Here is a 144,179-nt window from a genome sequence, read left to right on the forward strand (position 1 = left end):
TGTACCTCAATCTTCTCCATGTCTGAGAAGGCCAGTTTTCCTTTTTTTGTTTACCAGAGGGAGATGCACTCCCCTTCGCTTGTCTGTTCTACCCAATGTATCTAAAGAATCCCTCTTCATTTTTTTCACATCCCTCGCCAAGTTCAATTCTATCTGAGTCTTGGCTTTCCTGATTCCAACCCTGAACATCCTTCCTTCTCTTCTTTATATAAACAAAAAACATTAAAGGAATAAAGTAAAACTCTCTTTTGATTTTTTCCCTATTAAGAGACCAATTGCAACAATATGAGTCCTATTTGATTAAAGTATGTCATATATGTAAAATTTATATTTTATCAAATAAAAAAACCACTTTGAGACAATAAAACCTAAACCAATGCGTACTAGAATATATACAAGTTTTGCCAAAGACAGCAAAGATATCATAATTGGAAAATAATGCTTATTTTATTTAAATAGCTTTACTTTCATCGTTAGAAGTAATTGTAAAAGGAAAGCACACCAAATTTGTTAGAGATTTCTGATGCTGAGTAAGAGGCACAGAATCTGTTCTTGTGATGTTTGTTTAGATTTTAGCTTTGGATCAGTATCATTGATTGCGTTTGATTTTCGTCACTCCCTCTTCAGTTATCATTGCTTGCTCCGCAGTCAGTCCAATATATTTTGTAATTCAGCTTCATGGGCCATGGGATGTGATCCACTGTTCTCTATACTTGCTAAATGATCTTCATAGCTGTTGGACTGTCAGATATGCAGTGAGATCAAGGATGTAATGTTTCAGCTAGAGCTCCTCTAATGAGATTTTGTTTGACCATGAGATGTACAGATATTCCAGTCTTACAGACTCTGGGCCAGTTTCTGCCTCACGTGAGACACCCCTCCCAAATGGAAGTTTTTGGATGATTATACATAACTAATTTAAAAAGATAGTATCACAGTACACTACTTCTGCCATTTCCCATTAAAAATATCTCAGATAAATCATGTCCTCACCATTAGGCCTGAGTAGTACTTCTGACAACCTGTTGGTGATACCTGTAGATATTTATCACTGACTCAGTCTGGATGTGAGTGCCATGCTTAAAATTTTCGTGCAAGTCTTCATATTGTGTCATATAAACAACATGGCTGATTCTTTATTTTGTAATAACTTCTGGACATTTACTCCTGTGAATTCACTAATGCCTTGTAAATAATACAGTATGTGATGAGAAGAAAAAGATATTCTTATTTTCTTGCTTGTGTAAAGCTTTCAGAAAAGTGATTAGTATTTGTTAGGAGCATAGTCCTCTGCTGTAAAAGTGTATATATCTCAGGAATGCTCTGACATGTGAATTACCATTGTCAAAATGGTCAATCAAAATATTTAATTCCCCATCACTTTGCAATTTCATCTATTTGAATGTGAGCTACAGGTTATTTTTCAGTGCACAGACTCATAGAATCGTAGAATCATTAAGGTTGGAAAACACCTCCAAGATAGTCTAATCCAACCATTTACCTACCAACAATATTGCCCAGTTGCTTACTACTACAACTCCATGTTTCTTGAACATCTCCAGGATGGTAATTCAATCAATTCCCTGAGCAGCCCACTCCAGCACTTGACCACCCTTACGGAGAATAAATTTTTCCTAATATCCAATCTGAACAAGCCTGGATAAAATTGGCTTTCTTGGCCATCTTGGCCATCTTGTTGCTTTGTATTCAGCTGAGTGTTGACCAGCATCCTCAGGTTTTTCGTCTGCACAGTCATTCAGCCACTTTGCCCTAAGCCTGTAGAACTGCATGAGGTTGCTGTGACCAAAGTGCAAGACCAAGCACGTCTTGTTGAGCTTCATCCCACTTGCCTCATCCCATCAAACCACAGTGTTTTACCATAGTTTTCCCTATTTGTGAAGGGTGTCTCAGTGTGAGCCTCTGCTATTCCTTGTCTTTTAAATATATTTTACAATAATGATAAGATATATTCTATTGTGCAAGAGAAAATGAACTCAGAAAAATGTGGAATGGATTTTCAGGCGTCACAAAAGACAACCATATATGTTGTTACTGTTAGAAAAATGTACTGCTTTATTTAGTTGCTAATTGTAAATTTCATCATTACATAATAGACTTTTGATAAAGTACCCTCTACTTTGTTGGACAATAAATTGATTTACTTGTTGAGTTATAATTAATACGTTATCTACTCAGTACAAATTCCTGTGTTTTGAAAGCCTTATGTAAGAAAATTTAGCATTTGCTACCTACAACTTGTATTGTAAAAGAATAGCATTTTTCACAGGCCATTTGTAATTTCTGCATCTCTATAGTCTGGCCTCAGTTTTCTTTAAGGTTAACATTGCAGGATTTTTATATGCAGGCCTTTTTGTAAATTCTGATGATTTGTACTTGCAAGTAGAGAGGAAGTTAACAGAGTTCTTACCATTCTGTAAAGTACTCCATTAGATGCAGTTAATGATAATGCAACAGCAAAGCACTACGCCTGCCTTATTTCCTGCTATTGAAGTACTGTGTGTTATTGTTCCTATTGGCAAACAGAACAACTAGTTTTCTTAGTTTCAAGAAAGATTTGTTGTATTTAATGAGGCTCATAATGTTTAGTTCTTATATTCAAGAAGCTCTCAAGCTGTCTTCACATGTCCAATTTCATGATGACAGTGCCAGGGAGTTGTGTATAGAGCACACCATAATTTATATGATGACAGGAAAATCAAAAATTAAAAGTGTTAAAGTTATGGGTTTATGCCTATTTTTTTTAGCAGGGAGTCCCTGGAGCAATCCCACTGTTTCTGGTAGCTGCAGAACTCTGTAATATTTCCATTACTACTGCAACTATCCTTTATTCAACTGTTGTCTTAGCAGAACATTCTTCCCTTGGGTACCCTCTGTGGCTAGTCTTTTTGTACTATGAAATCTTCTTATTTACTACTGCTAAAGTCTTCATCTGATCTGTCATCTAGCTAGACTCATTTTTATTTGATATTTAAACCTTCATTTGAATTAAATTAATATTTTTTAATTGGATCTTTGCCTTATTTTTCCTCTGTTTCTGATCATGTGTAAGAGAATTGCTGAGTCAAGGCCTGAACGAATAATTGAGCACCTGGTGAAGGGACACAGGCAGCCCTGGGAGCAGGTGAAAGCAATTCACCTCTGTGACTGGATGGATGAAATGTGGTTCCACCCCTCCCTAAGCCTCATTTAAGGGCTGGCTGTCACAAAGGAAGGCTCTGTACCTGAAGATTCTTTCTCTTGGGTTGTTTTGTTAGCCCTGATTCTTTGCACAAGTAAGCAAATCTTTCTTTCTTTCACTGTGTTGTGAGTGTCACCTTTTGTGGGGTAATTTAGAACTGATTATTTGCATTGCCTTTCCCTAAGCACAGTAACAATGGTGTCCCCAGTTGGATATCTGTAGTAGCTCCACTGTTGCTTTTTTTGAAACAATTTTCCCATTGCTCTTATTCCAAAAACTAGATATTATAGATCTTGTAGCTGCTTTGGGAGCTCCACAGTCTAGGTAGTCCCTCATTTAAACAGGCTTGCCACTGTAAATATTTCACTTTTTCTTTAATCTGAAAGAGTAAACATTTTCATCGAGTAGTCTGTGCTGAATATCTGCTAGTGAGCAAATGGAGTACTTCAAGCATTTTAAGACCTGTTACATAATCTGGGGTTAAGATAAATGACAACTTTTTTTTATTAGTTATGACTAAATAGTAAGACTTTGTGGATATGTTTATTCTGGCTTTGACCTTCGTTTACTAGATGTCTGGGTACAGATTGGAGTCTCCCTCCTGCAAATAGGCTATTCTTCTGATCAAGCTTGTTAAGAGTGGCTGAATGATATATGCGCTCTGCTAGCATATTTACAGGCTTTCAAAGGCCTTCTGAATCATAAGATCAGATTTCTTGTGTATGTACTGGCTGCATTAATACTCAACACATCTATTAAATAGATTAGGTTTCAAGGCATTGTAGTTTTTTGTTCCGATAGTTGTAGTGTTGATACATGAGAGATAAAGAGCTGACAACTTAAACCTAAACTAGTGTTGAAGGGACTTAGCTTGGAATTGCTGTCTGTTACATGTGAAACATCAAAGTAGATAGGATGCAGCATCTGATTCTGTAGGTGAACTGTGGAAAAAGTTTACTTTAGGCCCACTATCAGTCTTGATTCACAAAATATGAGAAACAGATTTGCTGGACATAACGAAAATATTTTTCTGCTGAGCATTACTCTAAGTATAGGTTTAATCAAGTTTGACGTCATCCATGAGTTTTAAGTATTACCATATATATAATCCTAATTCTATGCTAGTAGAACTGTAAATATTCAATTTTATGATTTCTGTATGCTACTTTTAAGGCTGAGCCAAACTTATCACTTAAACACAGTAACATATACATAACCTTTTATATGATATAGTAATAACTCCACTTAAGAAATCTATAATAAAAGGCCACTGAATTTGTCAGGCATGACTTGCCCTTGGTGCAGCAACAGTGGTTACCACCAATCACCTTGTCTTTACTTGTATTTGCCTCAGAGCTTTCAGGAGAAGCTTCTCCATGAACTTGTCAGGCACAGAAGTGATACTGACTGACCTGTAGTTGCCTGGATGGTTACTTTTTTTTCCGCTTCTTGAAAATGAGGGTTTTGCTTCCCCTTTTCTAGTCAGTGTGAACTTCACCAGACTGATATATGTTTCAAGTATGATGGATAGTAGCTTGGCAACTTCATTCACGAGGTCTTTCAGGACCTGTAGATTAATCTAATCATGTCCTGTGGACTTGTGCACCTTCAGGTCTTGAACCTGATCTTCACTTAGAGTAGGCTGATCTGCCTTCTCCTATTTATTATCTTTGCTTTCTGCAGCTTGCATGGTCTGGCTAGTGAAGACTGAAAAAAAGTAATTGAGTCATTTTTCCATATCCCTTGTGACCAGGTCTTCTCTTTCCTTCTGGAGAGGGTCTGCGTCTTCCCAGGCTGTCTTTTTATCACTGAAATGCCTGTAGAATTCCAGGGCTTTATCTCGTGTTGCTCTGCCAAGCTGTTTCCTGAAGAGTTCAAGGTCTGTTCTCCTGAAGTGCAGAGGTATGCTTGCTGCATAACCTCTTTGATGCCCTAAGGTTCAAGAACCCCACCATTTTGTGGTCAGCGCAAAGCTGCCCTTTACTCCCCCATTACTCACCAGCTCCTCCTTGCTTGTCAGGACAAAGTTCAACATAGCATTTCTTGTGAGTTCTTGTACTACTTGGACAAAGAAGTTATCATCAAAGCTTTCCAGGAACCTCTTTGATTTCTGGTGCCCTGCTGTACTGTCCCTCCAGCAGATGACAGAGTGGTTGAAGTCCCTCATGAGGATCATGTTATGTGAGTGTGAAGCTGCTACTATGTGTTTATAAGTGTTCATCCACTTGACCTTCCTGGTTGGTTGCCTGTGGCAGACTCTCACTATGCTGTCTCTTTCCCCTGCCTTCCCTTAACCCTCATCCGTAAGTGCTATCATCAGTCTTAGCTTATCATCAATCCCCAGATTGAGCTCTATGGTCTCCAACTGGTGGCTGATGTAGAGGGCAACACTCCCTTCCCTTCTCCTCCACTTGTCTTTCATAAAGAGTACATGTCTATTCCTATATTCCAGATGTGAGAGCCATCTCACCACATCTCAGTCATACCAATCAGTAGGTACACCTGCAACTCTCCTTGCTTGTTCCCCATGCTCCATGCAATAATGTACTGACGTTTGAGTTGGGCTCTTATTGAAGCTGATTACCAATTGGAGTTCCGTTACCCTTCACCTTAGATAATGTCTTACAGGCCTGTGATCTAAATCCAGGCCCAGGGCATCTATTACCATCACTTGTCTCAAAGTGGGGTAGTTTGAGCATCACCTCCATGGCTGCTCTAGTTTAAATTATAAATTATGTAGAAGTGCATTAAATGTTGACCTGCACTGCAATTCAATTTCATTTAAAAAGAAAACCAGTGTATGCACTCCAAGAGATTCCTGCAATGCAAACCAGTGTGTAGTAACTGGATACTCATGCAGCATTTGTTTCACATGTTCAATTGTGAGCTGAAGTAGAAAGCTACTGTAGATTTAATCTCTGACTCTCAAATGCTGTGTTGGGATGCTTTGAACTAGTAAGAATTGTATGAATTGAATAAAATTTTTATTCTTTTGCCTGTGGCTTGTAAGGTATAGCTAATGAGTATTGTTGCTTTTTTTTCTATTCCAAACCAGCACTGCGATAGTATTTGTATAGGCCCCTACATAGTTTTTGATATTTCCAAAAGTATTACATACACAAGTTACACATCTTTTCCTATATGTAAAAACTGATAGTTTGTAATTACACTGAAGACTTCATACAAATCAAAGCAAATTTATGACCATCACATGTAATGTTAGGCTGTTATGAGCATTGAGAAACTGCTTCTATGGGCAGTAAAAAAGAACTTTTAAATCCTTTTCTACTGTACCATTTCCTGAAACATTAAATTGTTCCAATCACCTCACTTCTTTGTAAAACCAAGGAAAAATTAAGCTGGAAATGGCTTACAGTTCTCTTGCCACGTGTGTTGTTTTTGGTGGTAGTTGTTTGCTTTTTTTTTTTTTTTTTTTTTTACATTGTCTTTGTTTATTTGCATTAGGTCTTTTTTTGTGTGTCTGTAGATGCAGACAAAAATAACGTTCTCTTGTTTAAGCCAGATGATGTCACTTCTGACACTTTTTTTCCCAGCTGTTGACTTGACATAAATCATTAATCCAGAGTGAAATAAAAGGATGCTGAGAACATCTCTTGCCAAATACTAGCTACTCTACCTGCAGCCCCAAGGCTGAGTATCTGTTTTGAATGAAAGTTCATCCAACTTCTTACTCTAACAAAAGTATGCTAATGAGAAATGGCTCATAATAAAGCATCAGTACAGTGTAGTGCATTGTGTTATCAAATACATAGTTAAGAATGATCTGGCTGATAACTTACCTATGCTTATGCAAAGACTTATAAAGTAACTAAGAAGTCATGGATTAAGAGGGAAGGTCTTAAACCATTGATAAATATCTGTGTAAAAAATACATAAGTAAAAACAAGGTGGTTTCATTGTTTTCTCTCAGAAGAGAAAGAGGTTACAATTGTAGTTCCATTGAAGCTGTACTCATACATTTATAAATGATGTAGAAAAAGATAGTGTCAGTGGGTGAAACTGCTGTCAAATGGTATTTGCCATTATATTTGCAGAGTTCTTTAAGGACATTAGAAAACTTCGTGACTATATAATGAATGAGAAGTTAGTATTCGTTGTAGATATATACAACATGAGGACAAAATTCCTAACTTTACAAGTGAAGTGACAGTCTTTTACTTTGCCATTACAAGTGATCTACTGGTGCTATGATGATTAGTTCTGTCAACAAATTGACTCCACATTTAACAGTGGACAAATAGGAATGATAATTATTACAAATGGAAGAAATCATAAAAACTGAGTAAATATTCATACCCCTGTGTAAATAAGTGGTTCATGTTCAAAAAGACTGTGAATGCTCTAATAGCAGAATATAGGCCTATAGCAGCAGTTGTAAATCAACAGAAACAAACAACAAAATTATCGAAGATATGGAATAGCCACAACATTAGTAGTGATTAAACTAAATGATTTTAGACTGTGAAAGCTAGGCTTGTGGTAAAGAAGTCTGACTATCTTGGAAAATCTGGGTGGGTAACCTATAAACTGTCCTTTGCAGGATAAGAACTAGGAAATAATGAATAGGTCAGTATGAATCAAGTTCAAAAAACAGAAGGAGATGATCAATCATGCAGTGGGATTTTATTTCTACTGAACATTCTGCAAGGCATGTTTTATATGCAAAAATTAGTATGAAGTTAAGAAGACAGCTAAGAAGATATGTAGAAATGTGATGCAATTACTTGATGTAGTTTATTTAATAAATTTTCTCAAGCATGAGAAATTCCATAAACAGAAAATAGTTGAGGCCAGGAAAGTATTAAATTAAATCAAAGTACTTGTTTTTCCTGACACTCAGGATAAGGATTGCTCTGAACCCATATTATTCAAGTTTTCTGCACTTTGGTCCTTGTTTGTTACTTACATACATTGTTTGTTACTTAAATACATTAAATACAAAAACCAAATTTTGTTCTTAGGCACAAGCAAGCTACCAGCCTCTCTGATGAACTTTTGAAAGGCAAAAAGTGTCAAAGAACATTTATGTGACTACAGATGGAAAACAAAAAACAAAAACCTGTGTTTGCATGCTGGAGATTACTGCCATTACACTAGGCTAGTTAAATTTACTCACAAAAAAAGTCATGTATGAATTCCTACATGTCGTTTTTTTTCTTGTAGGTTTGCCTACTCAGCTCAAGAGCTATGGTTGAAGTGGGATTCTGTGGGATATAGTACAAAGTTGCTTTAAACTTTTAGGAAAAATGTATCTGAAGACATGATCTGAGAAAATTTTTTTGTTATCTGTAAGTAGCATAGAAGTTAACACGGTTTCATGTCAAATCTTCTTGCAAAGGAAAAGAGGACTTAGAATTTACTAAACAGTGTAATTTCAGACTACCACCAGAGCAGGCATCAGGATTTATCTTCTTAAAAATTTTGTGCAACCACCGCACCACAGAACGTAATTATAAAAACATTAGGCTGGCTTTCATTAAGTAAGCTTTTACCTCAGGATAATTACTACAAGCAAAATGCATGCAGTAACAACTAACTTCAGCTTTTCAGAGAGAAACTGAAGACCTAATTCATTTTACCTAGAGGCAAAACTGAATAACCTTGCCTCCACTGAACCTTTTTCATTTCAGACTAGGTCTGTAATGCTAGATGTAAAATAGAAGAAAAACAACAGAAAAACCTAAACCATCTGAAGTTTTTGTCTTATAAAGAAAAAAAAAAAAACCTAAACAAAAGCAAGCCCACAAGAAACAACCATCAACAACAAAAACCTACCCAAAACCACACAAAGCAAAAGAAACAAAAACTAAGAGCCACAACAAACTAGGACAGGATTCTAGGAACATTACATGTACGTATTTATTTTTGGGAAGTCAGGCATATCATTAGCATTCTGGCTTAACTTTTTAAAAGAATATAAACTTGCAGACAACATTATTTTCCTTTAAAAAATCCTACAGAATTTAACAAAGAATAATCATGGAGTCATAGAAGGATCTTGGTTGAAAAGGACCACAATAATCAGCTAGTTTCAACCCCCTTACTATGTGCAGGGTCGCAAGCCGTTAAACCAGACTGCACAGAGCCAAATCCAGCCTTGCTTTGAATCCCCCCAGGGATGGGGTATCCACAGACTCTGGGTGAAATCCAGGCAAGTAATTGAGACAGTACAGTTATCTACATACTTGCTTAACCAAACAACTCTCTAAGTGTCATCATAAATGATTTGTATCCTAACAGTTGGAAAAAATTCCTTATTTTGTGACACAGATGATAAAAATCACCTGGGTATTCTCAATATATTTATTAGTAGACTTTTTTCCTGATAAGTTTTTATTTAGACTTTGTTTAAATAGATGTGCTATCTCATATATCATGTTTTTTCTGAAAAGAAAGAAAACTTTTAATATTCATAGCCAGTATATGATAACTGAAATCACCAGTAAAGTCCTAATGAAGATAAATTGATCTTCAAGTTAATTTTTAAATTACAGACTAAGCTGAACCTTGCTCCAACGAAATCTATTATGTCCAATTACTAATGTGTGAAATTTGCAAATTGCCTGCCTTCATAAGGAAGTTACTAGGCACTTGTTACCACTGGTGAAAGCATACCTAGTTATCTGGAGAAGACATGTCTGCACTGAAAATGGCTTCTGTACTTAGGAAAGGTTTAGCTTGCTGCAGGAAGGATCAGGCACTCAGAGTTTACACAGTATTGCAAAGTACTGTACTGCAAAGAGTATTTGTACTCTTTGCTTCAAATTAAGCAGCTGCTAAATGCTTTTGACTCCCAGCCTGCACTTTTGAATTTGTGGGACTCTCCTTCCCCATTGGTTTGAAAGACCATGCCACCAAAACCTTTATGAATCTGCATGGTGTCACATCTGTTAAACTTTTGCTTAGAAATCTTAATAGGGTAAGGCTTTCTTGAACTTAGATAGGTAAAGCTTTTATTTTTTTTCTTCTTTGCTTTTTTGTTTGTTTCAGACTTGTATTTGTTCATTTACTTGAGAATATGTTCATGCTGTGCTGCCAAGTTTATGTGGAAACTTAAGCAAGTACTAATAATACTACAGGGCAGATAGCAGCCTTAGGTGTTTTTTAAGGAAAGTGAAAGAAACATCTAAACAACAAGCAGTGGATTTCTTCTTATTTTCCAGGAGTGTAACTTGAAACAAATTTCGTAAATGGCAAACTTCCAAATGCTGTAGCTAGAACATGTAATTAATTTTGTAGTTTTTGTCTGATGTTTGACAGATGATGTTACATTTTGCAATAACTATTTAATATAGTGAATGATTTCAATCTTTCTCTTTTGTTATGAAAAACAATAACTAAGGGAAACTTTGTCTTGCTATCCCTGTTATGAAACTGGGAAAGAATGGGATGCAGAAAATGGAAAAGGTTGTGGAATACTTCTACTTTGTTTAGGGCAGAGAGAAAAGGTGTAATTGAATTGACATCTTCTGTAATGACTGTGTCAATCATGTAGTGGTAACTTGCCCATAGCTCAACCACACCACATGTTTCCAGTCTCTAATAATACAAAGTTAAATTCTTGGCTTCTGACTAAATAAGTTTCCCACGGGCTTACTGGAATAACAAAGATTTCAATAGTTAACATATACATTACTGTTTATATGCATGTGTATATGCAATTAGCAATAAAGAGCTTTTTTTTTATAGATGTGAAGTTATAAAGCTTTTTCCTTTACATACTCAAAGAAAGTTTGTTCCTTGAGTAGAAAGTGTAACCAGACTATAAAGTGAACGTCATTTAGTTCTGGTGATAGTAAAACATGGTCAAGGCAAGCTGCTTAACCTACTTTGGGTTGTGTAGGCTGCAACAAGATGTTAGTAATATGTCTAGCTTATCTCACTTTCTCTGTTGGTAAAATCATGAAGCAACCACCATGCTTCATGTTAGCTCTTGGAGGATGCTTGTACAACAAGGCAAGATGTGCAGAATCCAACCCTTATCTCATGCCATATAATGTGTTCCATAGTGTTTTTGTCATTGCACGTATAGTTTGACAACTGATATATAAACATTTTTCTTACACAGAAATGCCTGCTAATGTATGTGAGGAATATATGTTTTCATGTTTAACTGATCAACCTACTGATCCTAGCCAAAAGGAAATGAGAAACTTGGGTGTGGAATCTCCAACAGTAATTTTCAGAGGTGCAGTTTTGCTGTGATAACTGTACTAGTATCTACCATAATATGGTGACACAAATGTTTTGCAGGAGGATGATGAGTATATCCAGAGTTAGAGTTAATTTGATGCTTTATCCAGCTTACACACTTCAATTGTGCAGCACACCTTACTATATGACTACAGAATTTAAAATTAACCTCACTGAAAAGTGAGGTTAGGTAACTTTCTCACTCTTTCCCCTTTTTTGTATCTCTCTCTCTCCCCCCCCTTTGAGGGTTTAGAAAGGTTTTTTTAAAAAAACAACAACAAACAAAGGAAATGAAACAGAAAACAGCACACAAGTTCCTTCTAGCATAGAAGTTTCCTTACGGGCAGTTCAGTACAATTATTTAAGAGAAAGTTAAGGTAAACATAAATGAAATATTTTAAAATTATTTACCTATCCTCATCAAGAATCAGAGCACTTTATTGTTGTTGTTACTTCAGTTGCTGAGTTATAGGAAAATGAGGATGCTCTCCCTATTTTGGGTTTAACTTCATGTTAAGGATTTAAAATTTATGCACAAATTTAAATTATTTTGAGTCTCAATTTCTCTTGAATTTCTTTTAAACTGCAAGACTGTTATTTTTATAGTTTGAGAATAGAAGTGTTTTTTTAAAATACCAAGCTTTTCTACAATTTTAGGTTAAATTTCTTTTTGAAAAATATCTGAACATACCTTTTTCCTGGGTCAAACTGTTCAGTAAACAGGGCTGTTCTGTGCAAGAGTCTGTGTTCATGTTGTCATTCCAGGTTGAAAAATGCAGAATAATTTTCTTGCTAAGTGTTATTACATATGATTTCTGTATTGGAGCCAATGTACTAAATGAAAGACAAACTTCAAAAATATAGGTCTCATGATTCTTAGTAATTTCATTTAGAGACATGATTCATGAAAAGCATGGAGTCTCTGGAAAGTGAAGGAGCTGAATGAAATAAAAACTTACATGCAGGCTGTAGCCTCATCCCTGCTAATCATCCAACAAGTTAAAAAGGTGGGTTTATAGGGTATGGGGTCTGATGTGGTTATGATTTGTCTTCTTTGTTTGGTGTTCTGTAGATGCCTCTGTTTTTTTTTTTGTTTGTTTGTTTTAATTAAAGGTTTGGAGAAAACTCTTGCTTTTAGTGATGCTTTTTTTTTTTTTTTTTTTTTTTTTAACTTTCAGGAAAGACTCATGAGGCTTTTCTTAGTTGCTTTGTGCTAATATAAGCCAATGTAAGAAAATATGTATGTGAAACTCAGATTTTTATTATGCTGTAGAGACAATATCTAAGGCCTCATGCAACTTCCACCACATTCTGTGTAACAGTGACATTACTTAAGAAAATCTGAGGATTAATGGTGACGGAGCTATATAAGTTTTTGGAAGTTTCACAGAAAATAATGTAGCATGACTAGTTAATTCAGTTAGTAGTGACTGTCACAATGAAAGGGAAGGGTTTTTTTTTTCTGTTCTTAAATGCTCTTTCTTGATACACAGAGATAAAGAGTAGGTGTTGGTTTGAGAGGTTAAATTGAATTGAAGAACTGATCATAAAAGAATGAAGTGGTAGAACAAACAAGTGGTTTTCCATAGCACTGTTTTACTTAACTCTGCCTTACAGAATAAGAGAGATGCCCTAATGGCAAGGCAATCTTTAGAAATGCGAAGTCACAGTAGGCAAATGAGCATTATGTAGTACCTTTTATGATGACAAACAGCATCTCCCCATATTGTCTTTTTTAAATGTAGAAAAGCACACACACAAAATCAAGCTGTAACTTCAGTATGTGGTACAAAACTGCCATTATTGTTTTTTGAAGATAATAAATCACTGGTGTGAGCTGAAGATATTAGTAAGAATGTGCAGTCATATAAGCTTTTTATATACTTATATGTGCTTTTCATTGCAACAGGTATTTTTAGATAGAGTCCTTTGATATTTTACACCATCTGAAGAGTGTGTTGTGTTTGCAGTTTGCTCACGCAGGACAGATTTGTTACAGGTATACAAAGAAATATGACAATTATGCTCAGAGTCAGATTTTAACGTAGTTTAGTACTCCTGACATTTAGGAGTGTTTATGAAATAAGTGACACTTAAAGAATGTATGCTAGATTTTTTGCATGTATGAACGCTGAGCAATAAAATCAAACAAGAATCCACATTAGCTATGGATTCTTTTCATGGTACAAGAAATTCCTTGTCTCATAATCATTCATAATTCCTGAATCTAAATCACACAATGCTTAATTAAAATAAATCATACAATGCTAAATTAAATTCTGTTGTACAGCTCTTGAAGATATTATTTTTTGTCCTGTTCAAGGGAAACTTGAAAAAGTTCACAGGTTAAAACCCTACTAGGGACTTCTGAACACACAAAAAAATTCTCTACGTCTTGTAGATACCTGCAGATAATTGGCAATCAAGAAAACTCAGAGAATGCATGTTGTATGTTTTCCTGTTCTTATATTTCAAGGAAGTATATACTATTAGCTCTTTTCACAAGCAGATTGTTGGAGCTTGTATACGTTTGGTCTAAGCTAGCATAACTCTGGCACATTTATATCCTTCTCAGTATATATAAAATTTTAGTTCTGCATTTGTCAGTAATTATCTGCAACAAAACAAACATAATTTCAGCTCAATTATAAATAATATTAAAAATAGAGTACTTTCAAGCTACTGTAACAATTCTTTCATTCTTATTGTTGGAAACATAGTTATTATAATTTAGGCAAAAAGTTTTAAAAACTCTTGCTATGTCTGAAAGTTTAAATGAAGCAGGATATCATCCATGACTAACATCAGCCTGTTGTTGTTTTTTTTTAAAGGCAATAGGCAATGATACCCATTTTGGATTTGTTATGATACGTTCAAATAAAACTGTTGAATATGAAAATAGCAAAAATTCCATTATTTTTCTACTTCAATTATTATTATCACTGAGGTTGTAAAGCCTGACTTAACCTTACCTGATGCAATGCCCAAGCAGACAAGCCTGTAGAATGTGAAAATAAAAATCATACTAAGATTTTATAAAGCATTTTCAATAGAACTGATTAATTTCTTTATCTAGTAATGCAAAACACTTATAGAAAACAAGAATGATGAACCCCAAAATGGCAAAAACAGGGCATAAAAAAATCTTGGAGCTGATGACATGTTAAAGCAAGGAGTTAAAGCAAAGTTTATTTGTGGACTATCAGGCAAGATCTGCCCTTGGTGAAGCTGTGCTGGCTGTCTCGGTTCACTTCTTCATCTCATATGGGTCTTAACATCTCCTACAGGAAGATTTATTTATTTATTTATTTTTATTTCACACTATACATTAATTTTTTTTTTTTTTAAAGTGAACTCCTAAATTTAACTGTAAGATCACTTCAGGCTTGAGATTTGCTTGATTTAACTGAGCAGAAGTCCACATGAAGCAAATCTGTTTTGTAAAGCATATTGTATACTATTTCTATTCTTCATCACAGGAATTCTCAGTGAGAAAGTGCCCCTGAGTCTTTTTTCTTAGACATTATGAAGTGAGTTATTTATCACAGAAGGAAGGCTCTTAGGTGGCATTGAAAACTGCCTCTTACAAGCTTTTGAGGCTACAAGAGTAAGTAAGAATCAGTAGTGCAACTGATACAAAGCTGATAAGTAGTTCCAATAAGCAGACCAAGCTAATAAGAAAATGATAAAATAAAAACACTCAGGTCAAGACAGACCTGTCTCTAATTTGTGTGAGTTATATTTCATTTATCTAGAAAAAATCTCTGAATAGATGAACTCAAATTCTTATATACAAATAGATCATTCATAGTTTTCCATGGTTAAATTTAGAAGACAACAAAGTCAAAAAGGGAAACTGCTGATAAATGAAAGCATTCTCATGCTCAAGTAAAAATTAGGCATTGTCCAAGGAGAATAGTTGGTCACTTCTCAAGATCTCCAAGTACCATGACTTACTCAGCTGTAAGTCTGGTCTCCAGTTTTTTTGCCTATCGCAGAAATCCCCTTTCTATCACTATATTCAGAAGACTAATTGCCAGAGGTGTGAGAAAGCAAGCTATAAAGAACTATACAATACTGAAAAATGCTTTTCAAAATCATACATATACTTGTATTCTGCCATTTAGAGTAATGAATTTTCTAGTTCCTTGCTGTTGTTATTTTTGCTGTAGAAACACTCCAAAATGTCATCTTTCATGCAGATTTGAAAATAGGATTTGTTTTGAAATAATAAAAGACAAGTTCATATTTGAGTGTTGGAAGTTCAGAGAGGCATCAGCAATCTCAGAACATTGCTAAAGATGCTAGGAAAGAGAACATAGGTCGCTGGCTTTGATTATACTGAGAGGGAAGCTGGTATCTATCGCTTACTTATTGTGCTTTGTTTACTGTGGTGTGAGGTAAGGCTTCTTGATGTCATATGTAGTCAGTAAGAGTAACTCTGACTATATATGAAAGAAGATCTAAATGAAGAAGCTGCTCTGATAGTAGACAGCATAATTTTACACAGAAATCTTTGTTGTTTTTTTTTTTTTTTTTTCTTGGATGCTGCCATAGGCTCCCTAGGGCAGTGGTCATAGCACCAAGTCTGCTGGAGCTCAAGAAGCGTTTAGACAGTGATCTGAGACATAAGGTGTTTTTTTGTTTTTTTTTTTTTTTTTGTGGAGCTGGGAGTTGGACTCAAAGATCCTTGTTGATTCCTTCCAACTTTGGATATTTCATGATTATATTACAAAATTAATAAATTTAAAGCTTAGACTACATCCAAAACAAAGAATGATAGTGTATAATCATTTGTAATTGTACGATAGAAGAATTTCGCTCTAGATGTTATTAACTCTATAAAAGCTGATGTATTCTTGGGATTACCTATGTTGTTTTAGCCAGAATTTCCTAAGTTGTGAATTTTGACTCCATCCAGTCTGACTCATGACAAACCACAAAAATATTTCCACAACACACCTTCAGAACTTGTACTTTTCATGTAATTATCTTCACAGTGAGAAGTCATAGCACAAAAATAACTATGAAATTAGAAACTAAGGGATTTAACGGAAATGAAAGTGTGAAGGCTGCTATGAAATTAACGCTTCCTATTTTACATTGGTGCACATATATGTGCACCAATGAGATGGATGTTGGTGGTATGGCAGTAGAGGCTGAACCTTTCCAACCACATTCCATCTTAGTCTTGTGTGACAGTCTGATGAAATATCATCTGAGATGGAATTGTGTACAAAACAAAGGTGTATCGTTGAATTCCACCATGAAGGAAAAAATAACACACACTGACATGCATCAATGCTTGCTGAACATTTCTGGAGATCAAGCAGTGTGTGTGAGCACAGTGAAAGCTGTATGGGCAATGTTTTCCTAGCAGTGATGTCTCATAGTAGCTGTAAAATGTGGGTCAACCTCGAGTGGGGCAAGTAGCCTCCTGTTCATTGCTGGTGAAAATGCATAGCTATTAGTGGTGATTATGTTGAAAAATAGTGTATTGTAGCCGTGTACTTGCTATGTATCTGTTGTAGTTTCCATGGTAATAAATTACTTTCAGCTCAATCTGTTTGCTGAGACACAAAAGGACAGGTTAACTGGGAGACTCCTGGGTCTGATGACAACTAGTCAGTTTAAAATTCCAGAAAAAGAGAGCATTTCATTCTTTGGCAAGGAACACCCATCAGTACAAGTAATGAAAGACTAATAAATGGTGAACTACATCAGAAAAACAGTGAATTTGCTTTTTAGTAAAGTCATGCAAGGTTACAACGTGGTCTGCTGTGCTAGGATGTACTCAGTCAACTGACTGAGGTAGGACAAAAATGTAAATAAATCAACATGAAGATGCCTTTTGTTATTAAAAGATGTTATATAAATGTGAGAATTGTCTTGACCAGTTATGAAAATAAGTTTTATCCAATTTCCTACTTCTTACTGGGTTTTGCACCAAATTAGCTATCGGAAGTGATTGAAAGTACACTGTTCTTGCTGATGCTAATGACAAAAGCATGAGGTAAAACATCAAATAAAAACAGTGCTTCTAGTGTTATAATGTTACTTAAGAACTTTGGAATGCTAAGATTTTCCTAATCTTTAATTTTATATTGGTCTCTTTATACATTTCTCTGTCTTCAAATATGTATGTTTCTGAAGAGCATTTGGTATGCATTTCAATTCTCATTGCAAGGTATGCTGCACTGTTGACTTGTACAACTGTCTTGTCTCCTTTCTGCCACTAAGATAGGGATCTCATGTTTTCATTCCTAATCTGCTGTTTTCTAATTCTTGTTAAGTCTGTCTTTTACCCATTATTTTTTTTTAGATATTTGTGGGAATTGTTTTACATATTTCTAAATTACTGTGTCTAAACAGCTGTGACGTTGTGAAACAGAATTTTAACCCACACTCTAATGGAAAAAGTTGCAGAAGTTGCTGTGATGGAACATGTATACTGGTAATGCTGATCTGGCACTGTGCTCTGAACTTTAAAGTAGTCAAAAGATTGGCTGGGTTCTGGTAGTTAAATGTAATTTAATCAACTACATGTACTTAGAACAAATTCTTCACTGAAAAACAAATACTTCACTGCAATCCCTCTCAATTTTAAAATCAGTATCCTTTTGCATACATATTTTGCACAACTAACAACTAAATTAGAGTTAAAGGCAATTAGAATCAGGTCTCTCTTTACTGATATAAGAGGAACCCTTTTTCAGATGTTTGAAATTATATCAAAATGTCAAAATTATTAAAAAATAAAAAAAAACAAATTATCTAAATTATATCAAAAAATATTATCTTTCTTTAAGACTAGGACCTGAATGTGTAAATGCTTTTTATTTACCTCCAAAATAGTGTCGCAATTATGGCGCTGAAATACTGGGGAATTCCACCTTAAAATATTTCTTCTGTTTCTATCACAAACACTTTCCATTCAGCAACAGAAAGTCCCATTCTCCAGGAAGCTGTGATATACTGAAGTATTCTAACAGCTCTTTTGCAAGGACAAAATCCACTATATATTTTGTGCCAGTGAACATACACGAATGGATAGGAAAGGATGAAAAAATCTGTTCTGTATTTTCAGAAAGAAACACAGCATCATATAAATAGTCAAAATGTTTTCATCTTTATACTTTCTTCCTTAAAAGCCTTGTTGTTATAGCATACAAATAATATGTAACTTGGCTGTGGCATGGATATTTCATTACTATTGCGTGATGGGAGGAACTCTACCAACACAGTCATAGAGCATTTTGAAAAGTCTTTTGAAGCTGAGGGAAGAATTTTACAAGGGCCTCTCATTCCTTGGAATATATTCAAACTGCATTGCTTTCGTGTCACTTCACAGTAGTAGAAGTAAACGTTTTGCTCAAGTAAGCAAAACAACTGTTTTAACTAGTGTTTGCAGAAAAGAGAATACGGATTAGTATGGCTTACAGGCTGAACAAGAATTAACAGAGGCATATTGCCATAAAAGGGGAAACATAAGAACTCCACATAAGCAGAAATCCAAAATATGTGAAGTAATCCCACTGCTCAGCTCAGAAATAATAAAGCTTCAGATAGTATGCTTTGCTCAGTTCTGTGTTTTGATCTTCAAGGTAGGCAGAGTACTGGCTGAAAAGCACGTAGAGGAGAATTGTGATAGTGGTTTGAAATCTGGAAACCTTTAACTGTGAGAAAAGAAGAAATACATTCCAAAATACTTCAACTTTTTGTTCTAAAGAGGAGAAACTAAAGGAAGATAGTGTGGAAAAGAAATGTGGTAAATAATATACTAGCAGAGAGGAAGAGGATAATGCAGATGGAATGAGAAATAATGTTCTTAAATTGCAAAAAGGAGTTCTGTTAAATATTTGGAAAAACTTGCAGGAGCAGAAGGAAAAATGAAATCCTGGAACAAGCTCCTAAGGAACTGTGGAGTTGCAATTATTTAAGTTGTCTAAAAACAGGTTTAACAAGTATGTATTTAGTCTTACATGGCTGATTCTATCTTAAAGTAGAGCCTCCTCTGATTCTGTATTCACTCACAATGAAAATTTTTGACAGTGAATGTGTCAATTTGCTTCAGATATATTGAATTATAATTGAATATTAAATTGATTATTTAAAATCAAACTTTTAATTTAGGAGCATTTTAATGCACAAAGTTAAATTTTAATGAAGAATTTTACTCAATTTAATCGAAAAAATATTTGAGAGAAAGCTATTCATTTGATATGAAAAATAAGTTTTAATTTGATTAAAAACAACCATCGGGATGATTTTTCCAATACGTTAGGCAGATCTGTTTCATATAGAGTAATAACCTTTCAAATATTCTGTAATTCAGCAGATGACTAACCCATCTGATCTCTATATGTGTGCATATAGAGACTGCATGTGTGCATGGTATGTTACATGCATGTACTTTACGCATTGCGACCTCAAGACAATGGTCAGAGGATTTGGGTGGGAGAAATGGAAGGATAATTTATTGCCTCCTATTGGCAAACTGAAGGAGTGGAAAGACAGACTGGTTGCTATTCACTGTACTGACTGGAGCATTTTGATGAAAATCCATATATGTTTTAGATCCTGAGCAAAATGAATCATTATCAAATTTTAGCCATTTCAATCACTGGTGTACTTATGTCACAGTAGCATTCCACCTTTATATGTACTCATTTTTCTTCTACCTGTTCTGAAATCAACAGTCTTATGAAAGAAGAACAGCAGAAGTCTGACTTCTTCCCATAATCTGGCTATGTAGTGGTAAATCTACCAGATTCATCTTTTTGCCTGTCTAGGTAACGTTTGGGATATTATAGTGATGCAGTTAAATGGCTTTCCTACATTTCCAAGTGGAATCCACACATTTCACAAATTTCATACATTCCAAGCAGAAACAGAGCGGAAGAGTTAACTGAAGATCTAGTGTGGCACTTTTTCCTGAAAAGCTCAACAACATTGGAGTGATTCTTCAGCAGATAGGATACAGGTAAAACCTGTATAATTACTTCTGCAAATTTTAGGAGAAACTCTTTTTCCATGTGCTTGAGAGATCTGATCAAAGACGTTTCTACCAACACAGAAATTCTAGGGAGGCAGCTTATCTACTGATCTGAGAGCTCTCTTCCTTGGTATGTCTGTTTGCAGACAATATCCATATTCTGAAAGAGTCAACTTCCTTCCCCATTTAGCGGAAATTACTCTCCAGGGATCTATTCCTGCAAGTATCCATGAAAAGAAATGAACTGCTATCCTCTTCCAGATAAAAAAATGCCAGTGGAAAAAAATTCAGACTTTCAAACAGGAATGGAATAATAATCCTAAACTGTTCAGTGTAGTTACAGGACTTCTCTAAAAACAGGATGAACAAAAAGAAATTAAGCAATCTTTTTCTAGACCACTTAGGTAATGTCATAAGTTATCTAAAGCTAGGACACTTAACAACTATTTCTGTGTTCCAACTCCTGTGATATTTATTTTCTGTCTGGATGAAAAAAATACAAACAAAAGTATGCAGGCTGTTTCCATGTTTATCCTCAGATTTTTATTTTTTTAAAAAGGAAATGGGGAGTAGAATAAGGATGTGAAGAGCTGTAGAATGGAAAGGGATTGTTTAATATTTCTGGATGTTGCATAACTATAATCTTACAATATCTAAGAGTATTTTATAGACTTGCTCTAATATATTAAGTATTATAGTATAATTGAAACTATTGAAATTACACATGTATGAATCTTTAGATCTCTCCAGTCATTGCTAAGATCAGTAGAAATACTCAAACTTCGAACAGAGCAAGACTGGATTGCAGCAGAATTAAAAGATTCAAGATGGCAAGAATATTTTACAGATGTTCAAGTTGGGTTCAAATGTTCAAATTAGATTTAGATTTTGTTGCACATTATTTTTATGAACAGAATATTCAGAATATTTTTTAAACATCTGACTAATTTGCAGGCACACAGCATTTAAACACCACAAAAGACTCATAACTTGCTTAACACATTGAGTTCAAAATATTTGTTAAAGGTTTGAAGCAAACTGAAAACTTCGAATGAGGATGACAAAGGTTGTGATTCAATTTCCTTTAGTAAAGTAATAATTAAACTTCCACCTACAATGAGATGTACAACCACTGTCTATGACAAGCAGGTATGTCAGTCTAATTCAATTTCCTTAGACATTTTTCCATTTACTTCAGACCCATAGAACAGGGCTATTTGGAACTACCCAAACAGGCTTGACAGCATATTCTTATTCAAACCAGACTCATAGAAACTTCAGCTACTAAAGCAGTAGCAAGCATAGTATGTCATTCACTGACCTTAAGCTATTGACTAGACAATTAGGAAAATGATTTATATCTTTCTTTTCAGGCTTGTGGAAGTTAAGATGGAATGCATATTCTGAAAAATTTTAGGGTTTTTATATTCTTTGTGACTTTTTTCCTTAGAGGTGATATTAGGAAGATAGCTCAGAGTACTCACATAGCCACGCTGTGCTGGGAAACGAGCAGGGTTCAGAAACATTACTGAGAATAAAAGAGTAAAATATGCCAAACTAAATGGTCTGAAATCTTGTTTTCTTCTCAGATACCTTGGAAGCGTTTCACGCAGTAATAACTTATCTGTCTTTTCTGCTCTGGTAGCTTAAATATCAGGAGAAAATCTACTTTTTTAATGATACATTTTTGTACATTTCAGTGGGAGCTAAAAGCAAGCCTACTAGCATTTTCCTCTAGCAGAACTTATTTTAAAAACATTTGCGATTATTTGCTGCTTTTTGGAAAGAAAAATGGTAGAACCATGATTTGTGGCACATTTTCATATATTTCTTTTAAAAATATTCAGTGGACAAATCAGTGGGAATCTTGTAGAAAATCTGTATTTTGGTGTGCTTATGAGCAGCCAAAGTACTAAATGAATGCTTTGCTGAGAATGTAAAAATAAGCAAACCATTTTCAGCACTTCAATAATGTTGACATCTTACAGTGCGTTTCTCAAAGTTTGTCCTCATTCCTGCTATAAGCTCATGGTACATCTGGGTGAGCATGTGCAAGGTACAAAGAGAGGTAAGAAAGATGCAAATAAATCTTCTGAGAATCATTTTCCTTTGGCTGAGTGAGAATATTACCACTTGCTTTCATAATTATTAGATCATACTGTGGTAAGAGATTCCTGCACGAAAATCAGTGATAGAATAGCATTGTACCCTGTTTTGTTCAAGACAAGTATGTAAACACAGCTTGTGAATTTATGCGCTCAATTCAATTTTGTGAACAAGTCATCTACTTTATCTGGAGTTGCAAAACAAATGCATATGATAATTGTTACTAAAGTATGTAGAATCTCACAGGGGCAAATAAACTTACAGCAGGTTGGACTCGCATGCTTAGTGGGCTTGAATTAGGCACTGAATCAAAAAACTACTATGAATGGAACAAATAATGGAAAACATTCTTTCTATTATAATGAAAAAAATATTTTTGTTTTGGATGGTTTTGTACATGCCAGAAGAAACAGACAGGAGAATGTTGCATTCATTGCTACAAGTGAAATATTCTGCTTTAATTTTAAAGAAGGTTTAGTATGGCATAGCCACTATTTGTTAATTGTATGGCAGAGCCACTATCTGTGTAATCTATACTTGTCTTTTAAGCATTAGAATGTGATAGGATTCTATGAGAACTAGTTCAAGTTCAGTAGAAATTATGAGCTGCATCAGAAAAAGATAGCATATATGATTCTTTCTGTGCTTATCGAGTGCGTGCAGCAATTGTTTTGGCAGCAATGCAACTGTGCCCCTCAGAAGAAAATAGGACTGAGTAAATTCTGTAAATTATGATAGGATTTAGACAGAGCCTTGATACTTATCAAACATGTTGTGAGGACAGTGCTTTTAAATAATTAGGTTTTCCAGTCATCTCAGATATGTTAAAATTAATAAGTTTGTATTTTTTCCAGAATTAGGTTGTAAAGGAAGGAAAGGAAATGAAGCACTGAAATTTTCTTGTAGCTCTTAGTGCAAGTGGTTGCTGGTCTCCTCACAGAAGAGATTTGAATTTCATGTCAAGCCATGTCCATAGTGTCCTCTACAGGGGGAGCCACAGTGTGAACTTGAACATGAGTACTTGTAGAAGCATCAGAGATTTTATAGTCTGAAAGATAATGTAACTGCACTACAAGTGGCACAGCTGTGTAAGATGGTGATCTGATGGGATAAACAATTAGAAGGGGAACACACCACTTTAATACACTTAAATCTATGTCAGAAAGTGGTGTTGGAATGTACTATCACTCAAATCATGACATCTCAGGATGTCATTAAGAAATAAAGGTATCAGTGTAAAGGTGAAATTAACTTAGGTCATTAAATAAGAAGCTCTCAGAGTCTGTTTTATATCAACAGGACTTTAACATGCGTTAACATTTAAGCTATTCAAAGAGCTTTCAACTATGATGGTTTTGGGTGAATCAGGTAAATTATGGCTATCTTCTTTAGTTTTTTAAAGACAGCTTTAAAAACAGATTAGCCATTCATTTCCTGTGTAACAAAATTATCTTTAGCAATAAACAGTTGAAAATCAACAGGCAGTTTAAAAAAGCAGACTATTTTCTGTTCTAAAGTACTATTTAAATATAATGTGCAGGTACACAAAGAATTACATTTTTGTATATGTCTTTAGACATGAATACTTTGTTTCTGGACCTAAGAAATTAACGTTAGCTATTTTTCATTCTAAGATAGCATCACCTCAAAAAATTTGTATCACTTTCAAACTGAAGTGTAATTTGCAACAGAAATGCTAATTACCTTGTATATTTTACTTTTTATAATGAATGTCAGTGTTTGGAGTCCTTGCATGAAGTATTAATTCTGCTGAAGTTCATCCCCTTGAAAAAAATGCACTCGTGTAATCCCTTAATTCATATCAGAGGGAGCCATCTTGTGGTTTCACTGATTTTCTGATGCTCTCCTTAAATAAGTTCAGCCTAGTTACAGACCTGTGTGGACTTACTCTGTTCTAATATACTTACATAAGTTATTTATTCTTACTTCTGTACCTACAGTACATGCCTAATGAGAGCTTTATATAGAGCTAAACATAAATGTAGTAACACTGATTTTCAAATAGGTGAGGTATTCTATTTGGCCTGTTAATAAAAGAATTACAGTGTGACATAAGCATGTTTTAGGATGCGCTCATTTAGTCAGTAGAGATTTTAAATGACTATTACCTAAGTAGTGGCTGAGATTACAAGACTTGTTTGTTTGTTTCCCAGTATTATGAAGGGAATTTCAAAACCCCCCACCTGGGGAAGAACTACCCCATACATCAGCATGTGCTTGAGCCACCCAGAAGCTTTGCAGAAAAGGACTTACAAATCCTGCTGGGCAACAAACTGAACATAAGCCAGCATTCCCCCAGCAGTTGTGGGAATGACAATTAATGCTACCATGTATTTAGGAAGAGTGCTGCCAGGAGGCTGAGAAAGGTGAATCTGCTTAGCAGTGATGAGGCTACACCTGTAGTTCTGGCTCCAGTTCTAAGCCCTTCAGTACGGGAGTTTCTAAAGTGAGTCCAGCAAAGGACCACTAAGATGACTAAGGGACTGGAACACCTCTTTTATAAGAAAAGATTGTGTCAGCCTGTTTACCCTAGAAAACAGAAGACTCAAGGTCAATCTCAGCAATATGTGCAAATATCTGATGGGAGGGTATAAAGTAGACAGACCATTTTCAGATGGTGCCCAGTGCCCAGATAAGAGGCAATATGCACAATCTCACATACAAGGGGTTTCATCTGAACACCAGGAAATGTGACTAAGTGCTGGCCCAAGCTGCCCAGAGACACAGACTGTGGAGTCTCCTCTTTGAAGGTCTTCCAAAGCAAACTGGGCATGGGCCTAACACACTGCTCTGGGTGGCCCTGCTGGAGGAGGATTTGGAGCAGAGGGACCCAGAGGTCTCTTCAATCTCCATCACTCTGTAATTCTGTGAGGTAAATATTGAAATGCTTGTTTTTTAAAAATGGCAATATATCTACGTATTGTGTATCTATACATGTATTTGTTTATACTTTGACCTTCCACTGCATTATCTGGCTAATATATTCTTGTTCAACTGCTTGTTTCTTACCCGATACTATGTTTTTATAGTCTTCATGCTCTGAGAACTATGCATCTCAACATGAAAGCAGCTGCTTCTGTAGTTTCAGAAGATTGTGTGTGAACACATCCTAACAACAGTGTCAAGCTGATGTTGTGCTTTGTCATATAAGGGTGACATGACTAAGCATCTGCACTGAGGCTGCTAACAACTTTTAGCCTAGGTGGCATAACAGTGACGTGTGGCTGTTACTGAGACATCGATTTCTATGCTATTTATATGTATATAAACACTGTTATAATCAGATTAGCAGAACTCAAGCTGTTCTCAAAAGACCAACGTGTTAATTTTCCGGAAACCATTTTCTATGAAGAAATAGCTAGCAGATCCCATAGATCTGTCTGTTAGCCCATCAGGCTATTTTGCTGCAAGCAAAATACTTTCCATTTCTAAAAATGTCAGCAGGACTATTTTGATATGGCTGGACTTATCTCAGTAGGCATTTACCAATATAACTTTCTTTAAGTTTTCACAATGGGCTTTTTTTTTCTCTTCATTCATTCCTGCCATGCCTTTTCTTTCATGTTTTCAATCCTGGAATACTTAAATGGTAATGCACCTTAACTACTGGCAAGGGCTTCAATTTATTTTTCAAATGGTATTGATAGTCTCTCCTGTGGTTTTAAACACATCGCCTAAAGTGTCATAAAAATAATTGCAGTTTCTGAAAAAACGTTCTTTATTTTTGAACAAAATATCTACATTGACATGGGTAACGCCATAAATTTCACATATTTTAAGACTTCTGTCTGCAGAGAATGTCAGTTTAAGTGCAATATGATACTATAATACAATAAAAAGAACTTTAATCAAATCCATGCATAACACATTAATAGTTTTACCAAAAAGGAAGTATTTGAGATGAAATTGCCATTGGATGTTACTAGACAGAATTCACAGGAGAACATGTTTAAAACTCACAGACAAGTTATTAATACACTATATATATTTTTTCCCTTTATTTTTTTCTGTATCCTTTAAAATTTTGGGATCACTAGCACACAAAATATGTATATAATGTTAAAACTTTATGTCAAAAGCTTATGGCACAATCTTTTTTTTTTTTTTTTTTTTTAATACAGCTCACAATTACACATTCCTGGAACATCAGTAACTTTTTCAGTCCATTTTATCCATTAACATCACTCTGTTATGCAACAAAATATAAACATAATAAATGTTTATTGCATATTTCACAAAGATAAAAGTGAAGAAGTGCAGTAATATTCAAGAATGTCAAGAATACAGTATGAGCCAACAATTTTCTGGCATTTAACCCACTGCTTCTAGCAATCTAACCTGCTTCCACAAGCCTTCCAAACTGATAATATTTCAGTAACTACTGTAGGTGATGCATGTTGCCTGAAGGCACGTTTTCCATAACCACTTACAAATAAAACACCCATTTTATTATTAACAAGTAGCTTAGTTTGTGATTTATATCTTTTTCTTATTAGTTTTCTCAAAAAGGAAAAAATTATGATGATTTGATAGTACTGATTGTATAGTAAGATGTGGAAAAAGTTATTTCATAACCTTCCAGGGGGTACTTTGAAAATTAATAGCTCACTCAGCAGTTTCACAGTATAAGGCCAAATTCTGCTCTGTTGGATTGCATTAATTCCTATGAAAGCTCAAAGGAGAGCAGAAATTACACTTAAAATATATCTACTTTTTGCAACCAAACATCTCAGCTTGGGCTGGGTACTGTATAGATAAGTCCATTTCCATCTAATATAAAATTATTGCTAAAAATAATAAATGTAATCTTTTTTAAGGATAAAGGAAGACTTTCCCTCCTATCAAAAATATAAGTTTTTGTACAATTTATCTTATCTACATTAGCAACCTACAGTTCTCTAACGGGTTATAGTACAAAGTGGAAGAAATACCTAATTTCTTTAATGTAAAGTGCACAGCTAAATCACCTAAATATAATACTTTCTAGTGGTTAAAGAGAATCACCTCTCACAGATCACAGCAGATTTGTTATAGAGAAGTCTATAAAAAGTTTATGGAACCAACTCTAATAAAGAGAATGGAAAGAAAAGTAATATACTATTAAACTGAAAATGATAATTAAATTTTGTATTCTTCCTGCATTCCTCTAACCTAATTAAGTAGTAGTACTTGCTGTCAAAATTATTTAAAAAGAATATGTACTTCATTTAAAAATTGCTAAATTCCAAATAGTATAACACTATTATTTCTTCTTTCCTTTCTCCCTCAATGCCCCTCTAATTTATCAACATTACTGAGAAAAAAGGACAACCCTCTAACTCTATTTCTCTGATATTTGCATATGGTCTTAAAAATAAGATGCATTTTCCTATGTGGAATTTAAGCAGGAATTTGGTAGTCGAATATATCCACTGCACCTCTGAGTGACATTTCTTATCCTTTTGAGGACCTGAAGCTTTTGGCTTTACTGAGGCAAGCATGGTTTTGGTCACATATCTCTAGTCAGTGGTGAGTAACAGACATTCTTGCCTTGAATTGTCTTATAATCTCAACTGGTATTTCTGTCTTTCTCTACTAAGTGACTTTATCCTAAGTCATTTAGGAATAATCTAAATGAAGTTTAAATCTATTTTGGTATACCCAGTATTCAGTATATTGCAGAGGCTTCCACTCTGTTGGCAAATGTTATGTTTTCTGTTAAAAAAATTAGGGGAGAGTTCTTGGTTACATTACATCGAAATTGAAAATCTGTATTTAACTGAGGGCAGCAGATTACACGCCAAATGTATTTACATTTGAAAACATCATTATGGAACCATTTTTCATTTCTCCCCTATTTGAAATACTTTTTTTACTAATATATTACTTAAAATAAAGTTCAGTAATGCTGTAGAGCTTTTATGCTATAAAAATATTTAAATCTCTTTACTTTCGCTATGCCTTCTTAGAAAACTGAACACTATGTGTAAGTTTTCTGCTTTGCTTCCCAATGTAATGCCTAGGAAGCAGAATAACTAGGAGTTAGAAAACAGAATTGCTAGCAGTTATTCTGATCTGGTCTTATGCATTTACCACTTCAATTAAGAATTCTTTATTGAAGAGAAGCCAGCTGTTTTGTAGGGAAAGAACTGAGATAAGCCAATTTTTAATATGATTGCTTATAGATTATGAGTCCAGTCCAGTACTTCAAACAGTCCTTAAAAAGATACTTTGACTTGACTGCTGACAAGGATAAATTAATATCCCTTTTTACGTGACACATTTTATGACAATTTTAAGGGAAAAAAAATATAATCCATCTAGTTATGTAAGCTCATGATACATGGATGAGCACCTGTGCTCATAAATGAATGGGATTTTTTATAAATAAATTTATAAATTTATAAATATGAAGAAGTAACATTAAAAAATATTACTTGAAGTGAATTGAGTTTATGTCAGACCATAAAAAAAGAAAAACTATTAAAAATACTGTTTTAGAATATTATTTTTAAAATAATAGCATTTAAAATGGAGGAGGATTATACATTTTCTGACACAGCTGAATAAAATCTGAGAGCAACTATTTTAACTCTCTAACTAATCCTTGGAGGAAAACAACAACAAATTCAACCAAACCCAAGGTTGCTATGTTATAATCCTCAGTGCAGAGTTACACTGCTTCCATTACTTCATATGCAACATGCCTTTGGCAGTGCACCAGATGTTTGCCTCCAGCTGTATTTTGCTTTTGTATACACATTCTGAGCAATAATGAAGCAAAAATTCAAAACATGTTCAAAACAAAAATATTTTGCAACGAGAAACAGCCTCGTTTACTGGACTTTTACATAATGAATAATTCTAAATATTAGATTTATATCTTAGCATACTGTTGTTTTTCAGTGGACAAAAATGGCAAGACTAAACACCTGTCTACAAGCTATGTCATAAATATGACCTATTGTCTTATAACTTAACGAAGAAACCATTGATTGATTTAGTCCCAAAGAAGGAAAATGTCTCTGAGTATTAATAGGTTTTCTATTTATTATACAAAACATAAATAATGCAAAAAACCATTCAGATCCCTTTTCATGTTTTAGAAGAGCTACATGCTTTTTTTTTCCAAAATTGTGAAGTGTTAACTAATCAATGCCTCAATCATATAAATATACTTAAAGAATACTACAGAAAGCTACTATATGATCTATTCCTACATTGATCTTCCTGTGATATATGTAACATGTAGGAAATGTATGTAAATAAACGCAGCTGTACTCATCCTCATAATATTTCAGTGAAGCAGTTGATTATTTGCCTTTAGTTTTGGTCCAATATCTCTATGCACTGAATTAAAATGAAGCATTGCAAAATTTTGACGTAGTTTGTCTACCTCGAATACTGCATGAGTTTGTCAATTAAGAAAAAATTCTGAACTTTTTAAAAGGATTTACAAATATTTTAAGTTGCCAAAGCATAGGTAATTAAAAGAAAAAAAAAGTATTTTGCAGGAATCAATACTTTATAAATGTTGATGTATCTTCCAGGTGATACATAGACTATTTAGCTGTAAATATTTTGGGCTAGCTAAGATTATTTCAACTCATACCACCCAGGAGATTGATAAAAAGCATACTGAATAAATTACATTAATTAAATGTGTCAACTGTGCTCACTGCAAAACCACAGGTCTTGTCCTTAGGACAAGAAAGAGTTTAAAAATCTAAACTCAAGTAATTTATCGTTATCTTGTAAAACTGAAATAAAGGTAGCAAATACTAGTATATTCTCTAGTAATATGGGATTTACATAGACTATTCTGGATTTGGGATCATTAAAATACATGAGAGTTTAAAAAAACATTAAGGAACATCAAATAATATTGTACAATTATACTACTATGTAACAGTATGTATAAACACTTGTCAGTAAAGCTTGAGTAGAGAGTGATTTACGATGAGTTGCTAACATTTGATCTAGAAAGTTTGCAGTTGCAGAGTGTCTTCTCTTGAGTCATTCTTCCATTGCACTGTAAATGGGCATTTCAAACTAGGCAAGATCTGTTTACCCTCCTTAGTGCTTTTTGCTTTCCCAGTCACTCCACTTGTTTCTCTCAGAAAGCTTCCTGTTGATCATGGCAGACAGATCTCTAGGGCTGCAAGCCTCAATCTTATTGGTGAATGTCTTCGTGCCTTATGATTTTGTAAATTACCCAGTAAAAAATGTTGAAAATTAGAAAGGCTAAAGGGAAACAAGCTCTGGAAATTGTGTCTATCTTCTTGGCTCGGTCAATGAATACTTTTCTCATCTCATCAGGGCTTTTAGGTGCAGCTTGAGCAGGATTATTTGGCCCCTTCTGTGCCACTCCATCTTTTGCTTGCAGACATGGCCCCACTCCATACGCTGTAAAACTGAACTGACTTTCCTGTGCATCGTCATCCTGTTGCATGAAAAAAAAAACAAAAAAAACCAACAAGATTTTACAGAAATTTTACCAGTTACTAAATATCATTTACTACATCTTTAGCTCAGTGACATTTTTGAATCCACTGATTAAGTGGTTGAAATTTCAGCCCAAAGTTCATGTCAAAATATTTTAGCAGCTCTAATGAGTTTTTCTACTTGTTTCACTTCGTAATCTATTTAGAGAAAAAAGAAAGATTAGTAAATGAATTTACTGGCTTAGGAAACTAGTGATAATCAGGCACACATCTGATTTGTTTTTATTTTCTACATTCATGGTAAAAGCCTGCAATCTTCAACTGGGAAGACTTCAGGGTTCTTTCAGACAGCAGCCCTTAACTCTATGTTGCTTAAAAGGGTGCGATGGCTTCTTGTGATACCTATCACACAAGCAGTAACAGTGTTCATTAGTAAGAATTCTGCCTATTTTATATTTGTGTTTTGTTATTTCTGCTGTTCCCTGTATGTCAGATAAAGTGAATAGTATGTAAAGTATCTTAGTTTGACATAGAAATAATATAAAATATTTAAAATAAAGTTAGTATCTTAAAAATATATATATAAATAAATTTTAAAATAAAATAAATGAAAGCTGAAGGCCAGAATTTTGATTTGACAATTAAGGTGAAAACTGTCAAAAACATTCTGAATTCAGGAGCTGTGAGTGAAAGAGGTTTAAAATCACAAGATACAAACCCAAATGTAAATGATCTTGAAGACATACATATTTTCACAGCATAAATATCTGGTATGTAGCTTCTGTCTGGAAACACATCTTGTACATCTCTTTACCCTGTTATAAATATTCTCTATAAAGCAGGCACAAATACGGAGTGGCAAATAATACCTGGACTGCGAAGCCAGCACCAAATTTTGTTTTGAAATACATTTCAACATAGATTTCTAGTGTGTATGCTACTCAAAGATAGTTCTATGATTTTGATGGCATTCGCAATTAAAAAAAATCATTTCCTTTTTTTTATGTCTAATTATCCTACTTGTTTTAACATTCTAGAATTCTGTAAATCATGACAAAATATAACACATTATTTCTTAAAAGAATTCTTTAAAATTTTTTTTAACGTTTTATTTCTTTTTTGGAAATCCACTTTTGTAACTATTCAAATAAGGGGCAGAAGCAGTCAGTTTTTTCTGATGAGAAAGAAATTTTGATATTTTGAAACTCTGCTTAACAGAAAATGATATAAACTTTACATTTACCACAGTAAATGAAGTAATTAGTGTTCTGGTTCAATAGTTCTGAAGCCTTTCTGTTTCATGTAAACCTCTTTGTTTTATTTTTTGAGCTAACTTCCCACTTATCATTGTTTAAATCTCAACTTCAAAATTCTCAATTTTGAAGATGTCAATGCATTTGAAAATGTTTTTGAATCAATGATTCTGAACATATTAAAGTTTTGATTATACAGTACTTGTTAAGGAAAAGATTTCTTCATTTAAGAAACTATCAATTAACTTTGTTAGCAATATTAGTTGAATCAGTTATTGGCAAATGAATGTATATAAATTAGTATTATAAATTAGTAAATAGAAGTGAACTAGCTGGGCAACAGCATGAACATTCAGCATGGCTGAATCACCCAACTGTTGTAGTTGTAATCTAATTACAATACTTTTTCTTATATGTAAACTGAATAAACTGGTAGACTACTACAATTCACTGAAACTGCTATGCTTTGAATCTCTATCATATTTGTTATATAAAAACACTAACAACAAAAATAAAGGAAAATTAACATGAAAGCAAAGGATGAAGAAAAAAAATCGTTGATTTACTTTCATATGGAGATGAATAACAGAAATACAAAATGTTAGGATGAATTTTGATGACGTGATAAACTAGATTAGTGTTCCTCTCCTGTCAGAAAACATGTCATGGTTTTGTTGTGTAGGGCTTCACACAGCAGACTTCTATCTGCAATGCTTGCCCACAGTATGACATGATCCATCTGTGAACAGGGCAAATTTCATTTTCTGGTAGTTCATTGTATGTTGGGGTCTCTTTAGCATGATACTACTGCTTCCAAACTTTTTACCTTCAGGCCAGTCCGTCATCATTTAAGGATTCCTGGGCAGCTGAGATTCCCCTTTCAATCGCCTGGCTTGTCTCTGTTGCAGGTGCCATCTCATCACAGCGTTAAAGTAAGGCCTTCGGCTTTCAGACGCTCGTTCTCATTTCATTTATTAGCTCCAATTCTAATTTTATTGTATTATATTGTATTATAGTGCGTTATCTTGCATTCCGATATCTTATTTAGTAGATAAGTTTGTTTCTACTCAGATCATTAACCACTGTTTTGATTTTAGACCCATTTCCCATTTTTTCCCTTTTCCCTTTCCTGGGTTTGGATCCAGGGGTTCCCCTGCCTCGCTAGTCGCAGAATCAGGCAAAACCAGTCCCTAAACCAATGACAATAGGAAATAATATTTTAAGAGTAGTTGTATTCCAGAAGTGTTGTACTTATGTATTCCAGTTAACAGGAGTTACAAATATGGTAGATGTGAGAATTTATACTGTACTTGCTATTTCAGCAACTTTGCACATATGAAAATCTGTAAATCGGGGTTTAAATCTTCTCATGGTTCTCCAGAAGATAACGTTTATGATTGCATCAGCTCAAAATGATTATAAAGTAATACTGCTGTGTAGCAGCTTTCAGTTGGTTGTGTTTTCTGGATGAGGCACTCTGCTATGACTCTACTGTCTCTGTTCTATGTCTACCTGAGTTGAGCAATCTTCCCAAAATAGTTTTAAAGGCCAAGCTCCTGCTTATTTTTCACTTGCAGACATTCTTTACTTAATCTACAAGCAGGATGATCAGTAGTGCTCTTTTCTGTTGAGCAGTTGATGTGAATATCCTTCTAGAGGTCTAGTCCAGTGATGCTGGATGGATAGTGTCTCCACAATGGCAGGTAGAGTGGTTGGAGCCTGCTAAGTCAGACTCAAGTGCTAGGGATATAATGCATACACAGGAAAGGGCACTTTGCAGAGCACTGGGTATCACCATAATTATTTTCTGGGGTACCAGATGCAATATTTGTAGTTCTGGAAGTTTTGTAGCAGGGTCATAGTGTATAAAAAGCATTAATTTGGCAACACATTCATATCTAAGGGTGCTCCTGTAAAGCAGGAAAGATGCAGTTGCTATTATTGTTGATAATAACATTTGAGTGCTTTTTTGAGGGCATTAATATAAAATGACAGCAGTACTCCATGTGCTTTTATAAATTGACTTGGCTACAGTCCTTCTTTTTGACTAGAAATATTTCTGATAATCCATGTGTTGGTCACAGCTGTTACAGCTGTTAAAGTCGTCTAATGGATACCCTGTACATTTTAGTGGAATCTCTGGACAGGGGATCTTCTTGGAGGAGTCCATTGCATACGGGGTGATTTTTTCTTTCAAAACGTATTAATGAAGCTCGTGTGTGTGTGTGCGTGTATTCATTTTAGGCCATCACTGTTAAAAAAAAAAAAAAAAAAAAAAAGAAAGGGTTTCCTTTCTTATTTTAGATAAAACTTCTAAATTTTTAATGCAAATGAACTTCATTAAAGCTTTGGTATGAATGTGCTTTTCACAAATACTCCTTTGGTACTATTAGTTCGAAAGTTATTCTGTGTATGGCTACATGTAAATATGTTATTAACTCTATTAAAATTGCTGTAATCAAAGAACGATAATTTTAGATAACGTTTTTTATTTAAAAAGTAGAATTTTTTCAAGGCTCAAGGAAATCCTAATTATTATGCTCAGCTATAAAGTATTAGAAAGCTTTCTGTTTCTGTGGCCATGTGTGGTTATGCTCTTTCTCTTCATGTATTTAATAATACACATCTCTTGAGGAATATTATGCATAAATCCTAAAAATATCTGTGTGGCCTTTTGACTGTAGGTTTTGGTAAGAGTTTGAGGATTTATTTGAAACTGTGGCTTTGGTTATTTGAACACTATTGTTTACTACTATACTGTTCTGAACTGCAAACAGCTTGATTTTATACACTAATCTGGTACCAGTTGATTTCCTCTTGAACTGATGTCACTGTTTCTTTGAAATTGCAGAAAACAAAATTTTAATATCATGTTTTAATCCTGATTTAAACAGATCAAAATAGATTACAAAATTGATGAGATAGATACCTTTCTTAACATTTCACGTCATCACATACAGGTAGCAATGAATGGAATCCACATGGAAAGACATTATTTCAGACAAAAGGACAGGGCCTCTGTTAATGATTGGATATCACATTTTGACAAATGGGACATCTTCTTCATAGTTTACCCTTAAATTTGTACTGTAGATTTGAGGCAAAGTCCCGTCTATAGGTCCTGCACATCTCAAGCCATTGCTATGCTGTAATGATTCATTGATTTCATTTCCATCAAGAACTCCCTCAAAATACTTTCATCAAAATGGATGGGTTGACCAAAAAGAAAACAAAAGAAAAGAGGTGTGATTACCATTAAAGACAACCTAGTTTGCATGTCTATTTTCCTCACTAAAGATACTTGTGATCTTTAGATTTTGGAAAATAGAATTCAAAGATTGATTGTTCTTGAAAACTAAATACCTTTTTTTAAAAGCTAATCTAAAATCAGTGGTATTCAGCATAGGAACATAGTTCATGCTATTTTTCCCCATACAGAAAAACACAACTAAGAAAAAGTGCTGATCATAGGTATGTTTTGGTTGTCCTATATCGTTCTTCTAATTCTGACATATTTCTTTTGTTTCTCAAGACCTAAAGGAGAGTATATTTAAATAAATAATTCATATTCATTCATTCTGAAGGTGTTTCCATCACATCAGCAATATAATATTTGTTAAACTTACATTCATTGACTAGATTTACTTCCCAAACAGAAATAAAGCACAGTAGATCAGATGCTAACAAATGAAGTTTTAAATTTGGAAGCAAAAATTTTCATATTCATAAGATTTTGCCATTTCAGTAATTATAAAGAAACAAGAAAATAATCTCTTATTGTGATGCTTACTGAGAAAAAAAGCAATGGATAGATTGCATATTATGCTCCAATAACCATTGTTTTTTCGTTTTTTTTTTTGTTTTTTTTTTTTTTTTTTTTTTTTTTTTTTGTGAGTGTATTTATAACAAAATCCCAGATTTCTTTCAACTACCTACAAATTTTTGTCACTTCTGTAGGAATTGTATTGGGCTTCTAAAAAGCAATATGCCTTTCAGTTATTTGGAATCATTAAGTGAGGTCCATAGCTACAACAATAAAAGTGGTAGCCAGAGGGTGCAGTTATACCTAAGAATCATCTTTGATGTTACAGCTACTGCTGCCCAGGAAGAGAGGCAGCAAATATTGTATTAAGATAGGTAAGAAGGAAGCAGTGACTTTCGGTAAGAAAAATAAAATATCATAATGGCAAAGACAGATGAACTTTAGATGCCAAAACCTCTTGATACAGCTCTGTACCTTGTACTTTGTACAATTTTATAATTTTTTTTTTAAATTCAATTATTTTTCTCTGAGCTTGATCATTTAGTTTTTAGCAGTATTTATACGTCCTATGTTTTTAATCAGTATTGACAAAGAATAACCAATTATTTTGATTAGATTTATGAAAGATATCAAGCTTGGAGAATAAAGCAAATCTATTTGAGGATATGTTTGGAACAAAGATTTAATCCAACAATTTGAACAAAGAGTCCAAAAAATATGGAGGGGGATAATCAGTAGGAGAATGCACAAGGTACTACATTTAGCACAGAATAATCAACTTCATGAAAGAAAATGGTTCTGCAGTAGTTCTGGAAAAAGTCCTGAAGTTTATGAAAGATCACAATCTTGATATGGATGAATCTTATGCAGTTGTTAAAAATGCAAATAGCAAACTTTTAGATAATCATGTGTATATAACTTGCAGGATTTGGTCCTTTGGCTGTTGGCAGCTCTTACTGGCTACTCCTAATGTTGAAAATATGATTTTTAGGAACTATGTGGCTTACAGAATTTCCAGGGAAGGAGAATGACAATAAGCAAAAGTGTGGGAAACGTGCCCTGAGGGAAAAGATTGTACAAACTAGTCCAGCAAAACACTTAATTCCATTAAAAACAGACTAAAAGTACAGTCACATTAAATATCACTCAACAAAGTTGTTTATATTTGACATGGGTCACATTTGTCATGGCCCACCTGCCCCCTCTTGGGGGGCCTCCAAAAAACTTGGAAAGGAACCTCTTGCAATGTAAGGAGTAAATTGAGGTTAGTCTGCAGAAATTAAAAATGCCTGAACTTGTCATGTTGCTATGTTGCTATGTCAGACTTTCATCCACACTACAGGTATTCACTGAACGCCAGTGAAAAACTCCGTGTGACACCAGTGGTGGGTTCTCACTGAATGAGAAGTCGATAGAGGTATTTTCTCTTTGAAAAATCAGTAGGCACTTTTGTATGCTGTTGTAAAACACTTTGATTATTACAAATTTAAACTTGTAACATTAGCTGCTTGGCTTTACACGTTACCAGTGACTTCCCTTAACAGCAGTTTAGATAGCTTCTGCCATCAAATAAATATAAGTAGCCACTACTCTATTAAAGCTCTTTGCTAACTGTATGAACAATTTACACTAAATTGACATATGTGAAAACACTCTTCTCAGACCCTTAAAAAATGTATATCCCACAAATAAAATCAATTCAAAAATTAATGTTCATGTTTAAAATACATGAAATACAGCTGTTAAATCTAGAGTGAAATAAGAAAAATCTTAATGCTGTACAAAGTGCTGCAAGTAACAGTCATGTTGATCCACTGAAGTATAATCTGACTCTTCTAACAGAGAGAAATTCGTGTCTGTGCAGATGGCTCCCACATGGCCCATGCCTCATTTAAAGCCCTCTTAATCCTCCTTTTGAGAATTCAAGTTGGATTTATGCAGCACGTAGTCCTTGTAGTGACCCTCAGCCTAGAGTGGATTTTGTTCTGTGCTGCCATTTTATTTATATTGCCACTTTAAACAGCAGTGTGTTTACCAAACTGAGCCCATCTTCCAGCATAATCAGTCCATTAGACTCCCTTCCAAGCTGTGAGTACTATTAGCTTTACCTTGTTCTTCTTCCTTTTCCGTCGGAATCGTAGGAGTTCTTTATGCTGCCTTGACACAAAATTTACAGCTGCATATTCCAAAAGTGCAGAAAATACAAAGAGCAGACACACAGCCATCCAGATGTCAATTGCTTTGACATATGACACCTAAGAAGAAAATAGAGCAGAAGACTGAATATTTTCAAAGCACAGATGTAATGTTTAGCATTTCATGTCAGGAAGAAGCTCGTTAATATCTCCAAACCTAGCACTCATTTGTGAAACAAATTTTCACATGGAAGTTCTATAATAAGAGAGAAAACAGTGGAATACTTATATTTTAATGATTATTTTTTAAGTGTCGTCTTTCACAGATGTTTACTATTTTTCACCCTAACAATTTCTCTTAATGTACTGTATATTTTATCATAAACAAAATAATCCACAAGGATCACATGTTCGTCCTCCATTTCTCCCAATGAGGTCTGTGAATGATGCTAAGAATTGCTCTGTTATACTTATTTAAAGTTCCCAGACTAGAAATTAGGTGAAGTGAGATGCAAAATTCTGATATGTTCATTTTATGTTCATTTTTTCTGCTAATACAGGCAGAGTAAATTAAAGATATAGATTTAAATTCAGTATAAGTACTGAAAATGAGTTACAGAACTGATGAACTCACTGCAGTCCTTCATTGCCAAGCTCAGCTGCAGGACATAATCTGAACTGGGAATATGGAACACTCTCTGTGTAGAGATTTACAAGAGTTTTATCATTTAAGACAGCAGAGCTAGCATCAGGCCTCAAGAATGTGACAAATACATCTGCATCTCCCTTTGGTAACCCCTTACGTTCTTGCTTTTCAGGGTTTTTAATGTGTTTCAGTTTCTCATCAGTTAATACTACATTCAGGCATATTGTGATCCATATACACAATGTACAAAGCACATTCACCTCTGTTAGGGTTTTTTACTTTACCTAGAAAAAATGTAATCAGCAAACTTAAAAAATCCATGTTAAAACTCATACAGAAGTGGAATTTGTTTTTATTGCATACATTTTTTCCCACTAACTGCAATGAAGATGGTCGAGGAATAACAACTGAAAGGAAAAACAGTCTTTAAAGCAATTCCCTTAAGAAATTCAGTTATATTTGATAGCACATTATTAGATATTGGGATCCAGAAAAGGACAAGCTTTTGATATCAATTGATATAAAGCAGCACACATTTGGTACAGAAAAACATTGTTTTCATCGCTTGTTGGGATATGTTGTTTAGCATGCTGTGGGATTAATATTTCAAAGCTATTTATTTCCTTCAAAATAATAAGTGATATTAATTAAAACGTGTAAGATTGACTTAAGGACTTTATTTGCCACATAATGTTTTTATTTTGTATTAATGCAGTACACACAGAAGAAATTCCACCTACCTTTGGAAGTGATGCTCGTGAGCCTGAGCTTTGTGTTGTCATGGTCAGTACAGTTGTTATGCCTAAAGCCACTCTGGCTGGAGCTGCATCCATATTGATCCAAAATGACACCCAAGAGAGAATCACGATCAAGAGACTTGGTATGTACATCTGGATGAGATAATAACCCATCTGTCTCTCGAGGTGAAATCGGACTTCTATACACGTAAATTTTCCTTTTTATAACAAAGAATAAATATTCAATAGAAATATATTGTTACCTAAAGAGTGTATACTGCATCAAATACATTTCTTCTCCAATGAATGGTGAGTGTTTTAATTTCCCTTCTGTGACTTTTAATATGTGCATTATGCCATTTCAAAAGGATTAACTGCTGGAAAGAAAGTGATCTGAATAACTGCAAATTTAAAATTCAATAAGCTCTGGAACACTTATTTCCTTATATATGCAAAGAATCACATTATGTTTTGGTCCAATTTTATGCTTAAACAATTTTTTCTTTATTCCAATGAATTGGAAGAAAATGTAGTGACAACAGTGAAGGTGCTAGGTCATCAACAAGAGATCCCGTAAAGTACTTCCCTTCACCTCCATTCAAATTGTTTTGACTTAAATCAGAAATAGAAGACTTGCAAATGGGCTACTCCAGGAAACTGAGTGGCCTCATTTTTCTGAATACCGAGCATCAAGCAACTTCTACTGATGTAACTGAGCTAGAACAAAAAAATCTACTGTCTGCTCATAGCAGTGCCAAAACATGCATAAGCAGAGTTTTCTCTGATCAAGATATTTTACTCTGTAAATTATATATTTTTTTCAGTGATCTTGACCTAATCTCATTATATTTTCTAATTCTACTCAATGTTTACATTAATCAGACATAAATACTGTTGAAGGTAATGCTCTTACAATAAATACTGTATATATGACAGAGTTTATCATAGCAAGAAATATACATTTGACAGATTTCTTATCTATTTCAATAAGAGCATTTCGTAATTCCAAGTTTAACATGGAAAGACATTTAGTTATTTATTTCTTAATTGATAGGAGGATTTTCTTTTTTGCTGTGCTTTCGAGTAGTTTTTGATAGCACTTTCCTAATCCAGCTTTATCTGTTTTATAAGAAATGGTTCCATTAACAGTGCTTTAATATTTATCATACTAATGACATTTATGCATCAGATTTATGAATGATTCAGAGAATAAGCTTATTCTTTACTCAGTATACTATATGTTATGCTCTAACATTAGGCATTCAGAAATGAATACTTGATAAAGTCAAACTGAAATGTTTTAATTCCAAGCATAATTAGTGCTTGGAATTATATTCTGAACTTTGTTGCTTTCACAGTACTTCTTCTAACATGCCCTTAGTTATTTCTACAGTGCTATACTAAATTCCATTGTATGAAACCTTTATTCTGCCAAAGAAAGAAAAAAGAAAATCAACAACCCACCATATTTACAAAAGCAGTAGCTATAAAATGTTAAATGCACAAGTTGTAAATCTAACTCCACTGAAAGCGTGACTTAATATTCCTGCCTTCCTCTGAGGCCCAGTGATTTTCTGCACCTGCCAGTCCATGTTAGGAGCTGATGGAATTACATTGACTTTGGGATTTCCCCCTCAGCTGTAGTGTGCTTCCCAGCCAAGACTTCTGTGTTCCTCCTCTCCTCTGTTCCCATGTAGTGCTGAAGAATTAACTTAATAGGAGGCAACTTCCCAGGAAGACGGGTGGCTACCCAAATAGAAACCCTTCTGTTTCTGCACAGATTACTGGGCTTTCTCATCCATGAGAGACATCAGAGGACAAATGCAGCAGACAGAAGTCAGCAGAGACTATCTCAGCAGAGACCATTTGCAGCAGTTCTTGGTCTAAGCTTGGAAAGGGTATTGTTAGTTTTTGCCCTTCCTGGCTGAGATCAGAACCACCTGCATAAACTTGGCTGATGAAGCAGAATGGAAATACAGCATTTGCACTAACAGATGTGAGCTTCAGCTAGGAGGCAGCCAGCAGAGGCTGTGCTGTTTTTTATAGCTGAAGCCATCATCTAGCTGTGAGATCCTGTTCTTTTCTTGTCCCTCGTCCCTTTGCCTCCTGCACCTTAAATATTTACAGACATTGATCAGATCCCCTCTCAATTCAGGTTCTCACTAAAGTAACCTGTTCGGCATGCTGTCATTCTGCCAGTAAAGTATTAGTAATACTAATACTTGTATTAGTATGAAACTTCTTATGTTCCAGTTTCAACCCCAAAAGGTTGCAGATCCATGGGTTATAAATCACTACTACAATGTCAGAAACAGTGTCTTAGGTGATTCTCAAACAACATGAGGGTTTGAGTTCTTGTTGACAGAGGAAAGCATCAAAGCTTGTTTCTCCTTCTTTAGGCACTGTCATGTTAGTAGCAAAACGGCCCAATGTAAGACATTGTCAGTAGTAGCTGGGACCTAGAAGAAGCACAGTTTGCAGGTTGTTAAGCAATTTATTTGGCTTTAAGAGGAAAGAAAGAAGACCATGGGAAAAATTGTGTATGGACTACATACATTAAGAAGTTGAATAGGTTGAATGGGGAAGATGAAGTTAAAGAATTGGGCAGGTCACCAAGATTGCAGATTTACCAAATTACAGATACAGAGACATCAGAAATGGTCCCTTACAGAATCTATCAGTTCTGCTGGTGAGCAATAGCCATGTCTGCGCAGTTTCCAGGATTGCTACAAACAACACTTAGAGTGAAAAAAAACCCAAACCATTCTATTGACAACACAGTTCTGAATATTTTTAATCAGCATTATGATTAGTATAGTACCCGTGGTAATGGAGTTATTCAAATTTCATTTGTGCTTGCTAGTCAATGTTCATTATGTATGAATCTGCCTATGTATGTTGGTCTGTGCAGCTACCAGCAGTTGCAGTTGAAAACTGGGTGTTCCATGAAAGCCCAGCATGCATGTGACACAGTCAGGGTAAAGCAGGACGATCCTTGTAATGTGAGAAGTCACATATGACTTTTCTGGTTACTAGGATTTCACTTCATTTTCTAAATTTGTCACTGTAGACATGCCAGAGGATGTAAAAACAGATAAAAATGATCGTAAATATCATTGCATCAATTTAAACACAAGACCTCATGAGCCATTATGCTGTGCTGTTGCTGAAACCCTTCCATCCCTATATTTGAAGAACTTTATATATGTTATTTTTAAGCTACAGTTACAGCAATCCATTCTCAATTGGACATGAAACTCTAATGAGTGCATGCACTGATTAGCTCTTACATACTGTCCTGAAGCTTCAAGTTAATTTGTTTCACAGGAAGATTTTTAAAAATTTATTTCTGTTCTACAGAATGTCTCGCAAAAGCTTTCCATCCTGTGGTGCACCTAAACTTAATCAAGAAACTGATATTTGGTCACTTGAAATGAATTATATGGGAGTTTATTCTGGAGTATTCTAAAAGGGTATCTGTCTACAGGATATGTGTTCAACCTTCTAAACTTTTGTTGTTGTTGCTATCTTTCACTTATGTGTTAGTAAACAACAGTAAAAAAAAAAAAATGTTTTGCTACATATACACATTAATTATATTATATATTTTATCCGTGGCTCAAGCCAAAGTTTAGAGACTCATGGTTTCAGAGAACACTTCGAATGTTGGTATTTCTATCCATTCTAAATAGAAACCATTAGAGAACCTTCAGTTCTCTACCCCTAGGGTATCAACGCAGCTGTGATACATTCAGTGTTGAAAAGCACTTTTATTTTATTTTCACTGCAACAGGACATTCTTTATGAATGCTGCCCGTTGAATTTTCCCTCCTCTGTCAATTCAGCAGAATCCAAATAAAGTAGTTTGAAACTTAAATTTCAAGTTATGTTTAACATATCGACAATCACACTGGAGAGCAAACTTTAAGAGAGAATGGATAAATGAAAGAATCTTAATTGTGTGCTTTGTTTGTTTTTAACTTGAGAAGATGGAAGCTGTGCACTCTTAGCATTTGCTGTACATATTTTTGGAGGATTATTATGCTCGTGATCATTCAATTTTCAAGGCAGTTTTGTTTACAATTAGAAACAAAATGACTGAATTAGTATTGATAAAACTTTGTTTTTCCCAGTACCCTAGAGACATAAGCTAAACATAACATCACAGTTCTACAAAGACCTCAACTCAGGAAGGCCGTATCTAGTTTGGACAGTCATCTATTGTACAATAAGGATACTTTCAGCTGGTCTGCATTTTTCCATTGCAATTAAGAAATAGGACAGGGATAGCTGGCTTGGAAGAAGTAACAGGCTTTTCCTGATGTAGCCAGGCAGGGCTTAGTGCACAGCATATGGACTTCTTGGTCTTGGCAGTGCTTCATATCCTGAAGTGTATATGTAGTCATGGCATTCACTAAAAAAAAGAAACTCCTGACTAAATTGCTTCTTTATTATTTCAAATATGTATTTTCTTAAGCTTACTGAAATAGAAGTTTTCTCAGCTGCGAGGTGCTTTTCACTGTGTCAATTATTTAAGACAATCTTGTCCTGAAAAATGCATCTGTATGTTTCAATCGTCTTGCGAGTTCACTGAGAATATTAAACAAATAAATAAATCTCTCCAAAATAACAATAAATGTAAAATGATGGCTTTTTGGTTTTAATCACTAATATGCTTTCCTACCTGTATTGTAATGCTTGGTGCAGTAACACAAATCCTTTTCTTCTTTCAACAGAAACTGTGGCAGAGTGAGTCCTTCTGCTACTTGAACTGCTCCTTTTTCTTGCCATTCAAAAATGAGATCATTCATTGTGTATCCAACTAAAAATATATATATATATAAACTTTAAGTCAGGGACATACCAAATAGTGATGACTTCAGCAAATGCCATTAAAGTAGAAAATTCACCAGATCTCTTTGGGCTAGTTAACAAAAACACATTATTTACCATTCTAAGCCACACTGAGGTAGGAAAAAAAGAAGGCTTTCTTTTTTGAAATCTTAATAGTTATGTAGCATCAAAATCAGCTATGTTTGGCTCATTTTTATGTATTTATCCTCTCTTGCACCATCATATCTCCCTCTCATTCTATATGGAGTGAAATGTTAGACGTCAAAGTTATATTTATGGGCTTATGTCAATTTATATCAATTTAGATACAAATTCTTGAAAGGAAGTAATGAAAATTTATCCAGCAGTGAGGTATTAGTTGAACTGAAAAAATACTTTTTTTCTCTGAATCTGGTGGAAAACATGGAAAAGCAATTGTTCATAATCTCATGTGAGCTGACTGTGAAGAACGAACTGGCACTCCATATTCAGATTCCGGTATTTACTCTTACCTCATGGATGTATGATTAAATAAAACCTTAACATTTCTAGCTGAAGTGCTAATCAAGGGGAAGACCTTGCAAAGAGCAAATAGTTTTTCATTGTATTTCTATCTCTCAGCTGAATATGTGCGTGAACTTTCAATGGGGAAAAGCTGTTCTACATCCTCTGTATATGTCAGAAAATATATCTTTGGAATTCTATTCCAAAGTTTTTCTGGATAAATTGTCTGTAACAACAGAAAGAAAAAAAAAATTGCTTCCTATTCACATTAAGGTTTCATTTAGACTTTCTCAGGACATAATTAATTCAGACAATGTGAGATTTTAAGACTGAAATCTAAAACTATTGTTGAAATAGTTTGACCCACAAGGGTACACTTGACTCATATATAATAGATTGAAGCATGAGGAAAAGAATGGAGTAATTTTTACATCTAAATTATAAAGTTTTCATCCATTTAGTTTCTTTGCAATGTTTCTTTTCTGCTTTACTCCAAAGCCAATTAGCTGTTAAGAATAACCTGCAGATAACTGGAAACATCTTTTAACATTTCAGTAACAATTTAGTGTTTAAATATCGTGTTCAGAAAATACGGAGATTTTGAGTTCTAGTGAGGGAAATAAACTCTGTTATGCAGACGTCAATCTTTCCCCCGTTATGTTCAGTGACTTCATTACTCTTTGAATACATCTACAAATGCTATTCAGACATACTGTTTTGATATACTGGCCTCAAACCTGAAACACACTTCATCCTTTCTAATCTGTCTTTGTTGAATGTATCTGCACATTAAGAATCAGTGACCTTCAGATTTGTTCTGTTTCTTTTGGAGAGTACCCTTAATATTAAGGTTTTTGCAAGCACTTAGGATGATACTGGTTTATCTTCTTTAGTATTTTGTTGGGACTAGATGAAAATAATAAAAACAAACCCATATCCTTTTAAATAAGTGCTTCAGTAAGATCAGATATTACACAAGACATTACATGCTTGTATTAAATGTACTTTTTTCATCTATACTTGCATGCACAACAGTATAAACACAGATTTAAAGTTTCATATCAAATGTCATAAAGTAGAAAAATTCAAAAATATAGCTCTTACCAAGCTTTGCATGTATTCAGACAAAAAGTAGTTGTGTGTAAAGATTAGCATTTGAACCATGTAGATTATGGCCAGAAGTGATATCCCCTGAGTAAAACTCATTGAACTGACAGGAAACAACTGCTGCGTCAAAATGTATTTCACTAAATCAAATTCATTCATCTCTAATGCATTTTTAACTTTGAATGTCTATTCTGTCCACTAATTCTTCAATAGTGTAATATATGAACAACAGTAACTATATACAAAGTACTGATATAAAAGTTTATTTTTACTGTCTACATTTTAAATACCCAAATAGAGCTTTAACATTCAATACAGTAATTCTAGTTTTCTAAGACCATACTGGTGCAGTGAATGCGTCCTAAAACACAGAAGAGCTTAATGGAGAAACAGTTTTATGTTATTCCAAATAAAATAAAATAAAGTGTATAATGTATACCTTACTTCTATTAGATATATCAAATTAGTCTCTATTAAATTTGTGTCCCTTTATGCAATGTGAAATACAAATAAACCAAACAAATGTGCCCAATGAATTAGTGAAATCTACAGTGAAATTAATTTTGAATATTGAACTACTTGATAACACTAATTTGTCTCCGGATTTTCTTTACTGAGCAGTGTTATCTATCCTTGATTTTCTAAATGAAAATATGTTATTGTTTGATGCAGTTCCAAACAATTTGATGAATACATTCTCTTTTCCACCTACCACATCATTCTTTCATCTCTGCATGAAAGAAAGCAAGAAAAACTACAGTGGAAAATATCTTGTTATTTGTAGATATGAAACAAAATCAGAGAATTTTTAAGAAAGAAGTGCAAGAACAAACTGCAACTCCCCGAATATTCCGTGCGAAAAAGAGCTAAATCCCATGTTATTCTGCATTAGAGTATTTTTTTTCAAGAGTAACCGGAATGCTCATAGAGCTAAATGAGCTTCTTTGGTATCTCAAAACAGAAAAATATTTTTGTTTCTTAACTGCTTTCATGAAGATCAGCTGCATAGCACAGTAGTTAACACTTAGTGCTGGTGGGTATAGCTGTGTGCATGGGGCATGATGGGGAATAGAAGAACATCTATGAAAGTGTTTTTTAAAATGCAGACTAGTAGTTTTTATACTGTGCTTTAAATACAATAACAATTTAAGTGCATGACATTATATAAATAAGAAGCCTAAAGATCAGATATGGAGCATGTTAGTTTTGGGAACTCTTTTGAATATGTAATTTATGTTTCCTATTGAAGTGGCGCAGCACCATGAAGACATCATGGCATATTTTGAAGTTACCACGAGGTTCAATCTCAGCAACAATGCCAAGTAGAGACTTACGGTCTTGATATGAATAAGGCACTAAAGTATTTAGTAACATCCAATGCAGTGGGTTGTGTGCACAGCAAGTCACAGAAACATAGGGAGCTTTGGTAAGGAAAATTTTGGAGTCTCAAGGTCAAAATGTTATTTTTTTTAGATACAGGATCCTAGAATTGCCAGTCATAAATGTTTACAATATTGAAATTATGTGGATAAATTTAAAATCCTGAAGCCACCACTTGAGTTCAGTGGGGCTATATATATCATTCATGCATATGTATGTGGCAAACTGAGGCCTACATTTGCAAAATGGAAATTTGATTAGATACTGTAACAAAGCAGGTCTGCATTTACTTTACTCAGCTGCAGAATAAAATGAACACTCAGCCATCTGCTCCTGAAATAACTCGTGCAGGAATAAAAATGAAGGTGAATAAAGTAGTTCACTGCCTGTATAAGATCAGCTACTCCTAGTTGAGCAAAAATGGATGGCTGAAGTGAGTAATGAGCTCTCCTTGTGCTAGGTTTATACAGCACCATCTACACTGATCAAGCTTGTAATTAGAGCTGAGTGTATCTGAAGCACAACTGCAATTAAAAATAATTGATCTGAATGCAGCTGTATTCAATAGTATAATTCAACAAGACAGATATCTTCTCTGTGTGGTTTTACATTCTGGCTGATACTCTTGCTAGGAGAGGAAAGGGTCCATTAGTTATGCTTTTTGTCTGTGTCTTTTACATGTTCTAAGAGTGAAAAAGTAGGGCACTGTTAGAGGAAGCTCTGTTAGTTTCTACACTTGACATCACTGATGTACAGCTTGTTTCACTTCCTCTCAGTGAGTCTTCTTTCTAGTCTGTAGGATTCTTTTACAAATGGAAGAAATAGCATGTTCAAAAAGTAGGAAACTGCTATAGTGACTGACCCACAATGTTGATTGAGGCTCTGAATAAGTAGAGTGCATTCACTTGGCAGAATGAAAGTTTGTGAAAGAGAATCAGGTGCTGTGAGAGTAGGTAAGATTTTATTTTCAGGTGTGCCACTTTGGATACAAGGGAAAGGAGGAGAAAATAGACAAGGAAGCCTCTAATGGCAAGTTAATCATAGAATGAACCAGAAATCAACAAACCTGTAGAAGTACCTTATTAATTTCCCTGTAAAAAAGGCTATGATGTAGCCTTCTATAATTAGAAGCAGTCTGATATAACTGGCACCAGTTTCTTCCTAGATTAACTGCATGTTATCTCCCTTCCCCCTGAAATTAGAATAAACTACTTTGTTTTAATTTAGTAATGCAATCTTCTGTGATGCTAGATGACATAGAAGGGCAATAAGGACTATCATAAGAGGTTAAGGAGGATCATTATGATTTTTAGTCTCCTACTGATATATGACTTCACTGGCATGTTAGTAGCATTGCAAATACTGTAACCTCCTCACCCAGCAAATGGAAAGAGGGGCTTTAGAGTTTTTGTTGTTTATGAACATAGTTTGGCGGAAAAAAATCAAAGGTAGTTGTTGATATCAGACACTAACCTTAAAGATATCACTTATAGGTTAGGAAGTCTCAAGTTGCTAAAAGTGTATCAGTGTAGGAAAAGGAAGAAAAAAAACTACATTTGTTTGTTGAATAGCAATTCAACAGGACTGGTTAGATTGTGTTAATACTGACTATGTTAACCCAAAGTCTGAAGTCTTGCACATCTGTAATGAAAAAGCAGATGGTAAATTATTGGTAATTATATGACGTATGCGAACTGCTGAATCACAGCCTGAACCTCTGATTGACCACCTGAGCTGAGCAATGAGTCAGCCCTGGGAGCACAGGTGAAGACAATTCTGTGCTATCGGAAGGGTTGGAGCCTGGCTCCACTTCTCCTAGACCCCATTTAAAAGCTGACTATTAGTAGAGAAGAATCTCTTTTGGAGATTGCGCCTCTTGAATTTTTTTCAGCAAGCCTAGGGTAAGGGTAAGTTTCTGTCTCTTCTTCTGTAGCGTGATAACCTGTTTAGCCTAACTTTCCTGTATATTTCTTAATTATAATATCTGTGTGTTCCTTGATTGCACTTATGACGAGATTATAATCCTAGAAGGAGGGGCTGCTAGATGGAGAACTTCTCAAGAGCAGTCAAGAACTTTGTGTATGTGTAGCACTGTGGCCTTTTAGAAAAGCAGCTTTTTAAAGAGGTAACTCATTTTATGAATCCTTACGTGGTTTTAATAGCTACTAAAGGGTGTACTGGCAGACTGAGACCTCTGTCTGAGATGAGTATTAAGAACTGTCAAACTGACTAAAATTAGTTTTTGGTGTAAAGGCTCTGAAACAATTAGTAAAGTTGGATTTGGTCTGCAGAAGTTTTTCTTTAAATTTTTAGATCTATTAGAGACCTTGTGGTAAATGTGCAGAAATGAAAGCAAAACTCTGTATGGTGGGAGGAAGGGGAAAATATAAGAAAATACAAGACAAGAGATGAGAAGTGGTTATCAGGACTTCTGCTTGCTACGTTTGGTGTAGCTATTTGAATAACCTAGGCATCAAATAAAATAAACTGTAGTGACAGTCTATTTAATTTATCTACATAATCTACACAGAACTCTTCAGCAGAAGACAGACAAGACCAATAAAATCTGATCTGTAGCCCACAATGAAAATTTTCTAGTTAAATTGAAAGCTTTCAGTGTGCGCAGTTATGTGCTTCAAGAAAGATTCATGGGAAGAAGATTGTAATCTTACTGAAATATTTCAAAGTAGCAAGGGCAATCGCAGTGCCTACAAGAGAGAAAACTAGACTGTTCTCTTGGGCTTGGTCATCTTTCCCAGAAAATATTATTTTTTGAAAAACGTATTGACAAATTATTACCAACACTTATAAAGACAAATGAAATCCTTGGAGGAAAGTATCATTTGAATCTGTTTTCTTCCTTTCTTCTTCACTATTATCATTTTTAGTAATACATGTAACTTCTGCGTTCATCCAATTCTGAAAGAGGATCCAAACCAGCCTTAAGTAAGATTCAATTCAATCTTCATGAATGGATCTATAGAGTTATACAGAATGCATTATAATAGAGTTAAGCAATTTATGACAGCTGCATACAGTTTGAGAGTTTGAAGATTTTAATTTTGTTAATTCAATATTACCTTTGGGTAATAAAAGCCTATTGTTTCATAAGCAAAACAGCAGACACCCAACAAGTTTGTCTTGAAGAATTATAAATAAAGTGTCTTCAAAGTATGGACTTCTCTTCTCCAAGCTGTTTAAGGACTACTCCAGAGAAAAGCGAAGCTTGGTATTCAAGAGAAGTAATTCCCACAAGTCTTCAGTAGTCCACACATACTTTGAATGAAATCTCTTGACAAATTTTAATACCAGAGAACTGTCTTACTTGTGAATTTGTTTCCTTCTAACCATTTTTAAAGTACCATTCTAAATAATGAAGACAATATTTTTGAGCTAACTTCTGATCTACATATATATCAGTATATCTTGTAAATTTTCTGCTAATTCTGTTCTATTCTTGAAAGTATTTGCTTCTCGTACATCTTTTTTAAAATACATATATACACATTAAAACCTCTTCTTCAATAAACAATCATGTGAATAACATTAAAAAAACAACCAACCCTAAATATCTAGCATTTCTGTGCTAGAGAGTTTGGTTTGACTAGAGGTTTTATTTTGTTTCTTTTAAACCCAGTGATTAACCTAAACTTCATTCTTTTTTTTTTTTTTCCTAAGTGTTTTGAAAGATAGAAGTGCAAGAGTAACATTAGACTCATTCAGCAAACTGAGCTGTTCTGTAGGCATCCAGCTGAGGAAAGCACAGCAGTCATGTTGACTAGAGTAATTTCACTGCTTTTCCGTTAGGTATCCCAGCAGAATAGGACAGGCTGCCTACAGATTACTGCTGCAAAGAATGTGGGAGAGTTTTGGACTGTGCCTTAAATTTCAAGCAACTAGGCAACAGAGAGGACTTCGCAGATCTAACTAATCTGTCTTCAGCTTGGGGTAAGTGTAAATTCTTATATTATAAGTTACCCACTTAGAATATTAGCTCTGAAAATCACCTGTATTGTGATTCTAGGCTAAACTTATTCTGGATTACCAAGAAAACATTATTCTATGTATTTCTAAGCCACATTTCAAGGGGACTGTCCTCTGATGGAATCTCACTGTTATAGGTTTATCCTTATTAGATTTTCAGAAAAGAGCAGCATTTCAGGCACAGACCTCTCCCACCTCTCTCAAATCTAACATGTGCTAAAGACTGTAAGTTTTCAGGTGTCACTTTTACATTAGTTCTTGTAGGTTCAGCAGCAATTGCAAAGTTGCTCCTGCCCTTTCATCCTGTGTTAGCTGGGAACTGAAGAGTGTGAATATCTATCTCTTGGTAGCTGTGTATGAGGTCATACTTTAGGTGCACAGGGTGGTTGAGTCACCCTGCTACAGAATAGAAGCCGTGTACTCATTCAAGTGCATATCCTAGGATCACTGGTGGGTAAGAAATCTAGCCCTGGTCTTTCCCATGTCATCTGTGTTTTTACGAGAGAGGAATAATATGCACATAATTTCCCATGATGCTGACTATCTATTTGCCTGCCTACAGATCTTTCTATTTCAACAATCTCTATCCCTCCAATTTTGAGGCTGGGAAGAAAGAAAATGTACTGCTCAGGTAATAGCATTTTGCAATATAGAGTATTTCAGTATTTCAGACACCTGAAAACTTACAGTCTTTAGCACATGTTAGATTTGAGAGAGGTGGGAGAGGTCTGTGCCTGAAATGCTGCTCTTTTCTGAAAATCTAATAAGGATAAACCCTCCAATTTTGAGGCTGGGAAGAAAGAAATTGTACTGCTCAGGTAATAGCATTTTGCAATATAGAGTCAATTTTCTCTGAAATCCCCCAAAATGGGAGATGATGGGAAGATGATTTTTGTAAGGGAGCCAAAACATCAAAATAAAATGATTTTTATCCCTTACATATAGTGCTTTTCATGGCATGTTTCTTCTTTTGTGACTGGTGTAGTGTTTTAATGGTACTACTGGTTGAAGATTTAAGAATATTGAATTTCAGACAAAGTTATAATACAACGTATATATAATTGTAATATATGAATAAAGGAATGCTGTGAGATAAATACAATCTAAGACAAAGACAAGTAGATCTAGTACATGAAAGAAAGAAAAAATCTTTCCTGTGAAATAAGCCTTGGAAATAAATATCTTGCTGACATTTCTTTGTGTCTTATTCAAGCAGAATAAAACTAAAATTATCTAACATGCCTGTAGGCTGCCCCAGCATGAACTGTAGAAATGTGGAAGGGATTATGTCCTAACTGCGTTTTCTTTTGCTTCTTTTCAAAGATACAAAAGCAGCTCATTCTAGTTTTTGATAAGTCTTTCGGTAAAATAAATACTTTTGAAGTAGAATACACTTTCTCTTAAATACTTTTTATGTGATTCAAGATATAAGTGAAGGGGCAAACGCAGCTGCAAATACTGACCTTGGAAAAACCATTAGATGAGCCACATAAAAATATATCTATCATTTGTGGGGAAAAAAGCTGTACATGAGTTTCCCTCTTAGGGCATTCTGTGCTGGAGTAATGGTATCAATATTGATGGAAAATATCTATTACTGAATAAAACTAGTTTTTTTTCATAGCAGAGGAAAAATCTACTATCTGTCCTTTATAAGTAAATGTCAGTCTTTCTTTGTGAATGGTGGCAAGATGAGAAAATGAGCAACTCATTACAAATTGTCCAGTTTGCTTAGTGTTATATGGAGGTTTGCAAGGTCAGGAAGTTTAAAGAAATTCTGGAATTACTGAACATCGCAAATTCATAGTTGTACCAAATCCTAACTAACTTGACACTGGAAATTGTGTTGCTATGCCTGCGTTTTGTGAAATGTCCCACAGACGTTTCTCTCAGTTTCAGGGAGTTGTTGATCATGAAAACCTAACATGTTGATCTTCTAGCAGATATCTAAGTATAGCCAAAGCTGACATACTGCAAGGTTTTCTGCTTCAGACCAGGTAATTTGGCCATAGTCCCTATTTTTCAATGTCTGAAGTTAGAGGTAACATAGAAGTAGATGAAGCAACTCTTCCTTGTAAAAACAGGCTTGACCTTTCTTTGTAATTAGAAGATCTTGAACATCTCAAAATGAAGCAGCCATCTGTATTCTGTTCAGCAGTTCTTTTATGAGCATTATACTATTCTTTGTACTACCTGGTATACAGCAGGGAATTTATACTTGCTGCTAAACAATTAAAAACGAGACATTAGTGAAAAATGTTCTGCTGGAAAACACAGCAAGACATCCAAAGTGGTATTCAACTAACAAGTGTTCCTTATAGTACAGTCTATGGAAACTCAGGGCTCCTGCAAGGTATCTGTAGAGTAAAACAAATGCCCGTTTTCTCAAGAATGCTCAGTTATTGTACAACCTCTCCTCACATGGGCTGGAAGAGACAAGTACAGATGAGTTTCATGAAGTTGTTAAAGCAACAGTTTTTAAAATAGTGTGTGTGTGTGTGTGTGTGTATCTATGTAAATATATATATGTATCTCTTTCTTCAGTACTTAAATACTATGATACCTTCTGTCTGAAGCATAGTGATATATACTGAATATATCCCCAAACAGTATGTATTCTGATACATCTGCCTCATCTTAATCTCTTACTCAGTGGTATTGATCATAAAGATGATATAAGTTATTAGTAGAATTATTCACTTGAGTGAATGTGGAATTTTGCTTGAATGCTGAATATGTAATATTGCCCTAAGTTCTTTGACATTTGCCGTGAATAACCATCTCTCGTTTTTTGTCACAGCAATTTCTGCTGTCAGATTTAGCCACTGTCCTCATATGAAAGCCTCATTTGACTGTTGTGGCTGTTAGTAATGCTGTGCTCAAATTTTGCTTCCTTGCTGGGATGATACTTTGTGTGGTCTTCCTCTTTGTACCCTAGAAGGTTCACAGCCCTTTCCAAGATTTTTCTAAGGGATATTTCAGTGATTTAAGGTCCTGCACCAGTAGAGAGGCTGAGGACTGTGTAGGTGGCATACCCTATATAGGATCATGAACATATACACACACACACACACACATATATGTAATGTAACCTTTTACATTTCCTCCTTACAGTAAGCCTTTTCTCTAGTCATTTCTGGGATAATTAAGTAAAAACTACAGATACATAGCTCTAACATGTAGGTAAGTTGAAGAGCTAATGCAGGAATCTGAAGAGCGTGGACTCAGCACAAATTATCTTGTTCCCATTGTTTTAGTATGCCAAATTATTTTTAATTTCAAGATCTGCACATAAATCACTTAATTTATTCTCATATTTTCCTTATGTTCTCCCATATAACTGTGTTTCTGTGTGTGTGAACACAGAAGACTTCACAGTGAATCACAATACACTTAAGCATCATGTAAAGGTAAACTCTGTACTGAATAGGTCAGTTTAGCAATAAATTTTGATTTACATGAAATTTTTTTTGTCTCCAAAGGAACGAAAAAAATCTTTTCCCTTGAAAATTAGCTATGTTTCACAGATTAAAATAGGTAATTCATTTCTGAAAGGTTGTTCTCCTTATGTCGTTAGAAAGGAGTATTTCTACTCCATGCCGAATTGCTGTAATCTCTTGTAAAGTATTTATAAGATGATACATTGCACAAACTTACAGCTTTCCAACTGCATTATACATGTTTGCACATCCATTGGAAAATTTTTGAGATCCATTGGGCAGGACAGTATTAAAGTCAATCTGAAAGAACACAAAAATATATTAAAAATATATCACAAAACACTATAATTGTACAGGTGGAGTGCATAAAAGCAGAGGGAATCATTAGAAAAAGAAAATGTAGTTTTTCATTAGAAAGCTCTGAGAAGGGAGAGTCCCAGTAGAGATGTCTAACTTACATCTAAAAGAATGCAACAACAGCCTGCTTTTTCATGCTACAGTAGAATTATTACTATTATGTTGTTACAGTGTTTCAAATCCTTGACATTTACCCATAAAATTTACTCAGAATTGCAGGAATTTCATTTCAGATGTCAGTTGCAAATTGTGCTGCCAAAATAATTTGTGTTATTGCTCTAAAATAAGGTGCTTAAATTGTCAACACAAAGATTTAAAATAACATTTCAAGATATTAGTGGTAGACTACATATTCCTATAAGTTTGAAAGGTGGTTGTGTTTTGCATTAGCCATTATATCTCCTGTGAAATGCTTTGCAACCTATAGGAAAAAAGTATTTTTACGTATCAACACAATAACTGAGGTGTTAACTGAATAATTTAAATTTTTTCAGAAGTTGTAATAGTTCTTAATTAAATCATGGGAGTTTAAGCATTCTAGTATCACAAGAATATGGTATCCACAAGCATCATGGTCAACATTTGCTCTTATACCTTTAGTGTGGTGTTTTTTTTTTCACCCCCATTTCACGAGACTGTGAACTTGGTCAGAAATCTATTAAAGTTGGTATCTGAGTTTGCTTCAGCAGAGTGCTTGTGTTTATAGTCTATGTGTTGTATGTATTTGGAGAGAGTTGGGCAAGGAGGAAGGGTTATTCATTCAATCTGCCTGTGTCTCTCAGATTGACTGAATCTGGAGATAATTGATTTAGCTTTATATTTTGCTTTGGTTGAGGGAAGGAAACCTTTTTGCTTTCTTTCAATATTTCTAGTGACAGAATACGTGTTGTGACACTGAAGAATGGTTATGTACTTGGACTGGCATACTAAGCTCCTTTTGGATATGAAATATGTGTAAGAGCTTTAACCAAACTCTTTGTTCCAATGTAAGCTTGACAGTGTGATGCTCATTTGCACTGGTATATTCATACAAGTCACAAACACTGTATATTTTTGTCCTGGTATACAAAGTATTCTTTAGAGTCCTGATGTCTCTTCAAGAAGTTTCAATTACCCTTTGATGCAGTATGATGTAAAACCAAATGCTAAGTGGAAAAGAGATGTTATATTTTTCAAAATGAATATTTTTTTTTCAAGTAGGCCAAATCTATACCATGACTATAACATTAGTATACCTATATGAAATTAATTTCCCATTTGATTACATTTTTGAAGGTAACTGTAAGAATGATTTTACTGCTGTTATAGTCTAATGATGTCTGTATTAATAAAAGTGGGGAGAAAAGAACTGGAACAATTGCATCTTGTCAATGCTTAGATGTGATTGCTGCTTACAGCTTCTTAGAACTTTTCAAAAATTTACTTTCCACTTTTCTCCCCACCTCCTGCAGTAAGTGAGCTATTCTTAAAACCTCACGCTTCAAGTGGCTCTTGTTTATGTGTTGGACTGTGACTGCAATATCCAAAAACAGTGAAAGAGAAATTACACTGGATTGTTATGACATTGGAGGCTACAGTATGTAAAGCTCATACATAGATCTGTTCAGACTGTAATATTCCAAGCATGTATATACCATGTGCAAGTCTGAGTTCTTCTAGGCTCAGTATCTGTGATTTAAATTGGGAATGATACTTTTCTTATTATTTTTACTAAAACTACTTCAAATTAGAGATCTCTTTCTATTTTTGCATTAGAAATGAACAGTAATTATGATGAAATTCAATATTCAGAGTTCATGTTTACTTTAGTAATTGAACTGCATGACTAGAAACTGAAAATAGCTGTTAACAATTCTTAGATATACTTATGAACTTCTCTATGAAAAAAAATCATGTAATTAGAGACTCACCTGATGGAATAAAGTACATTTCCATTTTTGAAAATTCTTAACAATTTATTATCCGTTGTAACTTCATGAAAGTTGGCACCTTTTTCATTAGCAAAGAACAAATCTGGTTTCCAAATTGAATCCAGCATGGATGGATCTAAGTCTAAAGAGTCATCTGGATATTCACTGTATGCAAGACGTGGATCATTCCAATTCTGACGGAGAAAGATGTTCACTCGGTAATCCTGAATGAAAGAGAAAACAAGCAAATTTTATCAAGCATAGGGATTTAGCTTTTATTTCATTTCTTAGCCATGTAATCCCCTGTCCATCTGTGGATGACAAAAGAATTACTTAGCTGATTGTCAGAATGATACCTATTTGTATTAGTGAGGGCACAGTGGATAAGCATAATTTCAAGATAATTGAAAAAATCCGAAGATAAGGAAATCTGACTTCTATGTAGTCTGTATCATTCCATGTAACTTTAAGCTTTCCACAGTGTTTTCTTGAAATGGAAATGACAGAAGCATGCAGAAAGTTTAATGGCATAATCTTTTCCTGCTCAACTTCCCTCTCCTAGACAGTGAGTCAGTCTATTCCACTGTAAGGGAACCTCAGTTCACATCTTCTCGCTCTAATCCTTACATATTTTAGACATACCACTTCCGTGTTTCTGTGCCTCAGCTCCCTTCTGAACAATTACACAGTATCACCTGGGTTGGAAGGGACCTCAAGGATCATGTAGTTCCAACCCCCCTGCCTAGCAGGGCCACCAAACATACACATTCAGATCAGGTTGCCCAGGACCCCGTCCAACCTGGCCTTGAACACGTCCAAGGACGGGGCATCCACAACCTCCCTGGGCAGCCCGTTCCAGGGCCTAACCACTCTCCTAGTAAAGAACTTCCCCCTAACATCCAACCTAAATCTTCCTTCCTTCAACTTAAAACCATTTCCCCTCGTCCTGCTGTTGTCAGCCCTTTTGAAGAGTTTACTCCCCTCCTGGGTGTAGGTTCCCTTCAGGTATTGATAGGCTGCAATGAGGTCACCCCGCAGCCTTCTCTTCTCCAGGCTGAACAAGCCCAACTCCCTCAGCCTGTCCTCATAGGGGAGGTGCTCCAGCCCCCTGATCATCTTAGTCGCCTTCCTCTGGACCCTTTCCAAAATCTCTATGTCTTTCTTGTACTGAGGGCTCCACACCTGGACACAGTACTCCAGATGGGGCCTCACAAGAGCTGAGTAGAGAGGGACAATCACCTCCCTGTCCCTGCTGGCCACCCCTCTCCTGATGGAGCCCAGGATCCCATTTGCCTTTCGAGCTGCCAGAGCGCACTGCTGGCTCATGTTCAGTCTCTTGTCCATCAGGACCCCCAGGTCCTTCTCTGCCGAGCTGCTCTCAAGGACCACTCCTCCCAGCCTGTACGGGTGCCTGGGGTTCTTCTGGCCCAAATGCAAAACCTTGCACTTTGCCGTGTTGAACCTCATTAGGTTCACCCGAGCCCAGCTTTCCAGCCTGTCGAGGTCCCTCTGAATGGCATCCCTTCCTTGCACCGTATCAACCGCACCACTCAGCTTGGTGTCGTCAGCAAACTTGCTGAGGGTGCACTCAATTCCCTCATCGATGTCATTGAAAAGATGTTAAAGAGCACCGGTCCCAAGACAGACCTTTGGGGGACACCACTTGTTACCGGCCTCCACCTGGACATAGAGCCATTGACCACCACCCTCTGTCTGCAGCCTTTCTGTGAGAGTATTCTATTACTATTCAGTAATTCTGTGAGAGTAGTATGTTTCTTTGTCTGAGGAGGATGTATTTGTTTCTCTTCTGTTCAGATGTGGTAGAGAGTTTACAAAGGCTACTCCAAAAGCTATACTTCCTATTTCTTCAAGTTGGCCCATCACATCAGAGGCAGATGTTGTTAGAGGGTGGCAGTAGGGATTGAACCTTCCCACCAGTATTCCATGACGTGTTGTTGCTGTGTGACAGATGGCAGCAGAGCAGCTCTCTGACAGAATGGCGACTGAATGGAAGTGCGCATGAAGCAAAGGTGTGTCACTGAATTCCTCCATGCAGGAAAAATGGCACCACAGACATTCACTGCTTGCTGAATGTTTATGGAGACCAAACAGTGAATGTGAGAACAGTGAGGTGCTGGGTGGTGCATTTCAGCAGTTGTGATAGCAACAGTGGAATGAATGGATTTCTTATACGACTAGGGGCTGCTTATTAGGTGTAAACAGAATAAATGAACATATAGCAAGAAAAGGAAAATAGAGAAAGATAAATGGAGGAATCTATTCCATGTTATGTAACATTGTCAATTTGCCTAAACTGAGTCAAAGTAAATTGTTTTAAATTGTTTCCAGGCATTAAGGTGAAAAAAATCCAATTTAAGTTGTACCGAAGCGATTTTTCTTTCCTTCTTTCCTGAAAAGTCTGTCTTAAATTGCCTCTCATTACAAAAAAAAAAAAAAAAAAAAAAAAAGGAAAACCAAGAAAAACCCTTAATCTATTAAAAAGATATACACTTGAATACTACCGCATGAAAAAAAAGCATTCATTGATTTAACTTGTAATTATACCTTGTGAACACAGTAGTAACTTGCTTTAAACAAGTAGGGTTGTTTGATACCAACACAGTGAACAGAATTAAACTGCCCAAATTGATTTGCTTTCCTGCAAGAGGATTACTACATCTGTGTGCTACTTGTACAGAGGGGTAACTCCTAACTCAAATTATTCTGTTCTGAGAAGGTTCTTTTGTGGGGGGAGAGAAGCCATCATTTAAGCTGTGTGATTTCCTTATGACCTCAAGGCTGCCATTATCAAACAGCTGCTGTGCCCTGGTTGTGCAGAATGAGGCTGATTTCTGGGTCTGCGCTTGCTCCACTGTCTGTCAAAACTCACATTCACAGAATGAACTTTCTTATATGGTAGGATATTGGTCATCTGCTTCACAGGCACAATAAAGTTTACACATGGACATCAAGTAGCTGCTCTTTGCTATTTATGCTGAGACCAAGACTGTTATTGGCTCCAGTAGAAGTGTTTGATTAGCAATTTCCAGCACACAGTGAAATCTAAAATATTTACAGAATATTTTGATTTCTTCTTCTTTATACTGATACACGTACAGTTACATTTCCCTAGTACATGGAATGTGGGATACTTCTAGATTCCAGAGACATATATTAAAACAAATTTCCAAAATATGCACTTTATCTGAGTAATTCAGATTACCTGCTCTTGTAATTTTTGAATGCTGCCATTTGGACCAAATCAGCACATTTTCACATTGTGTAAAATCTAAATTTGTCTTTTGCATAATGAAGTCAATTGATACTTGCTTTATTTGTTCTAGGTCACTATGGAATTTAACATGAAAATCTGTACTTTCCAAGAAAGTTGCTAAGAGTAAATACAATGCCTTTATGAGAAATGCCATTCTTTTGAAGAATATTTAAATTTTGACTCATTATGAATTTCAGTTCTTGTTGGTGAAAGTTCTGCCTTGAAAAATACATAAGCTTGTTGTGAAATCATAAAAATCACATACAAAACTAATGTATTTGCTAAAGGATGAAATACAAAATGTAAAGACTCATTGGAAAATGTTTTTATAAATTAATTAACTACATGTATTGCAAGTGCTTGAAAATCAGGCCCCATCTTTCTAAGTTATACGTGTGCATAGGGCAATAGGTTACAATGGTTATATTTCTGCCTTCCTAGGTTTCTACATCTGTTGCTAACAGCTCAGTTTTACATAATGCTGGAAGAGCTTTTTGCACGTGATGGAGTGGATTAGAATTTACTTTATTACAATAGATGCTGAATTTGATCCTTAGTACCGAAGAATTTATCACAGATCTAAATAGAGCTGTTCCCATTAAGTCAGGGACAAACTGTAGCAGTGTGAACTGCAGTGAGAGGGCAGATCAAGAGGGAACTGGCAAAGGCATGGTGAAGCAGGGAATGAGATAAATTATTAAAAAATATGTTACAAGAGATTGGAATCAATATCAGGGAAAATAAGACCCAAGCAAATATTTGTTTGAAAATATATAAGATGTTTTGAATGTTTTCAATGTTTTGAAGCATCTCATAGTAAGCTTAATTTTGTAAGCATAGTGAGGTAATGGTTTTACTGAACTTGTGGATCACCATATGGGGAATGAGACTTCAAACAGTTGTGTGCATTTGCAACAGGTTAATTACCAGCTTTCAGCATATTTTCCATTTGTTATTCTAATTTTGATGTAATATTATGTTGAAAAAAGAAATACCGGACTAAGTCCACCACTGGCATATAAAATGGAAAATGTTTATTTTTGGAACCAGAGGAATGCTGCACACTCCACTACAATACTGACCTTGTTACCATGAGAGGAGAGTAAAAACCTGTTTCCCTTTTTTTTTTTTTTTTTTTTTTTTTTCACTTTCTCATATGAGCTTTCCCCAAAATATGCTCTGGCCATAAACACTGTGGCTAAGCTTTAGGTAGCCAAATTACTTTGACTAAATTGATTGAGTTTCCTTCATTCTTCTTTGCATATCTGAAAATTTCAGACTGGCCCAAAAGCTTATTTAGCTAATGATTTCAATATGTCTTTGATGATATTTCTCAGGTACAGAAATTCAAGTATTTAAATTTAAGTAAGCCCCTCATATCAGTAGGTCATTTTTCTTGCAGGTAACCAATATCATTGCAAAATCAAAAGAGAAGACCCTTTGCATTGACATCTAAGAAATGTAAATATCAGTTGTATCAAAGAACCTGAAGAATTCCCTTGTCTTTTCTCCTTCTTAGTAGTTGAAATTCCATGATTGCTGAGATTATTTCTGGTAAGGCCTCATCTGTAACCATGCATGTTGAAAGAATAGAATAAGTAGAACATTCACAAAATAATGCTATAGGACCAGAATGGATAGCCAGTACTGTGAGGGGAAAAAAGTAAACTTGATTTCTCTAAAGTGGTAATGCAAAGCTGAACAGAAGACTCACTTGCCCTCCAAAATATGTTGAGAAGGAGATACTAGAGGGGGAAATCAGTTTAAATTAGGGACAAAAATATTTATGACAACAAATTTAGAATAGATGAAAATGGCTCATAATTCAACTTATTCTGCTAATAAACATCAGTGATCTTTTCACTGGTATGATTTATTATTGAAAAAAATGGGACTCCTCCCTACTTTTAATAGGTCTTTCCAGTATTACAGGTCTGAATTGCAGCAAAGCTAGTAGCAATCTATGGATGTAGGACAGTTCAACTAATGAGTGATAAAAAAAACTGCAGTAGACTCCATGCTCCAGCACTAACTGCAACCCATTAATCTGTCAGAGATTTACAATAGCAGCTAAAGAGAAATTAACCATGATCGCTGAGTACTTAACTTTAATTGACACGTCAAATCTGTGTCAGAGTAACAAGATCTGACTAATGTCAAACATCCCTAAGAACATGCTTTTCTGTACTGAATAGCTACAGGGCATTCATTACAAGAAGCAGTGTAGATACACTGTTGCATATGATAGTTTGTCTGACTCACTGAATCTTTTTGACTATCAGTCTTGTAATAATTCTATGATGGAAATGTTATTTCCAGAATGGATTTGGGGAATGAATAAAACTAGGGATAATTTTCCTGCTCCTGGCATACAGAAACCTGAGTCTGGGAGAAACTGGCATATTTTTTCCTCTCTCTCTTAGTAAGAACTCTGAATTTTCCAGCACTGGAGGATTCTTCCCTCGTTAAGAAGAGTCTTCATATTCCTTAGGAGAAAGACACTTTCCTACAGTTTTCCTTGCCAAGACTGTGACTCTTAGGCCTTTGCCTTTACGATTTACTGTATGAGGTCAAGTATGCAGTTCCTTATGCAGAGATGGAGAGCTTTCCTGTCTGGTCCTGCCTCGAGTTATGTGGCTAAGCACTTTGTTGGCAATTCACCTCTTTAGATCTGAGCCCTCACAGGCTGAGGATGAGCAGTAACACCAGTCTGTTCTTGGATAAAAGCTGTAATCCTACAGTAATTTGAAAATGGTGGGTGCCCTTACCCTCTCCATTAAATAGGACAGGCCAGATGGTTTGAGGATTTGGGTGAAGGCTTCTCAGGAAGCTTTAGCTATTCAGAGCTATTCAGAAAAGATTATTGATGGATTTTGGATCACGATCTCTCTCTTTCTCCATCCATAGGTGTATAAAACCAGATTTTAAGCTATTTAATGTTTCAATTTTTCTGAGTTCTTTTTTTTTTTCTTTTCTTTACTATCAGAACTGCCAAGTGTCCAGGTATCCCATTAATAATTTAGTAAATATTTTGTTTAAATTTTATCTAATTCTTTGCAGAATTTGACTCCAATACCTGGCCCGCAATATTTGTATTGAAGTCAATAGAACTAAAACTCACTTGTTGAAGAACTAGATGAAACTAGGACTTTGAAATTGCTGCTTATAGTATCAGAACTCTTAGATTCCTTTTCAAAATTGAAATTCAGAGTTCAGTGCACTATTCATGCACCAAATATTCTTTCTAAGTTTGTTGCCTGCTTTCACATCCGTGGATTCTGAAGCAATAAGGATACTATTAATGTTCTTCCTGGAACAAATAAATGTAGCTTGCTTGCTTACCTGTTGGATTGGAATCACTTTCACCATCACTACTAATGGTTTGGAGCATGTGAACAGTCCTGTCACTACTCTTGTTCAGTCTTAAAGCATGGGTAATTTAGAGGATGCTCATTAGTACAGAGCTTTGAGTCTTTGTAATTCAACCCATAGATAAAAAATAAAAGTATATACAGTAGTTTATCTGAGGAATCTTTGATTTTTAGATTCTGACTTTCTTGTCTTTATTGTAAAACAGTCAATATTCATTGAATTCAACAGTGTTCTGCAAAATCTACCTGTTTTCCATAGGTTTTGGGCAAATGCATCAGTTTAGTTAATTTTATTTTTATTATTATTAATTTTGTTACTGTTATTATTTCTGATTTATTATGAGTAGTAACGTCCAGATTTAAGTTTCTGTGTCACAAATAATTGTAATATCAAAAATCAAAACACTTGGGTTGTTTACTCTACAAATTAAATGCAGTATTGACATATTATATGTTAACCTTTGTCACAGCTCTTACTGTGTGTTGTAGAATATATATTAATTGCAGGCTGAATATAATTCTTAAATTCTTAATGGAAGTTGTGTGTTCCCAACTCCTAACATATTTCACTAAAATCACATTTGCGTCTTGTTCAATATAACTGAGTTGTTAAGCTTCAGCTGAGGGGCTTTTAAAATGTTTGCACTTTAAAAGAGCTGTACTAGGGATTAGATGGAAATGGATATGACAATTACACGAACAAACATCATACTCTAAAACTGCCATGTTTTCAGTTAACAAAATCATTTTCTTCCTTCTCCAGAGAAATTATGTGTCCCTGAAGTTGCTTTTGTTATAACACCAGAAGGTATATTTGCTAAATGAGATGATTCACTTGTCCAGATTACCTTTCAGTGCTACATCTTCCATGTTCTTATCAGTGTATTTTATACATTAGCACTTAGAATATCAGTGGTTTCAGTGACTGACTGAATAACAGTTGAAATCTTCACTGAAAATGCGTATTTGAAATCAACTTCTGTTTAATCTCCTCAAGGAAATACAAAGGATCAAAGAGGAATTCCATACTGACTTTCTTCTCAGTAATCCATCTGTTGGGAGCTAAACATGATATTGTCTAGAGTAGGGTATATAGGGTAAAATAAAAAGAACCAACACGGAAGTAGCTTATATCCCAAAGCAGTGTCTGCTAACTCCAGAATGTTAACTAGGATTAAAATTAGCTGCATGAAGGGATCTAACTCTAATTAAAAATGAACTTTTATTTGATATGTGCCATCTTTAAATTTGTTAGCAAGCATGAAGTGTGCCAAGAAGTCTGTACAGAAATTCAAGATGTTTTATAGATTCTACACTGACATTATAGTAACACTTAAAAGTTAATTTAAGGTTGAACTGTATTACGGTTGTGGAGAATGGATACAATTTTGTTTGTGCACAGAAAGACATGGAATTTGGAAAGCCCTAAGATATTTTCCCTTTCATCTGCTGGTTCAGAAAGAGGCACATCTGCAGTAATTCTATATGTCTATCAGCCTAGATATCCTAGGGTCTTTGGGAAATTAATTTGGCTGTCTCAAAAAAATCCACTATATACACTTCAGGGAAATAAGCAAAATCTGAAAAGGCACAAACTCCATTCAGAATCCAGTTTGCATTTTTATGGAAGGGCAAGGCAGTGGACTTCTCAAGTCCTACCTCAGGAATATGTGCATTTACCTGCCTTTTGTCATAATCTGGTGGCTCATGACTTGGCAAATTGAAAGAAACCATCTACCATATAAATGTACCACTACATCAACAATTTGATGTCTGACTCAATAGAGGCATTAGGGAAGGTAGTAACTTCGCTAACTGCTTATTTAAAGGAGAAATATTGAGCTATAAACCCACAGAAAATACGAGGGCCAGGGATGTTAGTTAAATTCCTCAGTGTTGTCTGGTTAAGTAAGACTAAGGTCTCACCAGATGTGATCATAGATATTGTCCGAGTGTTCTCAGTTACCATGACACTGAAGCAGTTGCAGGAGTTTTGGGGTATATTAAGATACTGGCGATCCTTTATACTCCACATAGTGCAACTGTTAAATGTGATTGGGGTAGAACAGAACAAGAAGCCTTTCAACAGGTAAAAATAAGCATTAAACAGGCCCATTTGATACAACCCTTCCAAACTAGATGTGCATGTAACTTAAGAAGGATTTGGCTGGGGGTTACCAAAGCAGCAGGAGCTTACCTGCTCAATCATTGGTTCATTCTGTGAAGGAGTAGAGTGCAATGGAATTGCCAGGTCACAGTCTGAACCTATGGTTGAGCACAAAGTGAGAAGGAGTGGCTAACCCAGAGATCTCAGGTGCAAGCAATACAGCGAAGTGAGCCCTCATTTAGAGGTTAGCCTCTCTTTGGATAGAGATTGCACTCTTCTCAAGTTATCGCTGGCTGTTGGAAGGGGTGAGCCAATTTTCCTTTTTTATTATTATTTATTTATTTTTTAAAAACCTCCTATTGTTCCGTAGGGCTTGTGTATATTTTTATTCTGTTTTTAATTCATTTTCTATGTTTTTATGGTTGGTTTGGTTTAAAAATTTAAACCAAAGAAGCCAAAGGGGTGAGTTTTACTGCTGCGTAAATTGGCAATGGTATCTAGGAGGATTAAAAAAAAAAAAAAAAAAAAAAATCTAGCTGCCAACATAGGCAGGGTCATGTCAATATAAAAAGTATATCTGCTCACTTCTTGATCTGATTACACTGACATTTAAAGAAAATTAAAGCCTGAATCATGTTGTTATAGTCTTTTGTTCTGCTAGCAGTTCATGATGGCATGTGACAGTGTTGTGTATTCTATTTAGAAAAAAAAGGCATAGACCTTTTTCTTACAAGTTCTTTTAATATGTTGTATCATTTTACTGTTTAATTATAAAGTATCATAAAATAATTAAATTTTTTTCATAAACTTTTAGGATATATCTTTGTAGTGTGTGTATGATGTATACAAATAATCAGGGTATGCAGCTTTTCCATGTTGGGCGATTACTTTAGCTATCGTAATCAAAAGCTCACACCTACAGTGCGTGATGTACCGAGTATTAAAAATAGGATGAAGATATGAGAGCAGAACTGACTTTTTTAGAGATACCAAGATAAGTCAAAATTATTCGTGTGAAGAATTAAAAAAAAAAATAATGTTTCATGTAAAAGCATATTGCAGATAAGATACTTCCTAGCACGCTGTACTAGACTCAAGAACAGAAATTAGGAAGAAAATAACAAATTGTAATTCCTTTATTTCCTTAATTCAGTTACTTTTTACAGTTGCTCTCAAGTCTCTTATCTCTTGGTTCTGTAAAAAAAAAAAAAAAATAATACAAATTTTATGTAAATTTATTGTGTTTTTATATCTTATAAATTATGTATGTAAGTATAGCAATAGAAGTTTATAGATTTATCTTCTGTTAGATTTAATGGAAGGTAATGGCAAAATCTACATGTATTACGGTGAGATTAATTGCGTTAATACACATCTTGAGGTAGTTCAGTGAAGATATTTGCAAAATGGTTTATTTTGGCTTCTCTTGCTATCTTTTTTTCCTTTTATGTTAGTACATGTACCCCTTATGTATTAAGAAGATGTGAGAGTTACACAATCATAACTGTAGCTGTAGCCCTGATCTTCATTTGCTATTGCAAAAAAAAAAGTAGTAACTTTATAAACAGCCTGCCTCATAGAGTGTGAGCAGGTCTTTGTAGTGATGCCTCAGTCTTATTTTTCACAGTGTTGACTGAGTAGATATCAGCTTGGAAAGTGGTTATCTTCATAGCTTTATCTGGTTAATGTTGGAGTTCTTATTTACAGGGTATGGTCTTCTAGCAGTAGCTAACCTAACAGCTGCTATTCAAACAATTTAGATATATAATGTAAAAATATAAAAATAATGAAGGAAATGTTGGAAGGGATAGAGTAATGTCATAGATTTTTCACAGTGCACAGCACAGTGCTGCTGAAGTCGGGCTTTACACTGCAGTGAAAAGAAAGCAAGAGAAAGAAGCATCAGATGAAACAAGAGATAAGAGATAATAGGAAGTTTGAGCTTTTCTGCAACATTTCTAGAGCAAGATCAGATAGGTGCAGGCAAACACAGAATACAGAGAAATAAGCTAAAGGTTAAGTAAAGTTTACATGAGCATAAGGAACCCTCTCTGAGGGCTGTCATATGAAGGAACCCTTAGGCAACACCTGAACAACTGATGAGTGGGATTATAAAGTTAAATCAGCTTGCACTGATGATACAAAAGGGCCTCTCCAGTCCTTTTCTTACTGATAATTGCAGTGTGTGGTTGTGGGAAAAAGAAATTGTGATCTATTTCATTTAAGCTGTTCAGTTTTCTGTATAATACAAGTGATTTGCCAAATCTGCAAGAATGTTTGTTATAATGGATCAGAGAGAATGAGCAACAGTATTCTCTGCAGTATTCATGGAGGATCTGATTGTAACACCTATCTTGGTAAATATATATATTTTTAGTAAAAAACCAAAGCGGTTTGCGTGAGTGATATATAGAGGCTGAATTTTCTTATGCTTAGGGTACTAGGGCTGCTGTAGACCCGGATTCAGTTTTCTCTGCAAATAAGGTAAAAAAAAAAAAAAAGTGTTTGAAGCTAGTTTCCCTCATAATTAAGAACTTAAGAAAAACATGACTTGGTATGCAAGTGCAAGGCTAGCACTGCTGCCTATTCCCGGAGTGAGTGAAACAAGCTCTGGCTGAATTGTTCTAACACACTTACAGATTTGGGGGCATGAAGTTGGTATGGATAGATATTTCTTCCAGGCCAAGGAAGTCAAAGCAGCAGATACTGTATGAATCCAGCAGTAGATGAAAAGAGAGATGGATTTTGTGAATGCTGAGTTCAGCCTTAAGCACTAGCTGGAGATAGTGGAGTATTAGTATTTTCCTGGTTATATATGACAGCTAGGACTGTAAACTGTAAACTACTGGTTGCTTTTAATGAAAAATCTCAATTTTTCATTGTGGAAACCACGTGGTACATTACACTCCTAAATTATCTTTTTAAGGCGTCTTTCGGCAAAAAGAAGTATGCTTTTATTCTCCTTGTGCCAATTATATTGCTGCTGTCAGTGCAAATACTTGTTTGAACTTAAGATCTCTTCACATCTATGAATTGTTCATGCAAAGAATATAATTGTTTTCACTTGTTCCATTGCATTCATTAGTATAAGATGCACACTGCAACTAAGTTGAATCATCTAAAGCTATCAAAAATATTCAGAGTATTTTCAAGCAGTATTTTATCATTGCAGTATCATTTACTCTAGACTGTAACTTCACAGTCAGTCTAGAGATGCTGACTTCATGCAATAATGAAAAAATCATAATCCACTTCCTCGTGAATTGGATAATTTAGGGCAAGTTTTGAGACCTCAAAACAGGCCTTGTAGTTTTCCCAGTATTTTCTAAAAGAGATGCTCTCCATTAGAAGGTATAATTGCAATTTATTGCCAGAGTATTCAGCAGAATTTGGCCTCAGGATGCTGTCTAAAATAAACCTGGCACCTGGTCTTCAGTTTGCTTGTTGCTGGTTTATGGTTACAAACAAGAAAAATTAACTGAATGCTGTTCTTTAAGGCAGAATTATCTACTCAGATTTTACCTCTATTCATAGTTTATATTTCTGCTTTTCTTTACATCCATATCAAATATACTGCCTTTCAAAAACACAAAATACATTGATATCATCCCTGTAACTAAAACTTTCTTTCAGATAGCTATTTCATACTCTACCATCCAATGGTTAAGCGCTACTACTGCCTAATAATTCCATGGATGCATTTGGAAACAGATTAAAAGCCGCTGTTTTGAGGGAGTAGGGAAAGAAGCCTGCCATAAGCTTCTGCAAAGGCATCCATTCTAGCAAAAGGAAAGCTTCTGACCCTTTTTAAAAATCAATTTAATCAGCTGTTTTTACTGTTACATTTAAACCAAATAAGTAACAGTCAAGGTTGTTTTCATTGATGCAAAGCCCATTTGCTGTTCAAATTTCTGGAATTTAATTCTGGAATGGTCCAACCCAGTTGTCTTGATATTTTCATACTGAATCATTCATCAGTCTTAAAAGGCAGCAAAGAGTGAAAATAGACGTTTTCTTTTTCAGAATCATAAGATGAGCTGAAGAAAGCTGGAGTCATCTTCTGAGGAAAAACCTCAGTTATAGTTGCTTACAAAGAATATGAGAGCATGGTTATTTCATAACACAGCAAGAAAAGGTTAGGGAAAGTGATCAAATAATAAAGTCATACTCATAACCTTTCCAGAGGACAGGAGATGAACATGGTGAAACTACTTCTCCTCATCTCCAAATGTTTGAGTAAGGATGATTTCTGATGATAGAAAGGAACTGAATTTTTCCAGATTTAGTAATTCAGCTGCTGATACCTGACAACCAGTGTGTGGGTGGTATCAGCTGTGCAGGTCCCTTATCCAACCCATTCTACTGCTGCATCATCTACTTTATGTTACAATTTCTCTCAGTAAATAAGATACTTCAGCCTCGTGTTTCTATGCAATGTTCCAACTGGTCTTGTTCTTGATATACTGGTCCATACAATTGCATACTGTTTTTCATGCAACTTTGATATCCTAATTAAATAGATAAGCCTAAACGTAATCTTTTGCCTTAAGCCAAGAGTTAGGAAAAACATCTAGTGTTGCAAAATATGCCATATTCTTATTTTTACTGGACTTTAAAATATGTAGTAGTCAAGAAACCTGGGGGATAAACAGTAAATTCCATTCTCTTTTCAGGCGCATTTTTGTTACATTTTATAAACTTCCCACACGTTATGGAAAACATGCTGCAGCCAGGAATGGTTATACAATACTGTCTATTTAGATAGTTGCAAATCCAGCAGAACTTAAAAGATGCCATGTTCTCCTGACCCCATGAACATAGGTTACAGAGGCACACTGACTATAAGACAAAGGATGTCAAATAACTTGCCTTCAACCCATATGTGAACAATCTCTTAATTTGGCAGAATCAAATCTACAACCAGTAGACTTGACAGAGGGGAGTTAACTATCAAATATGAGGGAAAATAGGTTTTTGGTATTGATGCTGTTGTAAATTATGAAACTATAAGGTAGCTGTTTTATTCACTTATTGGATCAGGCCCTGGACAAGATGACTGAGTTGTGCATGTCCCCTTGTCATTATGAGGGAGCTGGACTAGATGACCTTTAAAGTTCCCTTCCAAATCTAAGAATTCTGTGATTCTATGATAAAATAAGAATTGTGCAAAGTAGATCTTTCTGCCATTCACTTTAGTATTAACACACTGCTGTTTGCGTTATACAGAAATTTACAGCATATTTTCACTGAAGAAAAGCAAACATTTAATCATATTTTAGGTAATAAGCTAAATGATTTATTTAAGAAAAAAATTAGTTGGTGGAACTCATCTGCCTTGAACCTTGCAACACACCCAAGTGAACACTCCTTTCAAATACTCTATTTAAAGACAACCTAAAACAGGTAGAATAGAACATAAAGAGAAATGCTTACTTGAAGATGAAACCAATAAAATTAGAAGAATAATTGAAAGAGCTTAAAAATGGGTTAATGTAAGTTGAAGGTACATTTTATTTGTAAATGCAAGATAATCTTGTTATATCTGAGAACACAGGAATATATGCCACCTGCTTCTTAACAACATTCAGGATAACACGTCTTTTCAGGCTGAGTCAAGAAATATCCTTTGGCAGAATGTGGCATGTGGCAGGAAAAAATAACAAACATGCTTTTTAACTTGTTAATTATCTGCATTGATGTCATTTGCTATTACTTTTCTCAGCAAGTGTCCTTTTCAATCAATATGCATTAATCTAAGCATAATAATACATAGTAAATATAGCTGTACTACTGTATCAAGATTGAGTATTAATGACCTTTAACACTTATAAATTTTGAGGAATTTGGTCAATCTTACTGGAATGAAAGCAGTAGTTTTGTTTAGTTGGCCCCGCAACTTAAGCAAGTGTTCTATAACCACTGCTTTAGTGGTAGCTGCCAGCAATATGTATTAACACTGCTCTTAGAAACAACAGAATTTCTATGCACTGCAAAGTGAAACATAACTCAAGCTACGCAGAGAAACTGTAAGCCACTCTAAGTATGTTGTGATAAAAGTTGAAACTTAAATTACAGTGCAACAATAAATAAATTTCTGCAGGATTTAGTTTCCATGTTGCCAATCAATATTTAACCCTACATGGACAAGCAATCTGATAGGTTTCTCAGCTTTTTGAAGTTGTGTGTGCAGATACTTTCCTTTTATCTTAAATAAAAAACTTCTGCTGATAATACTGTGCAATTCTATTTAAAAAAAATTCTTGTCTTCCATGTTTTGTTAACATCCTGCTGTTGCTTAGATTTCTAAATCTATAAGTAGAAAGAAAAAAAAAAAAAAAAAAGAATAGTAACAACAAGTAAGAAGTGAAGGATTGGACCTAGTCACTTACATCAGTAAATGCAGATCAGTAAGAGTTTATTTGGCAAGAGAATGAATGTGAATGCCCAGAGAGGTTGTGGATGCCCCATTTCTGGAGGTGTTAAAGGCCGGATTGGATGGGGTCCTGGTCTAGTATCAAATGGGGAGGTTGATGGCCCTGCATGTGGCAGGGGGGGTTGGAGATTCATGATTCTTGAGGTCCCTTCCAACCCTGGCCATTCTGTCAATATCACTGAGACATATTCAGCTCTGGTACTACTATTCAGCTCAGTAACACAGATTGTTAAGGCTGGACCCTTGTAGCACTGGTGAGACTGCACATCAAATACTGTGTTCAGTTCACTATAAGATTACTGTGTTCAAGCATGTATGGAAAGATCAACAAAGCTGGTGAAGGGACTAGAACGCAAGTGTTATGAGGAGTGGCTGAGGGAACTGGGATTATTTTCCCTGGAAGAGGTTGAGAGGAGACCTCATCGTTCTCCTTAACTACCTGAAAGAAGATTACAGTGAGAAAGTTGTCAGTCTCTTATCTTAGGTGATGATAGGATGTGAAGGAATGGCCTCAAGTTTCATCAGGGGCAGTTTACATTTAGATATAAGGAAATCAGTTTTCATGGAGAGGACAGAAAACACTGGAATGGACTTCCCAGGGAAGTGGTGGAGGTATTTAAGAGACATTTGGATGTTGTACTAAAAGACATGACAGGACTTGGGTGATGAGTGGACTTAGTGATCTTGAAAGTCTTTTTTCAACTTAGATGATTCTATGATTCAAGATGTATCAATTATGAAAGTTTGTTTAAAGAGAATTTAAAATTATATTTATTTTTCATTGCCTCAGAGAATTCCTAACATAAATTAAGCTCCTCATATGATGAATTAAAATTAGATTTAATTTGAATCACAGCTTCCTAGTAAGAAGTGGCATACCATTTTTCGTGCTAAAAAGCACTTGATTTGTCTTCTGAGATAGAGAAAGGAAATAAATATAGCCTGTGCTTTAAAGAACTGTGGAAAAAAAGGAAAGGTAAAAAGTACCAATTTCAACCATTAACAAAGTGCAAGTCAAATTAAGCTGTTGTTTTTTTTGGTGTTTTTTTTTTTTTTTTTTTTGGACTAGTTGTCTCTCCTGAACTATTAGACCTCACTGCAGAAGAGTAGATGGAGGTGGATGAGTTCAAGACAACCTCTGACAGAAATTTGGGCCCTGCTGTGCACTGTAAGATCCCACTGCACCCTGACAAACTTCTTTGTTTCCTTCCAATTTCTTTTTTCTTTCTTTTTTTTTTTTTTTTTTCCTGTTTTTTAACCCATTCTCTTTCTGTAATTATTTATTGTGTTATTTGTAACCAAGGCAGCAGAGGGAGCTCAAAGATTTTGGTCATCAATAAGAGAAACAGAAAGTTAGTACCAAGATCAACTAGAATGGCAGTGAAGGATAGGAACTAATATACAGGCTTCTGTAAGATAATGCACTGTATGCATATCCCATTACTCAGCTGCTCCTTTTACATTCCAGAGAAACTTTCAGATACAACATGACAGGTCTTATTTTGTACCTTTTGCTTGTAAGCTCTTTTGTTTTGTTTTAGATTGGAAAAAGGAGTACTTATCGAGAATGTGTAAGATTTACAAAGATGTCTGAATTATAAGGATTATAGTAAATAACAATTGGTAAAGTAGTGAGAATAGATAAAATTGGTAAAACTGTGGTGAATTTATTTTCCTTCAGTAAGGCAGTACTTCAGGTTTAAAATGATTCAAGATATTTTTAACTGTAATTTTAAGATAAAGGTGCTAACATCTTTTCAGAAGATATTCCTTTTCAGTTCAGCGGAGAAGTAGCTAATAATACATACAATCAAAAGTCCTATCTGCATAAAGGCACTTGTTCTAAAATGTGAGATTTGAGTCTCTAAGAGTTCAGTAGCTGCTGACCATAAGCAAAAGTTCTGCACTGAGCAGTCAGTGAATATTATGTTATGATCAGAATATCAGCATTATGATGCAACACTTCCCCTAAGACCAACATTGTGCTTAATTGTCCACTTTTGGCACACACATTCCCAATAGAGTGAGAAGGTCTCTGGTTCTGAACAACTTTGGTATTTTCTACAATGTACTAACTGGAAATGTGTGTAATGGATCGGGTTGTGCAGCAGTATCTCTCAACTATTTTAATCAGTTTGCTTTCAAGGCAACTTGGAAAAAAAATACAATTCCTTTATAAATGTGTAACTATCTCCTAATGTAAATTATTAATATGATTTTATATAATGCACAGGTTCCAACTGACAGCTGAAATTAGGAAACGTTTTTAGCTTATAGTTTTGGTTTTTTTTTTTTAGGATTAAATGTTCTTGGTCTCCAATTTCAAAGAACTGTTGTGTGTAGTTAAATGAGATGAACAATATACTAAAGGATGTAAGTAGTCCACAAGCATGCTGCTGCACAATACTGAAGAGAGCCTGGCCTCACTCATTTGATTCTTGAACTTTAGATATTTTTGTAATATTACATGTAAATATATTAAAAAAAAAAAAAAAGAAAAAAAAAGTGCTGTAGCTTTTACAAAGAAAAGGCACAGGTATCTGGTGTTACTCTGCCTGGAGAAGAGGGGAGACCTCATTGCAACCTTTCAGTATTTAAAGGGATCTAAGAAACGAGATGTAGACTGACATTTTACACTGCATGCTAGTGATAGGGCAAGGAGGAAAGGTTTTCAAAATAAATAAATAAATGAAATTTAGATTAGAGATAAGGAAGAAACTATTTGGTGAGGCACTGGCACAGATTGTCCAGAGAAACTGTGGATGCCCATCCCTGGAGGCGTTCAAGGCCAGGCTGGATGGGGCCCCTGGCAGCCTGATCTAGTAGAAAGCAACCCTACTCGTGACAGGGCGGTTGGAACCAGACAGTCCTTTATTTCCTTTCAGCTCAATCCATTCTATGACTCTACTCTCTCTGCACCGTGTCTATTTAAAAAAAAAAATAAATAAATAAAAACTTTTTAAATAAAGTATATATCCTCATATGCACTATACGGAGTGAAATTTAAAATATAATTCATTTAACAATTCAAAAATTCAAAAAAAAATTCAATTGCTAAATTAAATGCTCTGTTTTCAGAAGAGGATTTATTTCACTTAGTTCTGTATTAATAGAAGTTCTATCTTGATTTTTAAATATCTTGAACTTTAAACATTTTTTGAGATAGGATATCTCACCATGGTTGTCTCTGCAATGGATCCAAAGCTGTTTATAAATATGTTGCATGTGACATTAACTGGAGGACCTGCAAAAGAGGGAAAACAAACAAAAAAACAGTGTCTATTTCAGAATCAATGCATATTGAGTGATTGTAAAACAATTTGATGTGATAAACTATTATAAAACAATATTTGTTGATTTAAGAGGAAATACTGTTACATTCAAAACTCATTTAATGCAAAATTTGAATGATTTCTGGTATGTAATAGATTATTCCTTTCAATTTTTCTCACAATTACCCTACCAGACTGGCCAGTTTGAGGATTATATACAAAAGAGGGAAAAAAAAAAAAAAGACAGCAAAAAATCAACTAAATTTGAAGTGTGTATTTTTTATGTGGGTTTTTTTTTTTTTTTTTTTTTTTTTTTTAAGTGAAAAATGCTTGCTACTTTTTACAACAGTTAGGGGGAAATGTGACCTTTTTCTGTCAAGGCAGCTTTTGACATTATCTGTCATCACTGGTAACTGAAATACATTATTGTTGCTCTTATCTCTGCTACTGACAGGAACAAAAGTGAATAAGGAAGAATGACTTAGATTCTATTCTCATTTCTCTTAAATTCAAAAAATAGTTAAGAATCCATTTAAGCTGAATTTTTCTGTTACCATGGGTCTTTAGCCAACTGCTGTTCTGCTTTATCTTGCATTTGTGAAGCATCAGTACTGGTAGAGCAGTCATTACAATAACTAAACAATAAGCCATCTCTTCATGGAAAAGATTTTAAATTACTTCTCTGCAAATCTCTGTAAAAATGGCATTGTGACATAGCATCCTAACTTCTCCATTATTTCTTATCAATCTCTGCTTATGTGCAGTGGAAACAAGGTTTTTCCATCTTAAGGCTCTTCTGTCACTCTCCTGCACCTCTGTATTCATATGTCAACTATCCATTTCAGAACTGGAAATGCTTGTTTTTTTCCAGTAGTAAGCAACCATTAATAATGAAAGATCTATACCTGGTCTTGCAAATAATTATGTAATATTTATTTGTTAAGAGTCACTGAAGTAATAGACTATTCTGCCACTGGTGCTTTAGAACTAGTAAAATTTAGTGTGACCAATGAAGTTGACATTACATATTTGAACAATCAGAATATTCATTGAAAATTCTGCCAACAGGACCACCTTGGAACATCTAGCTTTTATAACAAAACATCACTACATGTACTTCAATCATTCTAATACACAGAGGTACATGTGCAATGCAGAATTTTCAGGTAAACAGGTATTACTCTACAGTCACTTTGACACTCCAGTCGTTTTGCAACTTTGTTAACTGTTTAGAGCAGGTGAGCGTATTTAATAGATCTTACAATTCAGTAAAGGCTTCTCATTGATAGCATATGGAATGAACTCCAGAAGATGATAAAGGAAAATGGAAAAAAAACAGGGCAGGTGAACAAAGGCAGAGTCACTAGAAATTACTAACAACTGTCAGACAAAATTGTATTTCCTTGCTGTGTAAGATTATTGGATAATTTGATTCCAAGGCAGCTTTCCTTTCTCAAATATCTATGTTGTAATACTTGTCATAATTTCAAATTTGGCATGATATTATCTTGCTTAAAATAGCACTGTTTTAAGTGTAATTTTTCTTTATCAATATAGTTGCTTTTATAAAGGAAATAAACCCTGACGTGTAATTTTAAAAGCAGCATTACAAGACAGTTAATAGCTAGTTAAAAATAGCATAAATAGAAACTAAAAGCAATTCAGAAATGGTTTAGAAACTCAAACAATAAAGTGTTTGAAGACATTCAGTGTTAATCAAATGCAAAACCATCCTTGTTATGCACTTATACTAATGGGCTCTAAATGGGAAGCATGTTCTGTAGACATTGGGATAGATGGATCGCCATAGAAGTAGATTATGAACTTCCAACCTGAATACTTCAAAATTTCTGTCCACCTTAAAATGATATATTAGGGAGAAAAAAATGTCAAGAAGAAAGTCAAGGTTGACAAACTCTCTAAACTACTGCTGAAAAAAAAACAAAAACAAAAACAAAAACAACCAAAAACATAAGTAGATAGCTGGTTTTAACTTTGTGGGGAAAAAAGAAAAAGGAATACAGTAGGGAGCAATATTTAAACACAAAGTCTGTAAAGGTCAAAAGGAATTTTCTCCAATTTTTTAATAAGGCGTGTGGCAATAAAGTAGTGACCATATTCAACTGAACAAAAAAGTAATACTTTGCACAAGTGCAAAACATCACAATTTTATTGCCATAAAACACTGAGTCAAAAGTAAGTCAGGACCTATGTGAACTTAGGAAGTTCCTAAATTAATGAATTCTGAGTGCTGTTTGTCAATATCAAGGTAAAGAACAAATTACATTTTCCTATATGAAACTGAATGTTAATTTAAAATCTTGTCCATGCAGAAATGTTATTGAAAGGAAAAAGAAAAAAAAAAAAAGCAACATAAAATGATTATCTGAAATCTCTTATGTCTGTTTCTTTAAAACTACCAAATTAAAAACTCATAAAGACAAAACTACAGTATTTGTTCTAGGACAAACACAGCTAATGAGAAAGTGGCAAAGTCACTTGAGGAGACACTTATTCTTAGTGATAGATCTGAATCATTCTGGGCAGATTTGTTCAAACTGCATAGCTGTCTAGAAGATTTAGAATGTGCACTTTCTGAAAAAGAACAATGTCAAATTAGGTTTTGTCTCTTTAAATTCCAATAGTTACAAAACAGGGCTCTGAGTCTTCTGAATTATATATTTAAGAAGTACTACACTGAATTCACTAATCTCTAAACATCTGTCTGTTCTTCAGTGTAGTCCCATCAGAAGACTGCATTTTGTCTGTGACAAACTCCAAAATCCAATCCCCAAATCAATCCCTAAACTGTAATCTCCAAATTTTTAGCCCTTATTTGCTTCAGGAGACCCAAAAAATGAAGAAAAACTGCAGTGCTTAGATTTTTCTTGAGGTCTTTCATTGCCTCTCAAAGCATTAGCTTAGGTTGAACCTGTAGTTTACATGCTAAGGGGAACAGTATGGAAACAAGGCATGATAAGTTTAATAAGGTTGTGATATAACCTGGCAAGTGGCTGAGTATCACATATTGTTCACTCAGCCCCTTTCTCAGTGGGATATGGGAATTGGGGGAGAGGGGAAAAAGTAGAACTTGTGGATTGAGATAAAATTATTTACTAAGATAGCAAAAAAGATAATTATGACCATATAAATATATGCATATATAAGAATATATAGAAAAAGTGATGCATAAGCAATTGTTTACCATCCCCTGAGCAGCAGAAGAAGGTGATATGAACTCCTATGCCCTTCAAAAATCCTTCCACGTGATGTCATGTGGTATGGGATATCCCTTTGGACAGTGTAAGACAGGTATCCTAATTCTGCTCCCTCTCAGCTCCTTGAGCCCTACACTGTGAATGGCCTTAGCTATATACAATATTTCTTAGCAGCAGCTATAAACGTCAGCGTGTTATCAACATTGTTTTTATCCTAGAACAAAAAAATAGCGTCACACCAGACACTCAGGCAAAAATCCATTCCAGCTGAAACTAAGACAAGATCAAAAATAAATTAAAAGCTTCTGTTCATATAAGAAAGCAGTTTTAGATGTGGAGTATTTTGCACTGCTTTGCAAGTATTGTTTGATACACTGACCCTCTGGAAAGCACATCACTGGAATATTCCTCAGTTCCCCCGGGTGCTTCAGACAAGCATAGCCTGAGGGACTCATACTGTATAGACATGAGGGATATTGGTCATTGTTGTAAATCTTTCAGTGAAGTGTTTGAATTCCCAGTGCGTGTTTATCTTACTTGAAAAAGATCAGCGGTGGTAATTAACTAAAAATGAAGTATTTCCAGATGTGGTAAATCCTTGATAATGAGTTTATACATGCAGTACTGACTGTTTATGGCTTACTGGTGAGGAAGTAAGTTGACAAACTACTTACCTTGTACTTTTGAATTATTCTGGGCAAATTTGGCAAAAGTAGCAAATAACAGTGCTTAAGAGTCATTATTACTGAAGTTACTGATGTATGGTGATCTCAAACTATAAAAATCAGTGCCAGATAAAAATTAAGTTGTAAAGGTAGCAACAGATGATTCAGAGGGGGAAGGCTTGTCTGCTCAAAGGGGAAGTTTTGTAGTAAACATAATAAAAAGCTGGAGCTAAGAGAACTCATTGCAATCAAAGCAAAGGGAGAGGCAACTAAGGCAAAATAAGAGTAATATTTTAAATCACAACAGGTTTATCCTTTCTATAAAAGTGTTCATATTTTGGAGAATTTTAAAGACTAGTAGCTTGATATATAGATTCAGAATTAGAGCTAAGTATAGTTCCACTACATTACTGGAATTCTGCATTCTGAAAAAAGGTGTCAAATCTACCTGAAATTCCCAGACTGCAAAAGTCAGAAAGTGTAGCGTTTTTGTTTGTGTAACTGCATGATAACATATTGGGTATGTATGTATTATCTTTCTATTAAATATGCCTGCATTTGAGTAGCATGATTTGTGCTAAAGAACATGTAATATTTGCATTTGCAAACTTTGTACTTCTTACTTGAATCTTCTTTATGATGAATGTCAACAAGGCATATAACAACAATAATAATTCTAGTTATCAAGAATTTGCAGTTTCAGAGGAGAACTGAGAAAAGGGTAAAGAACAAGAAGAAATACAGTCCTTCTTGAGGCACAAGAGGAATCTAATGTTACAGGACAATTTCATTATAGACTTGATGACTAAGACAAACTCTTGAGTTTGATTCCGATGTTATGTGCATAATATACTCCTTATATCCAGCATCAGGCAAGTGTTTCATGCAACTTCCTTTCTAGGTTACTTCAGACTACTGTTGTGCTAGTTGGGAATTCAAATCCATTAACAAGTATTTCAGGAAAGAGAAAAAAGAAAACTATTAGACAGTCCAAAAATAGTTATAAGACTAAAAATCTGCATTAGTTCAGCTGTGAAAATGATAGGTATAGAGCGTAATACTACTGAAACCGTAATAGAAAAGGGAATTCACTTTAAGAAATAAGCATATTTCTAGGTTTTCATATTCTTTCTATCTTTTTTGTAAGAAGAAATACTGAATTATTTGGAAGTTTACGTTTGAAATTACCTTTGAAATTTGGTCTGATCCTTGCATCGTATCCCGACATCCTACCCATTAGTTTATCCAAGAAATCAGATGGTGACATTGGCATGCTACGGGATCTTGCACTGTCTGTTTCCTTTGTAGCTACCAAGCTAAGAACAGGTGGGGGGAAGAAAAAAAACAACAGAAACAAAACATTTTGTTAGATATTTTGTTAGGAAAACTGATTTTGCAGAATCAATCACTTTATTCATTTGTGTATGAACAGGAAAACAGCAAAGTTGATACTGCGTTTCATGATATTTAACCTTCAAAAAATAGTAATAGCGAAGAACTAGAAACCAGTGTTTTTTTTTATTTGTTATTTTATATGCAAATGTTATTTTTTAGGCTACCTACTCTGTTACTTCTTCCTCAGGACTACTTGAGATTAATTACACTTCTAGTCAGCTTTTTTTTGAAGTATTACCACAGAATTAAAAAAAATAGAGTTATGCATGTGGGATATCATAGTTTGGAATCTGCTCTAAGATTGGTCAGTCTGACTGGGTATGATGTTGATCAGAAGTAAAACCTGTGAGGATCATTCATGGAAAAATACTACCATCACTAGTTTTTCATCAGTGAATGTTTCATGTTGATATTTAAACATAAACCTACATATCAAACGGTCCCTTGGCAAATGGTATTCCTTTACATTGTCTTAAAGGTTCATTTTCTATTAAAGCAAAAGTGACTGCTGCAGTCAGAAAAAAACTTACTGAATGAACTATCTTAGGGCAAAATTTTCATCTCAGGGCCACATGGAAAATGTCATCTCCTGTAGCCTTTTCTCCATGTGTGTGCAGAATTCCCACTGACATTCTAAAGTGTGTTCTGCACATGTCAGGAGAGAAGAATATCAGCATTGTGATCAGCCATGTGGACCTGAAGAAAAGGTCTTTATTATCGTGGAAATCTTGCTTAACAGCTGGCAATCATTATAAAAACAACACAGCTAAATATATATGAATAAAATTGTGAGTAGCATTACATAACTAAAGCCACTCCTGGACTTTGGATCCTGCACTTTGGCTGCAACAGCTCTAGATAACGTTACAGGCGTGGGGCAGAGTGGCTGGATGACTGTAGAAGAAATGGAGCTGGAACTATTGGTCAGTTCTTGGCTAAACATGAGTCAGGAGTGTGCTCTGTTGGCTGAGAACATTAATGGCATCCTGGCTTGTATCAGAAATAGGGTTGCCAACAGGAGCTGGGAGGTGGTCTTCTCATGTGCTTATCACTAGAGAGGCCACACCTCAAGTGCTGTGTTCAGTTTTGAGCCCTTTGCTACAAGAAATGCACTGAGGCGATGGAGTGTGTCCAGAGAGGGCAAAGAAGCTGTGGAGGGACTGAAGTACAAGTTTTATGAGAAGTGGCTGAGGGATCTTTAGGCTGGAGAAGAGGAGGCTCAGGAGAGACATTATTATACACTACAACTACCTGAAAGGAGGTTGTAGTGAGGTGAGATTTGGCCCCTTCTCTTGCATAGCTCGCAATAGGATGAGAGGGAAATGACTTCAAGTTGTGCAAACAGAGGTTCAGGTAGGATATTAGGCAAATTTCTTCTCTGAAAAAACAGTCAGGTACTGGAATGATCTGCCCAGGGTGGTAGTGGAGTCACCATCCCTGGAGCTGTTCAAGGAATGTTTAGATGTTGTACTAAGTGACGTTGTTTAGTGAGGAAATATTGGTGATAGGTGCTAGGTGGATAATCTTGGAGGTCTTTTCCATCCTTTATGATTCTTTGATTTTGAATTCTGAAGAAAACAATAAATAGGTTCTGCTGTTTGTGCTGACTTCTGGTAAAAACTGTTGCAGGAAGATATGAATCTCTTCTCTACTTCTTTCATTGCATTCTGACAATACCAATTCACTCTTTTAGCAGAACTTAAATAAAGAATTCTTCAGTATTAAGTATTGCAAATTTGGATACTGACAGTATACGTACATAGAAATCTCTAGACTACTGTCATTTGCTCATATTTTAATTGAAAAATGGTTATTACATCTTTTATTTGTAATAGTAAAAGTGAAGAGAATTAAAAATGTCTAGTAAACTTGATCTGGTATTTATGTGAAAGCTGATTTTCATATTTCTACTTTATTTATAAATTTCTAATTTGTTTTCTCTTTCTAAATCTTTATGAAAAAATTGTTATCACCTTCAGTATTATGCTTTTGTAAATGCTTCTACAGTCTCCTTTAGTAGCTAACCTCGTTCATTTCTTCCTGTAGCTGGAGAACACATTCTCTTTCTAATCCAGTAAATATCCAACTCTTCTCATTTTAGTGCAGTTTGAAATTATTGCTTCTCATCCTGTTCTTATTGACCTCAGACATCATTTTCACTACCAAATATTAATTGACCTGCTTTATAATAGCATCACAACTTCATTGAAAAATTATCAAAAATTTATTTAAAATATTTCTGAGTTGCTGAATTTAGACCATCAAAAGTTAGAGTGGGAATATTTGTTTCAAATAAACTGCTCTACAAAAACAGGCATAAACAGAAAATTAGAACCATCAGGGCTACAATTTCATCTATTTTGTCCATTCAATCAGTGTTTACCTACTATTTCAAGAGAGAAGTAAGCTTTACATCATACCTTTCAGATTGTCAGGTTGGAAATTCATGGGCAGAAACAAGGAAACATCCAGAATTCACAGGTCTGTGACAATTGCATGATTCATATTTGAGCCAGAAACTGTTAGGTTAGATTAAATGGGGTGAAAATGTTACTCAGAGTAAGCTGCAATCTGTCACAGCCAAGACACAGCTTCTCTGTCCACACCTCCATCCTAAATACTAGACAAAAGCTACTCAGTGAATTGTGGTAAGAATGATGGTCAGTACTGCCATCTATGATCTGGAGTTAAAATCAAAAAGCATCACAACATCACGAAAAAAAAACCCACTGAGTTACATTCTGATGAGGACAGGGAGGTAACCTGACTTCTTAAATGCAATCCATTTAAGTAGAATAAGTACTGTGAAAGGTAGGATAATACTGTGAAGGATGGATATTAGCAGTGTATCGATCAGAACTGTGGATAGAGTTGGAGAAAGTAGTGATTCAGAAGACAATTAAGAATTCAAATTGAACAATTCAATTGCTGTGATAAAGTTTTAACTGTGCTGCTGTATTATCCCTTGGTGTGGAGAGGTTAAAAGAGTAGGAATAAGAAGGTCAGTTATTTCATATGATATTAATGAGGCCAGTCCTGGGATGTTCCATCAGATCCTGTGTTTTACAGGGACATTAGAGCATTAGGAAAGGTAGTGAACAAGGCTAGTAAATCATAATCTGAGAGGAAGGGAAAATTCCTTACAGTAAAATGCTAAACGTTTAATCTGCTTAGCTTATCAGAAAGAAGATTGAAAACTAATGTGACTGAAGTGTTTGAGTACCTCAGAGGGGCAGAAAGCAGTGGACATTTATTCTAAGGAGAAAATGCAGAATAATTAATGAGAGAGAGAGGTAGAAAAATTCAAATTGGAATTTAGATGCTCAGTTTGGATTACAAAGTTAACTTAAGAGTATGTGAAACTGTCACATTCAAGGTTTTCTGAAAGAAAAAATATTAACATGTAAGATACTGCTTTTCACGTGTGCATAGTTTCTTGAGAGAGAATGAAAAGAAGTATGTAGAAGAGAGGGCTTATTTCAGAGTATACGTTTCAAGTCTCACACAGAAAACTTCAGATTGCCAAAAGACACACTATAGACTTGAGGAGCTTAAGGAAGGGAAGCAGTGAGAGTAGTTCAAAGTAGAAAATTATGCCTTCTCATGGTTTTTCTATCCTGATGCTGGGTAATAGGCTTGCAGCTGTTGGTCCTATGGACTGTAATCTGGGGTGTAGGTTAAATGGGGTAATGATGGCCTGTTTTACTAATTTACTTTCTCAGCTGGATATTTGACTTAACCAGCAATTGTATGACACCACCTTCCTGCTTAGTACAAAGTTAAGCTCCAGAAAGGAAAATGCACTTGAGCTGCTCATAAACTACATCCAGCTTAAAAATCAGAGATTGACCACAGCTAGAAAAAAAGAAGAGCTATTAGTCTATCTGAGACATGCACCTGCACAGAGGAAAGAATTTTAAGCTAGATGATAACATTGTCATGAAAGCAAATATGAAGTGGCCAGGGACAAATTTAGATTGTAAATTAAAAGTCTTTCAAACACTGAAACACTTCAGAAATAGTCCAGCAGTTTAAGCAGGGATACAAAAACCCTTTTCTTTTTTGAGATGAAGCTTGATAAGAATATCAGAATGCTCTGACATGTATGACATGCAGGTGATGGGACTCAGCTTTTTTCTAACCCCTCTACTGAGGATATGTAATTATTGATTCTTTTAATTTACTAAAATGATAACTAACTTAGTTAACATAGTTATACAAGAGCACTGACATCTACAGAATTTAAATAGGAAAATCCATCTAGAAGCTGACAATTTAGCAAGCAAAAGAAATGTGGGTCATGAATTTGTGCTCCTGAAACTTCTATTTAAAGTAGGCATTTTTGTTAGAGAAAACCTTACCATCTCTTCCATTCCTCCAAAGCAAAATGGTTGAGAAAAACTCTGCAAAGAGAATTTCACAATCTCAAAAATGTCTCCTCCTCTAACGCTGTAAATATCAGGCTGCTTTTCCCTTTTTTTTTTTTTTTTTTTTTTTGAAGAATCACAGTATTTCTACTTATGATTTGTCACTTTCCTATCTGTCACAAACTTGTGCGTGTTTTTACATGAGCACAATGAAGGAAAGGAATTTTACAAATGGAATTGCTTTACAAACATGCTTTATTTTAAGAGGTAAATATTCTCTTTCCTGTTGGTGCTACAGGTGGATATTAGAGATGAATGGATCATGTAGTGTGCTGTAATTAGAATGTACATTAGAAACTTCTCAAAGAATAGTTACTAAGTCCAAGTTAGAGCAGTCCACAAATTTACCTAATTCTGAAAGCTGTCTTGAGTTTTACTATCCACATGTTGAATTCAACATATCTATTTCTTTCATCCCTAACTAAACATCCTATGTAGTTTATCTTGAAGATCACATCTTAATGCCAAGTTACAGTCAGTTTTGACTTGCTGATTTTCCAATCTGACAATAAATCCTTTCTTTCATCTCAAATACTGACCATCTTAGCCATCCAGTAAGGTAGAAATTTTGCACTTCATCTAGCAACATGTACTACAGAACTTTTAACAGAGCAGTATATGATGCTTTGGATGTATTATAGTGGTCTAGTAGCAATTTTGTTTCATTGTTTAGCTTGTTTAACTCTCTGAGACAGCAGATGTGGCCAAACCCCTGAAGCAATCCAATTTGTGTGTATGGTCCATTCTTTTCAGGCATTGTTTAAATGTTTTTATTGCACTTTTCATTAAATCTGCAGACAAGTTCAAGGAAATTAATTGAATACTCATAACTACAACCAGCCATTTTGTACTCAAATGAATATCACAAACAGCAACACACAAAAGTATTTCAGTAAATTAATCTGAGTCAGTACTTATGCAGAGGTTTGACAGTAATAAATTAAGTTAGATTAATTAATCTCAAGAGTATGTCCTTTAATTCTTTACCGGTAAGTAAGTACCGGTGACTGAATTGATTAATTTTCAAATGAAAAGTATTCACTTCAACCGTTTAATAAACAAGGTCTGCTAAAATAAAGTTATCCACAAATAGGTAGCACCATCTATCTTCATACTGCATATTGAAAAGTAGTAAGTGGTAGTAAGTTTTACTACTAAGAAAACAATTAAGTCCTCTTCTGTATATTACGGGTATTGAATAAGATTAATGAGAAAAGTGAACGTTCTTTGAAACAGTCAGAAGATTAAGGTTTTTATTTTTTCAAAAAGGGAGTCCCTCCAATTATCTGATCTGTTCATGAAATTTGTTAAAGAACCAAAGTGATCACAGTTTATAGTATGTAGCATTTGTTCGTTATTTCAAGAGTGAACACGAACCTGATTTAAAAAAAAAAAAAAAAGACATTTCTGAGAGGAAAAGTTTCAAAATGTGATAGCTTTACACAAAATAAATAAAAACCCAAAATTCTGGTGGCCTCAAATCCTTCAAAATTAAAGCTTATTTTGGTTCAAAAATAAATAAGTAAAGAAATAAATGAAAAATCCCACTCTTTCAGAAAGATTTAAAACTATTTTCAATTTTAGAGAAGTATATAGGTGTAAAGGAGAAAATTTGTTTGATTTCTGTGGATAAAACTGTTTCTAAAATTTTTCCTTTTTTTCTGCATAGCTTTTCATTAAAATATATTTGTTGCATAATAGACATGTTCTTCTGTAGTGTGATGTGTTTAAATTTGCTACTTGAAGTAACTGAATCAGAAGAGAAATGATTTTCAGTGTTTGGGATTTTGACAGCACATTTAAACTTTCAAAAGCTTTGGAGATGGGACAAATATTGCGGAATGGGTTCTGAGAAGGAGGTTAAATATGTTTAAAGCAAAAACTTCATTGTAGTTTTAAGAAGTATTTAAGCAATCTTTTCATTCTTCTGGCAATTATAATCCCTTAAAGAAAAAAGATGATAAACTTCTATTACTTGAGTCCATTCATCGACTATATTGGTTCACAAAAAGCCATGGCCATTTGAAAGCTATGAGAATCAAAGAATCACCAAGGTTGGAAAGACTTTCAAGATCATCCAGTCCAACCATCCACCTGTCGCCTCACTAAATCATGTCCCTTAGTACAGCATCTACATGTTTCTTGAACACCTCCAGGGATGGTGGCTCCAGGCCCCCCCGACCCGGGCAACCTATTCCAGTACCTGACCACTCTTTCAGAGGATAAATGCTTCCTAATGTCCTGAATTGCCATGATGCAAACTGAGCCTATTCCCACTATTCTACTGCTAGTTACACAAGAGAAGAGGCCAATTCTCACTTTGCCATATTCTCCTTTCAGGGATTTATGGAGAGCGATAAGATCTCCCCTGAGCTTCCTCTTCTCCAGACTGAACAATCCCAGTTCCCTCAGCCACTCTCCTTAAGACTTGTGCTCTTGAGAAGTGTCAGAGGATCATGGCTGCATAGATCTAGTTCTGAAAGAATCTGTAGTCACTGTTGTGCCCTTCCAGCCCACACAGCTTCTTCTGAGGAGAAAAGTAAGACTCAAAATTAGACTCCTGATGTAAATTATATTTTCAAAGTCTCAGTCTCTTTACATTACTTATACTTTGAGCCCAGGATAATTTGGATACATGAATTAGATAACATTATGTTCCTGCTGTTTAAGGCTTGTGCAAGGAATTCTTCCTCTTCCTACTCCTTACTATTTTAGCAATAAAAAAGAATTCTACTTGAGCTTTATTCATGAATGAATGAATTTAATCCCGAGGGACCAAGAAAAAAGAAAAGCAAGTTTCTACTAGTGAAAGAGTATGTGGAGGAAGAGCATGACATATACTAAACCCAAAGATAGGAAATGAAGGAGAAAATTAAATTTGACATGATTCAAAAAGAGTGAGATTCTAGCTGTCTTTCTGTTCTGTTAAAACTGAAAATAAAGGATCTATAATACTAGCAATAGCAGTAAAGTATTGCTAATTAAAAATGACAGTTCTTTCATTTGTTGTAGGTCATGAAGTCATCAACTTCTGATGCAATATAAACACAGATTTTCATGTCCTGCACTGTTTAAAGATGTTATTAGCTCAGATTGGAACACAGAACTCTTAAATTCTGTGTACAGAGAAAGGACTGTCAGTTCCAATAACAGGAGCAGAAGCAGTATCTCACCAAGATTTTAAAGAGGTGATTTCTAACAAAAGTTCTCAGGAGAAGTTCAAATATTTTCTGTGACAGGTTAGATTCTCCTACAGATTTTTCACTCTTCTAGATTTTTTTTTTTGGTTACCTTTTTGTCCTCTTACTTTGAGTAAGTTCAAAAGGTCAGATTAATTTTTTTTATATAACACTGCAGAGATAATTAGAGTCACAGCAGAAATCATTGGACATATTTTCAGAAAAAGTAATGCTTATGTGCTGCAAATAATGAATTTTCATTTTTTTAAGAATGCTAACGATTCATTATTTATTATGATAGTGCCTTGAAAAGAAAAATAAATGAAAAATAAATAGGATTGCATCTCTATTATTCAAAATGTCTTTTCTTTCAAATTTGGAACGCATTCATTTTTTTTGTTCAGTGACTGAAGCAATGTTGCATTTTAATGCTCTTTATTGTCTAGGCAATATTTACTTTTTGTTATGAACTTTCTGATACCTTTACAGTGTTGTATCTCTTCCTGTTTTGGAGCTGACCATTGCTCTGGTAATGCAGTCTTCCTCCAACACTATTTGTCATAGAAGTGAGCTGGCTGTATATATTATAGCTTTTTTACAATATGTTTTAAAAATATTTGGATTGCTGTAGAGTTTTTCAGCTTAAACACTAAGGAGTTTCTAAGTTTAGGTCACTCAGACTCAATCTTCATTCTCCAGGTTAAAGGGCTTTGCAGTCCAGATGAGGCTCAATTTGGATACGCTTGTTGGTACGCTTGTTTGGTTGTTTTTTTTTGTGACTCTATACATGTTTAAGCATAGTGATTGCTCCTGGCTCTGTCCTTCCCTACTCCACTCCCCACCTTTGGAAAAACGTGTATTTCTTTGAGTAAAGGAGGAAAACTGTTTTTTTTTTTCTTTTTTCAGCACTCTTTATAATCCGGTGGATATGGTTCTCCAACTTAATAAATGGATTTGATAAATGTTGTCTAATTTTGCTCTCTAAGACAAGTTCATTGTTGCCAACTGCAGTCATGCAGCATGTGGTTTTGCTTAACATATTTTATGAATTCTGGCTATATATTAAATATTTATTCCTAACTTTCCCAGAAGCATCCTTTTCCTTAGTAATCTCATATATGTTGTTCAACTTATTTTCATCAGTGATATAAATTTGGGTCCTAGTTTCTTAATTATTTTTAATCTCCTTTTTTGGTAATAAGAAGCTCATCAAATATTTGCACAGAAAGCTGAAAAATATCAGAATTTGGAATATTTATAACTCTTCCACAGACCTACTATATAGGCATTTCTGACAGCGCTAACTCCAAATTAAAGATAGATCCTTCCAAAATAAAATTACCTTTTGTTTTTCTTTGGTTAATTTTTGTTTGAATTGATGGAATATATCTGAATATAGACATTGTTAATCCTCAGTCTACAGTAGACTGAGCTTGCATTACTATCTCATTATAAAGACTAATTTGTCTATTAACTGAAAAATGGAAAAAAGTTATTGGTGTAATGGACAGCTTTCAAAAGTGCCAAGCAAAATAATTTCAGAATTTTATCTTTCGTAGCACTAGATATCCTTCTATAAATGCGTGTCAGAGCTGAACAATTGCATTAATTTTTGTGATTAATGAATGATTCCTCTAGCTAACTGAGCACGTGCAAGAAATGATTGGTGTCTTTCATCTAATGAATAGTAATTTAATTGATGTCAGTGAGGAAACAATAGATTAAAAGGTGAATTAAGTAAAAAGAAATTTTTCCCTGGCTACATACTCTACACTATTCTTTCCTGAAGCAAACTTTGCACAAATCTAGGACCAATCCAGGAATACTGAAAGCAGAATACAGGTGTTTCATGTATCTTCTCAAATAATTTTTTGTTTGTTTGTTTTTTTACTCTTCACAAAAAAAATTCAAGGTTTTTAAAATATAATGAAATGTGAAAAATATCAAAACTAGATACAAATTTTATTTTGAATGAAATCCCCAGGATTCTTGGAGACTGAATCACAATTAAACACTTTTCCATTTGCCTTAGTGAAACTCTGCTTACAACAGCACAATAGTATTGTCCTGTATCTACAGCATATATCATTTGGCCCTTTTGAAGATGAGATTTTTTTTGTCCAAAATAAGTTTGATAAGACATGAGTTGTTACAGGGATGCAGAGTATAGCTTAAAGAGTGACTCACATTAGCACAAAGTATTTCAACAGGCACGATATCTACAGACAAGAAAAAAATTAGCAATAAATACAACTTAGTTCTGTGTAAAATTCATTCCTGAAACAGTTCTTATGAAATTATTTATTTTGCTTAGCAAATTATGGTGTAGATACTGTTACTATTGATTAAGGATTTACAAGTAAGATAAATATTACAGATGGGAAAATATGGTTTTATTATCCAAGTGTTTTACAGAAACATGTCTGTTTTAATGCTGTTGTAATGAAAAGCTGGCAGGCTTGCGTGGAATCTGGTTAGGTCTCTTGCTTATTTTCTCAGCAACAGTCAATTTCCTAATGATGACAGCAACTGAAGTAGGGATCTCAAATTCTAATGTTCAAAAATCTCTCTCAACATGACCCCCTTGGAATTGACAGAAACTTTTTTCCTTATGCAGGAAACTAAAAACAGGCTTTTTCCCTGACTTCCTTTCTTGCATAGAAAAAGTAATAAAATTATTTCAGATATTTGGAAATTTCCATGAGACAGGAATGTCTCAACGAGCATAGTTAATTTACATGAGATAAACAAATTAAGTATATTTTTTCTTTTCATTAGTTCTATCTAGATCTACACTATAATTCAATATAAGACTTTCTTTAAGGCAGCAACAGAGTTGAGCTTCAGGGTGATGTGGAGAATGACAGGATTCATGCTGCGTAATGACAGCGCCCAGTGTTTGTAATACATGTACTGAAGCGTATTCCTTACTGAATGAATCAGGGAAAATAATGTGAAGGTTAAAAAACAGTGCTGCTAGCCTTTCATATTTTTACCATAATTATCCTGAGTCACTACACTTACACATATTCTCTTACCTACAGAATTCTCTTATGTATGTAGTATTACCCTTACATAAATGCTTTGTATTTGTATTTGCTACGCTAGTCTTGTTTATGCCCTATATGCAGTATCTGCTTGATTGTCATCTCAGTAGTCTTAAATCTCCTGCAAACAAATGGGAAAGTACCAGGTGAATGAAAAAAAATACCAAATGCAGTCTGATCTTATAGGAATAGCCACTTTTAAAAAGAATGAAAAAGACCATTCTGCTGACTGTTACTTAGAGGAGTTATATTTTAGGGAATCTAATCAAATACATACACTGTGATTGCAGAAAAAAAAAAATTGATTACCTTTACATCCATCTGTGTACAGGAATAATAAGAACAATTTAAAACTTAAGTATGTTCTTAGAGTTCACTTGCAGTGTTAAAATTTTGTGATGTTTTAGAGATAATATTTTAACATGTATATTGAGAAACTGGACGCAAGTATCTGTTTTAATTCCTGTTCTCTTCTGTATTGTACTTTCTATAATCATATATAACTGTCTCAGGTGGGTGTATCCCATATTCATGTTCATTTTATACAGTAGAAGTCTCAATATTGTGTTCAAAACAGTTGATAATCCTATCTTCAGTGTGCAAGAGAATGTTCTCCTATCTTCAAGAACAGAAAATAGTATATTTCACTTCTGCAATTTTTTCGCTATAAACTCTCTGATCTCATAGCATGAGATAGCGGAGAAATCATCATTCAGAAACATATCCCTTCATGGAGGCATTTTATAGGTACTTAGACACAGAATTAGTATCTACCATAGAATACAGTGTTTAGTTATGTTTCAGCTGTGTGAAGCCAGTGCTCAGAATGCATGACTAGAGTTGAGGTACACTGCTGTCCCGTCTAGGGACCACTGCCCCTAGTCAGTGTCCCACCCTAAGTTACTCTTTGGAGTTTAGAAGGTTGGCAGATAACTTTCAGATTGACTTCCCAGATTTAAAGGATGCGTTTTAACCCAGAGACTCATGTAATACTGGTGGATTAGGATGCAATTTTCTTATGGCCATTCTTTCTACGATCTGGTATTGTAAAGCTGTTATGTGTTGCATATGTTATGTATATTTTATACAACATATAGGTTTATGTAGTGTATAGAGTGATTTTCTCTATATCAATATCTCTTCATACACCTAGAAAACAATATCTCACAGAGCAAAAGACTTTTTTCCTAAAAAGCAATTAAAACAATTTTCTTTCAGCCAAGCACAGTAAATCACTATTGATTACATAATTTTTACTTTTGACCTCAAAAATGAAAAAGAATTACGTTACCGTTTTCAGAAAGTTACCACTCTGTGACATTTATTTTATTTATCTAGTAGGGCACCCTTAGCCAGCAGATATGTTGCTAACTAAACTGGAAGTTTAGATGGTCACTGCAGCTGAATACATTTTAGCCTATATATGCCCAGAGCATGGACCTCTTTGTGTGTTACTGAATTTAACAGATGATGGTGCATTTTTAAACTTTATGAAATTAAAAGCCTTTCAGGAACTAGATAGAAGTTTTTTTTGTTGTTGTTTTGTTTTGTTTTTTTTTTTTTAATCTAAGGCCACTGTATCACATTACAAAGAAACTTTTCACAAAAAAAAAAAAAAAAAAAGTCAACCCACTAAATCCATAGGCTCTGCAGTCACCCATTAAGATGTAATAATAATTATTTTTAAAAAACAACTTTTTAAAGAATCATGCTGACATAACTATATTTACTCAGTGGTTAGTCATGAAAATTAAAGTTATTTGAAGGTGATCATATTAAAAATTGTGTAGACTTCTAAAGAGCCAATCTAATAGAAAAATACTTGGAAACAATTAGTTCTGGTACCTCCAGAGCCTTGGATAGTTACAGATGATATTTTGGTTCTCATTAGGTTCATTTTTTACCTTTCAAGATTCTGTAAGAGAATGCATATTCTATATGAAACTAGAGATAGTTCTATGCAGGGTAGGGATTTATGCAAGCTGTACATAGTTGTAAAGCTTTGAACAACAGTGAAGTCTGTAGCACCTTCTAATATATTAATAAAATATGGAGTGCAACAAAGGATAAAATCCTAAAACAATAGGTTATATAGTTAAACTCCATCTTGAATTTTTAATCAGGCAGAGGGAAAAACCTACCCTGCTCTTTTAAATGACATATCTATACTCATTTTGCTTATGAAACTCTTCATAAATTAGTTTTATCTCCAAGAGTGACATAAAGATTAATAGCAACTCACAGCCCCACAGTTTAGAAAAATTTAGTACTCCTATGTTTGCTTTCTACTTACTTTATTGTTTCACAAAATTAATTTTACAGTGTAGTCAATTAGCTCTGGGGGGTCTTCAGCTTTTTTACATTCTCTCAAAACTACTTCCCTTGGAAAATGCATTTAGCTAGTTCTTGTCACCAAATACAAACTTCAGTAAAGACAATATTGAAAAGAACTGATCTTCTTAAGGGAAAAGGGAAGTTCCTACTTGGAAATTACCCCAATTCTCTCTGTCCCTTTTCATTTTGTACACCCACTATAGAGCTAGAGGGACAACAGGATAATCTCCAGTGCAGGAAAATTATATAGGAAGTGTATATTACGTTATAAAATCTATTGAAGACCAAGCATTACCCTGCTTGCTGCTGAATAATGTTGGAACAATTCACTAGACAGGTGGTCGGGAGAGTAATAGCCAAATATATTCTTTTGTTACTTCATGTCATGCCATGCCTACTTCATGTCATGCCTACTTTTGTACACTTTCCTTCCATTCTTTCTATTATTACTAGTTAGCATTTATATTAACACATCACCTAAAGACACCAGTTGGCAAGGATTTTACTGCTTCAGAAGTCAGAACAAATAATGAATTGTAATTCCTGCTAGAAAAAAAAAAATACAATTTCAAAGACTTCTCCCTTCTTTTCTCTCTACATTATTGTGCAGACTCTTCATCTTCCTGATGCTGCTCTTAGTCTCATGCCTTAGTCCTGCATTCTTGTTACATACAGTTTCTGGCTATGTTTTTCCTGCCCTCTGAGATATTCCCTTTCTTCTGATAACTAATATTTGTCCTCAAGAGGGTGCCTTTTATTTGGTCTGTTCACAATGCTCATGTATCAGTGACAGTAAAACTTCCTTATAGTTTCTGTCTGCCTCTACTGATTCTTCCAATGTACATCATAAAGATCCCTAGGAAAAGCAATAAAAAGAAGATGCAGCATCACATAGAAGAGTTCTTCATTGCTCACTATTAGAGAAAAGCTGATTTACTGGAATCATTTGCTATAGGTATTATTATATAATACTCAGTAAGGTCATTTGAAGCTTGTATTATAAATCTGTTAAAATAAGCTCTAATCTTATAAAAATTTTCATTTTCTGTAATTGTCACAGTAGGATAGCTGGACAAGATTAATCTGATGGAGGAGCTATTACATTTTTCATCACACTGAAGCACAGCACAGCACTCATCTCAAAATATTACTAGCTTTCAGTTGTTGTTAGCATCATTTGGCTTGTAATGAGTTAGGAGAGGCTGGAAAGTAAGAAAATGTCAGTAGCGCAGTAAGAATAAGAATTGAAAGTCTCCTGTTCATAATTGAAATTGTTTTGTTATTCAATTATATATTACAGCTAATTGTGTTATACCTCAAAACTCTGCATGCATTTCTTTCTTAATGTTATAAACATAGTAATCATTTAGGAAAATAATTGTTTTCTTATAGAAATTAAGAATAGGTAGTAAAAGTGCTGACTGAATTCATACTAGTGTCAAAACTCAAATTCAGTTCAAAGGGGCTTCAGTGTTTTCACCTATGTATTTGAAATACACAGAATTTGAATTCCGAGTGCTTGCTCACAGATAAAACCCTTCTTCATCCAAGTTTTGAAAAGTACAATACCTCCCTGTGGGTTTATTCTGCAAGGGAATACTAGAGCTCTCCTCCTGACATTTTAGAAGGGCCATGAACACATTGCCTTCCTACCAAGGATCTGGCTACATGGGCTTAGTGCCAGCTCTGATAATGCAGAAGCCCAGTTTTATCAGAACTATTTGATAAAAGCTGTGAGAAACCTCAGGAGCTGTTTCTCTCTTTTTTGTTCTTTCTGGTTTTCTGTTTGTTTGTTTTCTGTTTGTTTGTTTGTTTTTGGTTTCTTTTTTTTTTCCTATCAAGGTTGCTGGGGAATAGCTCTTGGTCTTTGCTCAGGCCAACTGGGTGCACCTGCACTGAGCCTTGTACCTTCCTAGCTCTCATTTGCTGACCTGACTTTTTGGCTTGACCTTGAACCTACATCACCATTGTGGACATGGCTTAGTAATCCAAAGTGTTGTGTAGACAGGATCTGCTCTGTTCTAGTGCTGGTTCTGTGGAACTGCAAACCTTACTGACAGGAACCGGCTCCTGTCTGACTTGCTGTGATTCTGAACTCACTGTTCACCTTCCCTTCTCTTGCTGCTTTCTGACATGCATCAGGTCTTTTTCATTAGGATATGGAGTCTGATCTATTCCGCAGAAACTTTTCAAATTGAGTCAGGACTGCTATGGAAAGGTCCTGTGACTCAGTGCTCTCATTATTTTTTTCCACACACTATTTTATTCACATCCTGATTTTATTTCTTGAATACTATGGTAGATACAACACTTAACATCTTAATAAACAATTGAAATCTAATTAAAGCATCAGGTAAACTATTTTCTAAGATGTTAATGATGCTAACTCAGATTTAATAATTCTTTGGTGTTGTGTCTCTTTCATTATTTATATAAGAGACAAACGATGGTAGCTTAAAAGACATTGACTTCTGCTTCTTAAAGCTACTCATCTGAAATCAATTTGCAATGCAATGCAAGAATAATTTCAAAATCATTTAACTATGAGCTCAGACATGCCCCAGAGTTAGGATCCATGGAGATTTTTAAAACAAGAATCTGGCTTCAAAGTACAATTAGCTGTCTCTATGATACTGTTTCTTACAACAAAAGGCCAATGGGGCAGTGAGAAGAACAAGAAAAGAGGCAATAACTTAACCAAGCATGACTCCTAGTCTCTGCTAATATGGTTATCTAAAAAAACATAGAGGCAATCTATTTTGCATTTCTGCACCTTCTTATTGATACCATTTTCCCCTTTCACAGGTCTATATACAAAATGCATATACTGTACTCTTAAAGTAGAAAGCTTAAAGAAAAAATTCCTGGTAAGTCCATGATGGTGTAGTTCTAAGCCCATGCAAGTTGGAGAACTGTTGTAAGCCTCCTTGGCTCACAAATATGATCTTTGTGTGACTCTACAACCACCTTGCTTTCAGCGTGACCCCTTGTAACCCAGGCAGGTAGAGGAATCTGTGTTTACCGTATTTCTTTAATGAAAACTCAGAGGAATATTCAGTCTTAGATATAACTATGATGTCAAACTCTGCCTTAGAAATGTTTACTTTCCTTGTGTGGTAGTGAATTACAGTTATTGCTTAGGCTCCATTATTCTTTTTTCCCTTAATTTCTCACCCTAATTTTTTACCTCTCTACCCACATTTTAATGTAGCACTGCACTTGGCCTGGCATTAATTAATAATTTTTCGTTTGTTTGGTTTTAGTTTGATGATAGCTTTTCTCCCAGTCCTCATAAGTACCAGTGAAAATATAATCAAGTGTTATCTGCTTAAATTCTTGTTTTCCTTATATATAATATATTGTTGTATTATTAATACGTATGTTATTAATCTAAAACTATTATGAATTACAATTAATGACTTTTTATCTTTCTGCAATGTCTTTCAGAAATCAAATTAATAATTGAAAAGGCCAATATACATTTTGTTTCAGTCACTCCAATCTGAAAAACTTATAAATATGAAATGAAAAATGAATTATTGCAAAAAAGAAAAATCTGTTTCCTCTTGTAAAGTGAGCAAATCCAGAGTCCTTATTCATTAAAGTAGAATGCCCATACTTAGAAAATCCTTTTTTGCTTTCACCTCTACTGAACATAAAACTGAACAACTAGCTTCGTAGGCATAGTATTTAAACAGTCACTTTACTCAGCTTCACATCTATTGGGCAAGAATTGAAAGTTTTTCCTCATAGGTTTCCATTAGAGTTCTCTCTCATACAGCTTTTAATGCTTATTAACAAAGGGCAGAAATGTTTCAGTGCTGTACAGTGTAAGAAAAGATATGTTATTTTTCCTATAGTGTTTGAAGAAGTCAAAAACTTAAGACTCGGTTGTTCATAGCAATTCCTGGCAGATCCATGTAGGCACTAAGGCTCGGCGTTCTGTGCCTTATAGTGGAATCGGTGTCCTAGCGCTCCCCGTTCTCTTTGCTCTTTGCTCTGGTGTACATCATCAGCTCACAAGGCTGAAATTGGAAGAGAACTGGAATTAAAAGCTTGGGAATGCTGTAGCCTTTAATGTTTTAAACTTTGTGTGTGTGCGTATGCATGTGCGTATACACTTTTTCAATTGTAAAGCAATCTGTCTTGGGCATGGAGGAGACTCCTGTGGATCCTAAAGAACTGACTTGGGGTTCTCAGGTCCTATTGCATGTCCAGCAATCCCTGTATTGAGAGACTGAGAAGTTTTCTGAAGTCTTTCTCAGACACTACATGAAAGAATCTGTATGCACTGGAACATTATTTGTCATTATGAGAAAACTTAAGAGCATGAGGTTATTTTAATACATCAGGATTTTTGGACACTGAAGAAGATAATCTGAATTTATGCATAATAAGTTGCATGTATGCATTTTGAAACAAGTCACTGTTAGTCCAAGATCATATGACGAAAAATACCTGTATGCTTTCCAAAACTTACTTATTCACATTCACAAAGAGAGTTTTTATTATTAATAATTAAAAAAATATATTAAGGATTGGTAAGATTAAGGACTAATCATTCTACAGTAGAATGGTATTTAAATAATACAATGAGAAAAAATATTCATTATGACCATGTTGAAACAAAATTATGATAACAGTATTGTTTGCTTTGCCTACACAGGGGCTTAGTTATCTACTTTGAACATTAAATTTTCAGTGCAGGTGGAAAAGTTAAACTATCATATACATGTATTTACTGTTTCCTCCCAATGTCAATTAATCCCATCCCATGTGACCCAATTTCTTAAAATCTCTTGCTCTATGCAAAATCTCTCTCTCTCTCTCTCTCTCTCTCTCTCTCTCTCTCTCACACACACACACACACACACACAAACGTATTAGAAACTGTTTATATTATGCATGTTCACACAAAACAGATAATTGAGATTCTGTGAGGCACTACACACTACATTTAAATTTTTAGTTATAAAGCCCTTAAATCTATAATTCACAAATCCTCTTTGGACAACCCCTTTTCAAATTTAAGTTTCTCTATTTATTTTCGTAAAATAACAACATGGTATGTAAAAACAATCTATCAGTGTTGTAAGATATGCCATGATTCTATTTATTTTTATCCAGCACTACAGCTGTTTGTTGATAACAAGCACAGTTAACTCACCATCAGCACTAAGTCTGTGATAACACAGATGTCTGCTTCTTTGTATGTAGGATTTTGCTAAGATTCCCTTCACTTTTTGAGTCAATGGAGGACTCAAATTTATTGTAGCCTGCTATCACCACACTTCCAGAACTATGTATCAAAAGAAAATGTCCACTGATATCCTAACATTAGTTTAGCGAGTGAAAGCGTGCTGGGCAGAAAGTGGAGAAAAGCCTTATGAACCTAAATCTTTGACATGGCTTGTAGCTAATGGATAGATCATTATTGTTTGTAATACACATCCAAGATTGTCAGTGTCGTAGAGCAAGTGCCTTCCGTCTTGAGTGAAATCCTATAGATCATGTTCTCTGCTTTCACTTCTATTTCTGGATAGGACTTTTTTTGACCTAGAGCAGACCCTGAATTTCTTAACAAAAAAGAACTGGTAGCAATAGATCGCATCTGTATGTTTACATCCCTGATCACCTGTAACTTCTATGCATGGACAATTTCCACGTGTAGAATTTTCAGAATCAACAGTGCTACAGTTCCTGCTGAACATAGTGATAAAATTCCTGGGTGAAACAGGGAGACACAACCTGTGAACAGGCAATGGAAATACGGAGCCCTTGTTTTCCCCAACGCTAATCAAATTCAATGCAGTGCAATACTATTCACGAGACACAGACCCCATGCACGTAGTTCCGTGCCCAGAGTGCAGCTGTTGCCGCTAGTAGTGGTGAAGAGAGACACCGACAAGCATTCCGCCGCGAGAGAAAAGCGACCCAAAGACGCTCACCTGAGCAGCACCGCAGCTTCCCACAAATAGAAGCCCGAGACGGCGGCGCGGAGGTACCTCAGCCGTGTCATGCTGCTCGGAGCCGCCGAGGAGCCCTGGAGCGCCCGTGTCCGCGGCATCGACGCGGCGAGCTCGGCCGCGGCGGGCGGCGCTCCGGGACCCTGGAGAGCTCCGGCGGCTCCGCGCCGGCCGCCCGTCTAGCGCCCGGCGGCGCCCCGCGCCCTCCCGCTGTGCCCCGCCGCTCCGTCTCCGCCGCTCCGCATGGCAGCCGAGCAGGAGCCTAATCCCAGGAGCGGCGGTGGCGCCGAACCGCGGCGGCGGCAGGAGCCCACCTCCCCGTCCGCCTGCCCCCAGCGCCTGCCAACAGCCGGCGCCCCGCCGCCGGCCGCATCCCGGGTGCGTGGGGCTCCGCGGACCCGGCGGCGGTGGGGCGGGCGGGAGCTGGGTGAGGGCCGGCCCTCGTCTTCCCCCCCCTCCGAGCGCGCCGCCTCCGTGGAAGCCAAATGGGAAGGAGCGGGCACGGCGGCGGGGAGGGAACCCCGCGGGGTCTGGCTGGAAGGGGAGATGGTCTCGCCGTAGGCTACGGACTGTGCTCGGAACAGCCCCTGCCCCATTGCGCTCCCTCCTGTGGGTTGTGGGGTGACTGAGGGTATTCACAGAGTCTTGGGTCCGTGAAAGGGCTGGGGAATGGCGTGTGTGTGGTGGGTACTCTGCTTTGCCTGCTGAGCTGTTGGTATGCTTGTTCTTATGAAATTAATGGGGGAAAGCCTTTCGTATTTCAGACTCATTTATTTTGCAACTGCAGTGCCAATGGAGTTTGGAAAAGTATTATTCTATTCCAATCGTTAGTGAAAAGAGATCAGGTAACATATAGCAGTCTAATAGTCAAATCCTAACAAATTCAGTTTTTAAAGCCAGGAGCTGCTTGCGTTAAAAAAGAATAAAGATTTATAAGCTCACACTGATAAATATTGAGAAAATCTGTATGGTTTGTCCATGAGGGAAGATAAAAAATGTATGAGGAAGGCTATACCTGTAGGGGGACAGATAAGGAAAGTATGCTTGAGAGTGTAGATTGGGAATACTCTGAGAGGTTTTTTAATAAGGAGCCTTTGAAGACCTACACATAACATTGAAGAACCAGTGGAAGAAGAAATGTGGGAGCAGAGGGACAGCTCTCTGCACATGTATAATGTACAAATGTATATGGCTGGATATAATCTGTCTGCTTAAATGTAATCCACTGGCTTGCTTTTTCCTGTAGTCACTGATTAGTAACTGGACAGCAGCCCAACTACTTGTGCAGCTCTACTACCTACACAGATTCATTGGCAACCACATGATGGTCTTAGGCCAGAGTTTTACTTACACCATGAGAAAGCTACAGGAAGCTCAAGTGCTGAAGAAGGGAGGTGATGTAGAAAAAAAAGCAAAGGTTCAGCAAGATTAGACACAAGAAGTAGGGTAGAAGAAACTGAAATTTGATGGAAATATAATAAACTCATTACAGAAGATGAAAATACAAAGTGAAATATAGAGGAACATTTTTACATAGAATAGGAAAAAAACCATAAAAAGATGGACTAAAGGTCATGAAGTGAAATAAGAAACGAATAGGTATTTTGTTTGCTTGGGTGGGGGATTTGCATTCCTTTTATCTAAGGTTAGAGTGTCTGCTAGATACAGATATTTCTCATCGGAAATCTTTAGAGATGAATACTGTCTATTGTCTATTCTGCTTCAGAAAAAAATCCTTGAAGTAGTTTTCAATTCATATCTCAATTTAGGTTTTCTATTTTCCCTATATCTTTAGTTTTCCTTCTTCAAAGCTATTCAAACAGACATCACTAAATTATGGCTCTTATTTCCTTTTTAGATTTAGTTTGGCTTTCTTTGTTGATACCAATCAAGTGCATCTAAGGAAGATAATAGAATTTCTCCTATCAATTTTCTTTGTTTTCAGAGCTTTTTTTTTTTTTTTTTTTTTTTTTTTTTAAAGTAGTGGTTACATACTCTTTGTATTCAGTACTCTAAGTTTCTAGATCTACTTTGCAAAAAGTTTTTCTTTTTGTTCCTGGTCTTACTCTGGCATTGATGACAATAGTCGTGAAAAGAAGCTGTTCAAACCCTTAACAGTGGCGATCAAAATAAAGAATGCCTCTACTTGCTCAAACACATTCTTGTCAAAGTATGCATTCTACAGAATCAGTGTACTTTGTGTGTTCACAACAGTTGACTCTTTTTCTTTCCTTTTTGATAGATATTTAGCGACGTTGTTCCTTAAAGCTGTTTGTGCATTGTGTACTTCAACAGTGAATTGATTTTACGTTTCAGTCATTTGCACTGAGGCAAGAGGCCTTTACTGGCGATGCAAGTAGTTCTATGTTACCCACATGAATTCTGTTCTCCAACAGGAGCAGTTCTATGAATTATAAATACAGGCCATCCTTCAGATATGTCAAGTTCAAACTTCTTGAAATCTCTGTGGGAAAAACACATGCTTGTGCTGTAAGTAGCAACTTTTCTGTTGCATCATTTTGTTCTACAAAACTCAAATATGGTCTTCAAACTTTAGAAAATTACCATGTAAGTAGTGCTGGATAATAAAATTCTCACTTCTTTGTGTATTGAAACACTCCTCCAATAACTTATTAAATGTTCCAGTTCAACAAACACTCAAGTGCATACCATTGACTTCAGTGAGATTAGTGAGTCTAGTAGCATATTCTGTATTTAATCATAAGCTTTGATAAAATATTACCTGATTATTTTAAGTGTTTTAACTTACTGTTGTTTTAAAGACCATCTTTTTATTTCTTCCATATTACTACTGGAAAATTTGACTACCATTATACAAAGCAGAATACATGGCTGTGTCCAATCTAGAAGATTGTAATGGTATTTCTAGATACTTCTGTTAGATATTGCATACTGAAAGATTTGAACACTCATTTTAAAAATAATGTGACCGTGATATTACCCTATCTCCAATGCTAATATTATTTATTTCTAGCTGCCTCACATATCTGGATAACAACATCATAAAATATTGTTCTTCATTCACAACAATTTATCTGGTGCATATGTGCCATATATTTATAAAACTGAGCTCTGTAATTCACTTTTAGTAGCACTGGAAGTTAATTAAGTACGTTCTTTATAAATGGAAAACACTAGTATGTCAAAATGAAAAATTATCACCAAAATATGTTAGTTCACATCAAGCTGTGATTCTCGTCACAATCAGCAACATGTATAGTGGTTACTCTTTCTCTAGTGCAAAGTATTCAGGTATGTTTAAAAGAGAAACATTTGTATTTATGAGCTTGAGATTTCTTCAGAAATGGTAGCCTAGAAGTCAATGATGGTTTAATGTTGCTGGATGTAAACAAACCTGATGTGTATTATTGCAGCAGATCATTTGGTGGTGGTGGGTTTGTTTTTTTGTTTTGGTTTGGTTTTTTTTGCCTAGAAAGTGGGGATACTTGAAAAAGTTTCTGTATTTGTATCTAACAAGACATAATTATTGGTCAATTTTGTAGAATAACTTGCTTTAATAACATGCAGTTTATACAACTGAATGCAAGATCATGCAGCTATTCAACAAAAATCATACCGAGAAGTTAATGTGCAGATATGGATTGAGGGATTACTGAATGTACTTTTTTTGGTGTGACAAAGTCATTGTAGAAAATATGATAAGACAAATTAGTTGTAGCAGTATTCATCAGAAATTGTCATTATCATTGGATTATGTCGATTCCTGGAATATATTATAGTTCATAATGTTTAAATAATCATTCTCTAAGAAGGATGCTAATGAACTCAAAAGGATTCTGAAAAGAGCTAAAAGAATACTACAATTTGGAATAGATTTCTTACATAAAATTAAAGCAGTTCAGCCTGTTTAAATCAGAAAGGTTGAGATGCACTTTATGCACCTGTATGAAAGATTGTGAGGTTAAGGTAATTCTTTAAGCAAGTAGAGATGACAGATTAGCCAGACTTGAAACTGACAATATGAATTCAGAATAATAATTTAAGAAATATTACTTTGGAGAAAATAAAAGCTTGAAACAGCTAAAGAGGGAGCAGAGCTGATCACTAAGGTCTTTAAATCCAGGTCAACTGTAAGTTCTGGATTTGATCCAGAAGCCACTGGGTAAAATTTGATGAGTCTTGTGATTCAGTAGCTCAAACCACATGATGTTTGCAGTGTTAAAACATGACTATAAAACCACAATGTTTTGTCATGATATATTCAGCTAAAAAGTTAAAGGTACTTATGTTCTTAGAAAAGTGATAAATCAACCTTTGAACATTGAATTGCTTCTGAAGTGGCAGTGCTGGAAGAGAAATACATCATAATGGTAAAGTATACAGTTCTTGTGTGCAGTCTTTACCACACTTGTATTGCCAGTTTGTACATTCCAACATTTTAAGAAGGTGTTATGATGGGATATGACATCACTGTTGTTTTAGATCCTGGTTTTACAGAGACATGTTTGATTATGTTAATTAATCTGGCTTCCTCAGTACACAGGATTCCCCAGGATGTAACTCATTCAACTGTGAAACCCCAGAGGCTTTAACCTATTATTAAACATAAAACTACAAATAGAGCAGTGTTTGTTGTTGTTGTGTTTCTGAGAATCACAACCTTAAAATAGAAAGGACAGCCTTAAACTACTGTAGTAATTGTCACTAAAAAGAAAAATATTTATTTGCTCTACCTCAGTAAGTATCTAAATACTTAGCAACACATTCTACTCTCTGAAAATAAAGTGAAGAGTCAATATCGGAGTAATTCCCAGTTTTCTCTGTTAGAAATATAGGTGCTCACCACAAAAATGAGACATAACATTCTTCAAGATGTCTTAGCTCAAGAGTCAGTCTTGGGCTAACAAAAATGAGCAAAATTTTTGTCTGTCTTGCTTAACTGTTGGCTGCTGCATTTATATTCTTCATACGTGCAAAGAAATTGTTACTTAATAGTTATTGAATCATTATATTAATTAATTTAAATAATCAAAGATAAGTTCAGATAAGTTTTCCTCTCAAACACTTATGCACATATTAAGCATTAATTCTCTTGTGCAAATGGAATTGCCCAGATCCATTGACAACTGATGTTCCTCTGTCCATGATGTTCTTTAGATCTGTGCTAAATGATACAAGAATCAAATATCTGATGGGATAACAATAGTAACAGCAATTAAAATGCTAATAAATGATCTATATTTTACTTTCACTATTAGAGCTCATCCTCTGTTAATGAGTGGTATATTTTAGGGTAATAATGTATAATATATAAATATCAAATGTATATACAGCAGAATGTGGAAAATCAGCACATGGAGAACAGATAGGAACCTGGAAGCAAAAAAAACACATTCTTGTAATTAGCATTTATATATGTAAAAATAGTACTCTGAAATTGTCTGATATCTAAATACAGCATTATTATTAAATATTAGTCAGAACACTGTCACTGTATATGCATACGACTAAGCAAGGTTTTATGTAGAATGCAAAATTTGTACTCCACAGGCAACACTGAAAAAAAATGTTGAGGAATAGGTGAAATGTTTATATTCAGCATAGTGTGTAAGAGCAGAATCTGATCTCTTCTTTGTTTGCTTGTAAACAAAGAATTTGTGTTAGATAACAATCAATAGAAAATGAGCATTTTCTTTCTGTATTCCAAAAAGAATAGAACAAATAGTGATCTCAAAGATGCAGAAATGTCTGAATCATTATACAGAGTCCTGTCAAAATTGAAAAGATTTTCAAATTAATTTCATACTTTGTTATTAGCTCAATTTATCAATCAAGGCTTCAATCCCTCAAATACTGTGTTTAGCTCAAAGCAAGTAAGCTGTTCTCCTGGAGTCAGCAGCCTTATTAGTATTTTGGTGGTAAGAGCCTCAGGGGAGACAGTGCCTACTAGGTAGTGAGTGCTTCTTTTTTTTTTTCCTAGGTAATTGCTCATTGTGATCATAGCACAGCAATGCTTAAATACCCAGAGTGGCCTACCATTTTCCCAACATGAAAATGTAAGTTTCTTCTATCTTTTGAGTGCTTTTTTTTTTTTTTTTTCTCACTTGTGGGATAGTGTTATGTACAAATAATTGCCTTTGTGAAGAAAATCACACATAAATTAAATCACATAGATTTTTATGCTAAATATATATTTGTTTGCATGTATTTTAACAATACAGTTGAAAACATCTGTGGGCTTTTCTATTATAATGATGATACCTCAGAGTTTTGTAGTTTAGGCTGCATCAATATTTGTGCTTGAAAGTATAGGTTAGGTATGACATTTTCAAAATCCGCTAGTATTGAACTACCTTTGTTCCTATTGGAATATTTTAAATTGAAGTTTAAAAAAATCTCTCCAAATAAGCACGTTCTGCCCAGAAACACAAACAGCAAAGTCATGGTGATAGCAGGCATAGGGGAAAAAACAAGAACCAAACCTGAGACCCCAGATTTTCTCAACCTGACACATTTTATCCAAGTTTTCTCATTCTCTTTTAGAGAGAATACAGATTTTGCAGCATGTTTTGGAAACCAACAGACATGGGTAGGAACTTAGGAAGAGCGTGATTTCTAAAGACATGCCCCAAATAGGGGTAGCTTAGTTTGGTAGCACACTGTTACTTTATAAACTCTTCTATTCAAAACTGATTTTCAGAGCTGCTATTGAAAACGAAACTATTTACATCTACTTTTTCCTGAATAGCTCTTCCCAAACTAATTTTAACATCTAACAGGTATTTCAGCTGATTAATTTGCTGGGAAATATATTTTCATTGTGATAAGTGATTACATAATATTATACTTATGAATAGTATTTTTTTTTTGTATGGAATTAGTGGTTGACAACATGTTTTGACTTGTCTATAATGTCTTGGCCCCCTGGATCATTTGCACTGAAATGTAATTGCCCATTTCTCTGACCTCACCTCTTCACCAAAGTACCCAAGAATCCTGCACTTGGAAGCTTTTTCAAGAATTGCAATAAACATTATTTCCAAATTTGAAAAACAGAACAAGGTGGAATCATACTTTATTTAATGTATAATAACTGATCTATTAGCCATTTCCATTTTGGACAAAATATGATTTACAATAATTTAAGAACAGGGACTTAGTATGAAAAATGGTACAGGCAGTGTATTGCCATAATACATCCTTACTAACGTTCCTTCTACCATTAAGACACTGTCTTAATACCTTAGGATTTTGGAAAATGTATTAGTGTGAGTAATCCTGTTTGGGTAAAATGTGAACTGAATCTTCATTAAACTTGCTGAAGTGTTTCCACAAACGAACTTTGGAGTACCAGTGAAAATTTCTCAAAGATGCATACCCCTCAGATTTGCTACAGAGTGAGTCTGGAAAAAAGAATCTAAAAGAAAACTGGACTTAAGAACCAGTTTCATTTTTGATGTTCTTCAATCCTTGTAAACCCAGCATTTAATCACATAATACATTAGATTGCCATAAACCATAAGATCCCTTATAGCTCACAAGATTTTGAATCTGTTCACGTTCTAAGTCAGAGATAATTTCTTCCAGTTCAGTGATCCCAGATAATTTATTCCATTTCTTTTTTTTTTTTTTCTAAAAGTAAAAAGTAAAGTACACGTCAGGGGAAAGTTTTTCACTGAGAGGGTGGTGAGGTGTTGGCACAGGCTTGGCAGAGAGTCTGTGGATGCCCTTCACACCCTGGAGGTGTTCAAGACCAGGTTGAATGGGGCCCTGGGCAGCCCGATCTATTGTTTGATATAATGGCTGGCAACCCTGCTCATGGCAGGAGGGCTGGAACTTGACGGTTCCCTTTTCACCCAAACCATTCTACAATTCTATGATTCTAAACTCTCAAATGGACCTTAAAATTTGTAACCTCAATTATTGTACAAATATTTGTATTTCCAGTGTTACTCATTGTCATAAAACCAGTAAGAAATTTAATTTATTTTATTAAAAAATATATTTCCTTGTGGTGGGACAAGTTCCAGCTGGCTGACTCAGAGATGAATGTGCGTCTCAGCAAGGTTCGGAGGAAAAGGTGCAGCTCAAAAGGAACAAAATCAATATAGATTCTACTTTTGTATCTACTTTTTATGGAAAGACAACAGTTGTTCTTAATGTGAATCTGTGGTTGTCAGGGAAAAGGATTTGAAGCATCAAAGTCAATTGTGCACGCTCTTTCAAAATTATACATGTAATAGCAAGCAACTTCTCATAAATCATTCTAATCTCTGGCATCAGGCCTTTAAGATGAAGGATTGCAACAGTATTAGCAAAAGATTCAAAATTTTCCATTGCAACCTGCATATTTTACAATTAACAATGTTTCTTGTAGCAGTGGTTTTAGTGTAGCCATACAGTGGCATAATTCACAGGTGGAATTAATTACCACATGTTATTATTATTTATTAATTTTACGATTAATTCCTAAATCAATAATGCATTAAAAGCTGGAAAAATAACACAGCATTGAAATGTGCATGACGAGCCATGTCCATAGTTCTTTTATCTTATCTTATTTTTATCCTATCTTCGACTCAATTATTTTCAGAGTGCTTTCAGTAATGTTGACTGTGAATGGAAAAACACTGTCTGGGACAGAGAGGAGGAATGCCCTTTGAAGTTCACAGTCAAAATGGTCCAAGGACCAATAAAATGAAAGGAATTCTTGACACTACTTATGATTATACATATTTCATTTTAGATACTTGAGCCAAGGTTAAATAAATTGGCAACCATAACATGCTATTGCAGTGCTTTGCCTTGGCCTAATTAGTCAGGTGGGAAGGTACTGGGAAGGGAATGGGATATACATCTGTTTGCACAATGCTAATTCCTCTACTTAATGAGGTCCTGTGAGTACTGTGAAGCTGAACACAGGTCTGAAAATTAACTTCTGAGACATTAGGCTCAGTCCACAGCTACTTCAGACAATCACAGTGTGGAAAGTGATCTACAGTTTGATGTCTGCAGTGAAATTATCTAACCTTTCTTCTGTCGTTGGTCTGAGAAGGCTACTATCTCCTCTTAGAGATTACTATCTTATAGCTTTGAAAACAATAAACTTTTTTTCGAGTTCCCAACCCTGATTTACTCTTGCTAAGTTTAAATTCACATAAAGTTTTCTGGTTGATTGGTTTGTTTTTGTTCTTTCCTAACAAATTTATTCTTTTACTTTGTGTTTACCTCAGGAAATGCATTTACAAGGCAAACTGAGCTCTCTCAGTCTCTTGAGTAGCTTTTCTCACCTTTTTTTTTTTTTCCAGTTTGAATTTATCTTTCTCAAAACTAAATGATGAGAATATAATAGTTTTCTGAATAAGGTCAGTTTAGGACTTTATACCACGGTACTAATATTTTTCCTTAAGAAAGGAAAAAAAGGAATATTTCCCAACATATGAGGGAAAAAAAAACAAAAAACAACACAAGATATGTTCTGGACAAATACAGATACATTTGGAATGAAATAAAAGAACATAAACAGAAATATCTCTGTTCTTAGGCTTTGGATCATATTTAGATTTTACTGTAGGTGCCATGCTTGTCTTGGTCCTTCATCTTTGTTCTTCAGAGCTCATGAAAGCTTCAACAAGGTTCAATGGCTTTTAAATGAAGGTCCTGGTCTACTTATATAGATTTCTAGCTATTCTGTTTAATGTCAGTTTTAGTGTCAGTATAACTCCTCTAACAAGTTTCTGAATGCAAGTGTAATGCAAGCTTTTCTAAAGCAAGACAGCCAAGACTCCTTTGCCTGTTCCTGATCTGCCTGCACTCGAATCAGGAAGATCATGCTTAACATAGAACTGGGAGATACTCTTACATTGCTTTAAATGTTGATGTTCTGGTCTACTAAAAACAGCTAAAATGTGAGAACATACATTGATGCTGCTACAGTTTAGTGAGATTGTCAGCAGAGGAAAATGGAGTAGGCATGCAAAAAAGGCTGCTACACTTTTTCAGGGCCTTTTCCAAATTAAAGTGAAGGCAGTTCAGCTACATAACAACTTTCTCTACCTTTAGCATTCAAATTACTTTAAGATTCATTAATTAATTTTAATTTATTTGTCATATTTCAAATGATTTTGAACTCTGAGTAGGCGAGGAGTAAAATGTCAGGCCTCTCAACAACTGCCACAAATGGCGTGTCTCTGAAGACACTTTTCAGGACTGTAACTCCATCAGTGGGTTTTAATGCTCCTGATGCAGCCTTATCTCAGGGCTCTATCCACACTCTGCATCAGAAGGGATGTAAGACTGCTATCATCTTTTCTCGTATTTCTGTCTTTTACAATTAAATTTGTAAGCCAACTCAGATTGTTGATGCCTTTCTTACTGACCCACCAAGTTTAGCAATGATGCTTTTACATTAGTGAAGCTCAATGTTTCTTTGTAGCATACATCTCTGGAAAAATCCAGAAGTGTCTTGAAATTTACAAAATCTCATTCAAGATTTGGATTCTAGGGAGCTGGTTCAGCTGCTTTGTAGATGCACTGGTGTTTTACTTGTGTAAAAAGGGTTTGGAGGAAGACTCTGCTTTCCTGGTATCAGAATACAGGCACTCTATCGATGACCAGACATAAAATGGTCTGAAATGTATTGACTAAAATAGTGGCTGTGTGTGTACCTCTTCCTTACAACAGCTTGACAGTGGGAGAAGTTTATTTCAGTATTTGACCCCAGGATATCTTTTCTAAGTTCTACTTCTGACTTTCTGTTTAGCTTCTGCTCATCTGTAGTAAATTATGTTATAAGGAGAGGGGACTAAGGAAAGCCTCAAGAGAGGCAGTTCTGCACAGTCTTTTTTTGGCTTAATTGACACATTTAATGTAACTATTTGGTAGTCTTTCTAATTAAGCTTTTCTTATGGTTTAAAAACAAATGCTTAATTCTGAGTTAATGATTGGTCATATCCATAACATATTTTCAGACAATTTTCTACCAATCCAGAATGTACTCTCAACAAATTTGTTGATCTGCTGGAGAGGAGCTCTGTGGAGAAAAACCTGGATGTCCTGATGGACAAGTTGTCTATGGGTCAGCTATGTCACCGTGGCCAAGAAAGCCAATGGGGTTCATTATAGAGAGTATCACTAGCAGGTTGAAGGAAGTGACCATCTCCCTCTACACTGTCCTGTGTGCACATCTGGAGTACTGTGACCAATTCTGGGTTCCTCAGCTTAAAAAGACTTTGAACTTCTAGTGAGAGTTCAGAGGAAGGCCACAAAGATGATGAGGGGCCTGGAGCATATAGCTTGTGAGACCTGGGACTGCTCAGCCCAGAGAAGAGAATGCTGGGGGGATGTTACCAGTGCTTATAAGTATCTAACAGGCAGGTGTCAAGTGGGTGGGATCAAGATCTTTTCCATGGTGTCCAGTGGCAGGGCGCTGGGCACTAAGTGGAACATAAGAAGTTCCATATGTACATGAGAAGGAAAATCATCTTTATTGTGAGAGTGACAAAACACTGGAACAGGCTGCCTATATACATTGTGTATTCTCCTCTGGAGATATTCAAAATCCACCTGCATGCTTTTCTGTGTAACCTACTCCAGGGAACCTGCTTTAGCAAGAGGTTGGACTAGATGGTCTCCAGTGGTCCCTTCCTACCCCTGCAGTTTTGTGATTCTGTGAAATAGACATGTAGTTCTCCTGGGCTTGGAACAGGAAGATCTTGGAACAGGTGGATCAAGTTCAGATCTGTCATTAATTGGTCTATATGCAAAACTGATGTTAAGAGTGATTAATACTGTCAGTCTGGAGATGTGACTATACAGAGCACAAGCTGCCTGGGAACTATTCTTTGGAATAAGCAAAATCGGATGAAAAATTGTAACAGCAATGTCAGTAACCCTGCAATACAAATGTAGCAAGTCAGTTCACCGATTAGAATAACTAAGAGTATGAGGCCTATTACCAAGGGAATAGAAAGGTAGTAATGGCAAAAAGTAAATTAAGCTGCTGTGCATTTCCTGGGCCTCAGTAGAGTTGGAATACAGTCTTCATGAATACAAATTGAAACCATTTCTGTCAGCAGATCTTTTCTTGTCTCAATCTCTATGGCACTGATTCCTGCCCCTTTTAAGGAAATGGCTGAAATACTAAAATCAGCAAAGGAGCTGGATTTTATTCCTTGAAAGAAAACATCTGCAAATCCTTTGGATATCACAATACTCTCTAATGTATATAAGATATAGATAGAGATTTTCAGAATCTATCCTATAGTAAAACTACTTTTTTTTTTTTAATTCTTTTCAAGCTCTAATGTGGGAGTAGAATGATTCCTTTCTCTTATCTGCTTCTTGACATAGTTGAATGGCTGGATATAAGTTAGATCAGTCCAGTTTGCTGACAACCCGAGTAATGGATGTAAAGATGAGATCACGTTTGTGAGATATTTGTAATGTACAGGTTTTTAAACTGAACTTCGTAAGCTGGAAATACTACTACTTTTTCTTGAATGTCAGGATCCTTCTTCTAAAGAAATATAAAATAATTTTGTTGTATTAAAATATTTTAGTAGCATTATACATTTTTACAAAAGCTATTAAGAACTCCTTGTTGGAAGATAAATTAATAAAATTCATTTAAGGAAAAAATTACTGCTACCTCAGCTTAATCTGAGCAGAATTCAGTAGCAATAGTAACAGATGAATTGTCAGGATCATGGCTTGAACAACTAGAGAAAATCAGAATTAAGTGCTGTGTTCATGAAGAAGTGGCAATATATCTATTATATATATCCCAAACTACTTCTGCTAACTTCTTAAAAACAGCTCAATCTTACATTTCCTCAGGTACAGTAAATTATTGACTTGTTTTACAATCTATTTCTGAATCTTACTAGAATCATCAGTGAATTAGAGCAATGTAACTCCAATGTTACTAAAATGTGTATATCTCAAACTTTGCTTAAAAATCAGATGTAAGCACTTCCCACATTCTGAATATCTGAATAAATCTATCAACAATACAGACTTCAACTACAATGATTATTTTTCCTTCAGTGCTAAAACACCAGGCAAAAATTTTTCCGTAGTTTTGTTTCTGGTGCAGAGAAAGGATAAAAGCTTCAGAAATACATTTGGGCTTATCCTGTCACTTGTGATTTCACTGTTATGTAGTACTTAATTATTGTATTTAAAATTGGTGAAAGGTGAGATCAAGCAATATGCTTTGAAGAGTGTTTCAGTTCAATATAATCAGCATTCACAGTGTTCTTTCTTAAAGATGGCACATGTTGGCTTATTCCTGCAGAAAAATATTTCCTAATTATTATGCATTTCTATACACCTGCAGGAGCTTGCCTTGAATAAGTGAAGTATATATTCAAGTATATATATGTCAACAAATATAAGATGGAAAAAGTTTTGAGTTATCAGAGTCGATAACAACGCTTCTTAATGGCTATAGGCAATGGCTAGCCACAAAATCCTTTATGGAAATGGTGCATATACAAATAACATCTGAAGTTAAATACAGTGCAGACATCTGGCAAAGTCCAGGGAGGGGAAATAAGCTCCCCTTGGAAACCTTGAGACATTTGGAGCCTGGCAAAACCTGTTAGTGCTGAGCAATAAACAAATTTCTTTAGATTCATGACAGTGAACTGAATTTTTCCAGCAGTAAGAAAGGCGAAAGTCATATATTTGAAACATTCCTCTGAAAGTAAGTTATTCTCATGGAGCATTGATGAGCAAGAGTGCAGTCAGTAAGATGCCTCAGTGTCTCCCAGGTTTTTTCAGCGCGTTGTTCACATTTTTATCAAGATTTGGCTATTACAAGCAAATGAATCAAGCTGTGTGAATGACATTTCAATTTCTTAAAATTAATTATAATAAAAACATTATATAATTGAAAATAACACTTGTAAAAGAACCATTGCTATATGTTGAAAAGAGGCAAATGGGAGGAATTTCAGCATGGTGTGAATACCCTGGAATAAAATATTTAGCTTTTGCAAGAATTTTGTCATACTGTGTCTCATGCTAAACATTTTCAGATACTGATGCTTATTGTCAGTGACAACTGAAGGATCTGTGTTTATTGATATGTAGGTAAGGCAGGAGTCTTAGAACTGTCTTAGAATTGTCTTAAAAGAATATTTTCACACCTTTATTTTATGGCAACTGGTCAAGACCAGTTCTAATTTATGGCCTATTTGTTTATTCAGATATTCAGTAGTGACTGAAATACTTTGCATGAGACTCATTTTCCAGGCAGTGAAACACACCACAAGTTATCAGTTCTGTGTCAGCTTTATTTGTTTATGGAAAAACTTGTACAATTTACTTAGTTGATTATCTCTAAGACAGGACCATTCTGACAGACCAATGTTTACTAGACCTCCTTGCCAATTTCAATATATATATATTAAAAACAAAACAAAACAAACTTCAGTTGCCTGGACAGGTTCAAAAGAACATGGGCATGGACAGCCTGCTCTAGATTTCCCTGCTGGAGCAGGACTTGGACCAGGTGACCTCCAGATGTCCCTGCCAACCTCATCCATTCTGTGATAGTTGAAGTGAATCTGGGTAAAGCCTGAAGTCACCTTTCGAGGCTGCTTATGAAGTAAAGAAATGCAAAATTATTTAGCAGTGAGGGAGTCCATAGGATTCATAATCAAGTCTTCAGATATTAAAGTATTCATAATATAATTCAGAATTTAGGATTGATAATTTAGTACCTTCAAAAATCTTGCTTCATGCCTTTAATTTGGAGACTATTTTTTTAAAATAGATGATGGTTCCTCTGGCCTCTTCATCCTGCCAAACTGTTTGGTCTCTCAGCTGTCTTGAATTCTAGTTAAAAGCAGAATATACTATAGAAGATATCAGCAAGATCTCTAAAATCATTTTATACAAATAAGGCTGTAAAGGATTTGCTATTAAAAATATATTAAGCGCTGATATTTAACACTAAGCTTAAAGCTACAGTTGTCTACTCTTGCTTATAAATAGCGCCAGCTGGTTTCCCATATATTTTTTTAAAATTTTTATGGAAATTTTTTAAAACTGTGTTCTTGCATGAAACTACTTAGGGCACCAAGTTAACATGAAATTTGTTCCTTCTTGTGAAAAAGTGAAAAGGCCAGGAAAATAACTTTTCTCAATTTTTTTTTTTCCTGGAAGTGTTCCTTCAGTGAGAAAAGGAAACCAAATACTGACTATACTTTTCAAGTTTTATATTGATGAGTATATCTTTTATTTCTGATAAAAATAAAGATAGCCTATTGATGAAATTTATAGGTATATGTATATATTCTAAATAAAATTTAGAAGCGAGAAACTTGAATCAAATAATTATAGGCTAATTTTCTTCTTAGTTCTGTTGTCTAGATGCTATGTATGAGAAATCTAATTGAAAAATTAAGCAGTGATAGAAATTTGTTTATGCTCAGAAAACTGATCTTTGTAATGTGTTCCTTTTTGGTATTGTCTTTAATCAAGTAAGACATGATTTCCAAAAATTCCACTGTCTTCACAAAATATCTCTACACAAAGAGAAAACAACACTGTAATTTTTAATGGCTTACTGCAGTGGAATTACAAGGTCACGTCCCGAATCAATGGTTGAGCATCACGTGAGAAGGCATGGCTAACCCAGGGAGCTCAGGTGCGAGCAATGTACCTGAGTGATCAGAAGGGCTGGATTCAGAATCCACCCCTCCTCATCCTCATTTAAGGGTTAGCAGCTGAGGGAGTAGCTTCTCTTTGAATTAAGATTACACTCTTCTCAACTATCACTGGTAAAAGTTTGATCAATGATGGAAGGGGTGAGCTAATTTTTTTTTGTTTTTTAATTCATTTTCTGTATTTTTCACGGGTGTAGTAAAATATATACACCAGAGAGGCTGAGTTTTACCTCCGCATAAGTTGGCAATGGTATCCAGGAGGATTAAAAATAAAGGAAATATCTAGTGTCTTTGTTTAAGGGTTAGCAGCTAAGGGAATGCCATCTCCCTGAAGAGAGATCCTGTTTCTTCTCTTAAGCTGTCACTTGTTGGAAGAGGTAAGCTAATTTTTCCTCTCTGTTATCAGCTTCATAATGCCTGTATCCCATTTGAAGGTGCTGTCATTGCCTTCTTTTATCATACACTTACAATATCTCTGGAGATAATTGGCATTACAATTGTATTAGCTTCTTAGCTGAGGAAAAATATGAGCAAAAAGTCAAATGCCTTAGCCATATATGCATTTTGTTTGTTTGTTTTTCAGGATGGTGTAATTTTTTTATTTTTTTTTAACTACAAACTTTCACCCAATACTTGGAGAGACTTCTTCAAAGCGTGTAAAAATTTATGTGTACTGACTTTCTGTGCACTCAGGAACTTATGCATGTTAGAGATTGCAAGCATTTATCTGTTGTTATTGCTAATTCTAACAGAGTCCTGACATATGGTGTTGCACTTGAGATTACTGACACCATGTTGCCTAACTGCCAATTTTGTAGTTGTACAGGGAAAACTGCTAATGTGCTAGTGTTAAAGAGATATAAAATTGCTTTAAATGGATGGGTTGTTATCTAATGTGATTTCTTCAGTGTGATGCCTGGCCACAGATGGTGGCTAAACAGCATCTATGCTAAGTAGAAAAAGAACCTTTTTAGCAATATGTGTGGATGAAGCCACCACTTCCTCCAGGAAGTGGGACCAGACCTGTTAAAAAAACGAAACTGGCAGATTACATATTGCAGGTGTTATTACAGTTTCTAGTTGTAAAGCTGTTACAGAAATAAACCAAATTCTCAGTTGGACACATAAAACTTTTTGCTTTCTTGTGCTCAGAATGGGAGAGCTGAACAGTAATTCCCAGGGCTGTGGAACATAATGAAACTCATTTAATTGGGTTAAAGATTATTGGAAGAGGATCTGCTTGTAATTTTTTTATTGACTACAGTGAAGTACTGGACTATTTTATAACAATATCTGGCAAACCACTGTTTAAAGAATTACTGGTCACACAGATATGAATACATTTGTATGGTGTTACAGCTTAAGATCTTACCTTTATAAGATGTCTTTCTTAGCAATGAAATAAAAGGAGAGAAACTGTTTTTTGACATGTAAAACAACTTTAACTAATCTTTTAATAAACAACTTAGTTCAACTTCTAAGATCTTCATTAAAAAAAAATCAAAAAAATCAATATTTCATATCATCTTGTAGTAAATCTTACTGCAATCCACCTATGATATTATCATCTGACTGCTGAAAATATCAAGTTGTTTTTAAGCCTTGCTACTTTTCTTCCTACAAAAGATACTGGGGGGGGGGGGGGGGGGCAGTTTAAAAAACAAATAAATGAATGCATAATATTAAAAAGCAACAACAAGATTAAACATAAGAAATAAATAAGAGAGAGAACAATCAAAGAAGCAACTGAACACTAGGCAGTATTAAGGACTGAAATAGTTCTTTACAAGGTTGTCTAAAGAACAGGACAGCCTCCAGGAGAGATATTCGCTTTTCTTTTTTTAAGTTAACAAGTACATTATTTAAATTCATCAAGATTTCTATTGCTCATTGCAACTTTCAAAACACTTTTTACAGCAGACATGCTGTTTAGTAGTTCATGAGCTTGATTCCAAGTGCTTAATTATTCGTGTTACATTATTTCTGTATTTTATATATTTCTTTTGGGTATTCCCACTGGAAAATTGCCTTGACTTCGAGTAAGTCTTTATCTAAGATGTGCACAAAAAATGTTTCCTTGTAGATTTAAAGAAAAGTTACATTTAAAAATTTTAATGCATTTTCCTTTTCAAATCAGGAAACATGGCTTATATAGACTGGTAGTAGTGAGATATTATTTGTTTTTTTAGCTGTATTGGCTATTGTAGTTGCAGACAACTTTTGCTTAGTGCTCTCTTGTTACCTGTATATTTACAGAGTGAAAAGAATCTTCTGAGGTGTCAAGTTCTACATCAACATTTCTGCAATAATTGGCCGCACTTTAAAGAAAATACAGAAACTCTAATGTACAGTAGAAATATTGAGTTGATTGCCACAACTAAAATCCTCACATGTGATTGTCTGACATCCTATGGAATTGGATAGAATGATGACTAGATTTAATAATAATAATACTGTGGAGTTTAGTTTAGACCTGCATTTTCTCCACAGGCAGTTGGTATTTGGAAAGGTAGAACTGTTGTAATAGAGTGAGTAATAAAATATATCCTGGGACAGCACATATGTTTCTCTGTGCATTGGATGCTTTACTTGCTGAGCTACATTGTTGTACAAGACATCATGGACTTGGTTGCTCACATACATCCTAAATTTGTGTGAAATCTAACAGGTTTTATAAGAGCATATATTCATCATAATGGCATGCACGCTTAAGGTATGCAGTATCTTCAATTTTAACAGTTTAAAAATATTGGAGATGCACTAGAATATTCATCAGCAGTTTTTTTCTCTTTCGGGCAGTCCTTGTTATTTTCCCCTGCTTTTCAACTCTACAAACATTAATAAAACGGATGGGCATAAGATAGGCAGCCTTGTGAATGCTTTCCAGGTCATACAAGGTTTGTTTTTTTGAATGCAGTGTTAGTGCATAGTGAATTTATAAGAGAGGCCAAAAAGAAATATATATTCAAGTTTCAATGTCTTACAGAAGATGTCCAGAATACTGATAGCTTTGCAATACTCAAAATAGGATGGTAAATAAAGTCTAAGTTTAGAAATCTGATTTTGGAAGAAAGTATTGGCACTTGAAATTCCAACAGGAATTTGGTTTCAGTGGTGAGGATACTTGGAGGGTAAAAGTAGAGCAGAAGTGGGAGGCAGCTGGGAAGGAGGGGCAAAGAGGGGAAAACTTAGTACTCTTGCCATGTTTGTGTTAATGATGGAGATTGCTTTACTTGTTCTTCCATAAATGTGGGTCTACCATTAAAGTCAAACTCTAACCAAGAATTTGGCAAAATATTGAGTGTCTTCAGACCTAGATGGTCAGAAGTAGTTGCAGTAGTCCTTGACTTGAGAAAAATTCAACTGGGAAAAGAGATAAGAATGTGAATTTTTTGTCTTTGTACGTTAGCTAATATGATTTAATAACAGTAAGATGAATACTAGAAACCACATGGTGAAATACTTGTGAAAGTTCTTATGTTAGGAATTTTTGAAGTAGGAGAATAACTTGACACCTTCTTCCTTTAAACTATGAAGTTTATATGGAACAATAAGTTGTACTACGCGTGTTCTAGATATAAATCAATGCTTGGATGCAATTAACTAGTCAGCCACTTGCACTGTGGAAGCAAGTTAGCTACCTTGTGCATCCATCTAACTATGAAGAAGAATGCTTCTATGGAGTACAAATAAACACAGAGTTGAAGAGGACATAAATGCACTCAATTTTGTTGCAGGAGTTAGTGAAGCCTTAGTCCAGTGCAAATTACCTTCTTTTTCCTTTACATTTTTTGGTTGTTCAGATATTTTGCTACATAAATACAACAAATTGTATATTTCGCTTTTTCTAGTTATATGGCACAAAGTCTAAAATCTCTGGAATTTCTAATTTTAGACTCAAACCTGATCTTCTGGTCTGAACATTTTCTCATTGCCTCTTATTAAGGAACAGTTTTTCTAAAGGAAAATTGAGATAATTGGATAGATTCAAGATAGAGTTAGAAAATGTGAACAACTTCTTGAAAATAAATCTTTTAGAAAATCTTATGTTCTAAGAATAAAGATGTGGATGCCTGGCTTTGTCAAGTCTGGTTTGCGAAACCTTGCTTTTTTTAAATAAAAAAAAAAAAGTTCTTCTGTACCATCATTCAGTGTGCTATTGCACCTCTGTGAAGTTAGTAATTTCACAATAATCAGATTTAACTGCTCAATAAGCTCAGAGGTAAAACCTGAAATTGTAAACCCTCACCTGTATTTTGCATATTACAATCCCAAGTGTCAATTAGGTAACATTAAAAAAAAGTCAAGAGTCAATAGTAAAAAAAGAAGGAAAAAAAAAAAGTCCTTTGGGGTTCCATATCTAATGTACGTTTTGTTCCCTCTACTTTCAAATGTGAATGGATTGTTGTCTTCTGCGTTAATAAGAATATTAAGAAGTTTTTGAATACTTGATTATTCCTGCACTGTTTTAATTTATGCATTGTTCTTGCCTTTTTTTTCCTTAGCCTTTTCAGTGTGTTGGTATTTTCCTTAAAACCTTCTGTCTACCCTACAGCACTTCTAGTAGCAGATCTGTTTTCCTAAATCAGCTTGAGAGAAGCCAACACTCATAAAGTAAATATATGTTGATTTCTGCACCATTCTGACATGTAATGGAAAGTCAAAATAAAAACCACAACAAAATTCTGCTGCGGTTCGTACCCTGTACACTCTGTGGATATGCAGTATTTCTTAAGGAACAGAATATCATTCTGATTTTAGTGTTTCTCTTTTGTTTGTTGGTTTTTTTTTCTGCTTGTGAAATAAGATGGTAATGAAATGAAACACAACTAGGTTCCAGTCCTGAATTCTCTTCTCGCTTTTTCATGAAGGCAAAGCTTTCACTGACGTCAATGACAGTTTTGCCTGAGTCAGAATTGCAGGATTGGGCTGATAGTGTCCGACTTAATGAATTTCAAAGACAATTCATTTCATGACCAGACAGATCATTTTGGAGCTTCTTTTCCAGCCAGTGGAAATGCGTCCTGTGATCACACTTTTGTCATCTTTTTGTTTTTATATTTCCTTAAAGCTTTTCTTTTGTACTTTTTTTTCCCTAGGAGATGACATTCTAACAAATGAACAATGTTTTAATCAAAAGGATAGCAAAGAGATTAATATAAGAATGTTGTACTGAACGATACATGAATATTTTAGTAGTGTGTGATTTTTCTTTGTTTGTCTGTTTCCAGTACAGCTGAAAGGTTTTGTAGCAATATCTTTTTGTTGAAGCTTGAACTGCTACTTGGTAACTAGGAAACTGGTTTAATTAAAGAAAAAGCCTAACTTTAGATAACTTTTGTTTTTGGAAGTAATAAATGCAACCAGGGCAAATCATATGTGAGACAGTGAATAGAAAAATACTTTTTCAGTAGTATTTGTCATAATGAACAGAATTTGTTATTATACGTTTGCTAGTATGGTGGGTTTTTTGCTTGTTTCTAAGCCTATAGACATCATTTGCATGTGAAATTCTTTGTAAGGCTTTGCAAATATCTTTACCTAAATTTGTCCTTTTCTGAAGTTAGGCTACTCATTCACAATAGCTCCTTAGCCACAGGCTGCTTCACAGATTGTATTGCCAACTTGTATGCAGTTAGGGACTTGTTTGGACATGAGCTGTAATGGTAGAACTCTTGTTCCCACAGTTCCATATGTGAACAGCACAGAAAAAAGTGATTTTTATCTTTATTTAAATAGCTACAAACAGTAATTTAATAAATGATTTTCCCATTCAAGTTTCCCTTCAGCTTGGGAAGAGTGACGGGGAGAACTACATATGCACTAGCTGCATTGGATCAGAATTACATAGGAGTGGGTGGTTGGGGAAATTTCCCTTTATGGAGCTGTCTTCACAGATCTATTGGCCTACTAATTTAAAACCAACAGACCTAACACTTAAAAGAAAAGGAAAAAGAGCAAGAGAGTTAGAAGCAGAGTTAGAAGCGTCTGGACTAATGGCCTGTGGTTAGTTCTCTTGATATTTTATCTAGAAGAGGAAGTAAACAGCAAAAAGCAGCAGGCTGAAACAGTGGGACTGCTCTGTTCCTGCTGTGAGACAAGGTAGAATTCTCAGCTCTCTAATCTTGGTGGTTATATTTTGTTTGGGAGCAAGTATTTTGAATAACAGGAAAATGAGGTGTCAGTTTATACCACCAAGTTAATATGAAATTCAGCCCTATCATTAAGTGGTTGTTGCTAAGATACCAGTAATTATCTTCCAGCCAAAACCAAAATATTATTTTTTTCTTTAAATAAAACACAAAACAACCGAGATTCATTTTGATTGTTGTTTCTTAAGCATATACATCTTAAATAAAAGTTGTATTTTTTGGGGGGACTGATGAGCTTTGTAAGATGCTGATGTTTCTTCTGTCCCCAAGGAGGGTGGGGAATGCTTTTTGTTCTCAGTAGAGTGTGAAGTTATATAGGATATATATGAAATTATGGCAGTATTGGTGAGATGACCGAACGATGACCTAAGCACAAAGACATGTGGAAGCAGAAAGAAAAAAGAGAAAACCATAAGTGTTTTTCAGGTAGAGAAGTTGGTGGAAGATCTCATTTTTTATGTTGCTTTCATGTAGTGCAGAAGGGAACAGTGATGAGTCAAAAAATGAATCTTACCTATTTTGTATCTTGTTGTTAGGACTGTTAGAATTAAATAGAACATATTTCTAAACAAACTAATAAGCAAGTTAGAGGATGCTTACTCCTGAAAATAAAGTTAGTTTTGCAATGTGATTTCTACAAGCAACTTTATCCATGCTGAAGCCCTTCATGCTTTCATTGCTTGTAGCAGTGCTCATGTGCCTACCATACTCAACAAAGAGAAGTAATGATGAGAGAAATGGTTTCTTACCAACTACTAACATGACTTTTCTGATTAGATAAATACATTTCTTCTTCTTGAAAACTGGTTCTGGAGCCATTTATGGAGTCGTTAAGTTATTCACTGTAGTAAAAGCGGAAAGACATAAATGTGTTCTTATTGGCTTTTATCCAGATTCGTCAAAATAATCTGAAGTGACTAGCAACAGCACAGTGAACTTCACTGTAATATGGGTTATTAAATGCAGCTTGCATGTCAGTCTGACAATGTCATATTCTTTCCGCATTGTCTTTGACCTGATTTGCTACAAGGCTAGGTCAAAGCTCTTACTGGAGGAGAATAAGCAGTTCTATTGCTTGCTCTGAAGCAGATTAAAGATGGAAATATTTGCCACCAGGTCTTTTTCCATCCAGATGCTGTGAATACACAAAAAGAGAAGCAAATTCCATTTTAGGTGGTGTCTAGCTAGCTACTGAAAAATATTCCTTACAAACTATCAAAATCCAGAATAGTTCCTCAGGACTGTTACAAACTAAATCAGTAGAACTTGTTGCAATTCTTCTTTGGTGTGTAGTCCTATGTAATAAATGGAGACTGTGCATCTTCATAAAATGATACATAGCTGACAGCCACATACATCATCTACTAAATCACTGTGAAGTTCTGTATTGAGCAGCAGCATTCTGCCAGTACTTTGCTTTTTAAGGATATGAGCATCTTCCAGGAAAATAAGCTTGTAGAATTTGGGGAGTGTTCTGTACATGAGAAAAAATTAAAACTTGTAGCTGATATTTGGGCTTTTACTGTATATCGAGTGCTGAAGTGCTGTGCAGATATATAGCAGTATATTTTTGTGTAGATGTTGGTGTAAGTATAATTTTACTCGGTCAGCTTTTTGTTTCTGCCCTAAAAGTTACACTGGAGTGTGTAAATGCATGAGGTGGAGAAAACAATTCCTTTCCATTTAAGCCACTAGCAAAAAGGAAAGTTCAACAAGAAATATGTTGTATGATCAGATGTGTGCAATAGCGTGGTGAGTCGTGGCTTAATCATATCTTAGTAGCTAATTATTCAGTTGGTTTTAGTAGGTCTTCTTAAAACTTCCTGATTAATAATTGAAGTTGAGGTAAATTTATGTTCCCACAGTTACAATCCTGTTTGAGTCTTCTGAGTGGTCAGTGATTAGACAAATGTTTGAAAAGTTCTGCTTTTTAAACACTGTTAGGGTTGGGGATAGAGGTGGTTTTGGGGGAGGATTCTACTTTCAGAATGTTGGGAACATGATGGCAGAGTGGGTCAGATGCAGAAAGTATGTGTAGGTCTCTTCAGATGGAACTTGTGACCTGCAAAATTCACCTACTTCTGTTGGCATCTGATTCTAAAATCGTCCAGTGATCTTAGGTAAATATAGATAAATGGTTAATCTTGGAGGTTGGCAGCCCTGATTTTGGGTGATGAAGGGAAAATGAGTGCAAGCTTATGATGATCTCATTTCCAGTGGATAACATACTCCCTCTTCTACAAAGTAAAACATTCAGGAGGTAGGAAGCCAAAACCTGTGGACAGGCACTTGTATCATGTTGCTAGCTTTGAATTAGAGCCAATGTAATTCAGAGTTAGATTTGATTTGGAAAGAGTCATAGATTTTATATGCGTCTTGAAGAATGACTGCTGCATAAGTTTAAAAGGCTCATGGGTTTATTTGCATTTAAAAATCTGAAAATGTGTGTTACTTAAGGGAAAGCAGAGCCAGATCTCAGCATCTGCTGTTTGGGATACTAGAGATGTAACAGGTATTCCAGTAAGAGTGTATTTGTGTTTTTTGTTGCTTTCTTTTTAATTGAACTAGCTCAAGTAAAACAGGTTTTGGCATTTTATAGCAATGCATATACCATTCTAATGAAAAATATTTTCAGCTGGCAGTAGGTATTCTACTGTTTTGCTGAAACATACTGATGTAGCTTGATTGCAGGGTTCAGATGTCGTTTGCCTGTGTTAAAAGATAGAAAAAAATACATCAGACTACAGAATTGCTAGCAGCATTTTGGAAAAAGATTTTAAAAATAAGGATCATATCTTCATCTTTGATTTAATTAAAGCATTTTTCCTTCAGTAGACACAACATTATGAACTTATGTATTACTTATCAGAACCTTCCATGAGAAACTGAAATTTCAGAAAATATAGTATGTTAATTGTTACAGAATAATGCTAAAATTTGGCACCTTGGGTCAAGAATAGAATAATTCAAAACTATTGTATGTTCTATTACATGTATAACAAATCAAAAACTGAGTTTAATACACAATGTCAAGATGATGAAACTAATAAATACATTTATCTTATACTGAGTTTTATTTGGCCATTCAGAAACTAAAGTAAGAAGATTAGACATCACTGTAGTTAGTTATGCTATATGTTGTATGCAAATATAAGCTTGTAGAAAATTGATAGTTATCTATTGTTTTAACTAAGAACAAACAACAGAACTTGTGGGGAAAAAAAAAAGATGGCACTTGTTCTTCATTTTACATGGTCTGTTCTGACTTAAAACTTTTTTTTTTTTCATTGTAACTGCAGGAGATTAACTCCATGGAATTTAGAATTAATAAGTATTTACAATGGTACATAAAATAGAGTAGGTTTTAGCATGAACACTTTTGAGACTTTAAAAGACTCACTTTTTGTTTGGGCTGTTGTATTTGCAAGAAATATGTGCAGGTATTTTATGAATGTTTGGTCTTATTTCCTAACATACACCTTATTTCAAAATTAATTGTACTATTTACAAAGAAAACATTACTCTCACTATTCAGAGCAAAACTGATTTAATATCTGATATAAGTTTCATGTCTGCTCATGCTTATTTGTTAAGTAGAAATCTATAAATAAGAAGGTGTAAATAAGATTCATTTTTTGCCAGTCCTTCTTTCTGGCAGGAGTTCCTTGGGAGCTTTTTTAAAGCTTCCTTCTTACTAATGCTTAGTTATGATGCTACTGAAGATGGAACTTGTGGCAGACTGAATGTTGCCTTGGGTCTATATTATCTGTTTCCTTTTGCCATGTCATTGCTCAATCCGTCTGTTCTGTTTTTACTGCAGAGTATCCTCCTTTCTTTTTTTTTTTTTTGCTTATATAGAATCACCACCTGAGGGAATATCTCAGAAATGGAGTGACCACATTTGGCAGCAATAATAATAACCTGAAACAATGCATGTCAAAGGCTCTGTACCCTGGCAGCATGCATAGGGTGAAGCACCATTAATGAGCAGGTACTCCAGTGATTGCACATGGTCCTACAAAGTTAAAAGTTTTTCCTTCTTTTATACTGAATGCTAAGAACCAAAGCATGTGTCCAGTTTAACTGAACTCCTTACATTTAATTCTAAAACACTTATGTATATTTCAAACACTGATGTGATTTTCATTTACTCAGGGACTGAGTCTTATGAGCAGGGGATGAGCTCACAAGGATGGTGTCCTTAAGTACTAGTTAAGATTTGTTTAAAAGGCAAGGCCTTTTGAGATTAACATTTCCAGTCACCTTTTCTGCTGTGAGATTAAGGAAATATTTTTCTTCCTAATCTTGCAGGATGGTGAACTTGAGATCTGTAAACTTACAAATAGAAGATTGTCCTTTAATAATATATTAATAACTTAATAATATTTGGATATTTCACTTCTTGTTGTATAAATCCTGTCTGTGTATATCTTAAATGAAAACCAAGAGCATCATTTATGGGAAAGGACGTCAGTGTCTTTCTTTGTAATCTGATTTATTACTTTGAAGGGAAAGGAACAGTAGAATTCTGCCCAACATCTTGTAGTCTCTTGCCTGGGAACATGCATGGAACAAGAACAGCCAGGAAAACATTCTACCTTGCCTTGTTGTTAGGTAGTTGGAGCTTGGAGACTAGAATTTACAGTATAATGAAAAAAGCTATGCCTTTCTTTCCTATTTCCTGTGAAATTCAATGGAAAATAAATTCTGCCCAATTTTGTTGGCACAGGTAGTATTGTCATGCAATGTTATTTTGTAACACACTCAAATCCCTTTATGCATTGAAAATAATTTTTTAGTCTACCTTCAGAAATTTCAAATAAAAAATGCTTATTCTGGAAAATGAGCAAGAAATCTTATCCTCTGGTAAGAAAGACATGCTGACATGTCAGTCTGTTCACAAAGATGTGAAATTTCAGCAGTATCTTTCTTTTCTGGAGCACTTTGGTACTGACAGAGCACTGATGCATCAAAAAAATTTAAACTGAGCTGAGAAATATTGAACATAAAGGATCGTGTAATCCTGTGGATTCCTCCATTTGTAGAGCAAATCTGATTGCTTTTCTATTCTCAAAGATTTATTCAGTGAAACAAAAATAAATCTGAAAAAGAGTTGAGTACAGAAATTCATTTTGATGGCAGACTTCACCTAAAATGTTTCTCCTTAATTATCAATAAGAGAATAAGTACTTCATGAACTTCATTGCCAAATGTAATCTATTGTTCAGAAAAGAAAGTGTGTGACTTCCTATGATATTCAAACAGGAATTTTAACATTATCAAATTGAAGTTTGCAAATGTAAATATTGTCGTAGCAAAATGTGAGACTTTTGTCCTATTTGCAAGTCATGCCCCTTGTCAAAAGAAGCACATCTAGCGCAGAAAAATTATGTTGTCAAGAGTAAGAGAATCACTTTACATCTGTGGTCTGACCCAGTCAGATAGATCTCAAATTCAAACCTGTCTTGCGTATGTATAATTTTTTGCAAAAAAAGAAATCGGGGCACGGTGAGCATGTCTTAGGGACTGAAGCATCAATTTTATTGATGTAATACACATAAAAGTTCAATGAAAATCAGTTAGCTTGAGTATTTCTTACTGGTAAAGGCACAAGACAATCCAAACACTACTAAAACCGTTAAGTCTATTATATTGCACTAACTGAACAATTATTTAGTAGCTAAAAGTTCTAAAACGTGTAGTTAAAAACCGCTGTGTCACAAGGGATTAGTTTATGCGTGTTTACTGATGGACTACTGTATTAGTCTGGATGGCAGATCTTAAGAAAGGGAGATGGAATTGCATGAAGCTTGTGTAATTGATCGCTTTGAGTTAATTGTCTGAGAAGTAAGGGGTTACTAAAGTACAAAATCCACCTTGTGATCAAGTCTGCTGTATGATAGCAGATATGACCTCGGGAGGGGAGGACAGGAGGAATAGATGAGAAATCAGTGTGGTTTATATAAAAAATAATTGAGAAGTGTACAACTTAAAAAGTGACTCTTTTAAAACAGCCAAGAGTATTTAAGTGCTACTGTCCTTCTCAGTGCCTTAGGATAATTCCATGTGACAGCAAAAGTAAGTGGTAAAATATTGTTCAGCTTGTTTCATGACTCCATGATCTAGTAGCATAGTCTTCAGATTTTTTTTTTTGGTCTGTATCAGATATGCTGCATTAGCATAGCAAAAGCCCTAAGTGGTATGCAAGCATAAAATTTACACTGTAATAAGAAAGGAGTTGAAGATGTAATTTAACCAGACAGTTGTTACCTATGTTATGTAAGATATGAAGATAAATTTCGGAAGTTAGATCTGAAAATACAGAAGAAAATCTTGCCAGACATAACTTGTTCTAAATGTTTCTCCATCACATTCAAAATAACAACAAAAAAAAACCTTCCTACTGACTAGTCAAATCCACTTTTATTCCTGGTTCAGTTATGTCCCATATAATTCATTCAAAAATGTGCAAATTCTGGTGTTGCTTAATTTTGAAAATGACTTATTGAAATCAAGATTTGCATACTTGAGAGATTTTCTGTTTATTCAATAAATTGCTAAAATTAATATTTCAGGACTAATGAATTTTAATTGTAGTATTTATGTACTACTTAGTCTTACTTCCTGCATTCCCTTCTCCCCTGGAAAATAAGAAATCACCTGGAGTAATTGCCTGAAGAGTGTAACTGAAAATTCATTCCTAAATAGCACTGTGCTTCTCTGAAACAAGTTCTGTCTTGCGTTTTGCTCTAAGATTTCCTGTATATGTTCATCTCTTAGTCAGCTGCAAGTCTTTCTGTAATGCTAATAAGACATTTTTTTTCTCTGATATTTGCTATGCATAACTGAGTGTTCAGGTTTTTGTTGACTCAGAATTTGGTAGTTTACAAGGAAGAATATGATGAGTACTGGACTTGGTAGTAGTTGTTCTTTGTACTAGAAATGAGGTACTGCTGTATTAAAATGGCTTTTGTTAGTTTTTTATAGTTTCCAAGAAAATTCCTTTTTGTATTCACTTCTGGGTTCTACATACTGTTGAGAACTGGTAAAGAAACTAGCAGGTTTCATATCAACATACAAGTTAGTTTTTAACATGGTAAAATGCTGCTTTTTTTTTTTTTACAGTTTCTATTCATTGAACTTACTGAATCAAATTTATAAAAGATTAGTCTGAAAATACAAAGAATTTTGGAAAGCACCAGTGAGATTGGTAATTTGTTAGTTGCGGTGGCATCCTTTTATTCTACGTACAAGAAGTACTATGAGGTGGAATGAACACAGTGAAGAGTGCAATATTGAGGAGAAGTTTCTGCATGGGTAAGTTGAGTCTGAAAGTTCCTAACAAATGGGTTTTCAGTACCTCTCTGAAGAATTCTAAGGCTGATTCAAGGATTTTGAGGTAAAAATTATTTCTATATGATTCTCTCAAATGAACTGCCGGAACTATGAATAACATGGCTGCTTTTATTTGACTATCTAAAAATGAATAGGGATGATGGCCTGAAATGGACAAGGAAGATTATGGAGATATTAATGAGGAGCAGCTATGGACCTCATGTTTTTGTGTGGTTAACAAATATAGAAAATATAAGCAAAAAGCAGCTGAAAGACTGAGGCTATGAGAGAGAGAGCAAGCTAGAAAGAACTTGAGTGGGAAGGGAAATAAACTATTACGAAGGGATGTGGATACTAGCACTGGAGAGCAGCTGGAGCACCCAGAGGATGTAGACAGAGGATGTTGCAGGGCTAGCAGCAAGGAAGCCTAAGTGTACTGAAAACACAAGGAGCCAATGTATTTGTGACTAGTTTGGGACATGTCTGCAAGCAAGTGGAAGAATGGGAAATAATTTATGCTGTGAATAGACATTTGTGCTCTGTGTTCTGTCACACAACCATTACAATTTTACTTACCCTTTCGTTTACAGATAAATGCCTATGTTTTTTAAGGTAAACAGCTGTTATGGCAAGTCTTTGCAAATGATTTGCATCGCTGAATACACTGTCAGTGATCAGAGAGAAATGGCCTAAGCCTCTACATTTCTTTAGTTGGCACTTTCAGTATTTTTAGCTACTTTATGAATATTAATATGCAATAATTGTGTTTCCAGAGTTAATATAGATACTTCTGTGACGAGAGAACTTACTTATAATGCTTCATAGATGAGTTCAATATATTGGATATTTTCATTAGTGTCTTTAGGATGTAACTTATAGGCAGTAAATTATTAAATCTGGAATAATACAGTGGCAGAATAATAAGATGCTGCTAGATGGCTTTTTGGATTAAAATATCTCTTTCTGTGTATTGCATAATATGTACAAAAACAGAAACCAGTATCTGGTTTATTTAGACAGAAAGCAGCTTCTCACAGCTTTGTACTAAATTATTCTTTTCTAAAATATAAAGACAGTGGTTGGAAGGTCTATAAAGTGTCAAAACTACTACTATTTTATTTTCTTGAAAGAATTTATTGATTGAATGTAGAAATGTTCTTTTGTTCTTGTGGCTTGTTTGTGACATTTAAGAGGAAGATATTTTTTTCCCATTATTATTCAAATGATAATAACATTTCCATGTCTATCTCTGAGCCCAATCTATGAATTTGCAAAAGGTAAAAATTAGAAGAAAAAGTTTTCTGAAGAAACTGTTGTATATTATTCTATAGTCTGACAATGATATGGATGTATTACTAGTATTGTTGCTTTACAGTAAAAGTAGTCGTTATTTAAATCAGGGTTTATACCATTCAGTCCTTCCTAGAGCATTTCCTTAGACTGTCTTAAAGGGCATATTTTAGACATGACCACAGATTAAAGACGGTAGGGCTGGAGAGATGTCAGTAGTATGAAATTACCATAAATATGTTGGAGTTCAGTGCGGATGTGTGAGTCAAGATGATTAGCTTCTTTCATTTACACTGAGTTTCTAAGTAAATATGTGCTTTCTTTCTAGGTCTTGATTTTTATTTTTAACTTTTAGAAAAAGTGCTATTTTTCTTTCACTTGAATGTTTCAACTTTTGGAGGGTGATATTTCTTTTCAACACATAGTTGTTTTTTTTTTTTTTGGGGGGTGGTTGGTTTTGTTTTTTTTTTTTTTTTTTTTTTTTTTTTTAGCATAAGTCACGATTAACTCAACTAATTCATGAATGATCTTAGATTCATTAGATGTTGAACCCGAAATAAAACTCACAGCCATCTGGGAAAAGCTTTCACCATAGATTTGAAGAACTTATATTAACTTTTAATTTTCCCAGAAATGTATAATATAAAGATCAAGAACAAGTTGTGCAGTAGCTGAACAATTTTCTTTATTAATTGCAGTAGTAGTTGTTAAACATTCAGGATGTGTTTGAAATTTTTGTATCTTGGGTCTAAGCTAACATGACTTAGAGGTTTAAATCATGGCAGTAAATAAGCCTATTTTGTTTGATTACCCAAGGAATTGTTCTAATTATCAAGCTGTCAAGTACTCTGAACATTATCTCTCCCTAGTCTTTTTTTCTCCTCAATCCTATTGTAGCCTTCATTGAATTCTTTAAAATTGGAGAGAGATGAAGAAAGAAGATACTCTATGCTGATGTGTTGAGCTTCTTGCAGAATTGTAGACTCTAGAACTTTGACTTGTGACCTGTTTGCCTCAGCCAGTAATAGACTTGTTGAAGAGAAAGATAAATGTATAAACATATTCTCAAATGATCAAGAAACCAACCAACCAAACAAACAAAAAAACAACAACAAAAAGATCACCCTTGTTTCTTGAAAGAGAAATATTTCAGTGAAATAGTTTTTTTGTTTGTTTGTTTTCCCCTGTTGTACTGATTGTAGAATGGGTTCTCTGATCCAGGAAGAATTCTGTTGCTACAACGAATGTTACAGATTTACCTTTCTAAATAATATTATCATAAAAAGCTTTTTGGAAGAAAGGTGCTACACTCATACTAAACACAGTGTGTTAATAAGACCTGGGAAGAAACCAAATAGCTGTGGGAAGTGGATGAGTTCTTAAATCTGTACTGCAGCAGTGGAAACATTCTTCTCTGCTGACTGGGAAAATTTTATCCATTGAAAATACTTGGAAGTGAGAAATATGTGCTTTTTGGGCTGTGTCACTGCATTCACACAGGAGATCCTGTATTTTAGCTTATTTAATATTATTACGGGCTTGCTATGATATGATGAGACTATGAAAAAAAAAAATCTGATCAAGGCATGAAAAAAAAGATTAATACCCTTATTTAGAAAGAACTGCAAACACTGTATCTTATTCTGTGAAAATGCTCACCTTTCTGACTCTAGACACTCAATTGTAGAGGCAGCAGTCCTCTATAGACAAGGACAAATGCAACAGTTTCCCATATCTGAAATATTTTGTTTTACTGAACCCAATAATTGAGCCTTATAAGTGAGGATTAAGAAATTATCTTGGTTATATTGGCTATTCTATTCATGATTGGAAAAGCTGAAAGTTAAAAGAAAATCTAAACTCCTTTAAGAAAGTTTTTTTGTTCACTATTTTTTCTGGTTTGATCCTTAATTTTTTTTTTTTTTTAACTTTCACTGCTGGGAATCTTATGCTGTCTTGGGCACTTGTATGTTGGTAGCTAAGCAATGTTTATTGAACATTTTTAAACTTCAAAAACAAAATTAATTTATCTTAAGGCTAGAACTATATTTAATATTTACCATAGTATAAAAAATTGTTGTCTGAGCCCTGAAAATGATGACTTCCAGCTTGTTATTCAGATCGTATCACAAAGTTACAATAGTCCCAACCAGTTAAAGGAATTTAAGGAGTGAAAATACAGCTTTACAGGTCAAAAATTCTCATAATGGTACTTAGCTCTACTTGACAAAATTTTCATGCTTTCTTTAAAGCTATAAGATTAAAAAAAATTCCATTAGTCTTCAGAAATCTGATGCTATAGTACTTAATAATTAATATTGGAGTGTATGGTACTGTTCTGAGTAGGAGACTCCAAGAGTAACTTTAAAGATTACCTATACTTTAACCAAATTTTAAGTGCAACATTAACATGACTAACAATTTGCTTTTCATTTTGTTTTTCAAATGTTCCTCTATGAAAAATGCCTGCATTTTCACTTTTAAGATTGCAAAAAAATCAGCTATCTAATATGAGAGGTACATGAGGATAGACTTCTTGTGAACAGTTTCATCACTCCTCTTGATGCTGAAGTCTCTAAAACTATTAAGGTCTGTTTGGGAAATGCAACCTGGTAGTTCCTTCTAAACCTGGTACCAACAACATTTATAAACAAGGCTCTAGGGATTGCTATTAGTAGAGGATTTTCTTTCCAGGCTTTAAAACAGTGTCAACTTCAGTGCTTAGGATTTTAAATTCTTGATGCTGTGGAAAAAAAAAGTCTGAATCTCAAAAAACTTCTGGAGATGTCATTTGAAGAAGAAATTCAACTTCCTTATTCAAAGCACACTTTTTTTTTTTTTTTTCTTTTAGCAAAACAGTGTAAACATAATAATAAAAAAATAAAAAATAAAAGTAACATTACCTCCAGACTCTTGAAAATACTTTTGTGGTAGAATAACTCTCAATTTTGAATTTATGCTAATTACCTTTATCTGAGGGGGGAAAAAAAAAATCTCAGTATCTTGAAATCTTCTAGAGGCTTTTTTACTTTTTTTCTTACTTGTAAACCTGCAGCAAAGTGTCTGTACTTTATCCTCATATACAATACAATCTGTTTCTGATATGTACCTGAAATTGTTATCTAGATGTTACTTAACTTAGCTTTACAAAACCTTGATTTCATACTAATGTTCAGGCTTAAAAGGGATAAAGCAGGATATGTACTTAGATCTTGGTGTGATTGAATTTAGTTTGTTGAACACTGGCACCTATAGTTTGTGATCATTTTTTCTAGCATGTGGTAAATAAAACAATCCAAATCTGTATTTTTTTCACTTAATCTCTTCCTAGAAGTCCACACAATATTTGAACTGTCATATGAGAGTGTAATATTTTGCTTTTAGTGAAATATGCTACTGAGAATCTGTCTGTAATTAGCAATGTGTTTTTTTTTTTTTCTCTCACTTTTTTTTTTTCTTTATAAAAAGTTATTTCCTTTCTGATGTCCGTTCTTTGCCATTGCTTTTGGCAAAGTCAGCTTCCTTCACTAAATCATCTTCCTCTTATTTGACAGCCAACAGTGACAACTGAACCTATTTGGTTAATCCCCTATAGTTCACTTGTAGATAAAATGTCCTAGGGCAGCAGGAGGGGAGTCAGAATTTGACTTTGCTTGTCTGGTATCAATGAAGAGTTACAATAAAGAACTGAAACCATGTGAAACCAACAAAAGCACTTGCTGGAAAGAAGTCATTTCTTATCTACGTATGCTACATAAACTATATACAGGATGTCTCCTATGGAAAGAGATGTTCATAGGTCCAGATTCTACAATAAACCCTTTATGTCTCATGCATCTTATCTGACAAGTGAAGGTTAATCTGCACTGTGTTATCTATTACATAAAAGTGACAGCATTTGAAGAAATTGGGAATATTGTAATTAAATTCTTGAAAATTTAAAATGCTGCAGTTCATTCGGTGCTGGGTCTGGTCTTGCACAAGATCTTCATCAATGACCTTGATGAGGGGATAGTGGCCACCCTCAGCAAGTTTGCTGATGGTATGAAGTTGGGAGGATTGGCTGACACGCCTGAAAGCTGTGCTGCCATTCAGCAAGACCTGGACAGGCTGGAGAGCTGGGCAGAAAAAAACCGGATGAGGTTTAACAAAAGCAAGTGTAGAGTCTTGCATCTGGGGAGGAATAATTGCATGCACTGGTACAGGTTGGGGGATGACCTGCTGGAGAGGAGCTCTGCGGAGAGGGACCTGGGTGTCCTGGTGGATGACAGGTTGGCCATGAGCCAGCAGTGTGCCCTTGTGGCTAAGAGTGCCAATGGCATCCTGGGGTGCATTAAAAAGAACATGTCCAGCAGGTCGAGGGAGGTCATCCTTCCCCTCTACTCTGCCCTGGTAAGGCCTCATCTGGAGTACTGCGTCCAGTTCTGGGCTCCCCAGTACAAAAAAGACAGGGATCTCTTGGAAAGAGTCCAGCGGAGGGCCACGAAGATGGTGAAGGGCCTGGAGCATCTCTCCTATGAGGAAAGGCTGAGTGAAGTGGGTCTGTTCAGCCTTGAGAAAAGAAGACTGAGAGGGGACCTGATCCAGGTCTATAAATATCTAAGGTGCGGGGGGCAGAATGGCGAGGCTGGACTTTTTTCAGTGGTGAGTGGAGACAGGACAAGGGGAAATGGCTGGAAACTGGAGCATAGGAAGTTCCACACAAACATACGCAAGAACTTCTTTACAGTGAGGGTGACGGAGCACTGGAACAGGCTGCCCAGGGAGGTGGTGGAGTCTCCTGCTCTGGAGATGTTCAAGGCCTACCTGGATGCCTACCTGTGCTACCTGCTGTAGGGAACCTGCTTTGGCAGGGGGGTTGGACTCAATGATCTCTGGTGGTCCCTTCCAACCCCTACAATTCTGTGATTTTGTGATAAGATGTACTTTGCAAGAAAATGAGACTTTTTCCTTATTTTTCCTTCTATTACTGGAAAATGGGAATGGAGGTTGTGCAGCAATATTCTTGTACTGTCCCACTTCTTCCAAAGAACAGTCTAGAGGGAATATATGTTTGCTCCTTTTCATTGTGTCTACTTAGCTCAAGGCTTTCTCAAGTTTGAAAGAATGTCTACTAGAGAAATGTTTTTCAGTGTTGCTTTTGCTCTGTAATTGAAGAAAATTTGCCAGAAGTCTTAAGAGAATTTTTAACAGTAGTTCATTGATACTGCTGAAAAAAGAAATAAAAATCCTTCATTTGAGAGATAAATTAGCACTTCAAGTTCTCTAGAGACAAATCTCTATTAATTTTCTAAGTTGATAATTTTTTAATATTCAAGTCAAATGTGAATGATTACTTGTACTGTATCACTATAAATTAGTTGCAGCCTTTCTACTTTTGGTTTAATAAATGGTTGTTTTTGTTGAAGTTGCAGCCATTGTCAGATGAATCAGAAGCTAGTTATTTTGTGCACCTTTTTCATATATGTGTTTGCATGTATATGTGTATATACATGTATTTCCAAATTGCAGTGATCTAGAAAATGTTCCATCAGTATTTGTTGTGGACTGTAAATTAATTTAACAAAGACAGCTTCAAATCTGTGCGGAATTATGACCTGGTGTGTGTTATAAATACACTCAATTTTAATGCAAAATTTATGATTTTAAAACAAAACAGAAAAACCTTCTGATGAAGTTAAACCATCCTGTGTAAAATGGATATTCATATGATTTCTAGCAGTAATAGTAAAAAATGAAAAAATCATTTCAAATGATTATAGAAAGCTATAATCTTTTCACAAAATAATTCATAACCATCATCAGCCAGAGCTGAGTATGCTAAGGGAATCTGAAGGAGATAAAAAATAAAAATTAATGCTGCTGTTCTCTGAATTAACACAAAATCTGTGTTCAGAATATAAATAGTAGAATGAAGAATAGGTGAATGGAAACGTAATCAGAAAAATTTCTTCAATCAGAGGCTTTTCTTCTATTTCTTTTATCAGTCAAGATAAGTTTTTCTGATTCCAATGCTGTGTTCTATGGAAAAATAATTTCCATTTCAATAAATGAACTTTCCTTTAAGTTCACAGATTTAAAACTTTTCTGTGGTTTATTAAGCAGTTCTTATCTTTTCTAATTTGTTTTTGAACATGGTAATAGGCTGCAAGTGGTTGTGATGAGACAGAAGGCCAAATGATGCTGCCTCTCTTAGGGAGAAGATGTTTATGCAAGACGATTTATAATACAAGAGGATTGATATATAGTAAGTCATGAGCTGTTCAGAGTACTCCTTCATAGCATGCTTTCAAGCATCACTTTCTCTCTGATGATAGCAAATTAGCATCATGGCCATTATGCTTTCTGAGAACTTTAGTAGATTTCAGGTAATTTCTGTGAATATCAGGAACTGTACAAAGCAAAGCTTATGCTGTTGGTACATTTCTTTAAGTGAGGGAGACTGATTTTTCATGAGGAAGTTTGTTGAAGTTCACAGGTGGTTGAATCATGAAGTAGAAATAAAGACATTTAACTTTTTATTTTTACTTCTTGTTTTCTGGTTCAAATTCCTTTTCCTATGTGAGGATGAACATATTTTTTTGAAAATGAATGCATTGACAAATTGTGCAGGCATATATACTTCTGTCAGTGAGCTCCAGCAGAGCAATAACAGCTAATGTATTATAGGCTCAGTATCATGGAGTATTAAGTAGCAGATCCTACATTTGTGCTGTTTTTTTTTTTCTTTAGATATTTGTTTCAAACAATTAAATAGAATAAATATCTACATGTTTCATTTTAGAAAATTACTTTAATCAAATAATAGGAAACATGCAAGTATTTAAATTTTTGCTATTGGGATAAAAATAGTGATTTATTTATTTATTTTTACTATCATGGCAAAATCGGAGGTTTTAGGAAATCCTGAATTTTTTATGCTATATTTAAATCATACAACACCTGCATTCCTTGTGTTCTGTTGCATGAAATATTAATGAAGGCAAAATACTCATCTTTATTCTCCCTTTAATAACTAGTGTGAATAATTTAACTCAGTTATATGTGAGTTAGCTGTCTGTACCTAAATGTGCATTTATCTGCAACTGTTTGTAGAAAGAGGGAAGAGATCTCTATTGTTAGCTATAACTACTGCAGCTGCTAGTTAGATTAATATCCCTGTGTTGGTTTAACAGAATTGCCTGTTATTAAAACCGCAGCAACTGGCTAATGCTAAAAATGAATATTCTATAAAATAATGTTTTCACTGGATAAATATTTTAATGGTTAACATTGGTAGGTGCTGGTTTCTAGCTGTACTTCCCTGTTTGGGCTCAGGGTGAGTTACAGTGTTGTCCACATTTGCCTCTTCAGCTGATTTTATTCCCCTGCTCTGAATTTGCCTTTGCCACTGTAGACTAGCTAATTGGCTTGAGAAAATGCATGTCCTCATCATAAAACAATACGATATCTACAAATGACCCTCCAACAGTAAGATCTATTTTACAAGAGTGAAAACATCATCAAAATACTTAGTGTATTTTTTTCTGTACATCCACTCCCACATAATCAGAATCCTCATTTTCTGCCAAAAATAGCAAGGTGAAGATCTCTATAGGGAAGTGCAAATTGATTTATATCTCAGCCTTTACGTTTCAATCAATTCTATTTGTTATATGAACTTCCCTTAGGTGCCTCTATCTATTAGTTGTTCCCTTAAGTTTCATTCCAGAAGAGTGACTGCAAGCCATTTAATATAAAGAAAAGCCTGGTAATAGAAGTCATCAAGTAAAACTCAAAATTATTTTTTTTTTCCAAATATAATGTCCAAAATATTTGCAAATAATATATGAGGACTACTCTGAAAGCAATGTCTCCTGTTTCACAATGGCCCATGATGTTAGAGGCAGATGTTGGTGGTATGACAGCAGAGATTGAACCTTCCCAAAGATATTTCTTTATATTTTATTGCTGTGTAACAGATGGCAGCAAAGGGGCAGTCTGACAGAATGGTATCTGACATAGGAGTGTGTATAAAGCAAAGGGGTGTCATTGAATTCTCCATGCAGGAAAAAGCAGAAAAAAACTGCACCCAGTGAAATTCATTCATACTTGCTAATTGTTTATGGTGAACAGTCAGTGGTTGTGAGCACAGTGAGATGGTGGGTGAGTGATGTGTTTCAGTGGGGCAACAATGGCATGAAAGACAAGTCATGTTCTGGATGATCGTGCACAACTTTCATAGGATGAAATGAAGAACATCTCGATCAGCTGATCCATATAAATCTCTTAATAGTAGTGATACATTTAAAAAAGGTGTTTTGTAGCTAGAATTTGCTTTATCAAATAGTATTATTATTACCTTTCATCTGTTATAGTTTCCATGGAAATAAATAGCAGGGATGCCTATGTGTTTAACAGCTGTATGTGTGATAAGAAAGTCAGTACGAGCCTTTGTATATTGATTTATTTATGAGATTTGAAATGTACCCCTTTTGGCAGTCTGGAAGCTAGGAAGAGACACCTTTCTTTAAATGCAGCTATGCTGAACTACGTATGTTGACATTAAGGAGAGAAAAACAAAATCTGTCTATATATGCACCATATGTACTTTAAGATGTCTTCTCTGCAGTTGCATTTGGCAATAGTAATCATTTTATTAAAAACTATAATAAAAGGCAAATTTGTTTCTGTAGAAGATGACTTTTTGTCTTAAACTTGCTAAAACTGTTTTTATGGATAGAATTAAGAGATTAAGTGTATGTGGTTGGCTTCTGAGTGAGGGAAAGTAAGCGTGAGTTCCTGCTGTTCCCTCATTTTTAGATAGCTTTAATCATTTCTGGTGATGCATCTTACATATTTCAGCAGCAGCCAAGTTTTTAATAAAGATGGCTTTGACCTTATTCATTTATAAAAACTGTCTGTGTAGAGTGGATAGTAATAATTGGGCAACTTCAGGGGTGCCCTAGCTGCTGGTCAAACTTGAATGATTTAAGCAGCCTTTTTCAATTCATTAGGGCTATTCTGTAACCAAGTTCCGTTTTTACCATAATTGAGAATTTCATAGCTGGAAAAATAAAAACAAGCAATATAGAAAAAGATGGCAGGTGACAGGATTGGTGAGGTTTTCTCTTCTGCAATCTGAACAAACCAGGAGATTGATATAGAAAGCACTGATCCCAAGAAAGAACCCTGGGTTTTACAGCTTGTGACCATCCTGCAAGTGGATTTAAATCCATTGGTTTTTACAGTTGAATATAATGTACTGTTGAATGCAATCTATTTTGTTTAGACAACTAAATATCAGTTGAATGTTCATTGTTCTATTACGGTTGACTTATGACGAGAACATAGTTGGAGTTATCCTTACTATTTTCAATTACTGTCATAGTAGAACTGAAGAAGGAAAGCTTAAACATAGTTGAGATGGGATTATAACTCCCTAGCTTTGAAATTTGGCAGCTTGGGTAAGGCCTATAACTTGGAAATTGTTTAAGAAGACACGTAAGAGGGATTGTAATTACTCTGCATGTCAATTTTATTATTTCACCATTTTTATTGGAAAATCTACATATTCAAGAACAGAAAGATGTTTACAGATTTACCTTGTTGCATTAGAATATGTAAAGATATTCTTTATTCCTGCATCTGCTGTTGATAATTTTCAAGAATTTTGTTAGTATAGTCTTCCTTCTTTCACTAAAATACAGAAACTCAAAGTCATTCTGGTTCTTTAGATTTCTCAATTGGTTGTGCAAGAGGAAATACTTCATCTTTGCATGGTTTTCTTCTGCTAGGATGCTTTTATTACGTTAAAAAGATATTCTTACTTTGCTATGTGTCATGAGGAGTTCGGCTGTAGTCTTTGCCCTCTGCTGGGGAGATGGGTAGCCTGGCTAGGAATAGCACATACCTGGACACAGGTGAAGACTACTTTGCTTCAAGGATGCATAGGATTACTGTTGACAGGTACAGTTTGGGGAAGCAGAATGAGAAGCCAGGCTGTAGGTAATGATGTAAAAAGTCTGTATTTATACTCTCTGAGATAAGCTTGGCCAGTTTAAGTTTTGCCACTCTGGCTTGTTTGGCTTTGTCAAGTTCTGAGAATGCACCAACTTGCAAACAGGGTGGATAATCAACAATTGTACCTTCAAGGATGGATGTGATTTTGCTCTTAAAAAGGTGTATAAAAATACTGAGATGATTAAGAGCTTAAAATGATTACTATTCCTTAAAAATATCCAGTCTACATGAACTCATACAAAGCAGTGGTAGCTGATTAAACTTATGAAGTACTTTATATTAAAAAAAAAAAAGTGTGCATCTCAAATCAGCTGCTCAAATCACTTACAAGTGCTGTGGCATTTGAAATAAGCTGCAGGTAGTGGAGCTGCTGAGTTGTAAACCTTGTGAAGTGTGTGTTAATTGCATGTTTCTGTCATGTGGGCACGTGCTGCTGTTGCTAAGTTATCTCAAGATGACAACAGATGCTGTGTTTACTGATTTTGCTGGGAAAAAAATGCTTTCATGTCGTACCTGATATGCTAAGACCATGACCTCATCCCACACAGGCTTATTAGTAATGATGAGCAGCAGTTAAGTCCCTCCACCTAATAAGCAACTTCTCTGAAATACTTTGTGCACTAGCATTAAAAGAAAAATCCACTGATAATGACAAAAATAGACATTTCCTGCTGAAGGACAGGGTATACCTTTTGACTGGAAATAATACCTAGACATGCTGCAATTTGGACTTCAGATATTTGACTAGGAGTGAATCCATTCTTAAAAAAATTGTTTTATATGTGCTGTACTATAAATGCATGGTCTTCCTTCATGGTATAGGCAATAGCCTTTTCTTGTGTAGAAATCATCCCTTACACCTAAGATGAAGGAAGAACCATAACTAAAAGAGATGGATTATTGTAATAGAAAAGAGTGGATGGATACTCTTAAAATTGATAGGATTTCTGTATTTCTCCAGTTTTATGCCCTCATTTATACCATAACATAGTGGTAATTCATCACAAAACTACGTGGAAAGGTGTTGCCCTTAGGCAGTGGATTCAGCATGACTTTGTCAATAGATTACCTAAACAGCATGTGGTGCTCTCATCTGTATATATAGCTCACCTCATGACTAATTACCCATAATCACCTTTTGAAACAAGATTGCTGGAAATGATGTATGTGCTCTGCATCCAATATTCAATGCTAGAAGTAAGTTTACTAGAAAATTGATGTTCCTTTATAAACAATCAAATTCTGTGGCCAAAAGCAAATGTAAGCCAGTAAATTCTTTCATTGAAGAGATTTTCATTGCTAGTTTACTTAGATTTGATGCTCTAAACAAATATCCCCATTTAGGGAGACGTATTAGAAAAGTGAATTATTTATGTATTGTCCTAGAATTATTTCTACACATCCATTCTTGCTCCAGATGTTGTCATAATCTGAATTTGTCATTTTTTTTCCACTCAAAAATATTGGTGTGAAGAGTTGCTATGAGTAGTGTTTAAGATTTCTTTTTTTTTTTTTTTAATCAAAGACTGAGAGATTCCAGGTTTTTTCCTGTATTTTAGTGACTTACAGTAAAAAGCTATTTTTAAATAATTAAATTCTGGATTAGGTGGATGCAGCCATAAGTTCAGCAACAGGAAATACTTAATGTGATTTTCTGCTCATTTAAGGGATTCAGTGGAAATGCAATGCAGTGTGTTCTGCAGCACAGAACAGCATAGCTGAATGTAATTCAAGAGGAGAACTTTGTCCTTTCTAAATCCTCCCTGGTCTACATAATATAAAACTTCAAGTTATGCTATTACTAGCCATAGAACTTAAGTTTGAGCACCTGATATTGAAGATAGAACATTTGAAATGGCTTGTGGTGCTAGGGTGGTTTGGTAGGGATTAATAAAGGAGTCCTATATATCATACAAGACTTTGTAGAAAACTATTTGAAAATCTTTTGAAATGTCCAACAGTTAGTACAGTTGGACACAGGATCTTACAGTAGGGACATCTTGTAACAGGCTTTAACTTGACTCTTCCTGGTTCTGTGCTATGATTTTGATACTGTAAGGCACAAATATGCTTTTCTTCAATATGACATTCCCAGTTATGCTTTCTATTGTTTTTATTTTTGTTTTACAATTTGGTTACTAAACTGTTATTGTCTCTCTATTTCTAAATGGATCACATGGTGACTATAACATTCAGTGTATTAAAAAGAGTTATGCACTGTAGAGGATGTTAGTTGATACTTTTGTCTTTGATTTAAAGAATTTAATGTCAGCAATTATTTTCTGTAGCAGTACACTTTAATCTCTCAAGAAATGTTACATGGGAACATAATATGAATGTGATTAAATCAAACTATTCTTTGCTAGATATACTTGTACTGCTGGGCCTGGTACTTGTGCATTCTGAGCAACGGTAAAATTATTATTTACTTGCCAAGTGTACCACTAGATTATTGGTACTGTTTCTGATACAATTTGTTGTGCAGACAACATGAAATTCCTAAAATAAATGACCCCACATCTAAGTTCCCAGGCCTGTGTGTGTGGGAGTGACACTTATTTTGCATCTTTTTCATGCTATAAACCAGATCTGTGCTGTCCTACCACTCAAGCCTCACTCCAAACTCCATTCCTGACTTGGTGTCATTATCTCCAGCCTCTATTTTTTTTAAATGTGCATACTTTCATAAATTATTCTGGATGTAGGCAGAGAAGTTTTTTTGTTTTATTTTGTTTTTAATCATCTTTTTTTCTTGGAAATTTGGAAAGCAGTGAATAAAATCAAATAGTCACTTGTTAATGTAAAATTGAGAACAGAATTTGATCTCTGAACAGTCAGTTGGAGAGCAGTATTATGAGAATGTGTTTCTAGATAATCTCCTTATGTTGTCCTGTATTATCACTGCTAGACCTTAATTTTAAATTAGTGACAGAATTGCCCTGAAATTAAACAGCTTGCAAGTTAGACTGTCAAAACAATGTTGATTGAGATTATGCAAAATAAAATCAATTCTGTTTAACTCAACTACAAACCATCTGAACTTTTCTCTTTAGAAAATTTACAAATATGTCATAAATATTCATCCCGAGATCCATCTGTTTCTTCTCCACTATTGAAAAAACATTTATTTTCAGTTGTTTATATTCCACACGCTCCACTGATCATTATATGTTTTCTCTGTGGTTTTGCTTTGTTGGTTTTGTTCTGTCCTATTTGGTTTTGATAATCATAATGTAGAAATTCTAAGAAATTTGATGAACTTTTCTGTTTGCAATTTGCTATCTATTTTTATTATTTTTAAATTTCTGGCTACTTACCAGGTGGTTAGATAAGATGCATGCTAACTTCTGTGGATACATCATAATGGAGAGAAGACAAGTAAATAAATAAATAAATGATACTTTAGAATTTCCTGACCTTGACTGCAGTGCTACATTTATTTTTTTTTAATAAGCAGAGGTTATAATTTTCATATACAATTGAGTCTTCAATGTATTTATGTATGTTTTCATACTTTGACAGGTTTTTTGTGCCTGTTCTGTGGATGATACTTCTAGAACAGACAAGTGTAAAGTAACAGGCTGATTCTTTCTAAGTTTTTTCCTTTTAAAATTTTTGTGTGGTGTTTTGCAAGTCTAGTCTTCCTGACTGGTGGCTTGATATCATTTATGAATAGTGCATCAGTATATGATTGCACTTCTTCAGTAATCTGTTGTAAGAAATCTGTTGTATTGATTTTTTTTTGTACTTGCTGTTGATGAATATTAGTTATAGTCCAAATTCTTCTTTCCACAATTTGCTATCTTTGTACTGGATAATATTTATTGTAGTTGTATTGACCTAATTTATTCTCCCTGAGTCTAAGTAAATATTGTGACCTTGTAAAAGTGTTAATAGACTTCTGAATAAGTTCCATCTAAGCCTGCTGCTCTTCTTTTGTGATAATTTAACTATTTTGTAAGTTGCTAGAGTGTTTTTAGTTTTGCATTTATAGCTTCAAACTTTGTAATGGCATAATGCATCCTCAGTAACAAAACTGCAAATTT

The 144,179-nt window shown here is 34.9% G+C and overlaps 1 protein-coding gene and 2 long non-coding RNA genes across 5 annotated transcripts; 2 read left to right on the plus strand and 1 right to left on the minus strand.

Moving 5' to 3' along the window:
• Positions 1-3,223: 3,223 nt before the first annotated feature.
• LOC125692365 (uncharacterized) lies at positions 3,224-5,821 on the plus strand. Its single transcript, XR_007376612.1, has 3 exons — positions 3,224-3,293; positions 4,953-5,101; positions 5,220-5,821. It is a non-coding gene; the product is annotated as an uncharacterized LOC125692365 (long non-coding RNA).
• A 20,807-nt stretch (positions 5,822-26,628) lies between these two features.
• On the minus strand, positions 26,629-100,031 carry GLRA3 (glycine receptor alpha 3). Of its 2 annotated transcripts, XM_048942749.1 has the most exons (10): positions 99,678-100,031; positions 80,536-80,663; positions 75,369-75,436; positions 57,008-57,231; positions 54,958-55,040; positions 44,177-44,314; positions 39,496-39,710; positions 38,083-38,229; positions 35,286-35,405; positions 26,629-30,957 (listed from the first exon to the last, which is right to left on the minus strand). In XM_048942749.1, exons 1-10 carry the CDS (start codon positions 99,794-99,796, stop codon positions 30,688-30,690), a joined length of 1,512 nt encoding a protein of 503 aa, XP_048798706.1. In that variant the 5' UTR covers positions 99,797-100,031; the 3' UTR covers positions 26,629-30,687. The 2 variants fall into 2 exon arrangements, with proteins under 2 accessions (XP_048798706.1, XP_048798707.1); XM_048942750.1 differs by lacking the exon at positions 35,286-35,405 and having other exon boundaries at positions 99,678-100,029.
• A 15,385-nt stretch (positions 100,032-115,416) lies between these two features.
• Positions 115,417-132,443, plus strand: LOC125692364 (uncharacterized). Of its 2 annotated transcripts, XR_007376611.1 has the most exons (4): positions 115,417-115,468; positions 115,655-115,731; positions 128,632-128,823; positions 131,029-132,443. It is a non-coding gene; the product is annotated as an uncharacterized LOC125692364 (long non-coding RNA). The 2 variants fall into 2 exon arrangements; XR_007376610.1 differs by lacking the exon at positions 131,029-132,443 and having other exon boundaries at positions 128,632-130,530.
• The last annotated feature ends 11,736 nt before the right edge of the window (positions 132,444-144,179 follow it).

Source organism: Lagopus muta, chromosome 4 (genome assembly GCF_023343835.1).
Source record: "Lagopus muta isolate bLagMut1 chromosome 4, bLagMut1 primary, whole genome shotgun sequence".
In the NCBI taxonomy this organism is placed as follows: domain Eukaryota; kingdom Metazoa; phylum Chordata; class Aves; order Galliformes; family Phasianidae; genus Lagopus; species Lagopus muta.

Bases quoted from the DNA above. Each gene is read 5' to 3' on its own strand.
- GLRA3 (XM_048942749.1), bottom strand. From the start codon at position 99,796: ATGCCGCGGACACGGGCGCTCCAGGGCTCCTCGGCGGCTCCGAGCAGC. The intron at 80,664-99,677 runs GTGAGCGTCTTT...ACCTGTTCTTAG, and splicing joins GAAGCTGCGGTGCTGCTCAG to CTTGGTAGCTACAAAGGAAA. The intron at 38,230-39,495 runs GTAGGTGGAATT...TTTTCTTCTTAG, and splicing joins CACGAGCATCACTTCCAAAG to GTGTCATATGTCAAAGCAAT.